Source organism: Salvia hispanica, chromosome 3 (genome assembly GCF_029641045.1).
Source record: "Salvia hispanica isolate PSC_SH4W2 chromosome 3, Shi_PSC_v1, whole genome shotgun sequence".
In the NCBI taxonomy this organism is placed as follows: Eukaryota; Viridiplantae; Streptophyta; class Magnoliopsida; order Lamiales; family Lamiaceae; genus Salvia; species Salvia hispanica.
Window position 1 is genome coordinate 27,710,009 of NC_142694.1, and position 138,020 is coordinate 27,848,028.

At 35.5% G+C, this 138,020-nt stretch overlaps 22 protein-coding genes and 3 non-coding genes across 26 annotated transcripts; 14 read left to right on the forward strand and 11 right to left on the reverse strand.

The window, feature by feature from the left end:
- The first annotated feature begins 10,147 nt into the window (after positions 1–10,147).
- Positions 10,148–14,141, forward strand: LOC125214304 (putative metal-nicotianamine transporter YSL7). The gene is made up of 6 exons (XM_048115260.2): positions 10,148–10,673; positions 11,955–12,118; positions 12,221–12,318; positions 12,398–12,532; positions 12,607–12,796; positions 12,887–14,141. Exons 1-6 carry the CDS (start codon positions 10,277–10,279, stop codon positions 13,991–13,993), a joined length of 2,091 nt encoding a protein of 696 aa, XP_047971217.1. The 5' UTR covers positions 10,148–10,276; the 3' UTR covers positions 13,994–14,141.
- LOC125214307 (Ubiquitin carboxyl-terminal hydrolase family protein) lies at positions 14,106–16,930 on the reverse strand. The gene is made up of 3 exons (XM_048115263.2): positions 16,815–16,930; positions 15,370–16,670; positions 14,106–14,794 (listed from the first exon to the last, which is right to left on the reverse strand). The coding sequence occupies exon 2, from the start codon at positions 16,656–16,658 to the stop codon at positions 15,480–15,482; it is 1,179 nt and encodes a 392-aa protein (XP_047971220.1). The 5' UTR covers positions 16,659–16,670; positions 16,815–16,930; the 3' UTR covers positions 14,106–14,794; positions 15,370–15,479.
- LOC125214308 (uncharacterized) lies at positions 14,447–14,930 on the forward strand. The gene is made up of 2 exons (XM_048115264.2): positions 14,447–14,618; positions 14,694–14,930. The coding sequence occupies exons 1-2, from the start codon at positions 14,447–14,449 to the stop codon at positions 14,831–14,833; spliced, it is 312 nt and encodes a 103-aa protein (XP_047971221.1). The 3' UTR covers positions 14,834–14,930.
- On the forward strand, positions 16,827–23,235 carry NBS1 (nijmegen breakage syndrome 1). The gene is made up of 13 exons (XM_048115262.2): positions 16,827–16,965; positions 17,514–17,567; positions 18,467–18,731; positions 19,055–19,140; positions 19,728–19,858; positions 21,065–21,111; positions 21,200–21,308; positions 21,453–21,539; positions 21,851–22,010; positions 22,108–22,604; positions 22,714–22,775; positions 22,866–22,968; positions 23,054–23,235. Exons 1-13 carry the CDS (start codon positions 16,929–16,931, stop codon positions 23,102–23,104), a joined length of 1,689 nt encoding a protein of 562 aa, XP_047971219.2. The 5' UTR covers positions 16,827–16,928; the 3' UTR covers positions 23,105–23,235.
- Positions 23,236–26,967: 3,732 nt separating this feature from the next.
- Positions 26,968–27,976, forward strand: NHL25 (NDR1/HIN1-like 25). Its single transcript, XM_048111519.2, has one exon. It carries the CDS (start codon positions 27,014–27,016, stop codon positions 27,764–27,766), a length of 753 nt encoding a protein of 250 aa, XP_047967476.1. The 5' UTR covers positions 26,968–27,013; the 3' UTR covers positions 27,767–27,976.
- A 411-nt stretch (positions 27,977–28,387) lies between these two features.
- On the reverse strand, positions 28,388–30,781 carry LOC125211358 (sm-like protein LSM8). Its single transcript, XM_048111098.2, has 6 exons — positions 30,571–30,781; positions 30,218–30,331; positions 29,541–29,581; positions 29,389–29,463; positions 28,701–28,753; positions 28,388–28,603 (listed from the first exon to the last, which is right to left on the reverse strand). The coding sequence occupies exons 2-6, from the start codon at positions 30,252–30,254 to the stop codon at positions 28,513–28,515; spliced, it is 297 nt and encodes a 98-aa protein (XP_047967055.1). The 5' UTR covers positions 30,255–30,331; positions 30,571–30,781; the 3' UTR covers positions 28,388–28,512.
- A 4,374-nt stretch (positions 30,782–35,155) lies between these two features.
- Positions 35,156–37,259, reverse strand: LOC125210781 (uncharacterized protein At1g65710-like). Its single transcript, XM_048110370.2, has 2 exons — positions 36,132–37,259; positions 35,156–36,021 (listed from the first exon to the last, which is right to left on the reverse strand). Exons 1-2 carry the CDS (start codon positions 37,131–37,133, stop codon positions 35,341–35,343), a joined length of 1,683 nt encoding a protein of 560 aa, XP_047966327.1. The 5' UTR covers positions 37,134–37,259; the 3' UTR covers positions 35,156–35,340.
- Positions 37,260–40,587: 3,328 nt separating this feature from the next.
- Positions 40,588–41,547, reverse strand: LOC125217102 (uncharacterized). The gene is made up of 4 exons (XM_048118928.2): positions 41,351–41,547; positions 41,204–41,279; positions 40,962–41,134; positions 40,588–40,797 (listed from the first exon to the last, which is right to left on the reverse strand). The coding sequence occupies exons 1-4, from the start codon at positions 41,461–41,463 to the stop codon at positions 40,722–40,724; spliced, it is 438 nt and encodes a 145-aa protein (XP_047974885.2). The 5' UTR covers positions 41,464–41,547; the 3' UTR covers positions 40,588–40,721.
- Positions 41,548–42,091: 544 nt separating this feature from the next.
- Positions 42,092–45,277, reverse strand: LOC125215128 (ARM repeat superfamily protein). The gene is made up of 8 exons (XM_048116452.2): positions 44,139–45,277; positions 43,644–43,728; positions 43,256–43,352; positions 43,093–43,156; positions 42,954–43,010; positions 42,833–42,870; positions 42,622–42,703; positions 42,092–42,340 (listed from the first exon to the last, which is right to left on the reverse strand). Exons 1-8 carry the CDS (start codon positions 45,198–45,200, stop codon positions 42,248–42,250), a joined length of 1,578 nt encoding a protein of 525 aa, XP_047972409.2. The 5' UTR covers positions 45,201–45,277; the 3' UTR covers positions 42,092–42,247.
- Positions 45,278–45,997: 720 nt separating this feature from the next.
- LOC125209630 (uncharacterized) lies at positions 45,998–47,204 on the forward strand. Its single transcript, XM_048109219.2, has one exon. It carries the CDS (start codon positions 46,193–46,195, stop codon positions 47,063–47,065), a length of 873 nt encoding a protein of 290 aa, XP_047965176.2. The 5' UTR covers positions 45,998–46,192; the 3' UTR covers positions 47,066–47,204.
- A 671-nt stretch (positions 47,205–47,875) lies between these two features.
- Positions 47,876–56,363, forward strand: LOC125209627 (Protein kinase superfamily protein). The gene is made up of 17 exons (XM_089066817.1): positions 47,876–48,050; positions 48,138–49,400; positions 49,468–49,551; positions 50,125–50,265; positions 50,363–50,433; positions 50,735–50,828; positions 51,557–51,634; positions 53,165–53,231; positions 53,551–53,636; positions 53,721–53,771; positions 54,084–54,131; positions 54,323–54,443; positions 54,565–54,745; positions 54,898–55,035; positions 55,125–55,237; positions 55,881–55,940; positions 56,020–56,363. The coding sequence occupies exons 2-17, from the start codon at positions 49,239–49,241 to the stop codon at positions 56,130–56,132; spliced, it is 1,608 nt and encodes a 535-aa protein (XP_088922943.1). The 5' UTR covers positions 47,876–48,050; positions 48,138–49,238; the 3' UTR covers positions 56,133–56,363.
- Positions 56,364–56,635: 272 nt separating this feature from the next.
- Positions 56,636–60,115, reverse strand: CICDH (cytosolic NADP+-dependent isocitrate dehydrogenase). The gene is made up of 16 exons (XM_048114872.2): positions 59,960–60,115; positions 59,495–59,538; positions 59,277–59,386; positions 59,155–59,192; positions 58,992–59,069; positions 58,862–58,915; positions 58,671–58,772; positions 58,432–58,523; positions 58,248–58,351; positions 58,024–58,092; positions 57,818–57,933; positions 57,662–57,696; positions 57,344–57,486; positions 57,115–57,237; positions 56,921–57,018; positions 56,636–56,832 (listed from the first exon to the last, which is right to left on the reverse strand). Exons 1-15 carry the CDS (start codon positions 60,006–60,008, stop codon positions 56,937–56,939), a joined length of 1,239 nt encoding a protein of 412 aa, XP_047970829.1. The 5' UTR covers positions 60,009–60,115; the 3' UTR covers positions 56,636–56,832; positions 56,921–56,936.
- A 6,165-nt stretch (positions 60,116–66,280) lies between these two features.
- LOC125208950 (homeobox-leucine zipper protein HDG11-like) lies at positions 66,281–69,238 on the forward strand. Its single transcript, XM_048108491.2, has 10 exons — positions 66,281–66,442; positions 66,535–66,652; positions 66,775–66,966; positions 67,039–67,464; positions 67,564–67,656; positions 67,720–67,929; positions 68,003–68,186; positions 68,260–68,525; positions 68,591–68,680; positions 68,771–69,238. The coding sequence occupies exons 1-10, from the start codon at positions 66,330–66,332 to the stop codon at positions 69,110–69,112; spliced, it is 2,034 nt and encodes a 677-aa protein (XP_047964448.2). The 5' UTR covers positions 66,281–66,329; the 3' UTR covers positions 69,113–69,238.
- Positions 69,239–69,817: 579 nt separating this feature from the next.
- LOC125214991 (UTP--glucose-1-phosphate uridylyltransferase-like) lies at positions 69,818–75,510 on the reverse strand. The gene is made up of 21 exons (XM_048116256.2): positions 75,349–75,510; positions 75,194–75,241; positions 74,733–74,824; positions 74,477–74,567; positions 73,861–73,921; positions 73,707–73,784; positions 73,575–73,625; positions 73,395–73,468; positions 72,970–73,042; positions 72,823–72,880; positions 72,642–72,688; positions 72,502–72,567; positions 71,934–71,966; positions 71,331–71,383; positions 71,116–71,191; positions 70,974–71,030; positions 70,757–70,840; positions 70,568–70,666; positions 70,389–70,493; positions 70,218–70,289; positions 69,818–70,056 (listed from the first exon to the last, which is right to left on the reverse strand). Exons 1-21 carry the CDS (start codon positions 75,429–75,431, stop codon positions 70,030–70,032), a joined length of 1,428 nt encoding a protein of 475 aa, XP_047972213.1. The 5' UTR covers positions 75,432–75,510; the 3' UTR covers positions 69,818–70,029.
- Positions 75,511–77,121: 1,611 nt separating this feature from the next.
- LOC125210668 (protein REVEILLE 1-like) lies at positions 77,122–79,857 on the reverse strand. Its single transcript, XM_048110229.2, has 6 exons — positions 79,447–79,857; positions 78,983–79,108; positions 78,781–78,892; positions 78,634–78,695; positions 78,090–78,461; positions 77,122–77,997 (listed from the first exon to the last, which is right to left on the reverse strand). The coding sequence occupies exons 1-6, from the start codon at positions 79,456–79,458 to the stop codon at positions 77,434–77,436; spliced, it is 1,248 nt and encodes a 415-aa protein (XP_047966186.1). The 5' UTR covers positions 79,459–79,857; the 3' UTR covers positions 77,122–77,433.
- A 13,194-nt stretch (positions 79,858–93,051) lies between these two features.
- On the forward strand, positions 93,052–98,154 carry APG5 (autophagy protein Apg5 family). The gene is made up of 8 exons (XM_048118071.2): positions 93,052–93,292; positions 93,547–93,671; positions 94,099–94,165; positions 94,877–94,966; positions 95,464–95,551; positions 96,409–96,540; positions 97,068–97,196; positions 97,638–98,154. The coding sequence occupies exons 1-8, from the start codon at positions 93,167–93,169 to the stop codon at positions 97,961–97,963; spliced, it is 1,083 nt and encodes a 360-aa protein (XP_047974028.1). The 5' UTR covers positions 93,052–93,166; the 3' UTR covers positions 97,964–98,154.
- A 4,705-nt stretch (positions 98,155–102,859) lies between these two features.
- Positions 102,860–104,374, reverse strand: LOC148930480 (uncharacterized). Its single transcript, XM_089066489.1, has 2 exons — positions 104,277–104,374; positions 102,860–103,264 (listed from the first exon to the last, which is right to left on the reverse strand). The coding sequence occupies exons 1-2, from the start codon at positions 104,367–104,369 to the stop codon at positions 102,860–102,862; spliced, it is 498 nt and encodes a 165-aa protein (XP_088922615.1). The 5' UTR covers positions 104,370–104,374.
- Positions 104,375–104,381: 7 nt separating this feature from the next.
- LOC148930481 (uncharacterized) lies at positions 104,382–107,405 on the reverse strand. Its single transcript, XM_089066491.1, has 5 exons — positions 105,604–107,405; positions 105,019–105,456; positions 104,867–104,945; positions 104,466–104,750; positions 104,382–104,390 (listed from the first exon to the last, which is right to left on the reverse strand). The coding sequence occupies exons 1-5, from the start codon at positions 107,403–107,405 to the stop codon at positions 104,382–104,384; spliced, it is 2,613 nt and encodes an 870-aa protein (XP_088922617.1).
- A 3,444-nt stretch (positions 107,406–110,849) lies between these two features.
- On the forward strand, positions 110,850–114,123 carry NAC028 (NAC domain containing protein 28). Its single transcript, XM_048114099.2, has 7 exons — positions 110,850–110,972; positions 111,050–111,285; positions 112,142–112,422; positions 112,514–112,783; positions 112,857–113,252; positions 113,338–113,413; positions 113,500–114,123. The coding sequence occupies exons 2-7, from the start codon at positions 111,129–111,131 to the stop codon at positions 113,871–113,873; spliced, it is 1,554 nt and encodes a 517-aa protein (XP_047970056.2). The 5' UTR covers positions 110,850–110,972; positions 111,050–111,128; the 3' UTR covers positions 113,874–114,123.
- Positions 114,124–117,823: 3,700 nt separating this feature from the next.
- Positions 117,824–120,708, forward strand: LOC125213512 (plant/protein). Of its 2 annotated transcripts, none has more exons than XM_048114100.2 (9): positions 117,824–118,150; positions 118,996–119,098; positions 119,178–119,191; positions 119,279–119,569; positions 119,650–119,739; positions 119,806–119,844; positions 119,926–120,193; positions 120,273–120,382; positions 120,450–120,708. In XM_048114100.2, the coding sequence occupies exons 1-9, from the start codon at positions 117,947–117,949 to the stop codon at positions 120,534–120,536; spliced, it is 1,206 nt and encodes a 401-aa protein (XP_047970057.2). In that variant the 5' UTR covers positions 117,824–117,946; the 3' UTR covers positions 120,537–120,708. The 2 variants fall into 2 exon arrangements, with proteins under 2 accessions (XP_047970057.2, XP_047970058.2); XM_048114101.2 differs by having other exon boundaries at positions 117,906–118,154; positions 119,008–119,098.
- A 262-nt stretch (positions 120,709–120,970) lies between these two features.
- Positions 120,971–124,480, reverse strand: LOC125213509 (sucrose synthase 7-like). Its single transcript, XM_048114098.2, has 13 exons — positions 124,228–124,480; positions 124,007–124,161; positions 123,735–123,927; positions 123,531–123,649; positions 123,243–123,459; positions 123,078–123,173; positions 122,829–123,002; positions 122,626–122,742; positions 122,381–122,547; positions 122,072–122,296; positions 121,417–121,983; positions 121,199–121,337; positions 120,971–121,115 (listed from the first exon to the last, which is right to left on the reverse strand). The coding sequence occupies exons 1-13, from the start codon at positions 124,453–124,455 to the stop codon at positions 120,987–120,989; spliced, it is 2,526 nt and encodes an 841-aa protein (XP_047970055.2). The 5' UTR covers positions 124,456–124,480; the 3' UTR covers positions 120,971–120,986.
- A 3,204-nt stretch (positions 124,481–127,684) lies between these two features.
- LOC125217183 (small nucleolar RNA Z103) lies at positions 127,685–127,789 on the forward strand. The gene has a single exon (XR_007175603.1). It is a non-coding gene; the product is annotated as a small nucleolar RNA Z103 (small nucleolar RNA).
- A 96-nt stretch (positions 127,790–127,885) lies between these two features.
- LOC125217189 (small nucleolar RNA Z103) lies at positions 127,886–127,990 on the forward strand. The gene has a single exon (XR_007175608.2). It is a non-coding gene; the product is annotated as a small nucleolar RNA Z103 (small nucleolar RNA).
- Positions 127,991–128,081: 91 nt separating this feature from the next.
- Positions 128,082–128,186, forward strand: LOC125217186 (small nucleolar RNA Z103). The gene has a single exon (XR_007175605.1). It is a non-coding gene; the product is annotated as a small nucleolar RNA Z103 (small nucleolar RNA).
- Positions 128,187–130,508: 2,322 nt separating this feature from the next.
- On the forward strand, positions 130,509–133,565 carry LOC125214538 (phytoene synthase 2, chloroplastic-like). Its single transcript, XM_048115607.2, has 7 exons — positions 130,509–130,761; positions 131,146–131,722; positions 131,813–131,863; positions 132,419–132,591; positions 132,698–132,933; positions 133,041–133,233; positions 133,325–133,565. The coding sequence occupies exons 2-7, from the start codon at positions 131,281–131,283 to the stop codon at positions 133,499–133,501; spliced, it is 1,272 nt and encodes a 423-aa protein (XP_047971564.2). The 5' UTR covers positions 130,509–130,761; positions 131,146–131,280; the 3' UTR covers positions 133,502–133,565.
- Positions 133,566–138,020: the final 4,455 nt, after the last annotated feature.

Sequence of the window (138,020 nt, forward strand, 5' to 3'; positions counted from 1 at the left end):
TAATCTTCACCAAAGAATTTAGTATTCGTGTAAACAAACACCTATCTTGTCGTGAAGATTGTAGAACATGTACCTTTTCTATCATTTGGGACAATCTTAAAACATACCTCAGTACACAACTCTAATTACTTGGATACATTTTCCAAAACATGTGTTGGAATAACTCTACACCTTGAGATGTGCTGGACTAGACTTGCCTCTAGTCCAAAACTCGTGTGTTGTAGAAGGTACTAATGTTATGGTAGTTTCTTTAAGATATACTCCCTCCGTCCACGATTAAAAGTCTCATTTCTAAATGGCGCGTGTTTTTAAGAAATGTTAAGAAAGATGGGTGGAAGAAAGTTAGTGGAACAGGGGTCCCACTTGTATATATTAGTTTTAAATGATATGTGAGTGAAATGAGTTAATGGAATGTGGGGTCTCTTTACTATTTATGGTAATTATGAACCGGGACTCTTATTCGTGGACAGACCAAAATGGAAAAACGGAACTCTTATTCGTGGACGGGGGGAGTAACTCGTTGTTTCCAATGTATATCCCAACAATGATAAGGTATCATTGAGTACAACTGTTCACTTATCGAACTCGTCTTAGAGGGACTTCGATATCTTCTTATATGATTATCTCATTCTTTAGAAGAATGCTTGGAGTAGTCAACTAGGATTTAACTCCCACTACTGATCTTAACTCATTGCTCATCTCCCATGGTGTAGACCATTGAGACTTGCTAATCTTTTTATGTTGCATCTCTATAAGTATTCTGAATCCCTTGAACCACCAAAGGATCCTTACTTATAGTGCATCAACCAGACTTACTTGACTTTCGAACTATTTTACAAGCAAGTTGTTAAAATCTCGATAGTCACTTGAGTTAGACAAAATCAGTTTGAACAATTACTAAGTACTTTCTTGGCCTTATGTCTAAGTGCCATAAATACTTTATCATTCATTGTATAAGAAGTTGAACTGTTGTTCGAAACTCAATTTTGTTGCATTTATATAGTTTAGATACTATGATGTATAATTTGTTTTTCTATGGTACTATGATAGATATTTGAATCACATTTCTTAATAATGCACGCATTTTAAAATGACATCGAACATCGCTTAATCATAAACATGTTTAGAAACTGAATCTGAATTCTTTCTAAACTAAACTGTGCCAATATAACAAAACTCTAACATCAAAACAAAACAATTAAGTGAGCATAAATAAATAGCTCCCACTGCAACAACTGCGCAACTGGATTAAGATCCCTCCTTTAGAAGTTGCATTGTTATCTAAGTCATTATCCTTCTTTAGAAGAGGTCAATCCAACTTACAATGTATCTTCTCTTTGCATTTTCACCAAAATATTTCCTGTCTTTCTTGCTTTCAGCATACATTGATGACAATTCAGCTCTTCCCTCTTTCCATTACTAGTCTTCTGTTTGATTGAACTAAGACATAGGAAAGATGCAGCTTTAACGAATTTTCCATCTATCATGTTATCTTCCTCTATTATTAGTAATAAAGTGAATATCATGTAGAAGGTTTCCAACTTTTAAGTAACAACCTTCATATAATCACTTCCTATTACATTTGGCGATGAACTGAGCGTAGAAACTATTTGAGTAACTGAATCAGAAGATTCTTCAAAACATTCTATCTCTCGTGGATATTCCAATAGAATCTTGACATCTTCCTTGTTGGATATTCCGCTTTCATCAATATAAACCAAGACGTGTCTTACTACTTAAAAGAAAGTAGTTTGACCTTCTATCTCAAAGAACTTGTCAAGTATATGCATGAAATGCATTCTTAAACTTTCTTTATAGAATTTTGTCAAGGAAATTGAGGACATGAATTGGTGAATACAAACTTTAAGTTTTCAGCAATGAGAATCTTATCCATTATATTTCCAGTCTACATAATTTTGTCCTTCGAGTTTGATTTCTTTAAGGTTCGCAGACATTATTAAGAATTTGGCTGAGAAGAAATAAAATTATTTATCACATACTATGCTTGATACATAATTGCAAACAACCACAAAACAATTTATGTATCTCGCAACTGCTAAAACCAAAATAAGTACGCCTCTAGGGAGGTCATACAAATTTGGATTCCAACAATTTCCTGGTCACAATACCGATGAATAGTCCAGAGACCACTAAGGTGGTATGGCCGCCAAATATTGCCTAAGTTTTTACCATAAATATTTGCATCTAGGAATTTCATTTTTGTTTTGATACTCCTTCTAGGGAAGGTCGTACGCCACTAACAAAATTCCATATCTATCTCATAAATATGTTTAAACATACGAACTTGCAATTTCACAGGGAAGGTCGTAGACCAATTTATGGAGACCATATACAACGCACTGTTGTAATTATCGCTTAGTTATTTTGAATATGGTTTTGCATAATTCTCACATAAGCAGATAAGACAGATAATCCACTTATAATAGATAATCACCAAATAAATAGATAAATCCATTTACTTCATGGTAATTAATCAGACTGGATAATTATTGAAATTATTTAATAAATCTAGGGAGATTTAATTAAATAATTAATTCCTTATCTTATTCCAAAATAGAAATTTCGGATTAGATAAATTTATCTTGGATAATGGTTATCCAAATTAATTTAGATTTATCTAGATAGAATTGAATCTATCTAAATCCTCTTAGGATTATTCTAGATTTTACATGAATAAAATCAAATCCTAAAATTCAAGATAAAACTGAACTTGGATTATCATTATCAAAATCATACTAGGATATTTCAGGATAGAAACAAGTTTATTCAAATCCATAATATAAAAAGATAAAATCCTATCATTACAAGATTTAAAAAAATCTTAGATTATTTAGAATAAGAAACTAGAATATATCATATCTATTAGGATTTATTCTAGATAAAATTAATTTTATCAAAATCCAATTAGGTAAGGATTATCTTGTATTATCTTTATCCAAATTTATCTAGGATATTTTCTAAATAGAAATAAACCTATTTACATCCATAAAATTAGGATACACTAGAATTAATATTAATTCATTCAACTAGTGATTTAACTAGATAGAATTAAATCTATCTCAAATCCAAAAGATAATAACAATACTGAACTAATAATAATCTAAATCTATTAAGATATATTCTAGATAGACATAAATCTATCAATATCAATGTAATAGAGATAAATTATCTAAATCTACCAGGATATTTTCTAAATAGAATTAATTCTATAAATATCCACAAAATAAAGATAAACGGATTTTAATTATCCAAATTTACTAAGATATATTTTATGGATAAATATCTCATTAATCCATAATTTAATTAAAAAATTAAATTTTAGATAATTCAATTAAATTGATATAATCAAAACTTATTCCAAATCATATCTTGAAATATATCTAAAATTAATTCCTAGGGTTTAGCAAAACCCTAACTAATTTTAGATTATCTCCCTAAACCCTAACTAATTCCTAGGGTTTAGGAAACCCTAATTAATATTGAAAATATCTTCGAAATTAGTTCATAGGATTTAGGAAACCTTAACTAATTTTGAAATTTTCAACGCAGCTACACGAGCCCGGAAACACCCACCGGACTTCCACTCGAACCGCAGCCATTGAGCTGCTGATCTGACCGCCTGGGCAGTCTCTTGGAATGCTCTCAGCTTAAACCAAACTGTCTAGCTTGCATTCAAACTGCCCTAGTCCGGAACTTGCCCAATTCGCGGTTTGATCATTAGTTGATTCTCTGTAAAGGTTATTAAGAACCAACAAACGAATCAGTTAATTCAATTATAAGCTTCAAAGATCCCATTACTTTCACAAATTACCGTTTCCAAGTAATGATCCAATTACTATAATGAATTAATCTTTACAATTCATGACATCGCAATTTACCCAATTATACGTTGACCTCATGATTACATATTTTGAGAATGGATTCTACAAATTAACACAACTTGCTCAATTCTCCTTTGCTGCGAGAAAAACGATTCTGCCACAAAAACTGTGCACAATCCTCATTCTTTGTTATTGTATTTCTCATTCATTCGTTCATTTAAATCAAACGACAAACACAGACCAAACAAAGAAAAACAAGCATTCAAGCAATTAATATAACATGAAATTAATCCATATAATCAGAGTAAAAAATTGGCTCTGATACCAATTGTTGGAGTTTGGTTCCCCTTGCACAGCGGAAGTCATGCATAAAATAAAAAATCATATCTACATATCTATTTGACCGATTATGGGATTAATTAACTACATGTTAAACAATCAATTGCATGCTAGAACACATATAATTCACAAACAAGGAATAAGAACCCTAATTCATGAATTCCATTACCGATCTGATTCTCCAAAGAATAGACGATTGCTTGCACCTTCTCCACAAGATGTTCTTCGTACTCAATTTCGAATCTTCTAATCTGTATCCCGAACTCAAAAACTGATTTTTCCGTCCACTCCCAGAGGGGAGCACGAAAATTATGAGTTAATTCACTCTAAATCTCCTTTCTAATCTCCTTTTTATATAGAGTTATGATGAGCCAGATTAGGGATCCATGGAGGTTGGACTTGGGTCAAACCTGTTGGACTTTTACTAATTAAATTGAGCCCCAATTTAATAAAAGTCCGACAGAATATTATTTATCAGCCACTACAGTAAAATAATATTGACTGTCCGTTCAATCCAAAATTACGAGTAATCCGGGCTTTACCTCTTTAATTTATTATTTCCCGTGTTAAAGATATAAATATCTATTAATCAATTTAAGTCTGCTATTTGACTTTAATTAATTAATATATTTTTCCAAGAGTTGTCTAGCTCAAAATCTTTATTTATTAACCGGCCGGGTTTCTGAATAATAAAACATTTTTCGAACACCTCTTGGGGATATTATCAAACTGGACTCACCCAGTGTTAGAGTTTGTATACTAGAAATCACCTTTCGAGTGATTGAATACTGTTAAAACTCTTATTTTATTTTTCAAAGGAATAAACAGATTATTTTTGTCATAATGTTGTTATGTTTTACATTTAATGGATGTTTATTACATGTTTAAATGTATAAGTAACTTAACAAAGTCTAAGTCTTTGTTTTAGTAGACCGGTTGTGGGCGTCGTTCACTTTAAGGTAACACGGTCAGTTCGGAACAAAGAAAAAGAAGAATTTCACAACCCAGATAGGCTTAGACTACCTATCGTGAAAGGTTGCAATGTCAGTCCGATTATTTCTAAGTCTTACTGAAATAAGATGACGTTGGTGTGGTATAGCACTGAATAGATCTAACAGTGAGACAGTCTTTATGCTATCTACTGAAAGACGAGGTCTCGTAAATTATTATTTCTTAATCAATATACGTTAGCATTGAGCATACGGTATTGATTATGCACTACTTTGACTTACCAAATGGTGCGGGTTTTTCACAACCCAATAAGCCTGGTATATTGGGTAGTGGTAGTTAATATCTAGCGGTGCTAGGATTGCTATTATGTTGAATCGTGCGCGAGGTGAGTCTCGTTTGATAATATCCTCAAGAGAAGCTTGAAATAAGGTTTTATTATTCGGAACCTAGCTAGTTAAAGTTTAATTACTCTATGAATAATAAATAAGATTTTCTTGTTGAGTCATCTCTTGGAATAAATAAGATATTAATTAATTAAGTCCATAGCAGACAATAATTAATTAATGGATGTTTCTATCTTAAGCGCGGGAAATAAATATCAAGCAATGGAAACCCGGAGTACTTATAATTTCGGGTTTGGATGGGAAGTGCAATATTACTTCTGTAGTGGTTGCTCGTAATATTCCAATTATAAGCTTATACTCCCTCCGTCCCGGAGTATTAGACTCACTTCTTTTGGGCACATGATTTAAGGAATTGATATTTAAATAGTTAAAGTGGAGAGAGTAAAGTATAAGAGAGGGAAAAAGTAGGGAAGAGAAGAGAGAAAAAAGTAGGTGGAGAATAAAATAAGATAGATGTTTTTTGCTAAAAAAGGAAATGAGTCTAATATGTTGGGACATCCCAAAAAGGAAAGTTGGTCTAATACCTTGGCACAGAGGGAGTATTAAATTGGATTTAATTTAATTAGTATAAAGCTAATTGGAGGAGCCCATATCCAAAGCCTTACATAGATCCATGTCTGGGCCCAATATGTGACTTAATATAAATAGAAGAATAAAGGAGACAGAAAATACACTTAATTTTCTTCCAAAATTTCGACCCCATCTCTACTTAGACAAGGGGCGATTTTTCTCCTTCGTGGAAAAGGATTTCCGTCTTTTTTATTTAAGTCCTAGTATACTGGTGAGATCAGCCCACCCTGATATAAGTTTACAGTCCGGGAACCAGACAGAAGATCCGTGGTTTTGTACTAAAAAATCTTCACGTGGATCAGTGTCGTTTATTTCTTAAGGTAAGGAAACATGCGGACTGACACTGCAACCTTTTACGACAGGTAGCCAAAGCCTATCTAGGTTGTGAAATTCTATTTCTCTTCTGCAAAGGACCGACTGCGTCACCTTCTGTGAACATCATTCACGACCAGTCTACTATGCAGAAGAATCAGACTTATTTGCTTCTTATACGTTTAAATATTTGAGAAACATCTTATAAATGTACAAGCAAACATCAATGCGATAAAATTACTTCTTCTCGTCTTGGGTTAAAAGTGGATTGTAGAATATATTGAAAACAAGCAATTCTATGCGTGCAACATGCTCGAAATATGCTTTTCAGTATACCAATCCTAACAGAAGAAACTAAAGAAGAAAAAAAGACATAAGAAAGGAAGAAAAAAAATCACATTTTTGGTACTATTTAATTGAAATTTCCAAATATATCCTCCATAACAAAAAAATCACATATTTGGTACCCATGGTTATTTTTGTCACGGGATACCAAAAACGATATAAAATAAAGATCAGGTACCATTTATGTGCGAAAGTGAAAGATCAGGTACCATTTATGTAGTTTACTCTACTTATAAAACTAATATATAAAAGTAGGCCCCACATTCCACTAACTTTTCTACCCACATGTGCCGGTCATATATGTGACATTTAATGGCGGACAGGGGGAGTAAATTAAAGTTTAACTCTAATCAATTATAATTCAATATTCTAATATAATCTAAGTATATGCATGTTTCATACTCCCTCTATCCTATAGAAATAGGCTAAGGGCATCCGCAATGGTGCGGACGATGCGACGGACGATGCAACATCCGTCGCATCGTCCACCACTGCAGCATCGCGGACGATGGGTTAACCATCGTCCGCGCTCGATACATCGTCCGCGGACGATGCGCGGAGGATACCCCATTGTCCGTCGCATCGTCCGCCACTGTGGACGACGCGGACGATGCGACGCGTTTTTGATTTTTTTTTAATTTTATTAAATTTTCAAAACCTATATATTCCTCTCATTTTCACTTCATTTTTCACTCACTTCACTCTCAAATTCACACTAATGCCGAGTACGATCCCGACTTCAGCACCGACTCGTACGGGCTGTCCGATTTGGAGCCTTCTCCCCACCGCCCCTCCGTCGCCGCCGCCGCCACGTCTGGGTCCGCCACCAAGAGGAAGCGGACCAAGGCACGAGCCCAGAAGTTGCCTTCAACGGAGGTGTGTGAAGAGTTCGCCCCGGGAAGGACGAACTACTCCGACACCGAATCCATCGTCTTGACAAGATGTTGGATTGATGTTTCAGAGGATCCGTTGTACGCCAACAACCAGAAGGTGACTGCGTATTGGGAGCCCATCGCCGAGAAATACAACGAGGCCAAGCCGGCGTACGCCTACAAGCGCCACAGGGAGCAACTCCGCAAGCACTTGGATCAAATAAAGAAGCAGGTAAATTTGTTCGCGGGGGAGTACGAGAAGTGCGAGAGGGAGCAGGGCAGTGGCGAGAGTCTCGCGGATGTGCGAGACAAAGCGATGCAGTCGTACATTTCATTGTACGGCGATTTCAAGCACTACCAGTGTTGGGCGCTCTTGAGGGACAAGCAGAGGTTCGTTGGTGGTGCGATTCCCCCATCAACGGTGGCGAGGAGGAGGGTGTCGAAGCGCACCTTCGCTGATTATACAAGCAGCAATAGCGGCACGTCTCCAATGGACCTCAACAATCCGGTGTTCAAGGATGAGAGTTCCGGCACTCCGGTATCCCGGCGTCCCTCTGGCGTCAAGGCTGCCAAGGCCAAGGGCAAGGCGACCACATCCGCCGCGACGCCCCCTGACCAGGCCCCGTCGCCGACCCCGAGTTCGACGTCGTCCGCGACTTCGACTGCGGCCCATGCCTACTCGGATTTGGCGGCCTCCTCCGACTACAGGACGTTGTTGGACGTGCACACCGCCCTCATGCAGGCGACCAACCTGGCTCAAATCGAGGGCATCCAGCGGATGATCGATGGCCTCAGCTGCAAGTTGGGACTACTCTAGACTAGCCTACTTTTTTTGTATTTAGTGTTTTTTTTAATTTCTTATTTTGTAACTTTTTTTTTAATTAAGTAAATTTAGAATTTTCCTTTAATTGTGTTGTTTTTATTTGTTTATTTTTATGTACATTTGCAAACATAAAAATATAAATACAAAATAGAAGTAAAATGCTTAGGGCGTCGCTTAGGGCGGGCTATAGTCCGCCCCACTGCAGGTGGAAGGGGCGGAGGATAAAATGCTGATGTGGCGGGGCTTAGGGCGTCGCATAGGGTGCCCCATTGTGCATACCCTAATTGGAGATGACACATGTTTTAACGTATAATTGGTAAAGTAAGAGGGAAGAAGCAAAAGTACTTGTTGAAATAGTGTGATAGATGGTAGGATCCATAAACAATAAAGTAAAAAGAGAAGGAGAAAAAGTTTCCATAAATGTATATGAACTATTTCTATGGAATGGACGAAAAAGAAAATTCAGCATATTTTTATGGGACGAAGTGAGTACTAGTATATAAGATGCACGATTATGATATTTGAACAAGTGTAATATGTATCACGTGTATCAATTCAGCATATTTTTATGGGACGAAGTGAGTACTTAGTATATAAGATGCACGATTATAATATTTGAACAAGTGTAATATGTATCACGTGTATCTTTGAAAAATTATACTCCTATAATACTACCATATTCTTACGCATTTAAAGTTTAATCAATAATGTACGCATTTGGAATATCCAAATCCAATACACTTTCACTTTTGACATTTAGACTTTAATCAATAATGTACGCATTTGGAATATCCAAATCCAAATCCAATAACACTTTCACTTTTGACTACATTGTTGTTATTTCACATGTAGCCACCCACTACACATAGAAATGAGGAACTTAGGAGATTGAAATACAGGACGACAGAAACCACCAAATGAAGATTGTGTAGCATTTCAATTGTAAAATAAAATTATAGCATAAAACTTGTATGAAGCTGAAATGATACTTACCAAATACTTGGAACATTTAGTAAATTAAATTTTAGTAATCAATTTCTTGTTGAATACATACTCGTACTATAAATTTGTACTTCATCCGTCTAGGAAAAATAATCACCATTGGATATGATACATTTTAAATAAATAAGGTTGGTTTTTTCAGTAGAGAACGTGTCACTCTTTAAATGTAGATAGTGTCTTCATTTCTTGTTAATTGAGTCAGTTTCTTTTTATACATTAATTAAGAAGTAGTACTACATATTTAGTGGATGGAGAATAAAACACGAATATGAAAAAAATACTTTCAAAAAAATATAATTAACTTACTTATATCAGAACATCCCGAAATGAAATAACGACTCAATTAACAAAAAACGAAGAGAGTAAGTAGAACTGAGCCCCAATTAAAGGTAATCAATTACTATAAATGCAAAATGTTTATTTTTTTGGTGACTAACTAAAATTACATAAAAATAGATGTAATGAAATCTTATAGATACAATATAATTTAATTACGCGCATAAAAAACTCTGATATATCAAGAGATCTAGGTGACGTGATTGCAAGTAGCGGCAGAGATGCCATTTGAGTAATTTATTAAGAAATCGTGAAGGTTAATATGGACAAATTCGGCCGTATCTGTTGTGGCACTAACAATCTCGGTCTGGCAATCCGAAATCCGCAATATCTATCCAACTCCGCAAAATGAAATAAAGACAGCATACATTCACACATACTCACGATTTATATTTAGACCATGCGTTCACATTCTCTATATATCTCTCTCTTTTAAATTTAAACCCAAACTCAAAATTCGAAAAGTATCAAAAAATCCTTATGGATCGGTCGTCGAGCGTGAAGAAGAAGACGGACGGAGACGAGGCGGAGAGGAGCATCGCGGCGCCACAGCAGCAAGAGCGGGGCGAGGATGAGTCGGTGGAGAGGATTTTCGAGAGCAAGGAGGTGCCGTCGTGGCAGAGGCAGCTGACGCTGCGGGCGTTCGTGGTCAGCTTCATTCTCGCCATTCTCTTCACCTTCATCGTGATGAAGCTGAATCTGACGACCGGGATCGTCCCTTCGCTCAACGTCTCGGCCGGCCTCCTCGGATTCTTCTTCGTCAAGACGTGGACCAAATTCCTCGAGAAATCCGGCTTTCTCAAGCAGCCCTTTACCAGGCAGGAGAACACCGTCATTCAGACCTGCGTCGTCGCCTCCTCCGGCATCGCCTTCAGCGGTCCGTATATCTCTCTCACACACTCACACGCACTAATATACTACTCCCTCAGTCCACTGCCAAAAATGGTAAAAAATGAAATAGAACAAACTATGGGACGGACATAAATCAAAAAATGGGACAAACGATCTGGGACGAAGGGCGTAATTGTGTGTTGTTGACAGTCTGGAATTGTTAAGTAGTTTACATTATTTAGCATGTTTGAAGATCCAATTTAGAATACAAAGTCATGCAAGCATGTTGGGTGTGAAGTGCAGCACTTTTTTTTTTTATGTTGTGAATTAATCCGGATTTAATATTGCACTAATGTTGGTATGATTTTGGTAGGTAGTTGGATTTTCTTTATTGAATTTTGGACGCAAAAATATCTCATCTTTGAAGTATATATTTTAGTACTATCATCTTTCAAGAAGTAGGCGTGCGGTGGGATGGACCAAACCCATAATAATGGGAGTCTAAATTTGGGACCACTAATTTTATTTTATCAATAAATCATATTTTCCCATGGATAATAGCTTTTGGGGAAAGGGAGATATTTTTTTTTCTAGAATGTGGAAAAACTGGGAGTGTGTCCCTTTATTGCTGTCGTGTCTTCGAATTAGTCCAGTGGTGCACACATCACATGTCTTTGGGTTTATAGATTTCTACAATTAAAATGACCTTTTATTGAATCAATTAATTAATGTCTGACTTATGACTTTTATAACATTGTATTCCCTTTCATAAGTTTACTGTGATTTTTGGGTTTAAGTGAATTTATTTGACTTGTATAGTTGGCTGGCATGTGAGATTCTGAATTATTAAATGTTGGTGCAAGTTGGCTAATTCAAGTGGGATTAGTGACTTGTCACGAGATTCTACCATTACTTGTTGCGTGACTTGTGTTATACAGCTTGATCCTAATTTAAGTCTTTGCGCTGTCTTATTTGATTAGACCAAATCAAACTGTCACTAAGATACAAGGGCTTTGATGCTGCCCTTTCGTCTTAATAGGAATAATTTATTACAAAGAATGCCGGACTAAGATTCGATGGATCACTAATCCTACTATTAAATTATGTGATTTTTTTGTAGTGAATATTTACCTTCAAAGTTCAAGATTGCTATTTGAGTTTATTTATTCATCATATATAATTGTTTCTCACCTTGAAGAATTTGGACTGAAGCAACTGGACTCTGTTCACAACATGTTACATGATCACTTGCAAGAAAACTAGGAAACTCTTACTACAATTATAGTAGTAGAATTTTTGGCTTAGCACAAACTTATTAAAATCTCAGGAGGCTTTGGAAGCTACCTTTTTGGTATGAGTGAAGTTATCGCCAAACAAACAACCGAAGATAATAACCCTCAGAATATTAAGAATCCTCAACTTTCATGGATGATTGGGTTCCTATTCGTCGTTAGCTTTTTGGGACTCTTCGCTGTTGTACCTCTTCGGAAGGTATGCATTTGTGGAGTTCGAATTCTCATCCGCCTCTACCAACTTAAATGAAATGTAAAATTGTGTTGTTTTGTGTAACCTTGTTTCCTTGTATTGGTTCAGATAATGATCATTGATTTCAAACTCACTTATCCAAGTGGTACTGCAACTGCTCATCTCATCAACAGCTTTCACACTCCTCAGGGAGCCAAGCTAGCTAAGTTAGTTGATTTTTCATATTCTTCCTCATATATATTTATCACCCTCGAACGGTTACCTAATATGTTTAGCGTGGTTCAGGAAACAAGTAAGAACTTTGGGGAAGTTCTTCTCCTTCAGCTTCCTCTGGGGTTTCTTCCAGTGGTTTTTCACTGCAGCAGATGATTGCGGATTCGTGAATTTCCCTACATTTGGCCTTAAAGCTTATGATAACAAGTGAGTTTACTTCTTTGTTTGGCATTTACTCAAAAGGCTATGTAGTGTAACATGATTGTGTTGCATACTGTCAGGTTCTACTTTGATTTCTCTGCAACATATGTTGGTGTCGGTATGATATGTCCGTATCTCATCAACGTATCGCTGCTGGTTGGCGCTATCCTGTCGTGGGGCATTATGTGGCCGCTCATTAACAACCGGAAGGGCGACTGGTACTCTGCAGACTATCCAACCAGCAGCCTTCATGGCTTGCAAGGTTACAAGGTAATTCATATATCCTAGTATTTTGTTTGATGTCTAACTATATTTGATCAATTGAGTGCTCATTTTATGAAGTTTGGTTCCGTTGTTTAGGTCTTCATTGCCATCGCCATGATTCTTGGCGACGGCCTCTACAACTTCGTTAAGGTTCTAGGTCGGACCTTATTCGGGTTGTACCACCAACTACGCAGCAAAAGTGCAGCTCAAGACCTCCCGGTAGGTGGCAACACCCACACACCTCCTACTCTATCGTACGATGATCAGCGTAGAATCCAACTTTTTCACAAGGACCAAATCCCTACTTGGGTTGCCATTGCTAGCTACATCACAATTGCCGTAATATCTACTATTATTATTCCTCACATCTTCACCCCTCTAAAATGGCACTACATTGTGGTGATATACATATTCGCACCCGCACTAGGCTTCTGCAATGCCTACGGAATGGGCCTTACTGATTGGTCGTTGGCTTCGACTTATGGGAAGTTGGCGATATTTGTGATCGGGGCGTGGGTTGGAGCTTCTCGCGGGGGTGTTCTGGCTGGTCTGGCTGCGTGTGGTGTGATGATGAACATCGTGTCAACTGCCTCAGACCTGACGCAGGACTTCAAGACCGGGTACATGACCCTGGCGTCTCCACGGTCTATGTTCGTGAGCCAGATAATTGGTACTGCTATGGGCTGCGTGATCTCACCGTGTGTGTTCTGGCTCTTCTACAAGGCCTTTGATGATCTCGGGGTGAGTGGATCGCAGTATCCTGCTCCTTATGCAGCCATCTACCGCAACATAGCGATCTTGGGAGTGGACGGAACTTCATCCCTGCCCAAGAACTGCCTCACGTTGTGCTACGTGTTCTTCGCTGGGGCGGTTGTGATCAATGCTATCCGGGACGCGTTGGGGCCGAGATGGGCGAGGTTCATTCCCATACCTATGGCTATGGCGATCCCGTTCTATCTCGGGGGATATTTCACCATCGATATGTGTGTTGGGAGCTTGATTCTTTTTGTCTGGGAGAGGATCGACAAGGTGAAGGCGGATGCATTTGGGCCCGCGGTGGCTTCTGGACTGATATGCGGAGACGGGATATGGACGCTGCCGAGCTCGCTGCTGGCTTTGGGGGGCGTGAAGCCGCCTATTTGCATGAAGTTTCTGTCGAGAACAGCAAACGCAAGGGTTGACACGTTCTTGTATGCTAGCTAAGCATGTGTTTGTTTTGAGGCTTCATCTATTTGTTTACACTTTGCACAATCGTAGTGTTTCTTGTTTTTGGAAATGTGTATATAGATAAGCATATAATTTACTTATTCAGATATAAGTAACTCAGTCAAATGGGAGTACTTGTTCCAAACATTGTTGTTTCTCATGTTTTTTTTATGATTTGATAATACAAGTCACAATTGGGAAAAAGAAAAACAAGACAGCCCAAAAATAGGTACAGTTTGGGCTTTATTCCCTCTTTCCCGTACCTTTTTCATTTCCTGTTTAAATACAAGCATCACTTCCAAAGTGCTTTGGAGATTGAGAAGGCAGACAAAATCAACTTTTCCATTAATGTCCTTTTTTCAGGATAATCAATCAATATCTACCTGCATTTATTCACAAGTGTCAACTTCCCTCCCCGTGCATGCTTCTTCACTCTAGAGAGAAAGAGCAATGGAGAGTTTGATAGAGCAAGCAAAAGAAGAAGTGGAAATACTGGAGTATCAGCACCCAAACAAGTTCATCTCTCTAAAGCAAGACCTGAGAGCTTTCATCTCAGAACTGGAGGACCCACAAAACTTGCTGCTCAAACACACCACCATTTCCATCTTTTCTGAAACTCAAGGTAATGACACTCCACTCTCTTTTGCTTTCTATGGAATCCTTCGTAGCCAAAACTCTAACGTTTGGATTGATGCAGAGTCATCCACCACAAACAAAAGAAAAGAAGTCGTTTTGGTCGGAGGAGGCATGAAGAAGAGGTGCAAGACTGATGCAGTTCTTGAGAGAGCTCAGCAGTGCCTGCATAAAATTCGACAGTTGAAAACTAGCTTGTGTTAGCTTATCCAAACATTACCACAATGAATTTGTGCTACTTTTGTTTGATGAATTCTACTAAGGAACCAACACTTTATGAAATTGGGATTTCAAATCATAAGCAGATACTCCTATTTCAGTGTCCATTGACAAGTTTAAGATATACTCCTACTATCAAAATCTTTGGATGCTGTAAATTCCCAAGAGTGGCTTTCCCACTTCTTTTAGATGTGCAAAAGAGAATACTTGATCAAACTCATCGACATATCAAGTTGTTTTAAGTCTCAAATATCCATTGGTACATGCAACAGAGTGATTCATATGCTACATAAAAAACATATTCTTTACATGTATCGAGTATGCAACAATACGACTCGATCTAAATAAATTTTACGAAGCGCAGCAGAACGGGGCTGATATCAATTAGCAAGCAGTAGCATCCAATTTACAACGCCAAAAAAAACATTGACAATGCACCAATGTCATCGATTAGGCCTCACTAGTAAGAGTATAAATGAGATGCTATATGTGTAAGATAGAAAGGTTAATGCATTATCTACCACTGTCTAAGATTAGCCAAGTCACTTCCATTGCACATGTAAAGTGTCAATCCAAGTTCATAGCTCCACAGCTTGTGAAGAGCATCAACCAATGCTATTCACCTCAATCACTATACATTCCTCTTCTCTTCATTCTCATCCACACTCCATGACCTATCCAACCCTCGCCGCCCCAAAGCAACAAGACCAAGAAGCTTCCTCCGAGCCTCATAAACCGGATTAGGCTCAATCAAGCACCCCCTAGTATAAGCCTCTCTCAAAAACACAGAATGCACCTTCCCTTTGGTAGACAAATAGAACATCCCCGGATGGTCAAGGAACAAATCCCTCACATTCAATTCAATCCCAAACCACTGCCTAAAGTGGCTAATCTTCTCCACCTCCACCATCTTCTCCACAGTCAAGCTCAAGAACTCGTGCACCACCCCCACTGCCCGCTTCTCCATCCTCATCACACCATTCTTACTCCTCCTATTCTCCTTGGCAGTCATCTCCTCATACGGACCAATGTAGGGAAACCTCTGCCATTCCTTAACTTTGGCCTTAAAATTCTTCCCTAGCCGCATTCCCGGCGGAAACCCCTGCTTGAAACTATACTGCAGCTCAGTCCTATCCACGCTGCATTCCTCTCTACAACACTCCGTCATTCTCCAATTCTCCACCGCAGGAACCAAACAATCCCTAAATTCATCGCTGTCTTTCAAAACCAAATAATGAGTATTGATCTCGTTACCATCTTCCAGAGAGAAAACCTCGGGATTTCTTGAAATTATGGAGTCCTCGAAGTCATCGGGCAGCCCCAATTCCTTCCAGACCTTGAAGATCGCCCGAAGAGGTAATTTTTTTGTGAGGGACATGGACAAAATCTTGACTAATCGGGTAATGGCGAGCGGTAGAGTTTTCTCGATGGCCTCCGATTCTTGGCGGACGATTTGGAGGGCGGCGGGAGTGAGGGAGCAGAAGGGCTGGAGCTTGTCGGGGTGGTTGAAAATGTGGAAGATGTGGGGGTACCTGCGGAGGAAGACGGCGGCGCCGCGGTTGAGGTGGATGCGCTGGGAGAGGCGGCTGATGAAGTCGAGGGAGACGGCGGGCGGGGAGGAGTTGGAGGAGAGGATGAGATCTTGTATGGAGATGACTCGAAGGAGGTTCTTGTATCTCTCCATTAGCTTCTCGAAGGTCGGGTCTCGAGCTCTTGAAGCCACGTATTGGGCGGAGGTAGTTTTCGTGCGGCTGGGAGAGGAGAAGAGGGCGGCGGAGGGGCGGAGTTTCTTCAAGAATTGAGTCGCCATCGCCGGGGATTTCTGGGTTTAACGTTGTGGCAAATAAATGTATTGAAAAAAGTTGTAAAAATGGTAAAAATAAAAAAAATAATCATTTTTTAAAATACAAAAATAATTAAAAATTAATCAAATTTTAAACTTTATAATTGCGGAAATGGGAGTTACAATGAAGAGAGTGCCTTGCTGCAGTTTTTCATATCAGAAGGGTGATTGAGTAGCAAGCTTCAAAAATTTAATAATCCATCGTGAAATCGCCTCTCTGCCGTTCAACATCGCGCGATGGTTTGGAGCCTATTTCCGGTAGACCCACTTCCAGGTATTCTTCGCACCTCCGGTTGACTATTTTATAGCTATGTCTGTGATTATTATACTTTTAGAATCAGAGTTCAGTAATTGAAAATTGGAGTGATACCAACTGCTTATTTTTGTTGGGATTTCCTATCGACATTTTCTTAGATGACTTTCTCAAACAAAATTTTACCCCAGTAAGTAGATAGCCTGCTGCGCTCTAGTGAATGAGGTAGTAGTATTTCAGTAAAGAATTTCCTTGAGGAAGTGAAAGGTGGTTAAAGAAGTGAACTTTGGTCAAGATTGTGGTAAGTAAGTTTTTCCACTCAAGCCGACGGAGGCTATAAGTTTTCATAGTGCTGATCATTTTTGGGCAATATAAGTGAATGATATGTTTGGTTAAGTTTGTGGGAAGTAAGTTTTTCTACTCAAGCCGGTGGAGGCTATAAGTTTTCCTAGAGCTGATCATTTTTGGGCAATATAAGTGAATGATATGTCAGTTATTTGTTGTGGAAGCAAAGAAATGAGAAATAAGTAGAAATGAGCTCTTATGCTTCAGGTATTTTTACATTGCAGGTGAAAATGAGTACTATATTTTCAAAAAAGGGACGTACAAAGTCGGGCGAAAAGGTACTATGTTATGGTCCTTTTGTTGATTGATTTACTAAACAAATTTCATTCAGTGCACTGTGAGATGTGCCCAACTGTGATTTATCTCCGCATATTTGTTTACGAGCATATTTTATTTTATAGTATTGATTATCAGGCTGTAGTCTCTTCCTTTAACAAATTTCTTATCACTATCATTTTAGTCGTTGTGTTTCTCTTCAACTATTTAAAAAATGCACAATTATGCATAGCACCAGAGTCCTTTATGAATAATTCTTATCCAGGTCCAGCTCTTGTGGCTATTATAACATGTTGTTTAATATAAGTAGCTGACCCAAGAGCATTTTATATACTGAAAAAGTAACACCTGGTTGGAAACGTGAAGAGCTGAAAGCTTTCATAGTTGATCTATTTGTGATTGTGATATAAAATTCTACTTTCTAGAAGCTATACTAGTGAAGACTGTTTTCCGTGCCTTTTATTATCTCTGGGGTCTAGTTGTGTTATGCCTGAGGAGTCTTTCTGCTCACTTTCTTTGGTTGAATGCTGGATGACCACTTGATCTAAAATCGTAAGCTATAAGCTAGCAGGAGGCATTTAATTATATTTCTTCAACCACCCTTCTCTCCGACATGAATTTGAGCTAATTTCTGTCACAACCTGGTGACAATGCGATTCTAACAGAGGGCAGTCAAGCTTTACTGCTTAATTGTGTCAAATGACTTCCTAATCTAAAATTCGAGCTTGTGACAACAGCATCATGTTGAAATCTGATTCAATTGTTTCAATGTATATATGCTACTTTGAAATAAATATTAGTAGTATTATACTATTATGTAGTCTTGGTCATATGGTACTTAATATATACTCTTCTTTTTAGCAACAATAATATTTATTTCCCTTATCATCTGGTATTGCAGGATGTGACATAATCATAACCAAAGATAAAGGGGTTTCAAGGGTCCATGCTGAAATTATTGTAAATGAAATGGTTTGCATGGATCATTTAGAAAATATACATTCAGATAATTCTTCAAAAGTTCAGATCAGAGACTGCTCGAAGTATGGAACCTTCATCAGCAGAAATCTGGATTCTAAAGAAAAAGTTCATGAATTTCCAAATAAAGAAGCAACACTGAAGGATGGAGATGTGGTTACATTTGGTACTGGAATTGCACAATATAGGTAATCCATTTCTATTTCCTGAAGGAAGGTTTCCTGGTTGATCTGTTTCCATTGTATTGTGCGGTTCAGTTGTTCTTTTGTTTTAAACTTTTAATTAATGCTTGATATAAAGGTCTAAAGGTAAAGTCCAGGAATAATTAAGACAAACTAAAGAGCTGCATTTGTAAGAAAAATGCAAGCTTCACAGGCCCACATGGTAGTTTATCTTGTGGTTGGGCTCTGGGTTTCCTCTTTGTAATTTGGCTAACTCGCAGGGGTGTTTTCATAATTATTTAACCCGAATACTATAAGAATGCATTTTATGGATCTCAATCGTACTGCAGGTTTTCCTATGTTCCCCTCGTGCTTTGCGCATCGTCAACCAAGCCTTCAGAGATGAATAAGCTGAAAACCACGATGTTGGCAATCGGTGAGTACTGTCTATGAGTCGTGTTTATCCAAGTAAGAAGGTTGGTGTGAATTTTTGATGTACGCCTTTTATGTAGTTTATTTACTATAACTATTTTCTACTTTGAGCAACCCAAAGAAGCTACTCATTAACTGTAAATCTTGTTTCTTATACTGTACTTTTGAGTTTATTTTGAGTAACATGGAAAAAGTAAAACAACATGAACTTGCCCATCTCCGTATACAAACTAGTAGTTAACTGAATTTAAAGTAAAAAGAAAGAAGCCATATCTACAAGTACAAATTCCATTTAAAAACCATGTAAAAACTTTGGCATCAAATATTTTGTGGTCACTCTAAACACTCTCCTTTTCTTTCTTACTGGTATTTTAGTTTATTTGTTTCTTGTCATGTCTGAAATGATTTGACGTATTTTGACTTGATTTAATCTTTCTATCTCCACACACAATTTCCAAATCTATCATGCCTCCTGGATTATTCTTTATAGTGATTGTGGAAGCAGTAAAAATATGGACGAAAGTAAACCTGTAAAGGTAGAATGGCATATTTGATTTTAAATTTGACATACTGACTAATTAAACCATGCAGGTGCCAGTGTCACTCAAGCTTGGACTTCTAAATGCACACATATGGTTATTGATGACTTCAACCCTATCAATGATGAGGTTATCAATTCGATTGTGGCTAGAAAACCCCTTGTCCGATTTAGCTGGATAGAGGTACACATGTGACGTGCCGTATGCATAATCCTCCCAAAAAAAAGGAGCTATAGATACACACAAACACTTATAATACAGATGGATGGTTAACATATTAAATACACTGGGTTTACATGCGTACCTTTCATTACAATTGCATTTAATTGCAGAAAGTTAAGTTGATCTCAAGTGAAATCTTGCTAAAAGGCGTTATATTTATACTTGAGAGCTTATATTATTCACAAAAGAAGTCTAAGGTCTGCTTGCTCAGGGATTGAACTCGAAAATGACTTTGGTCTAGTTTAGCATAGCTCATTTCGTATATATGACTAGAAGATTCAATCGTCATTTTTTTAATAAAAAATGTCCATTTAGATTTTCATTTATCTGAATTGACCAACTGTTCAGACGTGAATTAAATTGTATACATAGAAGCAAAGTGTGGTGCATGTAGCTGTGATGCGTAACTTCAGCGGCTCAGCCTCCTAAAAAGTGAAGATAGATATGTGCATTGAATTAGAATTCTTGGGAACTTGAATCAATTTTTCATTCCTAACAGATTAAAAGGGTTGCATTCACCTATCACAGATGCATGTGGACAGCCGTTAATTGTTGCATAATTCTCTTTTGATATGATCATATGTCGTGTGGTTCCTTGTCATCGTTATATTTTGATACATGGGCAAGGTTGTAGCATGTTGTTCATTCTGAGTGAATCACTCTCTGTACCCTCCCCTTCTCTCACTTACGAGCTTGACACTTTTGAAGGATGCTTTATTATATGAGAATGAGTGTATGTTAAGTAGGCTTAGTGACTGCTTTGTATTTTCAAATAAATATAACATGTATAAGCCATGTTGCACTACAGTTGATTGCTTTTCGTAGTTGTTTCCTGTAAAAATGTTTATGCCTGAAATGGAAAGAGTTTTTATAAATTTCAGAAGTGGCCTCCAGTATATCTTCTTTCATACTCCCACATAACATGGCTCAGTGTCCATTTTAGATTGTCCCATTTATAATGACTCAAAGCCAGTAAAGTGTCTAAAAAGGGTTTTAAAAGTAGGTCCCTTAATTTATAGCCACAAAAACCACATTCCTTACTGTGTTGGAAAGCTTTGAGTCATTTGAAGTGGGATGGAGGGAGTATTATGTATCAAGTTTATGAAGAACTGATTCATTTGGTTTTTCAATGCCAGACATGTACTAATTTCTGGATTTGGTTTTAAGGTAGTTGCAGGAAAAACATTTTCCACTGAGATTCCCAGCTCTCTCTCGTGAGTATAGTTTTCCTATACACCCAAGTTGTAATTGGCTCCCTATCTTTGCTGGTTGATTGTAACAAATAATTGCCTTCCTGTTTAGGCATGCTCCGACATTGACACTGGAAGGTGCATCTCTCAAAGTCGCCGACGCACAATCTCGAGAACAGTGTTTGAAAGGATACACTTTTATGTTGGACTCCAAGCACAAGGTGATATGTTTGACATTTTTAAATCTCATGTTTCCAACTTGTGGTTAGGTTCTATTTTCTAACAGTGTCATAGTCAAAATTTGTGATCCTCAAAGCGCATCAATAATCCCGGACCTGCCCCCTGTTCCTTTTTGTTCATCGCAGTATAAATTTAAGGAGAAGATGTGTATGCTTTTGGAAGCTGGTGGTGCAAAAGTTGTTTACACTGAAACTTCAGATCAATGCAGTCAGGTACCTTTATATTTTTCTCCTTTAACTACAGCAATGAGCCTTGTTAAGCCCTTATGTTTAGTGTTACTACATTATTTCTCCACATCGAAAATTTGCTAGCTTATATTTTATTCCTGAAAAAAGAAAACCTTAATGAAGCACTAAAACTTATTATCATATGCTCATAACGCATGAACCAAAAATTCTAAATGTGTGATATATATTACAGGAATGGTACATAGTAGCACTAAGCCGGAGATATGAGCTAGTAGGTTTAGTAGTTTGCTTTTACAATTATATACTTATATTATCAGTTAATGTGATTTTTATAGAATACCAGAGAGAATCTGGTGTGCGTGATGCCAGCTGGAATGACTAGCAGCAGTGGAAATTTTAAAAAATTCAGTTATCTGCCTACGGTGAATGAGATGGAACTGATTTCAGCCGTGGTTTCTGGACATCTAGATCCTTCAGTTATGGCATCAGCACCTGGCAAGTGCTTCAGTTTATTAATGTACCCTAAAGTATGTTTTCATTCGGAAGATCATACGGTTATATACTTTTAAATTAAATTATTGCACTTTTGCAGTGCTGGTCACATCTTCATGCTCCACAGATGAGACAGTGGTTGCAGATTCTGATGTAGAAATGGAAACTGCCACATCAGTCCGTACGTCTGCTGCAGTTAATTTGATATCTTCTGCTGAAGATGAATCCGAAACAAAGATTGGGATCCACGAGACAGAACGTTCAGAAAGAAATTGCAAAGCAGAAAATGTTGTTCATGTGATAGAATCTACCGAACATGACAGTGTAGCAAAAACAGAGGCTGGAGCAACAGATCCTGGGAGCCAAGGATTCTTACAACATCCTAAAGGGGAAACCCTTAAGCTTGACACTCCTTATTGGAGTTCTATATCAAGGGACAGAGATGAACCTACGAGGAATGATGAGGGGCATCCATCGGATAGTGAGAATGTGGATATAATATTCAGCGAGTCTCTAATTGTTCGAGAGTCTAACTCAGCACAATTTGATCATTCTACAAGAAATGTCCCAGCTGCTAACTTCAAACGTTTTAGGAAGGTAAATTTGCAAATGCTAGCACATGGGTATTTTATTTCTTCAACTCACGGCTCATCCCAAATCCCGTTGTGTGCATGCTGATGCTGAGTTGATCTTGTTGTTTTATTAGATGAGTGTTCCATCGGGGAACAGCTTCAGCAACCTTATTCCGTTTTCAGAGTATCCATACAAGTATGGTTTCTCTGCACGTACTCTGCTTCTCTAGTTTTTTTGGGTTTTAAGAACACTTACACGTCTAAATGCATGTTCGACCTTGCTCAGAGATTCTGACTATGGAAACGAAGATGTGGCTGAGTCCATCAAAGAGGAGAAGAAGCGCAAGCAGATGGAGGCCATTGCAGATGACTTATTTAACAACGACAAGGTTTGCATCGCTTAGATTGTGTTATTAAAACTTCATTTGCATCAAAAGCAAAATAATATGAACCACTATGGTTATGCATATTCAGGGAAGACGACGTGCATCTGCTACCCTTCCTTCGCTCTTTGCTCGTCGTTGATTGAGAGGTATGCAGTTGTCAAGAACTCATGAATTCGGTTGGTCCATGTCCAAAGAGCTCTCTTCTATTCTCTGAGTCTTGTATAATTTTGATTTTATACATTGCTAAATGTCAATCGATCTTCACTGTGATATGGAGAGTGAAAGGCAACACGCTAATCGAGAGTCTCTTTCAAGGCAACCTAAATGATCTTCTACCAATACAGAGCCTCTTCAGTACTCATGGCCCCCCTTGTATACTTACAAAAAGAATCATAATCAAACTAAAACTAACAAAGTCATAAAAGTAAATCAAATTCTAAGAAAATAATACTCCATCCATCCCTCGTTAATTCTCCACTTTTGTCATTTTCGTTCGTCTTCCATTAATTGTCCATTTTCACTTTTTACTATAAATGGTAATAGGTCATACATTCTACTAATTCATTTTACTCACGTTTTATTATAAAACTAATATATATACAAAGGAGACTCATATTCCATTATCTTTTTCAACTCATTTTTCTTTACATTTTCTAAAACTTGTGTCGGAACCAAAGTGAACAACTATCAGGGGATGGAGGGAGTAGTAAATATGTTCCTTTGTTCTATTTAAGTTAATCAATAAGAAAATAATAGTCTATGTTCCTTTGTTCTATTTCATTTGATCGCTTTCTTGAATGATATGAGATTTTAGGTGAAATTGTTGAGTCTAGTATACTAGAGAAAAGATAGCTAGTTGAATATTTTAATGAGAGAGAAGAGAAAAATTAATTATAAGTAACTATTTTGATTGGGACAAACTGAGAAAGGAAGGTGATTATCTTGAGTAGGACGAATGGAGTAACAAATAAACCACCCAATGTCTCGATCACTATCGGTCCATGCCACCATCTTCTGTTCGCCTCGCCTATGGTCGATGAGTTGGTGAATTCAAGTGTATTTAGTTTTTATTCCATGGTAGAGCTTCACGCTTTCTATGAACATGTATTATTTGGCTTTATATACGCTTTTTTGTTAATGTATGTCTGCATATTACTTAAACAGGAAATAATTAACCCACTCACCTAATCATAATTAAGTTTCAATTAGAAGATAAACCGGAGTATATTTTTTATTAATCTGTAATTATGGTTTAATAAACAAAAAATTAAAGTCTATTCATGACTTGAGTGATAAATCTGCAAAGTATTGATGCTCTGTACTAATGGATTTGAAAATGCTTTTCAATCCTATGGGATACTAATTCTTTTACCAATTAATATCCACATGTACCCCATTTGTTTGTTTACTAGTATTTGAAAATTTATACACGGTGTTCTTCTAGAAGATTAAAAAATAAAACCCATTGGAAACAAAACTATCTCCTTTTTCTATGATTATGACTTAGTTGAACAAACACCCTCTCAAAACCACAGCATAAAATGTAGTAAGACGTTTAACCATTCCTCACATTTCAACAATATCTAATTGTCCTAGCTCAATTTTTTCTCTCTCAAGTTTATTTTCTCTATTTAACACAAAAAAAGAAAATGGATCCATCGTCTTTGTATTTATCAAGTCAATGGAGTTGCTCTAACGTCATTATGCACCTAGGATATATGATATTTATGCATATTCTCAAAATAATATGAAAATTAAATCTTGAAATAGTTGCAAATACTCAAAAAGACAATTTTGCAATTGGTCATATAATAAGGGAGACCAAGATTACGACGTCTTGAAGTCTCATTTGTGACATTGATCGTATTGTGCCAATCAATACATTATTATTGGCAATTTAGGAGTTTTATTAAATAAATTTTTATTTATAAAAAATAAAAAAATCATACGTATGTACTAAAATTTTCAATTTTTTCTTTACATAATCCTTTCTATATTTCGATATTCTAATTGACCAAGTGACACGTTTTTATTAGCTAATTTATGTAGTTTTCACTGTATTTATAATATGTTAAAACTCGTAGTATTATAAATCTCACACATAATAAAAGTATAGTGAAAAGAAAATAAGGGAGATATTTTTGGGGAAGGCCAGATAATATTTCTCTATCCATCTAAATTGAAAAAATAACCAGAAACTCTGTTAGGATAAATGTATGCAGACACAACCATGTGAATATAATATCATATTGTAGGCTTTAAAATATTGACTTATGGCAAAGTGACGGAAGGAAATATAAACTAAATAAATATGTGTAGGTGTGGACAAAAGCTTATTAGATTCGTAGGCAATTACATTATATAGTCTTGAAAGTCAAAAGTTATTTGGTTAGATTAACAAAGTTTTTACCTAGTCCACATATATCACGCGTCACATTTCATTCCAACTATGGAAGCTTCTAAATCTCAGAGGAGAAGAGCATGAATCATGTTAAAACCACACCATAAGAGGAATATAAATTTGTGTACTGAAATTAGAACGAAATTAAAAAGAGGAGGCTCATTCGTTTACAACATATAAAGTTGTTCCTAGAATAAATTTAATACTATAAGATTATTTGTATATTGAATTAGTAAAAGTAAAGCTATTTTGTACTCTACCATATCATATCTGAAGCAAGAATTGTCATCCATTGGAAATTTGATTCAGCGTCACTTTTATTCATCGTGACATATTGACGTGTTTGATTACTTTTGAGTGCAATTGCAACTCTGGTTAAACTAATAAAAAACTATGGTTAAACCAATAAAGATTTATTTGCTTTTGCGTATTATTTGACGCCATTTAATGCGACTTGTTTCAAATAACTAATAGTACTAATAATAATCACAGGCATAGAGCCATAAGGAGAATGGTGTGCCCCCACCAATATTGGTATCGAATTGAGGGCATAATGCTACTCTACTATTTATCGATAAATTTAATAATTATTTGTTATTCATCGTCATTTACTAGCCTTTTGAGTATCATTTTGTTTTTAAAATTAGGACTGGTCCGAATTATTAGTTCATAAGTCCCTTACATTTGTTGCCTCTGTCGACTGCGCAATTGTCTCTCTTGCGTCATTTTATCTAATTCTATTTATCACTTCCTATCTTTCTCATTATCTTTATCTTAGTTTATTGTCGATGGCGTCACTGCTGCTTCCTCTTGCAATGCTGCTTCCTCTTGCAATGCTAGCTCATTTGACGTCGGTGGAGGATGCATGGGATTGGGATTGGGCGACCGACCCCCCCGTGTCCAATTTTTCCTTATTTTTCAGTTCTAAATACGCCATTGCTTGATGTGGACGCTACATCTATCAATACTCGTCGTATGTATCTCTAGTTTCTGTCGTTTATTCCCGATGCAGAAAAATACCTCATGGCGGTTAAAAATGATGGGGCAGAATTTTTCTCTTTGGACCTATAAGCCACCATTGATATGATTATACTTGTATAATACTCCATTTGAAACACACGGCTACATGTATGGAGAAGCCAATATATTGGAAACGATGAATAAAAATTCTGGATTAGTGAACAAGGTGTACATTGTCTAATTAACTAAATGCATTTTTATAGATCAAAAGATGCGTTTGGCACTCAAATTCAATTAGAAATAAAACGATAAAGTGCACACATAAAAATAAAGTAGTATTAAAATATGCAAACTTATTAATTTTATTGATAACCCAACAAAACCGCATAGTTTAAAAAGTCAAGAAAATATCAAAAACGTAGTATAATTATTGCTGCAAGTGCAACGCGTCTGTCTTTGACCAAAAGGCGTTATTAGACCTACTCAACCAGTAACTTCATTTAATTTGCTAGCATAAGAAAAAAACTCCCTAGAATAAGACTCTTTACCATATCATTACCCAAAGTCAAATATACGAAGCTTCAACACACACACTTTAACACTTTCACACCCAATCTAAACATTATATAACCAACCATACATTTGCCCAAAACAAGAAACTTACAATACTTCCTCTCCATATACACAATGGCTGATCATCAAAGAATCCACCCGGTAGACCCCGAGGCCGGGCCTCCCCCGAAACCCACCGCCCCACTCGTCGGGCGAGGCTCGTACCGGTCGGAGCAGGGAGACCCGGAGAGGCCGATGCACCGGACAATCCCGTACGCGCCGATGAAGCCGCCCAAGAGGAGGGGCAGCTGCTTCAAGAAGTGCCTATGCTGGACACTAGCCCTCATCATCATCCAAATCATACTAATCGGCATACTAGCTGCCATAATATACTTCGTATTCGACCCGAAAATACCAAAATACTCGGTCGACGCCATGAGGATCACCGAGTTGAGCCCCAGCACCGTCGACAACAGCCTGTCCGCGACGTTCAACGTCAACATCACGGCGAGGAACCCCAACAAGAAGATAGGAATATACTACGAGGGAGGGAGCCATCTGAGCGTGTGGTACACGGGCACGAAGCTGTGCGAAGGTTCACTGCCCAAGTTCTACCAGGGCCACCGCAACACGACGCAGCTCAGCCTCGTGCTCACTGGCCAGACGCAGGATGCATCCGGCCTGCTGGCCTCGCTGGATGCGCAGCGCCAGACCGGGAACGTCCCGTTGAACCTCAGGGCCACGGTGCCGGTGAGGATCAAGCTGGGGAGCTTGAAGCTGATGAAGTGGAAGTTCTTGGTGAGGTGCAGGGTTAATGTTGACAGTTTGGCTCAGAATGATGCAATCAGGATCAGAGACAGCAGCTGTAAATTTAGGTTCAGGCTTTGAACTTTTTTATATATATACATACTTATTTAGGCACACAATCATCAGTTAGATTCATTTTTACAATAACTTTTGCTGATGATTTTGTTGTGTTCAATGGAGGACTATATAGGTATTACGGTTTTGCTCTCCATATGTTGTTGTAGGCCATGAGCCATCGATTATTTACATATATTCTTTGATTATATGAATATTATTGATTACTTTATTTAATATTATTATGTTTTTATCAGTTCTTCAAAGTGAATGAAAACCAGGGGATGCCTGTTCTATTAAGTCATCACGTTTTTCAAATGGATGATATTCAAAAGTAGAAACAATCAATTTAAGTATCCAACCTGAAGAAAACGATGATTATTCCTTTAATCATACATAATTCACTTGCTTCACGAAATAAAAGTGGACTCTTTCTAAGCTTCTAAAGAAATTAACTAATATCTTACCATCACGAGTATTCTTTTGAAAATGTAGTATTTTGAAATGTCTCAAAAGATGTTGAAAAGACAAACAGCACACAAAAAAACCAGAAAAAATATCTGAATCGACAGTTATCCTCTTATATCACTGCAACAAGCCTAAATTATGAAGGGTAAAAAGATCAGCATACAAACGGCACAGCAAAAATGAATCTGAACAATATTATATTTGGCATAAAATGTCGATCAAACATCCTCATTTTTACTTCGTGTTTCTAGCTAAAGTTTGATTCTCACAAGCAAAGCTAAACAGTTTTAAGGTATTGGCAAACATCAGTGGATGACCGGCTTCAAAGGATGAGCTCTAAGTTTCGATAAGTCCAAGCTTGCATCTAGCTCTTCATCTAGTTCTCCAACAATGCTTCTGTAGATATAAAAAGGAAATTTTACATTATGTAAACAAAAAAATGATAAATCAAATCAAAATATGTAGGTAGTTCAGAATATGAGGGATATCATACATGTTATCACCCCGAATGATGTAGAGACCCAACACGAGTTGTTGTACACCTTCCTACATATAACAAGACCTGAAGATTTAGAATATTGCCAACAGAAAAAGTACAACAATTACTTCTTGCACAGCTGAAGTGCATGTATCATCATAAACACTGGGGAAGGGCTGGATGACAGACTAGTCCTTAATTATTTCTGAGGGTAATATGATGGAAACTGGATAATATGTGATCTCCCCGTTTCATTAATTGAACAAGATGTCACTCCTCCTTTGTCTCATTAACATCAAGAAAGTATAATATCAAAGAAATTTTTATTCAGAATTTTTTTGGCATGAATATCTCAAGCCATTAACTAATATAGGAGTTCTTCTGTGAGACCTTATTTCCAATTTCTAAACTCCAAAATTAATAATTCAAAAGCATGAAGAAAACCAATAAGGTTGAGTGACAAAGGCAATATTTTCAGTTAATGCATGATTAGCACTGCAATGTATGGTTGGAATCCAGATTGGCAGACAAAGGTCAATTTGATTGAAGAATTAAAGTGAAATTGACAGAAATTGTTAAAAGTGTCAATAAAATCAATTGACATAGTTATATCCCTAAACAAACTCATTAAACTGGCGGGAAGGTAAATCAGAACAATCAGTTAGCAAATATTCACATGTTCGATACTCGCAAGAGAACAGACCTTTGTGGAGTACACACGTTCATGAGACTCATCAAGAATTATGTTGGTAGCTTGATCGAAACCTTTCAGAATTCCCTGTGTGAAAGGTCATATTTCAGTAAAATATAGCCTAAGTTATTTTTTCTCTATTTTGGCCCAAAAATGAAGCTCACCACAATATTCCGGCCATCATTTGTGATAACTGAAATTGTCTCTACAATAAAGAAAAGGGAATAAAAAGGTCACGACTGGTAGAGAAGTAAACATGCCAAAAACACTTGTTGCTAATAGGATGTTGTCTCCACCCTTGGCAAGCATAGACAAACAGAGAACATTAACTTCCAACAAATATAGTTTGACAAGCAATAAACTGAGGGGTTTGACTGTTTGTCAATTTATGCCATCACTAAAATTTCATGAGGTGCTAACAAGAAAAGCATATCCTAGATAACAATCCTGGAATCTGGTAGATTTAATCTTCTGGATGACATGAAAGTGTTGAAATGGGTAATTTTATAACAGGACAACCAAAGAATTTTGATCCGTTTTCCGCTTATATGCTTATGTAAGCAACGATGAAGCCACACAAATAATGATATAGAATTTATGTCACAAAGTTAGATAGGTTTAGTGCTATTAGAAAACTCTTACACAAAATAAAAAGACATTGAAATCATGAAACACACTATGATAATACCTTTAAGAACAAATAGCCATTTCAAGTCTAACAAAGTAGGCCATCAAGTTCCAACAATAACGTAGTAGACAAAATAGAGGCCTAAGTTATGGAATTTGAAAATGATTCAGACAATACTATAATATACTTAGACAGGATTAAAAGATTGCGTACGATCAACAAAACTCTCAAATCCAGCCCCAGTTGCCATCTTCTAATCCTCGGTGAAAATGAGTAGCAAGTGAGCAAATGGCCTTTATTAGTCCACTCAAGCTCCAAATGATATTCCTAACAAAAAAAAATTTCGTTTTTATCAAGTGCAATCAGATGAGGTATCAATTTCTCCTATTATTAGTCCACTCCAAGAAAATGAAGTCCATAGTATGTTCAAAACCAGTCTGAATTCTATAAATTACATATAAAATTAAGCAGGAACTCAATTCAGAATAGAAACAAAATCAATTCAAACGGAAACAATAAGATCAGAATACTTGAATTTAAAAAAATCAATAAATGTTGCAACACACCTCAGCGAGGCCGGCTGAGGCAGTGCGGAAGGAGAGTCGGCGAGGCAGGCGAGCGGAAATGCGAAGAGGTATGGCGGTGGAGCAGCGTGGCAAGCTGGCGGCAAGGCGGTGAGGCAGGCGGCGCAGCGCGTGAGACAGGCGGGGCGGATTTCGCCGGTAAGGGTGAGAGAGAAGGAAATGGAAGCGCCACTTTCATTAGGGTTTGAGAGAATATAATATTGGTATATGTATAATCGATATTGAATACTCTTAGCTAAGCTCAAATTTCAATTTTTGATTTCTTGATCTATGTATAACACTAGATATTTTTTAACATTAATATTTTTTTTATTTCTTATTATCGCGATATTAAATATATTTAAGGTTTATATATATAAATGAATTAATTATTTATATTTGATATTCAAATTCTACAATTTAAAAATACAATTATACTCTCTTTGTCCCACCAAATATGACTCATTACCAAAAATAGAAGCACATTTATCTATACTTTATTTTATCGCTCTTATTTTATTATTTTCATTAACACACAAAATAAAGTTGCAGAAAATTATGTGCCGCTAAGGAAGGGTCATCTTTCTTGGCCATCCGCCATTAGGAGTCGTGGTTTACTATTTTAGTGCGTTCGTCATTAGAAGTCTCAGTTCATTTTTACTGTAAATGGTAGATAGACCTTGTATTCTACTAACTCATTCACTTGTATTTTATTATAAAATTAATAGTACTACAATATATAAATAAGGGTCTCACATTCAACTATTTTTTTCCACACAATTTTCCTTATACATGCCAAACACAAACGGGACTCGTAATGACAGATGGAAGGAGTACTAAACATTGTATACATATTTAGAGTTGTGTTAATTTTGATTTCTTCTATTCTATGATAAAATATACTACTCCATCTGTTCCATGTTAGTAGAGTCATTTTGTCATTTTAGCATGTTCCATAATAGTGGGTACTACTATTGTTCAATATACTTTGGTTTCTATTTCTTTTTTATACTTTAATTAAAATTTGACAAAAATGAATATATTAAGTGTGAAAACTTTTGTGACACGGGATTAAATACTAGTACAAGGAGTACAAAATATAAAAGTCTTGATGTCATATAATCAGAACGAAAGAAATGGATAGAAGAAGAAAAAAATAAGATTGCGTTAGTGTGCTAACTAATTTACAGTAATAACTAATAACTTTCAATATTGTGCATTAAAATTATCAACTCGTTAGTGTGCATTAATAAAATTAAAATTTACAGTTATATATATATATATATATATATATATATATATATATATATATATATATATAGGGGAGCACTAGGGTGCCCCCTTATTTAGAGTCACAACGTACATCCAATCTGGTGCTGCCATGTGGCACAAAACATGCAATATTTTAAACACAAAAATGCAATCTAGTTGTATATGCATTTTCGCAGATTGCATTTTAGTTGTATGTAAATTGCATTTTATAGTGTTGAGTTTTGCATTTTCACATAAATTGCATTTTTTATTGTTAAGTTTTGCATTTTCACATATAAAAATGCAATTCGTCTATATATAAAATGCAACTTAAACAGTCAATATCAAAAATGCAAAACTCAATGATAAAAAATGCAATCTGCATATAACAAAAATGCAATCCGCCGAAATTCATTTATAGCTTCTACAAATGTGTATTGCATTTTTCTGTATACAATATTGCATTTTTCGTGCCACATGGCAGCACATGGTTGGATGTACGTTGTAACTTTAAAATTAGTTGTTATACTATATATATATATATATATGTATAGGGGAGCACTAGGGTGCATCCTTAATTAGAGTGCTAACATACATCCAACCACGTGCTGCCATGTGGCACGAAAAATGCAATATTGTATATATAAAAATGCAATACACATTTGTGAAGTTGTTCATGCATTTCCGCAGATTGCATTTTAGTTATAGGAAAATTGCATTTTTAATTGTTAAGTTTTGCATTTTCACAAAATTGCATTTTATATTGTTAAGTTTTGCATTTTCACATATATAAATGCAATCCGTATAGATATAAAATGCAAATTAAACAGTCAATATCGAAAATGCAAAACTCAACAATAAAAAATGCAATCTTCATATAACAAAAATGCAATCTGTCGAAATTCATATTGCATTTTTCTGTATATAATATTGCATTTTTCGTGCCACATGGCAGCACGTGATTGGATGTACGTTAGCACTTTAAAATTAGTTAGCATATTAGTACATCCCTATATGTATATATATATATATATATATATATAATCAGAACGAAGAAATGGATAGAAGTGATGAAGAAGAATAATACATTAGAGCATCTGCATCGCGTCTCGATGCGGGCTCGATCTCGTTTCTCTGAGACGAGACCGCATCGAGATAGCGATGCAACCTCCCATCTCGTTTCCATCTCGTCGCGTGGCTCATCTGGGAGAGGCGTCTCGCGAGACAGCTCGCCACGCGCCTTGGCGACGTGGCGTGCTCCCGTTCGTGCGTGATGCCCACTCGCCGGCCCGCGAGTGGGCGTCGTTTATATCCGTTGAAAATATTTGTTTTTTTGTTTTTTTTTAAATAATTCAGGAAAATTTTGAAAATTTAAAAAAAAATCCCAAAAATATACTAGCCGTTTTTTTCAAATTTTTAATTTTTTTTAATCCCCCAATCACTTCTATAAATATCAAATCATTCTCACAAATTATCCACCATAAAAAACTCTCTATTCTCACTCAAACACTCTACATTCTTCATCTCAAAACATTATTCTTCTCCCAAATTTTAATCCATTCATGGATCTATTTGAGCAAATGCGTCGAATAATGTAAGAATCGCTAGAAGAAGATCGACGTATGGAGGAGGAGAAAGTCGCGGCGCGTCAAAAGCTTCTTTGCCTCCATTTTTTATGATTTGAGTTTTGAGATTTTGAATTTAAGTGTGCAATTTTTAATTTATGTGTTTTTTTTTGTTTTTTAGGATTTTAATTTGTAATTTTATTTTATTTATTAAAGTGCGTTTTTATTAATTGAATTTGTTGGAAATAGAAATAAAAAATGAAATTGAATGAATAGTTAAGGGATGAGATGAAATTGAATTCCTCCGCCTCCCCTCCCCTCCCCCAATCTCTCTCTCAACTCCAATTAAGCAAATCGAACAGATAGATGTCAAAGCTCAACAAGTTGAACGAATTGAACGACGCAATCGTAGATTTTGATTTGGATTTCAACACCAAAATGTGTGACGGTCTGAAATTGGGGAGACGGTGATGACGATACCGTCAATTGGAGAATAGCACTGCCAAAAAAGAGGGAGAGACGAGAGCAACGGTTGCTTGTTTGTGGAGGGAGCTGAGGGTAAAAATGGGTAAAAAATTATTTTCAGCCAAATCGTGAAATGAACGTCTGTAATACATGCTCTCAACCCTGATTCAGTTTCTCACATGGATAATAGGATACAGGAGCCTGAAACCCGCTTGCTTTTACCAGGTCCTCTGAGTAGTTTTAGTGCTACCAAACGGAAGATTAGCCCTGTTGGAAGAGGTCGTTCACCGGATTGGATCACCTCCAACACTATATATTATATTTGCTAATACACCCCTATAAAGTGGACATGTGGATTTATATTGAAGGAAAGAAAATCTATTTCTAACATAATCTTTTTAGCCTTTCCGTGACTTTCTCTCCTTTGTTTTCTATTTCTACTATTTTAATCAAAGTAATTGTGTTTTCTTATTTTTAAAAAAATACTAATAATATCACATTGCTACTTATTCTGAACGAATTTATTATTAAGATTTCTGCTTAAGCCAAATGATTTATTCTCCATGATTTTATAGTTATGATATACCACATGCTAAATACCGATGATGCATAATATAAGTATTTTGATTATTTTAAAATATAAAATGGCAATATAAGTTTTTAGTGATTGTTTCAAAATAAATTTTCTTTTATTATTTTCTTAATTCTTCATATTTTATTGAAACAAATTCCACGATATAAATGATTCCTATAAAAATAACAAATATTGCATGGCTTATTCAAAAATTAAAATTTTGTTGTGATTATTTTTACCTCTAAAGTTCATGTGCTTTAACTTGTTTAGACTATATATATATCAGAACTTTTCACATTTTTTCTCTTTGCAAAGAAGAACACATTCGTGTATAAACAAGTGTATTTGCTAAGATTATAGAAAGACATCGTAAAGCTAATTAATTAGGTTTAAATAGATTCATAATTCATAAACTGGTCTCGTAATAAGCATAATTCACTTCGTAATAAAAAATATAGAAACGCTAATTAACTAATACAATTATTTATAAAAAGAGTTAACACATTTAGATTAAAAATGGTAAAGGGAGGAAATATGAGAGAGGTTGTATTGAAAATAGATTCTACCATAATTATGGGTTCCACGTGTCCACTTTATAATGGTGTATTAGCAAATGTAGAATATAACGTAGGAGGTGATCCCTTCGGGTGTTTCACGGCTAATGAGGGCTACCAAACAAGCCCTTAATGAGGGCTCAAGGATACCGAACTTGAAAAATTTTAACACATCCAAATAAAGAATTTGAAACATGATAAAAAAGATGATTGTTCAAGTAATTAACAGGCAAGGTTGCCAAAGTTAGCAACCAAACACAAATTTCTACAAATATGAAAAAACCATCTGTTTTTCCAGTTGAACAAGGAAAGAAGTAGCTAAAAAAACACAAGTTTAAGTAGAAGGGAGGAGCCATGGTGGTGGCTATGCTGAAGAAGCAACAGTATGCGAAACTCGACTCGCAATTCTCGCCCTTCCGATTCCATTATTCTTTGCAGCACCGAGTTTCTTGCTGCCTTCATCAACTACTCTCGCCGACTCCGACGCCGCTGTGTGCCTCTGATACCCCACCGATCTCGTCGATTCTGCCGAATTAGGCTCCCAGCTTGAAGAGCACGCCCACTGCTGCTGGCTTCCCACGAAGCTGTTGCTGCCGGAGGATTCCTGCTCTTCCAAGTCTTCGTCGTCTCCGGCGCCCCTCCTTACCGTCACGTACTTGTGGAAGCTAGGCTGCATTAGGTCATCGCTCCCTACGATCTCCGATTCCACAATTGGATCCTGCTTCGCCTTCCTCGCCTTGATCTGCTCCGTGCTGGAGTTGAGATCGGCCACGGCTTCCAGGATGGAACATGCTTTGGTCACGCACGGCGGCAGAGGAAACGACGCCGGCGGAGCGTTGTTTTGGTGGAAATTGTGGATGTCTTCCAGCAGAAGTGCTGTGTAGGATGAGTTAGGGTTTGCTAGGGTTTCAGGATTGATGTCGAGATCTCGAGATAGGCGTGAGGAGCGGGTTCGCGTAACGGCCGGGGGAATCACGTTTACCCCGCCGCCATTGTTGCCGGCTGTTTTCTGCTCTGTGTTTGCCAATTTCTGCGGTGGCGCTACCTGCACCACGCCGATTGAATTCGATTTCATCAAAATGTGCTCTGTTTTAATTCGATTTGATAGATGATTGGGGATTTTTCGAATTGAATAATGGAAATGAAATTAGATACCTGTGAGATGATGTTGGTGTCGATCTCGGAAAGAGGATTTCTCCGGTAAGGAGAGTGCTCTGCTTTCCTTGAATTGCTCCGGCTAAGAGAAATCGGCTGCTGCTGATTCTGATTATCGTTCTGAGCTCTCAACCTCGCCGGAGATCTCGCTCGCGGAGAGGCAGCGCTTCTCGCCGCATCTCCTCCAGCGTTTCTCTTCACTTGAATCCTTTTAACGGCCGCCGCAGCCTCACCGGCGGCATTAGTACTCTTCTCCATCGCCATTGCCGGCACCGAAACCAGCTTCCCCGGCCGTGGATTGGCATTCGCGGCGGAGGAGTTGGAATTAGTCCCACTGTGTGTAGCGATTGGGGATTCAGATCTTCTACCTGGAGATCTGCTCACCCGCCTCCCTCCGCCGCTGCCGCTCCTTTCCCGGCTTCCGGAGCGCTGATGCGCCGCCTGGTCCCTCTCCCTGCTAGGCGTCCTCCGCCGCCCCTGAGACAGGCGGCGCTCCCTCCGCCGATTCTCCCTCTCCCTCGCCACAGCCTCATCGTCCCCATCGGCATTGTTGTCGTCGCCTCTCCTGCTGTCGTTGTCGAAGTCGTAACTCCTCTTCGACCCTGAATACTTCCTCCCGCCGCTCTCCGCCGAGAATCCGGCCTTCCCGGTGGAGGAGCTCCGGCTGAGGCGGCCGCATTGTATCAAAATAGCGTCCACCTCTTCCTTAGTGCAGCTCGAAGTCCTCACCGCCGCCGCCGCTCCTCCGCCGTCCAAACCATTGCCCTTTTCGACAAATTCATCCACCTTTTTCACCTCCGCCTTCTCCTCCGGCTCCGGTCTCTGCCTCTCGACCTCGTGGCTCTTCCGGTGCTTGATTATGAAAATCTCTTTCTTTACAACCGTTTCTTCTTTCTTCTCCGGCTGAGCAGCTTCGGATTTGAGCTTTTCCGGCGGGTCAGGAAGCGCCGCCGGAGGCGGAGAAGAAGCACAGACACTCTTCTTGCTGAAGCAACTGCCCATTTTTTTTTTGGTTGAGATTCAAGAAACAAAAATTGAAAGAAATGTTTGAAAAAAAATTCAAGATTTGTAGTTGTGGCGGAGAGAAATGATAAGAAAAGGGTGCAGTGTTCAAGAAAACAACGCAATAAAGATGGCACTTTTTGTAGGGTGGAGAAAGAGACAGATAATTCAAATTTTAACAGAGGCGGGGCATTCAATATAGCCGTTATCATTATACTTTTAAAATATATTTTATGATTATTTTTAAATACGGTTGCATATAATTTCAAAAGAATACTGTATAAAATAATATATTGAAATAAATAATACTAGCAGTACAGTTAACAGCATCCGAATATTTTTTAAAGAAGAAAAAATAAATATTGATGTCAGATTACCTACTACTGTTTGAGGACTATATAATATTGTTGCCCACAGCGGATATATTCAAAGAGAGATGGAGAAAAGGAATCTTGATCCATATTTGAATATGGAATAAATAACGGTTAGTTTATTAGAATTTCGAAATTTGAGGTTAAGTCATGTATATTGTGTTGTCGGATTGGAACTTAGAAATTTAGAGATTCAAAATTTTAGTAATTCATAATTATCTTGACCACTTCATTGTTGGCAATGGCAAGTGGGATGAGCACAATAATATTTGGATAAGTATCAATCAATTATATTCAATACATGTGTTGAATTTCAAATCTTCTAAAATTACAATAGTACCAATAAAATGCTGGAACTATATGTCGGATCTCAAATATTATTGATATTATAATTCAAAAACTTGAACTATCAAATAAGATTCATATTGCAATTTTCTTTATGTAATGATGATGTCTAATTTCAAACATTTTGTAAATGATGATTGGAAGAACGATAATATTTTGCTCGATTACTACTATTTGATAAACAAATCAAAAAATATTTGTAACATTCCGAAACATAAATCGGCCTACTAGATTTTTGTCATTCTTTACTAAGTTATTTGGACATATAAAGTAATTCGAAGACGATCCAATAATTGAATCAGAAGGTAATTCATTTTAGTCTGTGCTATAATTCATTTTTGCATTCAATAAAACCTTTACTAGTAGTTGGGGGAATAAATATGAAGCAAGAAATTGAAATGAATAGTTACTTGAAAAACAGGGTAATTTGAAAATGACGTTATATTTGAAACTTGAAAGAGTAACAAAACGAACTCGATATTCATATTCAGAGGTAATAAGAGCTGAATTTGCACTTATTTATGTATTTTTTTTTTGTTTTCTTTATTTGGTTCCTGTTCAGAAAATGAAAAAAAAAGAGAGAGAGCAATGGGTAATAAATTGAAGAATTAGTATTCAAAGTTCCAAACCGTGTCTGCAATTTATTTATTTATTTTAATTAATTAAAACTATTGAAATGTTATTAATATCCCGTCTCGATTGTTCAGAATTATAAAAAAAAAAAAAAAGCTTTAATTTATGATAACTTGTTTTTTTGCCTTTCAATTATTAGATTTGCTTCAACAATTTATTTTATTCCACTCAGCTTTAAACTTTTAAATTCATTGAGACAGTGATGGAGCATTTCCTACAAACTTTTTGATGTCATCAATAGATTTAGTTTTTGCATTACTTATTAAATTGAGGCCACAAAACGGATTTACTAATTTAAATTAAAGAGGACAATAATGCGTATTATAATTAATAGCAACATGTTATTAGCAAATAAAAAATATAAAATCATTGACAATTTGACATGTGTTTAAATAAAGGTTGCACCAAAAATTATCAGATGAAATCTATTTAAACATTTTGTATCTTTGATTAAACATCAGTTTGTAATATGTTGTGCATGCGAGTGAAATATCTGTCAATCTTGCAGAAATCAGAAAGGAATAAAAACGAGAAACTGATTCAATTTCCCCTTTTTGTTTTCTGTTAAAGTCGACAATTCATGGTCAAGCTATTGCATTACTTTTTAAATAGGAGTACTTTACAGGGGAATTGTTCATGTTAATGAGTCAAATGAGTGATTTTGAATTTTGACTAACTATTGAAGACACTAGCATTTTTCTTTAAAACAATGTTATTATTGTTAACATCGCTAACTTGCAATTAGCTGGATAAAATCAATTTAAATGTGTGTGTAATTTTGTACTATTGTTATATTTGCATTGCATGTAGTTTATGTAGTTATATGTAGTGTGTATTTATGTGTGTATTGTATGTGTAAAATTCATTTAAATTCAATTTCATAATAGCATCACTTACTTCATTTTACCAAATAAAATTTTTATAACAATGTCATATCATGTTGCTAGACAAAAAAGGCAAGCCACTGTGTCACTTATCTAATAAAGGTGCATAAAATGATCCTCGTTAGACAAAAAAGGCAAGACACTACGTCAGTTATCCGAATAGAGGTGAATATAAATTTATCTTCTCTGGACAAAGGAAGTCAAGACACTATGTCCGTTATCCCAATAGAGATGGATAAAATGATTCTCCCAATAGAGATGTACACTTATCATAATAAAATTGCATAAAATGATTCTCGGTAGACAGAAAAGGCAAAACGCTACATCACTTATCCCAATAAAAGTAGCAAGATACTCTGTCACTTAAAGCAACCACAACTGTGCTTTTCGTGGTGGGTCATACCTTAACTATTCATGGGTCTCACACCATTTTTTAACCATTTTTTTTATTCCATTCCTTAACTAAGAGCATCTCTAAGGAGAGAGGTAGAATCTTATAAATATCATATTTGCATATAGGAAAGGTAATTGAGAAGGTATTATACCTTTATGTTTTAGAATGCATCTTGTGCTATTTTTATTTTAGAAAATAATTTACATTTTCTATATACATATTCTTTTTGTAACTTATTATATACATATTCCTTTTGTAACTTGTTACTCCTTCCATTCCATTAAAGATGTCCACCTTTTCTTTTTAGTTTGTCTCACTCAAAATGTCCACTTTCTATATTTAAAAATAAATCTCTTTCTTCTCCCTCATTAAAATATTTATCTGTTTTTTTCTCTATATGTACTCCACCTAACAACTCTTCCTAAAATCATGTGTCACTCAAGAATGTGAACGCCTTGAATGGGACAGATGGAGTACTCTTTTTTGGAAGGGTATTCCATTTTAGAAAGGTAAATAGATGATAGTAGTATTCTTTTGGAGATGCTCCAAAGGACAGTATCTGCAACAATCCATCTCATCACTTTCATTAATAGAGTCGCAGTATGCATTTAGGACGTTCTAACATAATAGAGTCATTTACTCATTTTTATATTTGGCAAAAAGCACTACACTCTCTCCCGCATACTTTATCCTCTCTTTTACTTCATTCTCTACTCATCTCTCTTACTTTATCATTTCTCTTACTTTATTCTCTTCACTTCAAATAAAAATATTTATTTCTTAATTTTTGTGCCGAAAAGAAATGCATGTCTCGATTAACATAGAAGGGAGGGAGTGGTTGTGCGATCGTTCAATTAAAAGCAGTGTTAAATAGCCTTATTAAGCATGTTACAAATGGTACTCCACTAACCACAAATGACAAGTTTACAACTTGAGCAGTAGTGTAACACAAATCAAGAAGTCATGCGATGAGCATATGCACTCCACACGATATTGCACAAACGATAAGCCCAGCCATGGCTACGAACCCGTAATTCCTGCATCAGATATAATGTATCAACCCGATTTTAATAAATTTTTACATCGACATACAAACATAAACAAACGATGCACGATAGATACTCATACTATGCTGAAGTCTGAACTGGTATGATATTGATAGAAGAATTCGAGAATGAAATGAAACATAAGAAGCACCCACCCGATTGTAAGACGATTCTTGGGGTGACCGGTAGAGTAGCCCGTGAAATAGAAATAGCGTGTAACAGTATATGCAGCCCCGAGTGATGCAGCAATGACAGGATGCCGAATCCCTCCCAATATCAATAAAATCAACACCATCGGCATCAGCTCCAACGAATTTTGGTGCCCCCTCTGCATTTCATCACAACTTTTAACACGGATCAATAGTGAAAGAAGATGATCGATGTGTTTTGTGCAAACCTGAACGCAGTTAAAGAGCTTGGCATCCTTGTTCTCTGATTCGATTGCGTACATGGTGGGATAGAACACCTTATACCTGCACCCAAATCATCAGATCATAAACACCAGCATCCAAATTAAATTGAAGATTAGTGACAAGAAATTTACTTCTTTCTGGCTTTGCCTACTTGGATAGTCATCCACACATTCAGAAAGCAATATGCAACAACAACAAGAATCACGTATCCGTATTCCTTTGGGAGTAATTCCATTTTACCCATACTCTTTTTTAGTATTTCTCAAATTTTGTTTTGCTTAAAAGAGAGAGCTGGTTGGTCTGGAATAACTAGTTTCCATATTTTGTAGAATCATCAGCTTTTTCCCCAAGGTACTGATTGACTTTGGCTACCTACTTCCGTTGTTTCTGTCAAATTAGTAATTTTCAATGACTTGAGCAAAAAATTACTAATACTCCTATATAGAGTCTTCAATTTTAGTTTGAAAGTATAAAAGTATAGTTTCTCTTTGCATAGAAAGGTGGATCATACCTCTTTGGTATAGTACTATTACTATACATACATCGAGAAAATATTGACCATTAAATTATTCTTCGTCAAAACTTGCATCTTTTTGTTTTACTACTTTTACTGAAAACTTGCATCTTTTTGTTTTACTACTTTTACTGAAAACATTATCGATAAACTAAATCAAAAACCTGGGTCACGAAATCGAATTCGTTTTAAATCCCAAATGCAGTCACTGACTGGGAAACAAAATTCTGACGAGGAAAATAAAAGCAATAATTTCTACTCAAGAACTCGATGGAGTATTTCCCATCTCAATCCTTAATTTATATGCTCTAAACATACCGAATCTTGATTGGTAATTGGACATAAAATGCTAAATGGGTTTCAGAGAGAAAGAAAGTAAGAATAATTGATTTTCCACACGAGTCATTTTACTGATTTGTTTGAATATTTGACAAACATAGATCTGCTTACATTGAACAAAATACAGGATCTCAACAAGGATGGCTAAATATCGATATTAGCAAAAATCTCGCCATCAGGATAAGGCGGAGATGAATTTGGAGATCTTTGACTGGGCCCTTTCTCTTTCTTCGGGGCCATCAAGGTCACCGATGTTGTCATGATACTCCTGTTATTCATATACAGAAACAAAGAGTGCAAAACCAATGTCAACAAAATTGATGTGTGTTTAAGCATATACAACCATCACAAAGTAGAACAAGCACAACTGACAACACAATTGATGTGATGCCATCAAATGTAAAAATTCTCCTGTAACATATACCATGAATACCCAAGTTCAATTAACGCATCCAAAAGAAGCAGATTTTGTAGGAAGGGGAGAGGAAGAAGAATTATTGAAGTTTAAGTTGGCCATTTTAGCCATAAGTTGATAGGCTAATACAATACCTGAAGAATATTCTTCACATCATTCTTAGTTAACTTTTGTTGCTTCAAAAGCAGTTCAATCCTTGCTCTCATTCGAGGGTGCCTATAAAAGACAAATCCACCAATTACAAACACAGCACAAGAAAAACAGCACCAGAAATTAGTCTTTTTTTTAAAAAAAAAACACAGTCCTCTCATTGATTGATGTACAGTATAAGATATCCAGACTTACTCAGAGGTCCAAAGATGGCCCAGGATAACCGCAATCAACTGCTAAGCACAAGAAATAATTAACTACAAGAATAACCAGTAGAAAGTAAAATAATTAGTAACAAGAAAAAAGAGGGGGATGCCTGAAGAGTAAAGAGCCCAGATTCCAGCTTCCGATTATATTTCTCATCATCATCAATCTGCAACAGTAATACAGATATACTGACAAGATTTATAGCAAAGGAATAGTGACAGGAAAGAAGAATATAGGTGTTAAGTAACCTCAAGATCATCAAGCTCAAGCTCATCAAACCGTTCAGTCTCTTCTTTCACTCTATCTGAATATCTATAAATCATACACAGAGATTAGATTCACAAGATAATAAAATATCCCAAGTAGAACTGTCAATTTTGTGGATATCTGAAAGATGTGCTCAATAATTACCTCATATAGAGTTCCATAAGCCGATCTATCTTTTCACACTCATTTTCAACAAATTTGCTTAACAATCTTTCCCTTCTCGAACCCCTCAAGATTCCACCTGGAGCATAATAAGCATTGTTATTGGCACCATTACATTATTATGGGAATGAAAAAATGATAACCACATGCAAAGGGAAATACAACTACAGATTCCAACTCTTGCTACGAAGATGGCAAATTTTACTACAAACAAGTTTGGAAAAAGGCACAAATACCATCCATCTAAGATTGAAGGACACATGAAGTATCAACCCTCATGGAAACAGAAATGAGATCCACAAAACATAACTCCGTAAGATTTTAAAACTCAGGGATACATAGCTAAACCAAATGGAACTTGCCTGCTTACCAAATAGGGATGCAATTAGAGATAAGAGGCGTTCTTCCAATTCTTCCTTTGACTGTTTTTTCTTATTCTTCTTGCTGAGAGGCACCTAACCAACAAAAAAAAGGCCAAGACTTCAGATACAAAGGTAGACTTGCAGGCGGTGGATATATAACAAGGTCTTACAAAATCAACAATCATATCTTGGAGCCAGAATTCAGTTCACTATATCACGAACACTGATCAACATAACATAACGTAGCAATCAAATAACAGTATAAAAAGATATTCATGTCACTATATCCCATGACTCGCGTGTTAAGGCTGTATTCCAGTTGTACAACTCCTCGATGTTTATACTTTCCGTCAACTAAATTGAGTTCATTTACAAATTTTAAACATATACAGGAGAGCAATACGAATTATATCACTAAGTGATCAATAACGAAAGCACTTGAATGTAGTATTGACCGCACTAAATGGATCTTAAGATGGAGGAGGGGACTGGACTTGCCTTACCTTACCCATAAAAGCAGGGAAAGCAGTCTTCAACCCCATCACATCAATAAACCGTTCGCACGCAGGCGGATAGTTGGTCATTGCGAAATCCAAAGCCCTGATGGCGGAGCCATAGCATAGTTTCTTCTGATTCATGATAATGATCATCAACTCTACCCCTTCCGCCTTCACAAACCTCTCCTTATTCTCCAAAGGCATCAACACACAACACAGAGAGTCAAACAAATTCTCCACCATCTCCTCCTCATCGCCCATTTTCGGGTCCTTCGACTTATACATTGCGACGGCCTGCAACAAAGTGTCTACGCCATTCATCTGGCCAAACCTCTTCTGGTTCGCAGCACTATTCTGCAACAAAATCGCCAAAATCTCGGAAGCATACTGCTTATTACTATCGAATTCGCGTATCTTAATCCGCGCCTGGAGCCATTTCAACAGCTTCGTCTTCTCACACACAAGCTCGGATGCAGAAGGCTTCACCTCGATAAGATTCTCAATAGTCGACAGCGTGTTGTAAATAGCGGCCGACTCATCGGGGTCGGAGTCACTCAACCGCGACAGATTTTGCACCAGCAATTCCACCGCACTGTTCTCGATCAGCGCGTCGACGAGCACCTGCGCCGACTCCTCGTTGTCCTCGATAACGTCTGCGTCGGTGAGGTCCTGCAGGAGCGTGACGGCATCAATGGCGATGTCGGTATTGTCGTGGTTGAGAAGTCCAGCGATGGAATTGACGGTGCCGAGGCTGACGAGGTCGGGATAGAGCTCAGGCGCGCCGGCGAGGATTTTGAGCTTCTGGAGCTCTTCGTGGAGCTCGAGCTCGGAATCGGCGAACTTCTCGGGGTTGTCAGGGTACTTGAGGCGGGCGGCGGTGTTGGCGTTGAGGCGGCGCTCCAGCGAGAGGGCGAGCCTCTTCAAGGTTTTAAGGTCGAGGGTTTCGATGGCATTTTGCTGCGATTTCTCGAGGGCTTCGAGGAGAGAGAGGTCGATTGAGGCGTCGAATGGTTGGGGTGGCTGCGGGGAGGAGGAGCGGATTCGTTTCTGAGGCGGCGGGAGGTCCATTACGTCGCCGTTCCGTTCGATTTTGTTTTTCCGGCGAAAAGCCCTAAATTGATTTTTTAAAGAGGATGACTCTGTGATGACTGATGGGTTGGTCGTTGGGAATCGGTTGGGCTTATATATTGGGTTGGCCCAATTAAGTATAAGAAAATGTCATTGGATTGATCAAAATTTCAGGGTCCAGTATCAGGGTTAAATAAATACGTTTTAAAGTTTGATATAATATCTAACTAATTAAAATAATAAATGATCATGTTTATTCACACTTTTATAAGGGGATTCAAATTAAGGATTGCATTCTTATTTTTATGCAGTTAAAATGAGATTATGTTAAGAAATCAAGAAGATAAAATTTAGTGGGCATATTTATGTAGTCTTTTATAGTTAACTAACTTTAAAAAAGAACATAATATAAGAAACAACGAAAATACCTTAAATATACATAAATATTTAATGAATTAACTATGAATGTAGCATATTTACTTGTACTATAAGAGAAGATTAAATTGATACATTAAATTCTACAAAATTATGTGAGTTATGCGGTGAAGTATAAGATTAGTAAATCTACTACTCGAACATAAAAAGGAAAAAAAGGAGAGTAACAATAAAAAGAGATGTAATCTCCATCTCATTTGCAGTAGAAAGAGAGTACAGTCAAAATATTTAACAGTAAAAGTAAATTCCGTGTTAAACCCTATATATAAATTATAAACCGACCCCTTAATAGCTTTGGATTTAAGCTGAACTTCCAAAATTGAAAACCATTCCCTCCTTTTTTACAGAAATCAGTCTCTCTTTTCTCAGATATAAGGCGAAATTTTTTCTCGCTTTAAACAAGAAATCACTCTCTCTTTCTCTCTTTCTCTCTTTCCATAGTTACTAATATTGAAACTCTATATATACACCACACCTTATGCGCGCGCGGTATTGATCAAAATCAAACAGAAAAATCAAATCTTTCCTTGTCAAGAATCATCTGAGAAATCAAATCGATGGGGCGAAGAAAGTTGAAAGTGGAGTTTATTGAGAAGCAGAAATCACGGCTTCTAACTCTGAAGAATAGAAAGGAGGGGTTGAAGAAGAAACTCCACCAACTCACTACTCTCTGCGACGTTCCCGCCTGCATCATCATCCGCGACCCCACCACCAACTCCACCTTCATCTGGCCCGATGATTCCGCCCTAATCCGCCGCCTAATCGACTCCTACAAGGCCGATCCCGCCGCCGTTAGGGCTTTTGGGGTGTCCGATTTCTTCAAGGGGAATGCCGAGGAGGGACTCGTGAAGAAGAAAGCGGAGGCCAAATACGGCAACTGGGACGATCGCCTCGACCACATGGACGAGTCCCAGTTGCGGGAATTGAGCGACGCCGTGCGCGCCAAGGCTGAGGCCTTGCGGTCAAGAAGCGATTTCTTGAAACGGGAGGAGATGATGAAGGAGGAGGAAGAGGAGGAGCAAAACAGCGATGATATGCTTGATTTGGAAGACATGTTTGATCAAGATGAAATCTTGTCGATTGCTGATGCTGTGGCTGCCAACGCCAATGGTCAACTTGCGGTGCCGGACTTCTACTGCCCGCCGCCTCTGAATCTGCCGATGTTGGAAGAGGAGAAGAGCGACGACAATGTGGTGCTTGATTTGGTCGGTTTTGATCAAGATTACACCTTTTCTGTTGCTGATGTTATGGCCAACGCTCAACTTCCGGTGCCCTTCGTTGATCGCAATTATCTCAACTACGGCTACTGCTCTCCGATGGATGGGAATGTGAATTGGTGTGCCCTAAACATGGATCAACATCTCAACGGCTCTGTGAATTGCTTTGCTGGGGATGATGGCGCTGACTTGGCTAGCTATTTTTGGCACTAGAATCATGCTGCTGCTGCTAATTGTGGAATCCCATTTTTTATTTCTTTTCCTTCTGTGGATATTTGCCACTTTGGAATTTTGTCAATTAACTGTATATGGTGGAGTTCAATGATAAATGTATGTTGTTGGTATCAAACAAGGCAATTGCACTGTGTTTTACATTATCATTCAACTATATATAAAAAGATCCCAAGTTTGAATTTTTGGTTTTACTATGTCAAGTTGACAAGCAAGAATAAACCTTTGCACAAGTACAATACTTGAATCTGTTTATTGGTGTGGTTCTCTAAGATTGATCTTACCGTCTAGAAAGAACGTTTCGTCTATGGTGGATAAGCGTTGATTGGTGCGATTGTATCGTGCTTGGTCACCTACTAACTGATCAAAATAAGGATGCCGCATCAGCTTTTCCGGCTGCACGACTCCGGCCTCGACCAGCCTCTGATCGATGCTCTGCCACTCTTTCACTACAAAGACATCATAGGATTGAAGGAGCCATTTGAGTGTGACATCTACTATGGGACGGAAGGAGTACTATCTCTAATCCCGTGATATTTTCCGAGTGTGCCATCTATTATGGTACGGAGGGAGTACAATAATATTACACAGCTATCACCCCATCTGTTAACTGAATAGTACTATATTGAAAACATTTATTGAAAGTAGCATCGTGTCAATGGGATTCCCTTATTTCCATAAAATAGCTTGTCGTATTGGAAAGTTTAAAATTATGATGATTTCTTTATTTTATTTCCATTTTTCAGCCATGAAACATATGTCCTACACAAATATTCCAAATATAATACAAAATGATAATATGATATGTTCAAGATAATAGAGAGGGACAATTAGTCCAACATTCAGTGTTCTCTACTCCAAAATATCCTCCACACACTAAAGCAAGCAGGAGATTAATTTCAAACCAGAGATGGCTGGGCAGAAAAGGGTCCTCTTGCTGTGCGGAGACTATGTCGAAGATTACGAGGTCATCATTTCTTATTCTTTTCTTCCAACTGTTCGACGAATTCACTATGTGGGGTTCCCCTGAAAGGATTAGCGATTGTGTTTTTAGGTGATGGTTCCATTTCAAGCGTTGCTAGCATATGGGCTATCCGTTGACGCTGTTTGTCCCGGCAAGAAAGCGGGCGACATTTGTCGCACTTCAATCCACGATCTTCTAGGACATCAGGTTTTGTGGAACTACGTTGTGATGTCATGTCTTCCGTGGGTGTTTGCCTTGATTAAAGTTGAAGTCTTGCAGTGTTTTTTGTTGTTCTATTTTGGATCTATTTGCTATAGTACCTAGCTTTGATATTGAGTGCAATATGCAGCTGCTGTGTTTCCTTTGCTTCTATTGTTAATTGGTCGAAGCATAGTGTAAGTTTCTTGTGTGCTAAGAGGGTGTTTGACTAAGCGCTCCAACAACTGATAAGATATTTCAAGACTTGAAATATGGTGGATAAGATTGATCTGTTTATTGGTGTGGTTCTCTAAGATTGATCTTACCGTCTAGAAAGAACGTTTCGTCTATGGTGGATAAGCGTTGATTGGTGCGATTGTATCGTGCTTGGTCACCTACAAACTGATAAAAAAAAGGATGCTGCAGAAATAGGCATTGCAGCTGAGACTAGAAAGTGATCACAACATTCTTTAGCATTGGTTGAGAGTGGGAAGGGATCAACACCACCACTGCTGCTTCCCACACATTGAAGAGGCAGCTGCACCAGCTTTTCCGGCTGCACGACTCTGGCCTCGACCAGTCTCTGATCAATGCTCTGTCACTCTTTCACTACAAAAACATCATAGGATTGAAGGAGCCATTTGTCTCTCATTTCTTGACAAACTCAAAAAGTGTCAAATTTGGACTTGACTTTTGACAATTGGTGGAAGAGGGCAGAAATCCATTGTAATACAAGTTGAATGTCAATTGTTTAATCACTATATTTATGGATGTGATACTAATTACATTAACATATAAATACCTTAAATAATTTCTGTTAAAGGTCAATTACAATCAATTGGCGGTTAACTGTTAAATTCAAGTACTAAAATGTACTGCATAAATGGGTAGACATGGAGGTTAGAAGTTAACTGTTAAATTCAAGTAAAATTTACTGCTCAACTGTCAATTACTGTTTTCTTCCGCTACGGAAACCAAACCCAGTTTCCAGAGATGGGTAGACATGGAGGTTTGAAGTTAAGAGCCAAAACCTCGCTTTTTGTGCTCACCGCCGCCGGAATCGCCGCCTACGGCTCCTCCGATTCTGCCGATACATCCAATTTTCCCCTTAGCTTCTTAAATGGCGTCGTTCGCTCCTCCCGCGCCCTCTTTACCGTGAGGATCTGCTTCACTTCCTTTTCGATTTACTCGATTAATGCTGCTAAAAGTTTCAATTTTTCAGATTACTTCTTGCGTGGTTGATTACAAGTACTCGTTGCACGGTTTACCGGTTGATTCCGACGAGTATGGATCCACACTATCTCAGGTTTTTGAATCTACCGCTATTTTAGGCGAATGTTTTGCCCTGTTTCTCGATTTTTATCTCTTTCAAGTTAACTCCGTTTGATCATGTCATGTTAATAGTTCAGTATAAAATTTTGCTATTATCATCTAGCCATGGGGTTTTAAGTTGCAGAGATTTCAACTCGTGTTACAAATCAACATCCTTAGGGCATAAAAATGTTGAGAGGAATTTCTCTGAAGCATTCCATCGCAACTCTAATCTATCATCTTCTGTTTACCCGTCTTTACTATTGTCAATACTATGCTGTTCCTGTCATATTTACATCCTGTGCTGAATTCAATGATATATACCGCAATCATGTCATGTTCCTCGTCATTAAGTACACTTTGTGGTGCTATTTCTGCTCTTAATGTTGTCCGATGTTTTCTGCTTCCTGGTTTTGTATCTATTTTTTTTCCAATGAAAATGATGGTGGAAAAAATAAATAATTAGATTGTATCTGCATAATAATTAAAGTTAATTGCATCATTGTTATCATTTGCATTGAGGAGGAAAGTTTCTTGTGCTTGATTAATGTTTTGTGGCAATTTTTAGATCCATCTAAGATCAGCTAGAAGGATCCAAAATTTATGTGACACCAACAAAGGTTTCTATGTAAAGGCTGGCCAGTTTGTTGCTGCAGCACGACAAGTTCCTCGAGAATATTCGTCTACTCTTTCATCTTTACAAGATCAGGTTTTTAATTGTCATATTTCAGTTCTTTTAACCAACTTTTGTGGTCTTCTGACTGTTTTAATTGAATTTTATGGTAATTCTCATACTGATGCTTCAGGCAGTTCCATGTAATTTTGAAGCTGTCAAGGAAGTTATAGTAAAGAGTCTGGGGAAGGACATATCAGAGATGTAAGTTTAATTGACTTATAAACCATTTAATGTCCTGGCACTTCTTGTAAATGTTTCTTTTTTGTATATCCATTGTTGGATCTAAAATAAGCATATCATGTAAAGTAGATCATGCGCAGCTTCTCGTTAATTAAGTTTGATTAATATTCATAATCGGTTGCTAAATGACTCAAAAGATTAATTCTTCAAATCTAAGACCTTCTCAATAGTCTTGAAATGTCATTGATTACATTCATGTCCAGTCACAAGTTTTCTGTACAGTGAACAATCTAATTTGTTGGCATTTGGATTCATGGATCAGATTTCTCTCGTTTGATGAGCAACCAATTGCTGCTGCATCAATTGCTCAGGTACATCGTGCCGTCTTGAAGGGCCATCAGCAGGCAGCTGTCAAGGTTAATCTGTTGAACTACACTTGAACTAGTACTTTGTTTGACAGCCATGTCTCTACATGCATTGATATTTAGTTTGCTCAAGTAGGACTCGCACTTACTTTAACAAATTATTCAACATTGCTGCTTGTGTTCTGTGGCTGTTGGTGGAATTGGGGGGTTTTGGAGGTGGGGGGGTGGCTGACGGGTGTTGAGAAGATGCTTCAATCCAGCTCAGCTCTGTAGTACTTTTTACTTTTTTTGTTTTCTTGGTAATGACTCAAACACACCACAAAGCGATCAGTTTCCATTTTGGTAAAATACATTTTGCAAAAACCAGTATTCAGTTCAGATGGATTCTTATACTGTATACCATGGCCCTTTCATTTAGAGAATAATACTACTAACTAATACTATAATCTTTGAATACCAGTTGTTTTAGCTGCATTTTTGTTAAAGTATAGTAAAATCTAATTGTAATAGTACATGATTGTCATACATAACTATAAAACGTATTCATCATCTCTCTATATTGCTGTATTGTTTCTTTTAGTGCTTGTTTGGTAGTTTAGGTAAGGCCAAGATACATGAGTTATATGGGCTTATTTGACTGTTTGGTGGATAAGATGAGGCCCATGTTAGGCACTTAAAGCCCATCTTACTCTAATTATCTTGTGTTTTCTTAACAAGCCTACCAAATAAGACAATTCTAAATGAGATTACATGGTTCCACTTTTGTTTTGAAACCACAGGTCCAATATCCAGGATTAGAGTATCAAATGAAATTTGATCTTGCTACAATGGCTTTACTCTCCAGATCAGTTGCATGGGTAAGATTTTAATTCAGTCAGCTAACTTTTTTTTCTTTTACTTTGACAGAGTATTTTTTTTTAAAACGTATGTTCAAAGGCATGCATGAAAGCAAACAGATATATTATAAGATGTGCATGTAGACTAACACATTATTGTGCGTGAGAAGTTTCTTGCCTACTGTTTAAAGATTGTGGCAATATATGATGGCTGTCGATCTTAAAACTGCTTTAACCAATTCAAAAGTCTATTTGTTTCCTTTTACTTGTTGTAATGTCCACAAAACTATTAGTTTGAGGGTTATTGTACAAGTAAAAAGTGCACTTCAATTCAACTCTTGAAATTACTGTTTCATTATGTGGCAATTATTCCCCCTGGAGTCTGTTTGGTCTTTAAAGCCTTCTTACAAGCCCACCTCCCCGTCTGTTTTCGTAATGGAAAATGTAGAGAGCGTTGCAGAAAAAGAGAGAAATAGGGAAAAAGGGGGGCTCGTATAATTTAACTACCAATATTCCAATCATCACCACTTCTTTTCTTTCCCCTTGTTTTCCCGTCACTCTTAATCATCAATTACCATCACTCTCAATGGATGAGCTGCTACATAGTGGCCCAATGCCTGCAGTGGATGATCAGAGCTCTTTAAAACTGGTTCATCACAATTATATTAGTCACAACTTTTCAATATAATAATGAGCTGCGCCCTCAGTTTTTTTTTCTCTGGCTCTACACAAATCTGCACTTGTATCACTCAATAATTCTTCGAAACTGTTTTAAGTCTATGATCCAAGCCACAACCAAAGAAGCTTTTTTTGATGTGTCAGACTTCATGAAGCAAGATAGAAAAAACAAGCTTGATAAAATTCAACATAAAAAAATTCCCACCTAACTATATTTGCACCGGCTCAACGGCAATCTTTACAGTGTCACTGGTTACCAAGAATAGTTGATCATTAATTTACTGGTAGAGTCATTCTATTAGTTTTGATAGAAAATGCAGATGAAAGAGACTCATCCCCATTGTCGTTAGACTTGTAGATTCATCACATTGTGTAATACTACCTCCCTATTTGAAAAAAAAATAATTAATGGCAAAGGTTTTAATGCATAATTTGTAAGGTAAGAGAGATGGATTGGTAAAATAAGAGAGAAGAAGAGAAAAAGTAGTGGAACTAGTGTTAATGGATTGTGGGGCCCACTTCCTAAAATAGAAAGTTTATGTTTTTAAGGGACAGACTAAAATGGAAATAGTTTCTATTTTTAAGGGACGGAGGTGGTAGAAAATAGCTTTATGTCATGACCTCTTAGGTTATCACACTAGAGTTTATGTAGTTCTGTTCCTTTCTTAATCATAAATTTTCCTTAGGCAAATTAGAGAGGAGTGCTCATATATGTGCAGAGAGGGAAAGAGTAAAGACATCATTTATCATAAATGAAGATACTTAAAGACAGCTATCCAATTGGAATGAATGCAGAATTTGGTGGGAAAATGAGCCAACTCTATGGGCCCTTTCCTCAGTGTGGTCTAAAACGTTAGTTGCTGCATTTTCTAGTTGTTCCCGGAGTACAGGTTCAAGTGGATGGTATCAGAATTTACAAAGTCTATTGCGTCTGAACTTGGTGAGTGTATCATGGTGTTTTGTCATCAGACATGCACTATGATTCTTCTTGGATTATTTTAATTTCTTATATGCTTAGCTTAGTATCTCCATCTTTATCTTTGTTCTTTTTATTGGACTAGGCCTTATCTAGCCATTTTAATTTTTAACTTAATGCTATCAAAACTTATTCCATCACAAGTTTTGGGGCCTTCAACATGTGTGCTTGAATATTTCGTACTTATGATGTTTTTGCTTTAAACTAAAATATGTGCGTGAATTTTTTTGTACCCTTGTTGCGCTTAAATGATTGAATGGTTTTCATTTCTCTTGTTCTATAGATTTCATTCAAGAGGCTAAAAACTCAGAGAGAGCAGCAAATAATTTTAAAAACAACAAGATGGTCAAGTTCCCTTTTGTTTATTGGGTAAACTATATGCATTTCTTTCTTGAGTTAATCAATGCAAAAGTTCCTCCTTTCATCTTAGATATGTCATGGTTATACTGACAGGATTTCACAAGCAAGAAGGTCTTGACAATGCAATTTTGTGAAGGACATAAGGTACAGCTAACAGGCTAAATTTTTAGGTCCCCCACCCCCCCACCCCACCCAAAAAAGAATGGTTAAACCTGAAAAATAGGAGGAAGCAGTCAGTTAAAGAACTTCACTTGTAATGATTCAGTATCCTCATAATTCTGTCAATTACATGAACATTAAAGAAATACTATTTGTGCTGGTTCGGCAACTTTCTTTTATTAATAATGGGAATCTCTGCATTATATGTAAGTAAGTACTAGTATATTTCACATGCATTGAAGCATGATGTGCTAATTTCTGTGAAGCCACTGGTAACATAAATTTCATTGGTTTCAGATTGATGATTTGGAATATTTGAAGCGAATGGGTATCAATCCGCTTGAGGTTGGTTTGTGGGAGACATGTCATTTGACATAGTTATTTTCCTTGACTCCTGGGCATGCCTTATGACTGTTATTTCTATATAGCTGACTGATTAGACTTATAAGAAAATATCTGTTGATCAGTTTTAAGAAGCTGGTATCTTCAATGAATAAGAGACTCTCATTCTTCTATTCTGTTTTGCTTGACATTAGGTAGCCAAAACCCTCATAGATGTCTTTGCTGAGATGATATTTCTTCATGGTTTCCTCCATGGGGACCCGCATCCTGGAAACATATTAGTTTCTCCAGATAGGCACAATGGCTTTTCATTAGGTACAATTAAGCATTTCTACTTGAAACCTTTCTTTTTGTAGGAGTGTTATTTTATCATATATGTTCTTGGTTTAAAAATTGACTTTGCATTTGCTTAACAAATACATATATGTACATGTAGTCATTCTGGATCATGGGATCTACAAACAGTTACCTGAAGAATTCAGAAAAAGCTATTGCCATCTCTGGGATGCCTTAATTAGACTTGATTCACAAAAAATACAGCAGCTGGGTGAAACCTTTGGTGTTGGGAAGTATGCCAAATATTTTCCTGTTATATTTACTGGAAGAACCATTAATAGGTACTCTCTATGGCTTCCTCCTTTAATTTATTTTTTACTATCATGGATGGGAGTTCCACTTCTAAGTTCTCATCATCGTTCTCTTTTTGCATTCAATGATGCATTTATCATTATATGTGAATGTAATGCTGATTACATCTGAATAACTGAAGTAAATCAGTGCTTGGGAGAGGAATGTCGCCTGAAGAGAAGGAACATTTAAGGGACGAAGTGAAATCTTTAAAAATGGAGGATGTATCTTCTTTCATGGAATCATTGCCCCCTGAGTTTCTAACCATACTGCGGACCGAGTAAGACCTGATTCCATGTTATGCTACTGTCACAATTGTTTGTAAGGTTGATTAAATTATCTCATTGCTATTTCTTGTATTCCATAAAGTGGGCTGCTAAGGTCCTTGATTAGCAAATTAGGTGCTCCTCAACGAACCCGACTGCTGATTTATGCTAAATGTGCCTTCCGTGGTCTCTCTGCTGAGGAAAATTCTGAATCAGGTAAAAACCCGTTCGCCTTTCAATATCAATTCTATTTGATTAAATGAATAGTCTGGGTGGATATGACATGTACAATGCATTATATAGTTATATTATCTTCTTGAATCAGAATTATCATGTCTCTTGCTTTTCTATATTCCAGCTTTGGTTTTTATTTTTTCATCATTTGTTTTGGATGGGTAAATGAATTTAAATTTAAAGGCCTCACTACGGAAGACTCCAACCCGAGACCTTTGGCCTCATGCATTACCTCTATACCGCTTGTTCAATTCACACATACGTCATCATTACTATACCTAATTGCTCCTAATGGTGGGGTATGCCAAATTGTGAGAATCAAAATCTTCCTAAACTAAGGTTCATTCATATATACATCAAATAGATCAATCGGGTGAACTAATATTCCGGTTGGCTAACTAGAAGATATCTGACAGCTTATTTTGATTGTGACCTTCACTTTGTCTTTCATTCATCGACAATTAATGGCATCTGATGGCATCTAGTTATAAGACCTAGGAGGATATTTCTGTACTTGGTTATGAAAGTTGCAATTTTCGAAAACTCAAGTCCAAAAATGCTGATATTTCAACAATGTTTATAACTCTCTTCTGCACTTGATTCAGTCATTGTATATCTTGTGCAGTGTATGTTGCATCCAGATTGAAGACGAGTATCAGATACATTCAGATGAGGGTAATTCTGGGTAAGGCAGTTTTGAATCATTATGTAGATTTCTTAAATTTGAGAAGATGGACATATAGTAAGATGCAGTTGAACCTTAGGTATTATGGAGTTCGTGAGCTACGTGGATGAAAGAGGACGCTCGTTGGCTACAAAACTGAGACAGTTGATGCATCAAATATGGAGTTTGGCTCCCATTCTCTTGTCAAATTGAGAGGTGACTGTAATTTATCACATTCCTTATAGAATTTGTAGCATCTAATGATGTTGGTGGTGGGGATTATGGGTGGATGCTAAACTTGTTGGACGGCAATTTTGGTTCACGGAGTAATATTTTTGGGCAAAAAGTGGGAAACATCAATTTGTTATGGTTTACTAGTAATCTTTGTAGGAGTATTAGATTTGAATAATACAAAGGAATGCAAACAAAGCATATTTGATTTAACCACTAGTATGCACACGTACAAGTTGCCATATGCAATATTTAGTGGTCCTACGACTGACAAGAAGAAAATCCAAAATTCACTTTCAATGAAAGGGCACGTCTAAATCACAACACCAAAGGCAAATCTTTTATTTGGATAAGAACTTGCTAACAGATATTTATGCAGAAAGGACCACATATTCTTAGAACAGATGAATATGCAGTGTTTTTTGTCAATCTGTGCAATCTGAGTTTAAACTATCACAATTATTTCAGAAAAGACATGCCAAGAATTTAAACAAGTTCTCTCGAGATTTTCCAATTGATCAAGTGTGTAATGAGCCCGAATGGCTGTTTGGAAATACATCTGAACAATATAAAAAAACCAGTGCAGCAGGAAAAGTACAACTCTTGCATAAAATGGAAGACAAATTATTGAAAAGTAGCTGCTGGTTAGATGCGTCCTGGATGATTTTTTGTCAATCTAGACCTGCAAAAAACATGAAACGGCAACAAAATGTGAGGCTTGTCATCGAGTAATATCAAAACATATCGAGATTTGGCAATCACGAACATACAACAGTGCTTTACTGCTTAGGAGGAAAGTTTTGCTTTAAGCTCATCAGCAACTGCATCAATGAACTCTTCAGTGTTGAGATAATGGTTTCTCGCCAACCTAAATTGTTGGGGGATACGAAGGGGTGAGCAATATGATAATCTCGAAATGAGGCAGCTTTATGATTTGAAATGTGATGTGAACATCAATGCTTACTTGGATCCATGGATGATAAGGGCAAGATCCTTGGTCATCTTTCCAGATTCAACAACACCGATACATGCTGCTTCTAGTTTCTCAGTGAACTCCAAGAGCTTTGCGTTGTCATCCAACTTAGCCCTACCAAATTTTATATTCCAGAATTCAGCAAAGCACTAATGTAATGTAACAAGTAAATTCATGGACAATAACATGCGTGGAAACGAAAAGAATAAACTTAAATCACCTGTGTGCAAGACCACGAGTCCAAGCAAAGATTGAGGCAATGCTATTTGTACTGGTTTCACCTCCTTTTTGATGAACCCTGTAGTGACGTGTAACAGTTCCATGGGCTGCTTCAGCCTCAATAGTCTTGCCATCAGGGCACATCTGGAATGAGAGAAACACAATATATTCTCAATATACAGGCTGGCAACAAATACCAATACAATGCATGCCAATTAATGTGGTTTGTTAATGCAAAAGGCTAAGACTTCATATTTTACAAGTTTAAAACCAGAGTCTTGAAAATCAATAGCAACTAATAGAAGAGATACAAACATACCAAGACTGAGGTCATCAACCCAAGGGATCCAAAGCCTGTGAAATGTGATCAAATAAAGTGTAAATGGCTTGCAGAGTGATACATGCAAAAGACCGTTACATGATCTATATGTCTACATTGATAATTCATGGATTGCAGATTTCTTGATTTACATACCCTGTGCCAAGAAGTCACTCTGCACATCTCCATCATAGTTCTTGCAGGCCCACACGTAACCTCCATCACTCTTCAGAGCATACGCAACCATATCATCGATGAGACGGTGCTCATACCTTAAGGTGTTGCATTAAACAAACTAACACATCAGTAGCAAAAACAAAAATGTTAGAATCATATGATTAGAATCAAGCAGAGATGCCCACCATATTCCAGCCTCCTCGTACTTTGATCTCCATTTTGATTCATATACTTCTTGAAATATGTCCTTGAATCTTTTTCAAAGACAGGGAATAACAATTAAAACATCAAACTGGTTATACATAAAACAAAAGTTCTAGTTTGTAATGGTAGTGTGCAGTTTGAAAGAATGAAACACAAGGACATATGGTGGAAACCATTCACAATATTGAATAATTTAATTCCTTACCTGCCGTCATATTTCTTAAGGATGGTGTTCTTGGTGCTAAGATATAATGGCCACTTTTTCAGGTATGCAGTGTTCATTGAAGCCTCAGCAAAAGACCGAATTGACTAATCAACAATGTTACAAGTCAGTCACCAATATCAGTGCCGTTCTAATAAATTGCATCAACAAATCTGGCAAAACAAACCTCATCAGTGTTGTACATTGACAAAGCAACTCCGCCTTCACCAGTGAAATTGTAGACCTCTAGTTCAGTCGTTTCACCTGACCCTTCTGGCACTGCATATGGACCAAATGTAATTTATATTGACTGACCAAGAGAAGCATAAAAAACTTACAAAGGTAAAAGACTTATTTTTAGCATAATATGGACAGAATACATTAGCGATAGAGATTAAATGTAAAATCCATAACAAAAGGGCATACCAAACACCATTTTAAGCTTTCCAGGTCCTTTAAATACAGCATCAGTGGCCTTGTACTGATCTCCAAAAGCATGCCTCCCAATGCATATCGGCTTCGTCCACCCTTAAGCCAGTCCCAAGTATATTAGCCCAACCAAGTCACAAACTAAAAAAACTGCTGAAAAACAGAATAAAAAGATTTCAGCTGTTTACCTGGGATGAGTCGGGGAACATTTTTGCAGAGAATTGGTTCTCTAAAGACCGTGCCTGCATGGAGGTCATTCAAAATCATCAAAAGTTCAAAAACATAGTTAAAAGTAAACATTGATTCAAATTTACTCACCATTCAAAATATTCCTGATTGTACCGTTTGGACTCCTCCACATCTGCTTTAAGCCAAACTCCTTAACACGAGCTTCATCTGCAAACATTATACTTATTGTATGATTTTCTGAACAAATCTAGATTCTACAACAAAGGATCTAAACAACTTCAACCCTACTTACCAGGAGTGATCGTTGCACACTTGATCGCCACATTGTACCTGCAAATTTAAACACAGACAGCTGAAAAGCTAGTAACAAAACACCACATCATCCAAAAAGGACATATCATATAGATCACATACTTAAGAGTAGCTTCTGCACTCTCAACGGTAACTTTATCATCGGTGGCATCACGGTGAGTAACTCCAAGGTCAAAGTACTTGATATCCAACTCCACGAATGGGAAAATCAACTACAATGAACATATAAAACGAGATTATACTACCAAACCATCAGATTTTTAGTCACGGATAAAAATGTTATGACGAATTGAAGATAAAGATGAAATCTTTTTCCACACCTTGTCTTTGATAAATTGCCAAATGACCCTTGTCATCTCATCTCCTGAAAACGCACAGATCACAAAAGAAAACAATCAATTGTTTCAGCATGGTATAAGAACAATAGTCATATCATATCAAATTCGAAGAATCACAAGACATAGTTCCAGGAAAAAACACCAACAGCGGCGGATACTCAAAATATCTAAAGTCTGAAAACAAGTATTTTACTCACAAAATCAATTGATAAAAACATAGACTCTCATAGCAGATTTCAATAGTTAATATCTTTGGTTAAAAATTGCCTTCTGCTTCACATCACAAATCAAAATTGAGATGATCTTGATCTGTAAACATATATAAAGCTTCTGGAAACAGTAATAAAGTAATAATCGATGAACATAAGCATAAATCTAGCAACAAAACCAAGTCCAAGCAACAGATCGAGAAAAGAGAGAGAGAGGGAGCAAAGATCTGAATCTAACCGTCCATCTCAACGATGGGGTTGGACACCTTGATCTTCTCGATCGCCATGGCTTAGCTGTTTCAGTAGGTTTTGTTAATCTGATTGATGTTATCTTGGTCGAGAGAGAAGGAGAAGCACAGTGATAGCAGCCTTCAGGAAAATGAATTATATATGCAAGGGAGAGGGGGAGTTGGTGAAGTGGGGCTTTCGCCTTTAAGGGTTTTTCAAATCGCACAATAAAAATTTTTAGTTAATTATATTTTTAATATTAATCATAATGAATCACAACCTTTTTTTTCACTAAAAATATCTTATAATCTAATTCTATATGAATAATTATACTATGATAATAGGTCATACACACCTTTAGTTCTGCCACACTCCTATTAACCCCTCTGTCCAAAATTTATCTTTTACTCTCCTTCTATTAAAAAATTATCTTATATGCAATGACACAAATTTTAATAAAAAATTATAAAAATAAGAGAGAATGTAAAAAATAGGTAACTTACAAGAGATATGGAAAAAAAATAAGTACAGTATGAAAAAGGAGATAAAGTATAAGAGAAAAATTTTCTATATTTATAAATGATACTAGTAATATTTTTTTATAAACATTCCAAAATAGCAAAATAAGGATATTTTTCATGTATGAATGGAGTATTATTTTTTTTCCGTTATTTCATTTCTTCTCTTTTACTATACTACAATTTATCTTTTCTGGAATCGTGTATTTAATTTTAATTTATAATATTTAAATTAATGTGATTTATAAGTTCTGATTCAATGTAGTTGCCACGTAAAATTTTTGAAATGAATTTTATAGATAGAGATGGAAACTTTCGCCATCGTAATATCTATTTAAGCTATATCTGAATTTTAATGACTTCACACTAGTACAAATTGTTGAGCTGACTTTGATGACTAAATTGACGATATTTAAAGCGTTAAGCGTATACCACTCCATAATTTAAAACCTATCAAAAGTCTAGATACGTAAATTTGCTTGCCACAGGGTCACATTGTTTATGTCATCTGATTAATATGAATAGATATGGCAGCTAACTAATGAGATAGTTTCGAGCATCCATCCATGCTCTCCGTACCTACATTTGTTCATTTTTTACTCTATGTTCTTCCATAAGAGCATAACACCAACATTCATACTCTTCTGCAAGAGCATGCTTAAGGATCCTACCATTCTATTATTTAATTTAAATACTTTAATTACTAAAAATATTTTCACAATATTAAAATGCATTAAAAATACTAAATACTACTCCCTCCATTCCCCATTAGCAGTCACAGTTTGACCGAGCACGAGTTTTAAGAAATGTAAAGAAAAGTTGGTTGAAAAGTTAGTGGAATGTGGGACCCATTTTTTTATATTGGTTTTATAATAAAATGTGAGTGAAATGAGTTAGTGGAATGTGGGACCTACTACTATTTATGGTAAAAATGAAGTGTGACTATTAATTGGGGATGGACCGAAATGGAAAAGTGTGACTCTTAATCAGGGACGGAGGGAGTATTACAAATTACTAAAAAATTTGAAATTAATACATAATTAAGATCCTAAAAATTTAAAATTACATAATTAAAAAGTTGAAGTATAAATGAGAGATAATTTGATGTAAAGAATGGATGATGGATGTGGGTATTTATAGATGATTTTGGGATAAAAAAAATCAAAAAAAAATTGAAAAAACGGGTAAAAGAATGGCTATATTTTTGGAAATCCGATTTTTTTTTCTTTTTTCCGAAGTATTTTCGATTTTTATGGTTTTAAAAAAAAATAACGGAATAAAAACGAGTCAATCAGGATGCGCCACGTAGGCATGCTCTTGCTATCGAGCAGGACCGTGTCGTCGGCAAGAGCACAGAGCAAGCACGGACGTGCTCTTGCCGACGCCGTCGGCAAGAGCACCGATGCAGATGCTCTTAAACATTAGTACTCCATACCATAAAATACTAGTAGTTCTTATTTAATTGTGAATAAGGTAAATAATATTTAAACTAAAGTAATTTATATCATGCAAATCTATTTTTTTTTTTAAAAAAACTTGTTTAAATTAAATTAAATTCGAATATATTTATGAGCCTTGACCAATGTATATGTATTTAATAAATAAAATACAGTTCGACTTGACATAATACTCGACTTGGCTCATTTCGATCGCACCCATAGATTTATTATACACAATACAACCAACACACTCATATAATGAATTGTTTAACATTTTAATGACATTCTTACATTGCTTTAAAAAAAATTACGCAAATCGTCATATTGGACGTATAACTTACGTGGGAGATTTATGATTGATTTTGTGAACATCAAGGTTAGTCTTTTTAATTACATATAGGTTTTAAGTTATCCACTCAGGATTAGCTCAACTCAACTCGATCACACAACTTAGATTAAATGATCGCGCCCGTAGGATTAAAGAGGTAACGCAGTAACTTTAGTGATTTTATCAGTTTCATTTCGACTTTAAAATCTATTAAATTTACTTATATTCTTTAATACACGTATCAATTATCTTAATGTGTCAACTTAATTATCAATTTCATTCCATTTTTAAAAGTTACATACATAACTCATAATCTCACTCTATAAGTGATTGTAACAGTGTTAGGACTCAATTCTCACATTGTCTGTAAGCACAACTGATGTGGGTATATAGAATAAATGAGCACTCTCTCCGAATAGGCTAGTCTTTTGAGATGAGTTCTCTTGTTTGGTCTGTATCAATTGGTGTTTTCATTGAAAACCCAAACGGCTCGGAGTGGTGGCCAGGCGACGAACTCGCCATGATCAACGAGTACGTTTGGAGCCGGCTCGGAGTGGGGGCCGGGCAAAGAATCAGCCGTGACCAACGAGAACTGGGAGGGGTGGCCTGGCAAAGAACCAGCCGTGACCAACGAGGACGTTGGTCCTTAAAGGAGGGTCGAATGTTACGAACTCAATTCACACATCGGTTGTGATAACAACTGATGAGGTGTATATAGACTAAATGAGTTTTCTCTCATAACAGACTAGTCTTTTGAGATGCATTCTCCTATTTAGTATACCTATTAGATAGGGACCTAAACTTTTATTTTATTCAAGAAGTGAGCTAATAATCTTTCCGTATAATTATTTAGTTTATTTATGATTTATTGTTTGGTTGTTGCGTTTTGATTTACTATCCATACTGATTAGGATTTGATTTGTTATTTTTACGATTTGTTTTGTTTTCTTAATTTATATGAGATCTTTTATGTACCATTAATGTTTTAAATATGTGTTGAATCCATTATTATCATTAAGAAGAATAAATTAAATAAGAATATTTATCATTATCTCTTTGCAGCTTCTCTCTTATGAAGAAAATAAATCAATGGTTTTTTCTTCCTTTTTGCCTTCTCTTCGAATTATTTCTCTGATAGGTATTAATCTATTATTACCTATCAAATAATCTATAATTTAACATCCTACCAGAGAAATAATTTGAGAGAGATTTGTTTTGTTCATAACAAGTTGTGTACAATTAGAATTTTACTTAGTTTATTTAACATCCTATCAAATTCTAGAAATAATATAGAATTCTAGAAATAATTGTACCACACACATCTTCGATTTATTTAACATCCTATCAAATTGTGTCACGATGTGTCAGAAGATGATCTATAATTTTATAATAGAAATGAGTTGTGGAGAGTTTTAACAGATTTTTAGAAATAAGTTGTGGAGAGTTTTAACAGATTTTTAGAAATAGTTATCTAAAAATGACTAGTTAAATAATACTATTACAAATTTAAAAATTTAAGTATGATTGTTAACTTGAAAAACTCAATATAGAATTGATACAAATCATACAATTAGTACTACCGATTGAAGAATGTTTAATCAATTTCAAGAGGTATAATTGACAAAATTATTAAAAATAGTGATAGATTCATTATTTAATTCTACATTGGAAAAAAAAGAAGAATGGTGTGTAGTACTTCATATGGATGTCATTAAATGTACCACGCTTACTCGCATGTCTGCATAAAATTATTATATAAATCTAAATTTCATAAACTAATTCAATTTACTTTTTCTATAAATCAGAATAAAATTTTAAAAATCGTTGTAATCCAGTATGGAATATTTAACCCTTGATAGAGGGGAAGTAGTTGTAATTAATTTCAAGTACAAAGTACCTACAGCAATTTTTCTTGTTAAGAAAAACATAGTTTGGGGCTAGCCTTACTCTGCAACTTCAAAGCAATAATACACAGTGGAATTACGAACGAATAACTGCTACATTAATAATTTAATCTTTAAACTTAAAATATTGTTTGTGTGGCAAAGTGGCAGACAGCCACCTAATACATTTATTTGATCTTTTACCTGCTTAAATAAATATCCTCCAAGATCCACCGTCTCTAATAATTACACAACTTAATTTGGCATACTTTATAGGATGAATATTCCCTAAAAAGAGATAATTATATACTCCAAATATTGAAAGTTTTAGTAAGGGTTGGTTTGATTTGGTGTGTTAGGAGAAAATCAAGCTTTTCATACTATGTAGTGTCTTTTCCTTTTAAAATACATATCGATAATAACAGAACAGTGAATACTTTAATCTTTAATTTTTATTTATTAATATTCAACAAGTATTTATTTATAAATAAAATTAAAAAAAATAAAAATAAAAGAACAATGCACCGGACTAGGCTAGCCAATTGGGACACTCAACTGTCACCAAAGGAATAAAAGATCAATCCAACAACTATTTTGACAAAAATGCTTCTCCATTTTCAAATAATGGAAAATTCACCCCATATATAAATAGAAAGCTAAAAAGGAGCAGCCGGCGGATAAGATCACAAGAAACGTCCACGCCATATTAATTAATTCATTCATCCACCAAAATCATTTTTAATATATTTTTCATATTTAGAAAACGAATATCATAATAAATTTTCTCAATTTAATTTGTTGACATGTGACTCCAGTCTCTGCCGTTCATTTACATTTATTTTAGATTTTGGCCGAATGTTTATGACTAGGGAAGGTACCTAAGGATGTTAATTGGGCTAATTCATTTGGATTTGGGCCCAATCTAAACGAGTTTTAAGCTTTCCGAATACAAGTGATTTGGATTATAATTTATTCATGATATTATAAACTTTCAATCCTAACCGTCTATTTATTCTCTTACAACATTATTCTTTATATAATTGTGAAATTGTGGTCCAAGACTCAAAACTACTTTGAATTATAAATTTGGTAGTTTTGAAATATCAATAACGGCAACATGTGCTTGCAGTTATCAAATCAGCATCTATAATGTATGTAGTGTACATGACGTCAATTCAAAGGCCCTACATCACTATCACATATTAATATATTTGTTTTAATTGTAAATAAATTGAAATTTAAATGTTGCGATGAACTTAAAGTCGAGATTAAAGTTTACAGGTTGCATCATGACTCACGATAAACTTGAATTTAAGACCTTTGATCTTGCACTTTTATCTCTCTACCACTAGGCCAGATGGCCAACTCACACAAACTTTCACATGAGATGGGGTATCTTTTATTTCGTCAATTCATCTAGCATAAACTAATTAATATCTCATTTTCTTATTTTACTTATCTTTAAAAAAACTTCCTTTTCTCATTTTAAATAACTAAATCTCAAACTTTATTAGATTCATATATAATTATGAAATAAATATGAGAAACAAGTTTCATATTTTATTAATTATTTTTTATACTACTACTTAAAATATGGACCAAATCTCAACCAATGGCCCAATGCATACTGAACTTCTTTAATTCCCAGCCCATATCCAAAGATTGATGTAACATCTAAAATTTAAATATCTGCCACTTATTGCAAAGCGCATGCTGCCAAGCTGTAAAAGGGAATATCTCCAACGTTAAAAAGTTGTTACCTTTTTTATTAATCATAAATGAAAGTAATTGTACGGACGTACCATATTTTTCTTGATTGCCAGTGACAGTTTTAATCCCCTCATCATCAATAAAATTGGCAAATTTTGAATAAATGGGCGTATTCAAAGTTAGATTCATATAAGCTAATGGAAATATTAGGAAACTAATGAATTGTTGCAATTCACTTTATTTTCCTTACACAGAACTAAAATCCACATGAATCTCTCAAATAAAGAATTAAATGAATTGTATATGCCGTTTTTATTCACCCCAATCTTCATTTGATTGAATGCTCATTTGGTATGTATACCTCACCCTCTTAGTTGTTTATTCCAATTGTACAACAAGATGTTAGTATTTTGTTCACTCCTCTAAAAATAAGACCAACTTTGTTTCCTGTATAATGTTCTCAACTTTCTTGGTGCATATTCTGAATTTGTGAAGAGAGGAAATGAATTCAACAAATTGTGGAAATGGATCTGCTGAAGAGGAAGTGTACAATGCTCAAAGGGTGAAGAAGCAATACCATCGTCACTCCTCCCAACAAATTCAGCAACTTGAAGAGTATATTATACTATTCCTTCATCTTCTTCATTTTGCATGTTTATGTTTGTCTAGACAAATCATTCTTGTTTTTTATTTTTTTTGTGGTGCAGTTTCTATAAGGAATACCCTCACCCTGATAAGAACCAAAGGCAGCAATTGAGCAGGGAATTAGGCCTCGACCAGAAGCAGATCAAGTTCTGGTTTCAGAATAAGAGAACTCAGATTAAGGTGTTGTCTAATCTGTGACGAGACCTTTAAATTTATGTTCATTTATATATATTTAAAAAAAAAAAAGAATTAGTGTCTAACCTCACCTGGCCTAATTTCTTTCTTTCAATGTATATCTTCAGGCTCAGAATGAAAAAGCAGACAACAACGCTCTCCGCTCCCAAAACGAGAAGATTCATTTTGAGAATCTCGCGATGCAGGAAGCGTTAAGGACCGTTGTTTGTCCAGCATGTAACGCTACATCTCTCGCCGATGAAGATAAAACCCACATTCTGCACACACTCAGGATGGAGAACGCGCGCTTGAAACAAGAGGTCGTCAATGGTTTTTCATATAATAAGTTACATACATATGCTTTCTTTCTAACAACTTATGCCTATGAACAGTATCAGCAAACAATGGACTACTTTTCCAACTACATGGGAAATCCAGCAGTGGACTCTCTTAAGAAACACCCTCTAGGAGAAGGGGTGGGAGTTAGTCCTCAAGAAGATTATGGACATATGCCTCCACATTCCGAGAATCTCGTACCACCACATGACTCGACTGGAACGCAGGATCTGGACAAGTCTAGCCTCATTGAGGCAGCATGTGATGCCATGAATGAGCTTATTGAACTTTTTCGTGTGAACGAGCCACTGTGGATCAAGTCCACGGGAGAAGGGAGGTATACTCTGCATCGTGACAGTTACGATAAGCTTTTTCCCAGATCAAGTCACTTGAAAACTACAAGTGCTCGGTTTGAATCGTCCAAGGATTCAGCCGAGGTGGACATGGCTGCAACACATTTAATCGAAAGGCTTCTTGATGTGGTAAAGTAAAACTCTAGTAGTATATGCTAACACTTTTTTCCCTTGAAAATGGACTACTTGTTTGTTTCAATTCAAATTCTTGTTTTGTTGCTGTTGCAGGATAAATGGAAGGACATGTTTCCAACTATTGTCATCAAGGCGAGGATCATTGAATCGATCGATACAGGGATCTTGGGCGGTCTGTTGCATCTGGTACATGCCTACCTATACATGTCCTTGCTATATGTGAAGAATCTGACTATTTTTTATACACAGATGTACGAAAAGAGGCACATTTTGTCGCCTCTTGTGGCTCCTCGAGAATTCTTCTTCATTCGCTACTGTCGACAGCTTAACTCAAGCACTTGGATGATGGTAGATGTATCTTATGATTTTATCAAAGAGCTCCAAGACGCTGATCCTATGCGTTCATGGAAGCTTCCTTCGGGATGTATGATTCAAGATATGTCAAACGGAAAATCAGCTGTGAGTTGCATATAATTACTTGAAAAATGATGAAGCAATGCACAATCATTCATTAGCTTCTTCATTTTTATAGGTTACATGGATTGAACATGTTCAAGTGGACGACAAATCATTGACTCATCGCATGTATAGAGACTTGGTGTGCAATGGCCAAGCATACGGAGCCAAAAGGTGGACTACTTCACTCAAGAGGATGTGTGAGAGATTTGCATTCTCGATGGGAATAACGACGAAGCCTAAACATGAACTTGAAGGGGGTATGGTTTTAACTTGTTTCTTCCTATACACTCTTACAATGCTTGTCTTAATCGGCTTTTCTTCTTCACACAGTCATTAGCTCGCTAGAAGGGAAACAAAACGTAATGAAGCTCTGTCATAGAATGGAGAAGAGCTTCTGTGAAGTATTGAGCATGTCAGACAAACTTGATTTCCCACAGCTGTCTGATCAAAGTAGCGGTGTTCGTGTCTCGCTCAGAAGAAGTAATGGAGCCGGCCAACCTGAGGGCTTCATCGTCAGTGCAGCAACCTCGCTCTGGCTTCCCCTTTCCAAAGAGAATCTCTTTAACTTCTTCAAAGATGAGAACAAAAGAGCTGAGGTATATTATATACTAATGCCTCTTTATGAGATATATGTAGAAAGACTAATGCATTTGCTATGCAGTGGGATGTGTTATCGAGTGGGAATCCTGTGCATGCCGTTGCTTGCATCCCAACCGGGACAAATCCCGGAAATTGCATCTCCATCATCCAGGTTATATTCTATATCATTCCAACACTTAATGATACATAGTCGCCTTTCCTATACTAATATATATGTATGACTGTTGTTGGGGTATGACAGCCTTTTGTTCCGGAAGAAACGAAGATGTTGATGTTGCAAGAGAGTAGCATTGACACACTGGGAGGAACAATGATCTATACTCCAATAGATTTAGCAGCTATGATATCGGTGGTGAATGGCGAGGATGCGATGCAAGTGCCAATCCTGCCATCGGGATTCATCATCTCTGACGATGGCCGTGCTAGCAAAGGAGTTGGATCACTGCTTACTGTTGCATTTCAAATACTGGTGTGTCGCAACACATTAACAAAGCAACTAAATATGGAGTCCGTGGCGACGGTGCACACTCTTATAAGCTCCACAGTTCAGAAGATAAAATTGGCACTTGATTATTCTGATTAAATTATCAACTACATAGGTGTTTCGCTTGTTTTGGCCTCTCTGACTGTTACACTATCATAAGAAGACCGTTTTCTCTTTTTATATTTCATGTTTCAACATTAGATATACATAAATCATGTACGTAGGATGGTAGAAGAATAGTTCTTTTGTCCTTGAACATTATTTATGAGCCTTATACTGAATTTAGTGAAATGATGTCTTTACTTCTTCATACTATACAGTGATTATGAATTATAACTATGAGCCTTATATTATATTGAATATCAATTTCAAGTTGAAATAGTACTCATTTGATTGTATACTTATATATTTATTAGTAGAAATATGACGTTTATTAATTAAAAAACTTATGAAACCTTATGAGCCTCATTGACGCAACGGTTAGTCCGAAAGCTTATAGGTATTACTGAAAATTTATAACCCGAATGACATGTATCCGGAAAACTCAACAATTCAAGCAGATTGGGCCGATTGACATCCTAAGTGACATAGGGCCACAAACTTAAATATGAGTATATATATAATGAATGTTTTGTGGTAAAAAACCATATGATAGGGTTCGACCTGTACTGCTTTGTATTCAGATTAAAATTTTGGATTAGAGAAGACCAAACAAAATTTTTTGGAATGCATAACGTACAAAAGTTATTTCCAACTGGGGTTGAACGTTGGAACAAGGCCAATAGGTCTTTTTAACAAGTGACACAATCAATAAAAAGATGATTATATTACTCCTCCCATTACAAGAAGCAGCAGCAACCTACTGGAGGACAAAAGCAGCAGTGCAACTACAATATTATGTAGCACATACGAAATCCCACTTATTCTTCATTTTACATAATACAAACAAAAAAAACATCTCCGAGAACTCGCCTATATCTTTAACTCAGCTGAGCCTCTTATCTCTTATGACTTCTTTAAATATCTCCGGGTCCATTGATTTCCTGCGCAGGTTTAACGAACAAGAAAGCAATATAATCATTTTACAAACTGTTATCAATTCAATTGCATTGCAAAGTGAAGCAGGTTTAACGAACAAGAAAGCAATTTAATCATTTTCCAAACTGTTATCAATTGAACTGCATTGCAAAGTGAAAAGAGTTACCTTGTTTTCAATCACCTTTCCATCAGGAATTTCTAGCTTCGCGCCAGACTTGGCAGTAATAGTCACTTTCCCCTGAAATGACGAGCCGTGCCCAAAAAAAGATTAATCAAATCTCAGAAATTGAATGAAGTTGCTAAAGATGAATGATTCAAATTCTTATATTTTTGCTACCTTCAAGGTAACACCAGCTCCAAACCATACGTCGCCTGTCACCTTTAAGCTATCCAGCTCAATGATGCTGGGGATGGACTTGAACCGACTCAAGAAGTTACTAACCTGCAGATCAAGTCAACGTTAGATTCAAGAATCAGGCCCATAAAGTAACAATAATAGTGCAGATGAATCTCAACCTTCTTGAACTCAGGTCCCAAATCAATAGATGGGTTAGCTGGATTGGCCCTTGCTGGGTTCCGAGTAACAAAGCCATCGTTCAAGGTATACAGATCAGACTGTGAAATCAATGGTTTGAATTTACTTCTATTAGCAAACAGCATCAGATGTAGTCCCAATAAAAAATTTTGACATTTGACATGACTTACTTGGACCAGAAGCAAATCGGATGTCGCCTTTACAGGCAGGAAGCGAGAGCGGGGCACATTGATTCCAATAGCATGATCAAAGAACTTGAGGAAGTTTGAAAGAAAAGAGAGTCAGACAAAGAGATTAGATCACAGTTTCAGAGGCAACCAAACACCAACCAGACCATGACTAGAAAATACTCATGGATAATTTGAAGGAGAATAAGTGTTCTCATACCCTTATCGCAGCACCTGCAGCAGTCTCAAGTTGAAGAACTTTGATCCCATCCACCTCCTAGAAAGTAATTAGAGACTAGGTTAAAAAAGATCCCCTTATAAGCAATAAAGCAGGCACCATTTAGAAAAAATAAGGGGGATACCTTAGGGTTGGGAATAATTTCCATCTTCAGTGATTCTGCTTGAACAAGTCTGTTGATAGCCTGCAAGTTAATCCACCTGCATGGTTTTTGTTACATGAATTGTCAAGTGTAGCTTTACAAATTTTGCATACATAAATTGACAGAGATCCCTGTCATGGCGTGTGCAATAGGTAATCGCTGAACGAAATTAGCCTGAGTCTAGGTCTACGACTCACAAGTTGTTTGTGTTGAAAATTTTGAACTTCTCTATTGACTTGAATTCATTGACCTGTATCAAAAAAAATATTGACTCAAGACAGGAGTTGCATTATGGCAAAATATACTTTCCTGCTGCAATCCATCTTTGAAAACCAGATCAGTGTTATTAGAAGGATATATATGCAAGATGACCCTTCATTGTGTTCTATCTTAAATATGATGCCACAATTTTGTGCTTAATTTCAATATTTAATGCATCTGAACTAGCCTTCTCTGTTATATATTCCAAGTGTATCTATATAATCCTCATGACAACCTCGGCCACAGCATCTCATCAGGTGTTGATGATTCACCCATTATCTGATTCTATATCTATATCCACCGAAGCCCTCACTATCATAACTACAAAAATGGGGCAAGAAATTAAAACTGAAAACTTATATATCAACTAGTAACAGCTATTTTTCTCAATAAGTAAGATCCGCTAAGAAAACAACAATATTCCAATATTCCAAAGGGAGCAAGTTCATCATGTTGATATGCATCAGTTACCTACAATATGAAATGTAATTTTAACATGTTTGGAGAGGGAGGAATGAGTGAGAGAGAATAAAGCTCACATGTTCATCAGCGACTTGAGCTATTTCCAGAAGCTGCACCAATAAGAAGAAATACAGTTACCTAAACTAACAATTTATCACTGAACATTGCAAACCCGATAGCAGACAGGAAGAAACAGCATGTAGCGCCAAGCAATTAAGAGACCAACTCCATAAACTCATTATGTACATTTTCCAATAATGACCCTAAGTTAGAACAAACATATACGGAGTAGTAAACATCTCATTCAAAATTTTCAGAATACGCAAACATCTCTCTAGAGGAAAAGTTGCAAGGGCAGCCAAATCATATAGTAAGAAATAGTGACAAAAAATGAAAAAGCATGTAATTCAGAATAATGTCAAGATGAGAAGATTAAAAAAATTATACGTTTTCTGGTAAATTAATAAGAACATAGCACTGAATTTACTAATGTAAATTAGCTATCCCATATCAACAAGCATTGAAATCTGGCTAGCAACATGACATGAGCAGTTCTTATGAAATACAGGCCCTTGCCAAGTCAACGAGCTCCACTTTGATTTAAGACTAATAAGCAAGAGTAGCAAACTCATTTGAGAAAGATACCTGTACTTTCCCTTCATAAGAGATTAAAGTACCACCTTTCACATCAGCCAATGTTTTAGGTGTGACCTGCAATATTTCATCACTTTAAGCTACAAAATTCACTTCGAATGAACTAAAACTGAAGGAATGATTTTGGTTACCTCCATGCAGTATTCATTCTTATTATTGATCAAATGTTTGAGAATTTCTGTAACAATAAATTAAGGATACAGATCTGTGGATCCCTGAATTGCTAAAAAAGAAGTAACTAAGACATAAAGAGTCAAAAAACGCCAGTGCATAGTGCAATTATTTAAAACCAATTTCATCAACCAAGGATACTCAGATCAACAATGGCGCCCAAGTTATCTGAATTGGCAACAAAGACGTATTCTTTGCCCTGAGAAGAAAAAACACAAGAAGACAAAAATAGGGGTAAGTATATGTGCACCACAATGCACATCAAAGGGGTAGCATGTAGGGCTAGACCTTTGACAGCAATGCATCAAGCTTCCCACTATTCTTCAAAGACGGAAAGACATCTCCATGACCAGGAGGGTACCTGTACTAGCAAAATGCATACACTAAGTGAAACATAAAAAAGTTGCAAACAAAAGATGAGTATACTGCATGCGAAGCTGAAATAAAAGGAATGTATATAGAAGTAGTATACAGTCACAGGTATATGTTGTACTGAAGAAATCTAGCTAATGGTGTAAGGATGCACAACCTTAATGTTACACACACACAAATGCAACATAACAGCTGTCAAGGTTGAAGAATGAACGAATCATCTATTACGAACCCGACTTCAGGAAACCAAAAAAAATCCTATCAAAAGGTCATACACAACTAACGCACTACTAACATAAGTTAAATTTAGGTTCAGAACAGAGTAAAATAACATAGCATACCATGCATCCTTTCCGGTGTTTCCTTTGGAGGGAAGTGGCTTGAAATCTTCAACAACCAGGCGAGGGTATTGGCTCTGGAAAATGCAGAGGCCAAAGAGTATAAATATCATTGTTAAATATTGCCACATATTTAAGCTGTACATAATCATTGAATTAGCGAGAATGGAGATAACTATATACCTGGTTAAATGTATGAATCTCAATGTTGGAGTTGGCATACTTCTCAATAATCTAAAGATTTGCAGAAAAGAAAAATCAGCGAATGACTTAAAATGCACGTGGAAAACCCTTCCTTAAAATTTCAAATTTCACCTTTGATGTATCATCATGAGTGTTGAATGAGTTCATTAAAAGCAGGGGTACACTGCATCCATATTTCTTATTGAGGCTCTGCACAAGACTGAATATTTCAGTTGCAGGTTATTTGATGAGACCGGGCAAAGAATATCGAGAAGTGGCACAATACCTCAATTTGGATGACAATCAGATCAAGAAACGTCAGGCCGTTACGAACTTCAATAACAGACCTGATCAAAGTACCATGTCAATTACATATTCAAATAGTGTAGTTAAAGTTAAGGAGATACGTATACTGTAATCTGTATGCCACAAAGAGGTTCAATTACAAAACCATTAATCCCCAATTATGTCAAAAATATAATGAATCCACATAGAAAGGTAGTCTAAAACAAGCTACAAGGCTACAAAATAGTAATTTATAGGCAATATGCAAGTGACTCTAAACTTGCAAAATAGTACTCTTATTTTCTAATAGAATCTGAAAAGCACCAGAGTTGAACACAGTCGTAGAAAACGGTTCCAAGATCATCCATGTCGAACAAATTAAGGAAGACAGTATGCAAATGGTGAAATTTATAATAAACTTTTTGCTACAACAGATGTTATTAATCTGTCATCTTCAGCCACAATGTCATACTATAATTCATTTATATAGCTAATATCAAAACAGCTGCAGTAAGATGCAGCTGTAAACCTATATAAATAGTCTTTACAATAATGACAGATCACTGCATAATACCACTTAAATTGATTAATTGAAAATGTAAATGGTAAATACATACTTTGGACCAGTGCATCCCATTGTAGTTCCCAAGCCTCCATTGAGCTTTAACACCACAAGTTTGTCTAGAAGGCTTTTGGTCTCAGCAGCATCTGCAGTAACAAACAAAGCTAATCAAGCTAGGAAAGAGTTAAAATTATTTTTTCATTAATCTAAAACTGGCCAATCAATACCAGTTTGGTGTATCCACACTACAATCATCATATTGAACCTAGTATTGGTAAAAAAGTTAATAAAATTTTAAAACTCGCAAGCACCTTCAGACACAGGGGCTAAGGTATCATAAGGCACCACAACCTCGTCAGTTGGTGTCTGGATCTTACTCCAATCAACATGTTGAGCTTCGCCACTTCAAGATCCATCCACGGAAACAAAAGGCCAGAACAAATTAGCTTCATATAAACCACAATCCAGCTATAGTGCAATTAGATTTACATAATTCAGCTCGCGTCATGGAAGTCTGTAAAACCTTTCCACGAAGATTACAGATAAAAACATCTACAATTTGATACTGAATGTTATTATGCAACGTCTTGCAATCGCTAAATCATGAGATCTGGAGATCAAGTTGCCAACCGAAGCAAATTTCACATGAATTGAACAAGATTCGAAGAAATCACTTGCTCATTTCGCATTACGCAGCATTTATTTTATATTTTGAAGGAATAAAAAAAATATAAAAGCAAGTGCATAATCCAGGAAGACACGGACACCGTACCTCAGATAGCGAGCTACGAGATTGATGAATCCAGATTTCTCGTTTTCACTTGAGCAAAATAAAACATCAAAATCGATTAATATGAGATGAACACAAATCAACAAGCCGAAATGCCTGTCAATCGAGGAAGAGGTAATCAGGTAAAGGAGGGGAACCTGATCTGGGTGAGAGAGGCAACATCGGATTTGAGCTTGTTGATCTTCTCGGCATCGGTAGCGCTGAGGGTAGCGGTGGCCATTTCGTCGAATTAACGATCAGTCGGTTATCACTGCGGAGGGAGAAGGTGATGAAGGAAACCAGAAAAGAAATGAAATGAGGTGTGGGTGGATTTATAAAAAAACAGGAGTAATTTTAGGGAATCCAAACGTGCCACTTTTATTTTCTTCCGCTTTTTCAATTTTTGGTGCCCACAGAATTAGTAAAAGGCATACACAGAATATCCAGGCGAATAACTCTTCGAATAGGTGGTCAGAATTTATCAATGCCTTTTAGCATTGTCGCCGGTCCATAAGTTTATTTTTTTTTTTTTATTATATTCGAAGATATAAAAATAAAATACTAATTTAATACGTATAAAATTGTAACTAATAAGTGAAACAGAATATTTGTACTGAAATGATTTAGCAGTCAAACATTTGCACAAGTTTATACTCCTAGCCTAAATAATTTACAAATTAGTCTACAACAAAGTTACTAAATTAACATAATAACACAGACTAAAATTAAAATTTTCAAACAAGGAAAATAAGAAAATAAAATCTTGGATTCAATTTTACTTTTTAAAATTAAACTCTGAAAATTAAAATTAAAATTAAACTATGTTGATATTATGTTGAATATGGAGTCTAAAAATAATTATTCACCATAAAATACTTTCCAATATCTAAAGCATTTGTTACACAACTTAGGTGGCGTTCGGTTGTCATGACTAATAATTATGAGACTATCCATCTAGGATTAAGTTGTGGGATTATTTTAGTTGGAGGGAGGAGGCTATGACTAATTATCATAAGACTATCCATCTAGGATTAAGTTGATGAGATCAATCTTATGAACCAAACATGATATATATTTAATCATTAGATTTAGTCTTGTCAACCGAACACTCCCTTTGAGTCTTTCAGCTAAAGCACTTGAAATATTTTTCAAGCTTTTTAACTTGGATCTACAAGTGTTTTTATCGATCTCTCCCTTGTAATCTTATTACGTATAAAATCTAGTATAATTATACTCCCTTGTTGATCATCTTTGTTTTTGCTAATTTTTTATTCAATGATGGATCCTCAAATATGAGGTAGCGTGTGAGGTTGATAACGAGCCGCTCGTATGAATTAAGTAGACTAAATAGCAGGGGAGCTATGCACGTTCAACTTCTTGAATTGTTTGATTCAATGTGTCAGTTGAGAAACATAGTGGTAAATATGTTTATATAGTAACGTTGTTGACTTTATGGTTTTCAGCTTTGTCTCATACAATTTGGTTAATGTGTCTCAGATTTCCAAGGTGTGTCAAGTTTAATTCGTATTAAGAGCTCTTCTCAGATATGAAGACCGATAAACAAATGGAGTAATTTAGACACTACCAACCAACGAAGTCTAATAGACTATTGTTTATTTTTTATGAGTGAGATGTAGTGTTATTCACGCAACGTGCACGGTGCATCGCTGCAGCAAAGAATGATGTGAAATAAAATATCTCACCGCATGTATTTCTTTTTTAAAAAGGTTGAAAGATGCCAAACTTTGAAATCGCATCCGCCAATATATAATTTAACAATAAAAAAATTACAGTTAGTATTACTTCTATGAATTTTCTATCGTGGTACAAGTAGTAGTTTAGATATGTAACGAGCACACGAACTTAAATACTCCTATAGGACGAAAATGGTTGAATTATGCATATGAGTGCATAAAGTCGAATAGAATCGATAACAAAGGGTAAAGATTCGTGTGTCTGCAAACGATCGAGGAATAGGAATCATTAAAGTTTTACAAAATTACAAGAATCTCAAAGAGGTCCCTAAATTATTGTACATTTTTTATGGTAACCTCTTATATTGCGGTGTACCTCTATATTCAAAGCCATTTACAGAGAAAACTGAGTAACTACTTCCATACATACACTGCGCAGTTAGGCTGAGACTTCTTGCAGACGAGGAACAAAAAATTGACTCAAAATAGTCACCAACACCAGACACTAACCGAACCTACTTACGGTCGGAGCCATGGCCTTGGCCTTCACTACAAGCAGAGGCGGATCCTTTGTGTCTCCCTCTCTTGAACAGTTTCTGCTGTGGAATCCTGCTCCGTCAAACATCTTTTGTATGGCACGAACCCCCTCCCGTAGTTTGCTGGAGTCCTCTTACTCAATTTGTAACGAGTGAAGGCTGACGTCTCCTCCCTTCCCGCTGCTGCACCAGTGTTCGAATTAGAGGAGGACCCCTCACTAGACTGAGCTCTGATTGGGGTTGGGCTATGCACTTCCCCACTCGACTGTGACGCAAGACTCAGCCATGGAAAAGGAGCTGCATACGACGACTCGCCTCTATATTGTATGTACAAAAGATTACTCTTCATCTCACTATTGTGCACTTGCATCAATGATCTCCAACCCTCCTCATAACTATTATTAGTAGGCACCACCCTCAAAGGATACGAACAACTTTCCGCTCTTTTATCATCATCATCATCCGATGCTTCGGCCTTGCAAGTCGAATCCACCACTAATAACGTCTTTCCAAACAGCTTCAAGCTCTGCGCAGCTGCTTCGTTTACACAAGTCTTTCTGGGGGAAAGGTCCAATTCCTACCATTAGTAAACAGAGTTAGTTATAAGAACTAAGTGATTTATACCAAATGCATTGTAATTTGTAAAAAGTCAATCAAGCTAGTAACTACCACTGCTATTTCTTCATCTGTACTCGAATTTTCATCTTCACGGTCAGACTGAGACGATAACACACCATCCTCCTGCAGAAGCTTCGGGGCCTCAGAACCAAAAACATGAGCAGCAAGAGATGACACTGGAGACACGCTTCCATTAGGCATACACGAATCAGGTCCACCAGATTGTTCCGAACCCACTACAGATAACACGGATTTAGGAGACTGGTTTGGAGATACCGATCTTTCAGGTATAAAGATCCCCGTCTTGACCGCGGAAACCAGCTTACGAGGATAAGGGTGCATCGGTTTCCTCTTAGGCCTAGGAGGCGGGATCTCAACCGGCTTCACACAATCTCCATCGCCCAGATTAGCCTCACGAGCAACCTAAACACACAAACAACATCCAACTATCAATACAGTCAACTTGCTACGAGAAGTCTCCAATAACTAGAGATTAAGATTTGCTCGCCTTTATGCCATAGAGATATGACTTACTTCAAAGACCGCATAAATATAAATAGAATGGCTATGTTTATAACTTATAAGAGCATATAACCTTGGAGAAAAATTTCTGAGCATGACTGCGAATCTGCACTGCAGTTTTGCTACCTACATGCTCTGCGAAAAACGAACGCACACATACCCTCAGAAAACATCCAACATCAACAAGATACAACGTTATACATTTGATTTGGATTAGTACCTTCGATTCTCCTCCATGCTCGGCCATAAAGCTTCAACGCCTCGAGAAACTTATTATGCTCTTCTTCTGTCCATCTTTCTCTTTGTTTGGTAATTGTGTACGGCTTCCTTACCTACACAACCAGAATACGAAAAAGAAAGAGATAAGATTACGCAATCATATCTACGCTACCAAAAAATTAAGAACTATTCACCATCCAAACCTTGGGAGCAAAGTCATCCCCACCAGCAAACTGCTCATTTAGTTGGACATCCTTCACGTCTTGCCCATCTAAATCGAGTGACAGCTCTTCTCTCGTAGGCAGAGGTGAGCCTGAATCGATGCATGCCTACAAAGAAAGAACGTTCAAAATCAACAAGCAGATTCAAGAAAGAACCGTCAAAGTGTACATGAACAGAACAGACATAGAAAGAAAAGCACAATTCCCCTATTTCTCCCTCAAAATTTACCAGATTAGAATTGATCATCGTTAACCTCGAATTTCAAAAGTCAACCAAAAATATTACTCCATCAAATTACAGTTAACGTAAATTATATATCTTAATAACCTCAAATTTTCATCATAACGTAAACACGAAACATAAATTTTTCTGGCATCTTCGCCAGTCATCCCTTGCATTCCACATCAACAGATCAATCACAAAAATCAACAGCTAAAAAACTCACCTTTACAACCATAGCTGCAGAAACAATCACTCCCTCCAAATTCCCCCAATTCTTAACAGCTCACAGATCCACAAGCTTTTTGATCGCAGAAATACCAAATATGTCCATCAACAAATTCAACAGGACAATAAACAATTCTGCTCTCTTAGCTTCGACCAAATACAAACCTCACTAAAATTGTCGATTCACACACAAAAAGGAGGTTGAGATGTGCAGAAACACATTTAAAATCGGATCTTTATCCAATAAAAAATCAGTATAACAGAGATATAGCAGCGCAGTACAAAGATAGAAGATCGAGAGTGAGAGCAGAGGCTCAATTTTATCGCTGGAGCTAAGAAGAAAGCAAAGAAATGGAAGAGACAGTTGCAAAGGGATAAGAGTGTTAGGTGTGAAGCAGAGAAAAATGACGCTCTTTTTGGGTCAGATTTAAGAGGAGGGAAAGGAGCAGAGCAGCGGAGAGGGAAGCCACGTCATTGGGGTCGAATCGTAAATAACACAAATTTGGGGGTGGATTGGGTAGAATGATCGAGAAATCCGTGGAAACTTGTGGCTCAGATTGGAAGAGAGGCTGAGACACGTGGCGAGTCGATGTCAGCTCGCTTTTTCTTTCGCTTTTTCCCTCCCTGCTGTACCCTACTCGCGCGTATGAGTAGGGGCTATACGTACTCGCCATACGTTGTTTGCCACGCGGTGAGATGTTAATGGTGATATAACCTAGGAATGGCTGTATATGGAATTTGCAGATGAATGGTGAGGTTGACTATTTGTGGCACATATTTTAGTACCGATATATTTTTGGATATTTTGAGGTAGTAAACTGCCTTCGACATTTTCAGATATCACTTATCAGTACTTTTAATACTCCCCCTTTCTAAATTACTAACCATAAATATATTTTGAAAGTATCTTATTCCGCAAAAAATTGTAAAAATAACAAAAGCATATAATATTCAGATTTTGGTTTTGAAATTTTGATAATCAATCTAATCCACGTAGATTAAAACTGTTTTTTCCTTTTAAAACTCGTTAATACATTGTGTTTCACTTCTCTTCAGAGAACAAGAAATATAACTATATATAAATGATAATTAAGAAAATTTATTTTCAATCAGAGATAATCATAAAGGAAAATAAAACTTGTATGAAAAAGTAATTTGTATAATCTATTGACCATAATACAATTAGTTAATGTTAAATAAATGAAACTATTAGTACTTCTTGATTTTTGAAGGGTGGTGATAAATTTAATATATATGTATAATTCAGATAATTTATTTTTTTATAATTTTTAAAGTTAGAGATTGTAGTATTATTTTAAGTAAAACTAACACATCTTCCAAAGATTTAATTTTCCCAAACGATATTTATAAGAAAAGGCCAAAAGATCTACAGCCTTAAAAACAAGAGATATAAAGTGGTGTAGATTAGGATGAAAGAAATGTCATGTCTGTCTCTATACATTAACACAGGTGGGCCACCCAGGTGGTGGCGACTCCTTCTTTTTGCACTTTTTCAGCCACGTCACCGCCATTCGCCGCCCCACAAATTTTAAATTGCAGCCACATGTGTTTAACTTATGTGAGGAAAGCTACGATACATCTACAACAAATTAGACAGTTGTTGTAACTTGTTAAAGTTTCCCTTCCAATTTCTTTTATATGAGATTTAAGAAAAATTATTAACAAATTAATTAAAATGAAATATATTAAAAAAAAGTAGTAGATAAAAGAATAGAGTCTCTAGATTTTGAATATCAACTATGAAAATGATCCCTATTTTTGGCTTTGATATATACAATCTCTGGACTTAAAAAAAATTATATGCACGCGGTTCTTAGACGTTAGATAAATATTTACATAATTTATCTTTTTTTTTCAGACTAAAATGGCTCCGAGCACTAGATGCACTCATCTCTCAAATGTTGATTTAGTTAATGCTTTAAGGCATCATAAAGCTTACCTCAATGTAATTTTTCATATCTATATGTTTCGACACCATTTTCTTTTACTCTTCTTTTTCAAATGACTTCCGGCGGGTAAAAATGGTACTATATTCATAGAAATTTTGAATAGTGAATTATTTTTTGGCATCATTTTTTTTTTGTTCGGGTCCAATTCTTGGTGAGGAATGGGGATGAATCTTTGTTATCCATTGAATTTTACTTGGTTAGACAACAATATTAATTATATGGAGGTAAAAACAATAAATTGAAAACATGTCTGAAACAGTCTAAAAAAAACTAACCAGTTGACAAATTCATTAACAAATTTAGATTTAAACATTAAATAATAAAATTACAATTATTACTACTATAAGAAAATTAATAAAAATAGGTATTACAACCAGTACATCTAATCATCTTTTAAATCAGTTATTAGTTTACGTAAAGTACTGAACACTAGTATTTCTTTTTCAAAATACAAAAGAAAAACTGCAACACGAATTAGTAATTTTTAAACAGTAGTACTTATTGTGTGATGCGATTCAAATAGATTAATTAAATGTTACTACCAAGTAGTATTATTACTATTTCGTCAAAAAAGACCCCACCTGTTTTCCACAAGAGAAATAATAGTACTACTATTACTTTAGTGTTACTTTATTGTATGACGCTTTTTCCATTAATCGTAATTGATGCGAAGATCTCCTAAAATATTATGGATTGATTCTCCACAATTTTCGTCATATGGAGTATTTAATAATTTAATACACGTTCAGTGCTTAAAAAAGTCACATGAATGTATATATCCGCCAAAATTCGGGTACGAACTTGTGGCCACAAAATATCATGAAACAGTTGGAAATATTAAAATAAAATAAGGTGGGAATATATACATATACATGTGGTGGAGAATGTTGTACTATAGTTTTCCCCTTCCAATGTCCATAATAGATAGAGTTTTATCACTACTACCAACTAGATGAAAACATTCTACATGAGAATATTGTATTGTATTCCTTCCAATATATGTTTAAATAAAACACAAATTAAATCGTAACAAAATATTCAATTAAAAAGTTAGTTTGAATACAGTACTATTTACTAATTTATTCAAATACTCATCATCTTTATAAAATTTTAATTTAATAGCTTGAATTTTTGTCAATAAGTAAAAAGTAAAATTATACTCTTTTCATTCCACAAGAATATACACTTTTGGATGGGTATGGGTTTTAAGGCTCAATTAGTAAAGCAAGAGAAAAATAGAAGGAAAAAGTAATTAAAGTATTGTTAGTGGAGAATGAGTCTCGCCTCAATACAGAAAAAAATATTTTTTAGAATTAGAAAATATATAATTTTGTGGGATTGACTAAAAATGAAAATGTGCATATTCTTATGGGACATAGAAAGAAGAAAGTATAAAATATTACTCCATTTAAAGTTAAGATTAAGTTTGTTAGAGAGGTTGATGTGTAAATTAGATGTCTACTTCTAGGCCTGTCAAATTGGGTACCCGTGGATACCCGATCCGAAATTTTCGGGTACCCGATCCCGAAATTCTCAAAATTCAATACTCGATACCCGACCCGAATTTGATTTCGGGTACCCAGATACCTGACTCGGGTATCCAATCCCGAAAAATCGGGTATCCAGTCCCAATTGTGATTTTAAATTTTTTTTTTGAAAATTAACTACAAACTTTTAGATTTATTTAATATCATTTAATTCAAATTTAATACAAAGTTGAAGTACTAATATTCAAGTGAAAATAACTACAAACTTTTAGAAATACAAAATTCTTATAGTAGCTCGAATTTAAGAGAAAATAACTACAAACTTTTAGGAATACAAAATTCTTGTAGTATTTCGAATTTAAAAGAAAATAACTACAAACTTTGAAAAATACAAAATTCATAAGTTATACATATTAACATCTTTCATTCATCCACAATAAGTCAATAACCATCCAAATTCATAAGTTCAAACATTCATCCTTTATAAATATCACAATTCAATAATTCATAAGAATCAAGATCTAACAATAATATCATAAAAAAATTCAAAATTATAAATATCACAAGTCAATGAAATTAAAATGTAATTAAAAAATTAAATTACATACTATCTTATATGCTAACTATTAAGTATTAATTAAATTATAGTTAAGAAATTAAATTACATTTAATTATAATAAAAATATAATTTATTAATTTTAGAAAATAAATCGGATAAATCGGATAATTCGGGTATACCCGATCGGATATCGGGTAACCCGATACCCGATAATCCAAAATTCTCACTACCCGACCCCGATCCGATACCCGAAAAATCGGGTTTCGGGTAGCCAATTATCCGACTTTTTCGGGTTTGGATATTGGGTATCCAATATCCGATATCCATTTTGACAGGCCTATCTACTTCTATATTTAAAGATGAATCAAGTTTAACTCTTTAATATTGCAACTTAGTTGCAAGATTACAATCGTAATCGTAGTATTTTTGGGTCGATCTTTAAGGAGACTTAAGAATGAGTCTCACCTTAAGAATGAGTCTCACCTGGACTTATTACTAGTAAAAAACATAATAGTTTTGGCTTTGGTTTTGATGATTTAAAACAACAAAGTCAAACACAATTTAAACTTAAAGTAAAAACTAAAAACTAAGATGAGATATTGTTGCTCTCTGATAAGCTCGGATTTGTTGTTTTAAGGTCATTATTTGGTTTGTTTTGAGTGTCAAAGTTGCATTACATGTCTATTATTTGCATCTTTTATCTATTTTGGTATTTTGACATGTTTTGTGAGAAATGTGCAAAATATAGCCTAAAAAGATAACAAAAAGTCGATGTTGGAAATCTGGAGTTTTCGAACTAGCCAGCGGTCAGCTGGAGCTTAGCCAGAGACCGCTGCCCCTGTAGCGGTCCGCTTTGGAAAATAGAGCTGAAAAGAAGAACACGCCTAGCGACCGTTGGAGTGTGCGCAACGACTACTGATTTAGATCCAGAAGCTACAGAATGATGGCCAGCGACCGCTGAATATTGTGCAGCTGCTCACTGGGAAAACACAGTGCACATAAATTGCCCTATTTTCTCTTCAAGACTTACCATGCTATGCTGAAGATTTTTCTTATTATTGCACACGACTTAGAGGCTATAAATAACCCCTCAAAGTTTCATCAAAGAGACATTTTTTTGCATAATATTTGAGAGTTCCTTCCACTGTTCATCATCGTTTAAGGAGTTTGAAGCGTGGATTCAAGAGAAGATCAGGGCTACGAGATTCAACATTTGCGTTTTATTATCTTAGTACTTATGGTTTCTATGTTTTCCCTACAAACTATGGGTTTAGATTATTTCATTATGAGTAGCTAAATTCATAGAATTATAGGGATGTGTTAGTAACGACTTTGGTTTATACCGTTCCTGTTTATTTAATATATATGTTTTGTTCATGTTTGAGTGACACATTCTACGATGATTTATTGACTTGCAACATAATCGTGAAAGTAGGTTTGCTTCTTAGAAGAGCTTAGCTGATGCTACAATTAAGTCCCATTAAAATGGTACTTTTAATTGAGAGCAAGAACAATATGAGTCTTAGGTGCTTTTGGGAATTACAAATCTAGGATTGACGCCCCTAGTGTATGTGATCTACTTTGTGCTGCAAGGGCAATATTTATGTAACTAGTTCTAGTTAAGTATGAACTGTGCTAGGGTGTTGTAATTGGAACTTGTATAAACCATAACTTCAAAAGCACATTCCTGGAATTCCCTTATCTCATCGGTGTTATCTTTGTGATTTCTCTGGAACTACGTACTTGCTTTCTTTATTTTTACAAGTTTTTAGTTTTCAAAATCAAAACATTTCGTTTTTCTAAATAGTGAAAGAAGCTTAGTACAAGATAGATAGTCTGTGATAGTTTTTTCCGTGATCGATGTCTAGTACTGACCTTTGGCTTTACTAGATCTACTTTGTATACTTGCAGATTTATTTAGTTCTAATAAAAAGTGCATCAATCCCAAACAGTAGGTGAATGAAGTGGATGAGATTTATATGTTCTCAACTTATACAACATGATCGAGATGTGAGAAATGCTTCCTTGTGCTAACACTGAACATGCTTACATGGGTGCAAACTCTCAAATAGTTGAACACTTATCTTTGAGTCTATCTTCCCTGATTTTAATTCATGCGGAAGCGCGAAGCAATTAAAATCAATTACTGTTCAATTATTTCAACTAATCCACTACTCCCTCGTCCCCTAAAGATAGAAACTATTTCCTTTTAGGTCCGTCCCCCAAAAATAGAAACATTCTATTTTGGAATTTTTTTTCTCTCTAATAAGGACCATCTGAACCCATGCCATTTTAAATATTCCTATTTTTAGGGGACGGATGGAATATTATTCTATCATCTGAACATCTCTAGATTATGTTTTCATCTAAACCTATGTTAAAGGGACAATAGGAAAGATTACAAAGAAACATCATTAAAATGATAACGTAAAACAAGGATTCACAAACTAAGCCAAGACGATAGCAAATGTATTGATAATAACACAAATATCCCTAAAACATTCACTACATGTTAGGATCAACAATGGAGAATTTAATCTAAATACATAACAGAAAGTACAACAAAAAGCTTAGGTGTCATGCCCTCTTGGAATGGAACAGTGGCTTTGACTTGGATCGTCGGAATTACTTCATTCTTCTTCTCCTACTCAATCTATCTTTTTCTCCTCTCTTTTTCTCCCTATCTCACGTGATCAAAGTATGATATTTATCTTTTTCCCACAGAAAAACTTCGAAAAACCACTCAGCTACTATTTTCTAAATTGGGCGTCAATCCCAACGAGATGATGGGTGTATATCCAATAACTTGCTGGAAACTCCAATCTCAACGAGTCGCTGAGTGTACATTCAGCGACTCGTTGAAAAGTCTCATGTTCGAGTCGACTGTATTCCCGATGTGGTCTAGGTATGAGTGGAGGTTTGTTGGGTGTAAACCCATCCCACATCGGAAAATGGAGGGAAGTTGGAAGTTATATATAATAAATAACTTAAGAAGTCGAATTAACTATAAAAAATATTCTAATTTCTAAAATATGGTTTAAATTTTTTCAAAATTATTAATATTAAATGTTTTACATTCTATAAATATGACTAATTTCCATCATTATATATTGGAATGACCACGCGTTATTTAATCGGTAGCAGTCCGATTAGCCTGTTGGGTAGGGGTGTGCATTCGGGTTTCGGTTCGGTTTTTCACCCAAACCGAACCGAACCCGAAAAACCGAATTTAGGCTAAAATCAAAATCGAACCGAAACCGAAACTCGAAAAACCGAAAACCGAACTTAAAAAACCGAATTAAACCGAAAAATCGAAATTATATAAAAAACCAAAAAACCGAACTAAAAAATCCGAATAAACCGAAAAACCAAAATGATGAAAAACGGAAAAATCAAAGTGCAATCATACAATTTTTCATAACATACAATTTTACACAACATTTGTATAATTGAAATGATGAAATCGAAAAATCGTACTCCCTCCGTTCCTTCATAGTTGAGTCATTTTTCCATTTCGGGAAGTTCCCTCATAGTTGAGTCATTTCCATTTATAGTAATTTTTTCCTCTCTCTTACTTTACTCTCTCTTACTTTATTCTCTCTACTTTATTCACTTTTTACTTTATTCTCTCTACCTTTTTCTCTTTCTTACTTTTTTATCTATTTATTTAACACACTCAACATTCATTTCTTAAACTCTGTGCCGAAAAGTTCCGCCTCAACTATGAGGGAACGGAGGGAGTAGCATTTTACATTACAATGAAATACAATTCCTAATTTCCTATCAAACAACAATCATACAATTTTACATTACAATGAACATTCAATTTCATCAAATACAAAAACATAAATACATACAATGAACATCTTCTTCTCGAGGCGTGTCGTAGATGGGTGTAAGGCTGGAGACGATGGCGTGAATCTGGAACTGAAGGCGTGAATGGATGACGGCATGGAGGGGCGACAACGTGGGTGGAAGGGTGGAGGAGCGACGGGCTGGAGCTGTCGTGGGTCTTCTGGAGGCGACGGCGATCAACGTGGATGGCTGGTCGCTGGAGGGCGTGGTGGACAACACAACTGGTGGCAGCTTGGAGTGGAGGTGGAGAGATTAGGTTTAGAAAATAGGGAAGGAGGTGGCGTGAGTGAGGCAGAAATAAAGTAGGGTTTGTTTTTAGGATTCTATATTTAGTTACAATTAAATAATATGTGGGGTATAATATTATATTAAAATAAATACGATTTTTCGGTTTTTTTGTCCTCCGAACCGAACCGAAAAACCAAAATTTTTAAATTTTCAAAATCGAACCGAACCAAATTTTGAAATTTCGGTTTGGTTTGGTTCGGATATTCGATTTTCGGTTTTTTTGCTCACCCCTACTATTGGGCTAGCCCAAAACCTGAACATTTAGGATTAGGATTGGATATTTATAATCCTAAAAAATCACAACTCTAGTAGTCCGCACCCGATTAATCTGCACCTCAAATAAAATTGTCCCGAAATCTGCTGACTTGACTAGATTGACTTTCCGAATTTGGGTGTCTTTACTAAAGTTGGAGATATGCAAATTTCTATGACAACTATCTCTTTCTAATTTTTTCTATTTTTTTTTTCCTATTTTACATATATTATTATTAAGTTGGTATTTTGTAATATTTGAGGTGATCTTTTTCTAGTATATGGTTTTGGTGTCTTTTTGGTTGTTATTTTTTGCATAATATTATCTCTAACCTTTTTATTTTATTCGAAAGTCAGTATATATCATTTCTCAAGTTCACAACTCTCAATATCACATAAATATATTAGCACGTTTAAGTGCATATATTCACTCATAAATACTCCCTCTGTTCCATTCAAGATATCCACATTCTTATGTGGCACGAAAGTTTATGAGTTGTTGTTGTGATTTTCAGGGTGCAATTTAAGTACACAAAACAAGTAATAAATCCCTAAAAATACTACCCTTGCAAGTATACAGACGTGCAATACAGTATAAAAGGTGTCGAACCCACAAGGAGGGGATTAATTGCTAAAACTAGTAAACCTAACTAAAAAGCAGTAAAATAGTTTAATTTTGGATTTGTGATCAAGAGACGAGTGAAGGACGAAACGAGAAGAAAAAACATAAGGGAATCACGATAAAAAGGGAAGACTACTCCTAGCTTGTTTCGGGTTGCTTGTTCACTAAAGTCTAATTACTTTCCATTATTTATCGGGATCATGTTGATTTTATGCTCTCACGCAGCTGACCACTGATCGTAGAATTTTACATCTAGGATAAGATGATCACGTCTCCTAGACTCTACTCACCAACCCCTCACTCCAACAGTCGCATAGTAAGCTCGGGATTGGCTTCTAAGAACGTTCAACACACAAGATCCACCCCTGACTATCCCCTGATCAATTTTAGCCTAGGGTTCCTAATCTATGTTAGCTCCCTACTCCAAAGTTAAAGAGGCATTGAAGTTAAGGCCATTACTGGATTAAGTTTCCTAGAAAAACTCAACACGAATTAAAAATAAGCACATAGACAAGAACTAAAACATGGAAATTAATAAAAACACAATCATAGATTCATATTTACTAACTAGGAGTAATCCCTAAAATCTAGCCATTCATAGTGGGCAACAGTACAAGAAAACAAATAAATGCTACCATATGAGCAAGATTAGGGAAGAATTAGCCTCAAGCTTATTCTTCTTCCTCCCAAAAATGGACTCCAAGCCTCTTTCTCTCTCTAAAAATCATGTCCAACAGGCAAAAGATGCATTGGAAGTTGTGCCCTAGCTATTTAAATAGTTAGGGCTGAAAAAACAGGCCCAGTACCATTTGCCCGGTCGGGCGATCTGCACAGTGCAAAACGCCGGGTCGGGCGTTTTGTCTGACTCTCGACACGGTCACGCGTTTTTCACTACATTGCGCAGTCTTAGTAAAATAGTCGTATCTTCTTCTACCGGGCTCCGATTGAGGTGTGCGAGGTATCCATGCGAATATCTTTTAAAAGTGAATGCAATGGTGGACTTGTAGAATCATTTTAAATTAATCTTGAAAGGCTAATTACTGATCAGATTTGGACCTTTGTTTTTTTTCCTCTTCTCTCTCTTATAGCTTGGTCTTTAGTCCTATAATATATCAAAATTTGTCCATTTTTCACCTAAAAATGTGTGTTAAAGTAATACAATAAAGAACTACTATTTGATTCACATCACTTGTTAGGTGAAGTAAGTAAAGAGGAAAAAAGGCATTCCCTCCTTCCCAATGAAGATGACCTACTTTCCTTTTTGATTTGTCACAATTCAAGAGAAATCACGCATAAACAAATAAATCATATCTACAGATCTATTTGACCGATTGTATGATTAATTAACTACATGTTAAACAATCAATTGCATACAAGAACGCACATAAATCATGCTTAAGGAATTAAAACCTTAATTCATGATATTCTACGGTTTAGGATTACCGAACAGAATCTTCGAAGAATCGACGATTGCTTGCGCCTTCTCCATATGAAGATCTTCGTACTCAGCCACGAATCTTCTAATCTGTATCCCGAACCCAGAATCTGACCTTTGGGTGGGCAAAGCTTGTCAGAATCGAAAAGGGCTTTACTAAAAAGAAGACAGAAAACCAATTTTCTCAAAAACCAATTTTTCGTCCACTCCCACAGGGGAGTAGGAAAATTAATGATTAAAATTAAAATTAATCTCTTTTCTAATCTCCTTTTATATAGAGTTATTATGGGCCAGATTAGGTTCATGGAGGTTGGACTTGAGCCAAACCTGTTAGACTTTTACTAATTAAATTGAGCCCCAATTTAACACAAGTCCGACAAAATATTATTATCAGCCACTACAGTAAAATAATATTGACTGCCCGTCCAATCCCAAATTACGAATAATCTGGGCTTTACCACTATAATTTATTATTTCTTGTGTTTAAGATATAAATATCCATTAATTAATTTAAGTCTGCTATTTGACTTTAATTAATTAATATTTTTTTTCAAGAGTTGTCTAGTTCAAAATCTTTATTTATTATTTTGGAATAAATTCCAACCGACCGGGTTTCTAAATAATTAAACCTTTTTCGAACACCTCTTGAGGATATTATCAAACTGGACTCACCCAGCACACGATTCATTGCAATAACAATACTAGCACCTCTAGACATTGATCACCACTACCCAAGATATCAGGATTTTTGGATTGCGAAAAATCCGCACATTTGATTAATCAAAGTAGTGCATAATCAATATCGTGTGCTCAATGTTATGTCAAAAATGATTAAGGAATAACAATCACCGAGACCTCGTCTTTCAGTAAATAGCAAGAAAGACTTATCTCACTGTTAGATCCTTCAGTGCTATACCACACCAGTGTCGTTTATTTCCTTAGGTAAGGAAACATGCGGGCTAACACTGCAACCTTTCACGATAGGTAGCCAAAGTCTATCTAGGTTGTGAAATTCTATTTCTCTTCTACAAAGAACCGAGTGCGTCACCTTCTGTGAACGTCGTTCACGACCAATCTACTATGTAGAAGAATTAAACCAAGTTATCTGCAAACTGCGAAGCTGTTTCACTGTTTTCATTTAATTGCTTTCTTTACTTGCTTTTATTTTTTGTTTTACTTAGTTTAATCAAATCTCAACTTTGTGTCCAAATAGTATTTGAGACTGAATATGTGGTAGACAGTTTGTAAATTTATTCCCTGTGTTCGATATCCCGGTACTGACCTTTAGCTACACTAGATCTACCATGTATACTTGCAGGTATTTTTAGTGCTAATAAAAAGTGCATCACACCTCTAGGGATGTATTAAGATAACAACCCATCTTAAAGTGACAACGTATCGCCAACCTCGTCCTGCCACGTGGCAGGTGCAATATTAGGGACGTATCCTGCAATATTCATTAGTAGGCGTTTTACAGATTGCATGATACTAATAGGTGGATTCTAGTATAGATTGTTGAGTATTGCATTATACTTGGGATGTCAATCGGGCCGGCCCATCGGGTTGCGGGTCTCGAGTGCGGGCTAATCGGGTTGCGATTTCTTTTGGGTTATAAAAGTTCAAACCTAACCCTAAAAGTTCTGGTTTCGGGCTAGCTCAGCGGGTTAATTGGATTGCTCCCGATAATATTAACACGCGATCAATCCAATAAATAATAATTAAAATTACTAATATTCATACAATATAAAATTGAATTATGATATATTTGAGATATATCGTGGAATTTTAATGAATGTTTACGAAATTTAAATACTTTTTTAGTGAATTTGAAGTTTTTAATTTATTTATCAATTATTATATTAATAAAAATTCAATATATAGTTTTTTATATTTAATATAAAATTGAATGTTATTTTTTAGTTAAAATTAATCAATTAAGTGTTAAATTAGGAGTAAAAAAAATAGAATGATAGAAATTTTATCGGGTTTTCGGGCCAGCCCCTCGGGTTTTCGGGTCTTGCCCTAACGGGTTGCGATTTAATCGGGTTTTGATTTTATCAGGCTAGAAATTTCCAACCCTAATCCTATAAATTTGGCGGGCTATTTGGGCTAGCCCACGGGTTGCGGGCTACATTGACATCCCTACATTATAGACATAGAATGTTTAATTTGCATTATATATATAGACCGATTGCTTATGTATACTGTTTTTTTTTTTTTTTTGCATTATAGACAATAATGCAATACTCAACAATCTACACTGTAATCCACCTATTACCATCATACAATCTGTAAATCCATCTAAAACGCCTACTAATGAATATTGCAGGATACATCCATAATATTGTTGGATAACGTGTCACATGGCAGAACGAGGTTAGTGGTACGTTGTAATTCTAAAATTAGTGTCTCCATAACTCACCCCTGTATATATATTAGTTTTATAATAAAATGTGAATAAAATAAGTTGGTGCAATGTGAGGTCTACTTACCATTTATACTAAAAGTGAAATAAGACTCTTATAGTGGGACGAATGAAAATGCAAATTAGGACTCTTATTGTGAGATAGAGGGAGTATTTTAATGAGGAGAAAGAAGAGAGAGATTTATTTATAAATATAGAAAATAGACATCTTAAATGAGATAAACTAAAAGAAAATGTGGATATCTTGAATAGGACGAAGTGAGTATTTACGAAGACCATCTCCAACCATTTACACCAAACTCAAATCAATTTTTTATTATACGTCACAACAAAAGTAGGTTTACTCCAAATTCAATATTTACACCATTTTTGAGTTTTTGTCTCACAAAATTTTTGCAGTAATACAATATTCGATATTGTTTCACAAAAAATACAAAAAATGAATTTGAATTTGTTATATGATTAGAGAAAATTTCTACATCAAAACTCATTTTTAAAAGATGGTTGAAGATGGTCTAAAGATCGTCTACTGATGTGGGCGGATCTAGAAGGAGTTAAGGGTAAAAAAAAGTGATTTTGGCGCCAAAACAAAGGGTGAACATAAGCATTAAGGGAGCTTACTGCAAAATACCCAAGGATTAGGGGCTTGAGTGAAAAATAATTATATTCAATGGTGAAATATCTAATTAAAAAAAGGGGAAAAACTGTTTCTTCACTCTTTCGACTTCAGGACTGTCGCAAATTCAGTGGTGAAAGTAAGAAGAAAAGAGAAAAGAGATCTGCGACACCCGATTTGCGAAATCCAATTCATTCGCTGAAAGAGGAATGATATCGGGCAGCAAAGGCGCAGGAACGGAGGCGCAGCAGTATGTGTGGGGCGGCGCGATACCGCTTCAGATTCATCTCCACGAATCCGAAGTCACTACACTTCCTCCCCCTCCCCCTGCTTTGGTAATCCTCTTTGTTGATTTTCATCATATTTGACTTTTATGTAACAACTCTGAGATTTATGTTGTCCTTTTACGCATCATTGGCGTGGGTTTGGGGTTTTTCTGTGTTGCCGCGTGTTTTTTTTTTTTTTTCCAATCTAGGGTTTTCGATTGTTTGATTAATTGTGTTTTAGTAGGTACTGCTGCTTCTGTATGTGATGTATTTGTGAATGGACGATTGTTGAATTTTGACATTCTTTTTATATTGGATTATAGATATTGGCCCCTCGTGTGGGCTATTTGCCGCTGTTAGTGCCACAGATCAAGCCATTCTTTAGCAGTTCTCTACCTCCTGGTGTTGACACTGTGTGGTTTGAGTATAAAGGCTTGCCGCTGAAATGGTATGTTATAGGCGGTTTGACTTGACCTATATGCAAATGCTAGATTTTGTAATACTACTATACTGCTGCTTATAGTTTTTCTAGATATTACATGCTTGATCACACATTGCATGCACATGTTGTTAGGGGAATTTACTGAACTTGGAAAAGTCTCAAAAAAATTTTAGTAGATGCAGCAGTTGGCAATGCTAAAGAACTGGCTAAATTGTTGTCCATTTATTGATTGCATTAACTAGGTGTAGTTCTTTAGTTTTTTGCTTTTCTTTTTCTATTTTGATAACTCCCATTTAATCGCAGTGTGGTGAAAATATGAATTCCGTCCTATATAATACACTAACATGAGAAAAAAAATTGGATCTTACTATGTAGTAATTTGATAATTTTTCTTCTGATTTTATTGTCTTGATTATGTTTGCATCAATGGCAGGTATATTCCTACTGGGACGCTTTTTGATCTTCTCTGCTCAGAACCAGAGAGACCTTGGAACTTGACTGTATGATCTTTCTTTAGCTTACTCTGGACTCATACTATGATTTGTAAAACCAGTACTGGTAAATTAGTCATATCATATATGGCATGGGATTTTATGTCAGACTAGTAGATTGAGACAAAGCTGTATTTTGTCTAAAATCTTATGTTTATGCCCGCTGCTTTCCTAATTCTAAAATGCAATTGTTGAAAGTAATTTATTTGATGTGGACTGCTTAATTGTTCTATTTGATAAACTCAGTGTCTTGCTAAATTATCTAGTACTCCTATTTCCCAAATGTGTTCCAAACATAATTTCATACAGTCTCAAAAGTTCTCTTCACAAAAGGTAGTCATTTATAGAATCTTTTGAATATCAGTAATTATATACATGCTGAAAGAATGATATTGTCATGTTTTTGAACTTGAAAAGGCAAATATATATTGTTTGCTGGATAAAGAAATGGAAAAATTAAAATGTTTTGTAATATAGCGAATGTCTCTGTGCCTTTTCGCCATGACTCTTATAAATTGGTGTAATATTTATATCTTATAGAACACTAAACCAACAGATTGCACTTTCGGAATCAATTTTTTGCATCCCTGCATTTTATATCAATAGAAATAATCTGAGTCCCAGACCCAAATTCTGAGACCTCAAAACAATATATGTATTCTATTTGTCTTTATATGCTTTTGTCACCTTTACTGAGTATACTATCAAAGCTTCTTGCAGATACATTTTAGAGGGTATCCAGCAAATCTGTTGATCCCTTGCGAAGGAGAAGACAGTGTAAAGTGGAGCTTTATTAATGCCTTGAAAGAGGTTAGGTATAAATTCCTATACACTTGTGTAACCTTGGTCTTGATTCTTGACTGTAGAATTCATCTTCTTATATAGATGGTTTCCTTTCTTTGTTTGAAATCATGAAGAAGAAATCGGATATTTTTATTAAATTAAGCTGCTACCACTTTTCTGTGGATATCTTATCCCTTTATAACTATTTATCATTTTTCTAATAAAATTTCTTTTATCTTTAGTAAAAAAAGTCTCTGATGCTTTCCTCTTTTGGCCACGAGTTGTTTTGGGGTTCGGGATTAAGGTCCAACTTCATGAGTGTAAGAATGGGCAGACATACTGCTTTGGTTGCTTTCCCATCTCCTAATCTATACTACTTTCTCGTTGTTTAAATGTCTAGGTTTTGAGCTTCATTCTTTTTTCCCTTCATTAAATATTTCTGTGTACCTACTATCTTTTTTATTATGGAACTTTCAAAGTGAGAATGTTGAATATCTGTCTTGAATGGCTTATGTGAACTACAGGCAGCGTATATAATCAATGGAAACTGCAAGAATATTATGAATATGTCTCAGTCTGATCAAACAGAACTTTGGCGGTCTGTCTTGAATGGTATGCTACTATTTCTTAAGTGACTTGATTGATACTTGTTTCCCTAAATCTTTGGATTCTTCTCATTTATGTTTTAAAATTCTTACTACATTTTTGTTGGATATTGAATTTATAACCTAACAAGTATCATAACTAAAAAGAACCTGTTTATTCCTGCTAATTTACGTGAGTGTAATCAGATTGAAGGTCAGTCAAGAAAGCAGTTCTGTATTTGATGTCCTTACTGATAAAATGAAAAGGAATGACTATATGAGCTCAAGGGATCTATATGAGATGGAAAATGCTATTATCTTCGGCTTTGATTGGGTTGGGAAGAAGTTTATGGCTTCATAAATAATGAGATAGCAATCTATTGGTATATTTAGCAACTGGTGTTTTATTTTAACTAATGGTCATTAGTGATTTGACCCTTAACAGAGTGTTAGGAATTGTGGACTGCCTAGATAGTGTTGCTCCTTTGAACTATGGTTTTCCCACCAAAAGTTAAGGCAACCTAATTGTAAATATTAGTAACATTGTCTTTTTGCTAAACATTCACCTGTTTCTCGTCATCTTTTAGAAATAAGAACCTTACATTTAGCATGATATTGTGGTACATTCACCTGTTTTTGACTTGAATATGGATTTGTTATTCCCTTTTACCAGTCTTAACACATGCAGAGTCCTGGCCTACTTATGATGCATAGTATCGCCCTTGTTCATTTTCAGATCTATGGTGATTTGAGTAGTAGGTTTCTATCAGTTGAAAGTCTTTCCCTCGTTTATATCTTGTGGGAATGTTGGTTTCTTCTAAAACTCTACTCTGAGTTACAGTTCAAATATATGTATGATCCTAAACTTCATTAACTTTATGACAGGCCAGCTTGAAGCATACCTTCGGGTTTATTCTAAACTTAAACTCGATATTGTTGGAGATGACTTTTCCCTCAAATTGAACACTTCTCGCCAAACCAATTCTGAAAATGAAGCTACTGGAACAACCAAATCAGGTGAGATACAGAAAATTATGATGCTTGTAGCTTCAAGAGATTCAGAAGTTCAATCAGGATGTTCTATTTTGTGTTCACATCTCGAAGGCATTAAAAAAGATATTTTCAATACCCAACACTTGATCATTTACTTGCATACGACGCGATTTTGCATTTTAGTAAGTTTTCAGCTCAAAATGAGTGTATAGCTCCAAAAAGAATCCTATTTTTTAGAGCATCATATGGGGTTGGGCCATAAGAATTCACAGTTGGACTGGGTTAGATTCAGGAAGGCAAGCTATAGATACAGGCATAATCAAGGTTGGCATGTGATAAATTAAAATGGAGAATTATCTCTCGCAATTGATTGATGATATCCCAAAACTTAAATACAGATGTATAACTTGTGATCTTGCAATTACACCAAACAATCAGGTTTTATTGTTAAGTTATTTATATTGGTGGTTGGTATTATCGTTTTCTGTTTGTGAACCTACACTTGGCCACTTTTTATTCTTGTCTGTATTGAACTTGGCCACTTTCATCAGGTAAAATTCCTGTTCGATTGTATGTGCGGACTATCAACGAAGATGTTGATGAATTAGAAGATGCCCCTATTGTTGATAGCTGGGAAAATATTCATTACATAAATTGTCCTGTTGAGATTCACGGTGAAGGTAAAGTTGAAAGCATTTTCTTAAATTGTAAATGATGCTAATTGAGCTAGCTTTGCTATTTGTGACTGTGTGTTAAATATAGCAGCGAATTAGCTTGTGCCCTTGGGAATAGATCAAACACATGTTGTGCTAAAGAATTATTTGGGAATTGAGGATTACCTATAGGCTTAACTCGTATAAAACTTATATGTGTCACTGGCATCTACACTGCGTCTATACTTCACTTCCTTGAGGTGAAAGTATCCATTTATATGTTTTGCTGATATGCATAGAGAAATATCTAAACTCTAGACCACACAAATAACGAGTGGAAGACTCAGTGCTTGGTTTCATTTGGCAATCTTCAGTGTGTAGTTTATTTAATACTATAAGACTATTCTTGAGGAAGTTTTGTACATTGGCTTGCATGAGTTATTAACATTTCAAGTCTTGATTCCTCAGGGAAGGCCTTCAGTTTGAATGATGCCATAAAAGCTCTATTGCCCATGCTGTTTACAGAGGAAGCCTCGGTAGATGTAGACTCACAGGCACCGGAATCTGAAAGTGGAGAAGTATCAGATGGAGGCAGCTCAAGAGGCTCCCAGAAAAATGAGGAATCATTAAGTGCACACACAGGTTTATTTAAAGATGGTGCAGAAATCAAGCTAGTCCGCATTCAGGGGATCGAGCCGAGGCTGGATATCCCGTTTGGGTGGGTGGTGAAAAACTTGATGAACCCAGAGCAATACCTTCATATCTGTATCTATGTCAAAGCTGTCCAACCATAGTCCCCATTCACAATTTGTTAAACTGAATTCATATCACTGCATCACATCCTAGTCAATTCTTTAAACCTGCGATGAAGCTTATTTCCAAATATGTAAATGTGAATGACTTTCTAGGTTGATCTCCTTCTCTGTTGATATAGTCGAATTCAAGTTCTTGAAAATTGATGTATGAATATGCCTCTTATCTTTTAGCTAGGTCCCAATCATCTCTGTTGTTCACAAATTATACAAAAATTAAAACTGATATAATTGAACTGCGGCAACTGCCTACAAAGTTGATACCATTTAATAAATGTCAATTGAAAAAAATGAAGTCTTATAAATGCTGGAGGTGGAGGATAATGAGAACACATTAGAAATAAAGCAACGGCAATTGACATTCTAAAAATATTTAAAAAAATTCAATTCTTGATCATTCCTTTGAATTAAATTATTTTTTCACATACCTTATAATTAAATTCCTAACTGAATATTTTCATATGAAGATATTTGCATAAAATGTAGTAATAGGTAAGTATTTTTTGTCAAGGTCAGGACAGTGAAGTAACGTCAATGTTATGATGACGTGAATCAGTAAATGCACTGTTAGGAGTGAAGTAATTAATTCAATCCGAACTGTGTATTCCGATTTTTGTAAATGTATATTTGTATCGGTGACAGATATCAACCATCCTTAATTATTTTGTGGTTGATATATTCATAGTGTGATGTGATGAGATACATTACATGTTATAATGTTAATTCAATGTTATGATAAAGTAAATTAAATGTTATAATGAAGTGTTTTATTGAAGTTGTAAAATGATCTTAGGTGAAAAAAATGAGTAATTTTGGAGAAAAAAAATCTAATCCTAATTTTACCTCCATAATTATGACTTCTTTTAATATAATCTCTAATGCTAAGTACATCAGAAGACTAATATCATATTTAATATTCTAAATTGCTGAATATAATGACATATGTAGGACATAATCTTGGCCATCTTAATTTTTTTGATCCCATGGATCACTTTTTATCATCGTTATACACTAAGAGATCTCCAAAAGATCCCATGGATCACTTTTTATCATCGTTATACACTAAGAGATCTCCAAAAGAGGAGGTAAAAAGAGAGAAAAGGATAAATAACTAACTTATTTAACTCTTCTTCACAAAAACTCATGTCCAATAGAAAAAATATTTGAGAAGATATTATCCATTCTTCAATATCAAAGAGCTACTTCTCCGCATAAAAGGTAATTATAGTAATTTTATTCATTTTTCAATTATCTTCTTTGCTTGGACTTCTCTTTTCTCTAAAATAGTTATATTTACCTTTTTGAAGAGGTAATTTAGAAATATACAATCTCAAATTATCTTCTTTTTTTTTTCTTCCAAAATACTCTAATTAAATGGATAGTTTGCATATAATAACACCATATATGCATATATACAACTGCCTCAAAATCACTATTTTTAAAATAATAACTACACCCAATCTTGTCGTTCTAATTTTGAAGTTTTAAGACGCTCTAATTATTTGCATTATTTGTTGTATCATTATTCTTGAATACGTCACTGAGTAATAATGCATGTATCCTTGCAAAATCGACCTTATCATAACACTAAAATAAAACGAAAACTAAGATAGAAAATTGAATTCGTTTCTTTCTGCTAAGTAATTGTGAAATGGAAAATTATTAAATATATTTCCACAGTATTCCTAATTTAGGGTGGATATTTAGTTTGCCGTCGCTTGCACTTCCACACAAATCAGAAAGAGAGACTAAAATAGGGGGCAAAAAAAAAACTAAAAACTGAAGCATATGTAGTTTCCTTTCGGCAGGTGCAAGTGTTCCCAATTTGTCATTAATATCAATAAAATATAAAAGGAGAAAATATAAATAATTTAATAATTAGATCAAAATGTGCTTTCGGTATTCCAAATGAGAATACTTTCTTTCTCAATCAATGATCAGATTCGTATTCTGTTTATGACTGTACTCTACCTCTCATTACTACTCCTAATAAAACTTTGTATAAATAAATAGGAGATTTATTATTCCAAAAATATTAAAATTATGGGTATACAGTCTGGTAATTAAATTGATGGTACTAGTTAAAATGAACTAAATTAAATTACGCGATATTTGTTATGATATTAATTGTCGAATGCTTACGCGATACTATTTGATAAATAATATGAAATCAGCAAAGATAAGAACATACCTAATTTTTAACTTTGAAATCATAACATTTATAGTATTAAAAATATTTAAAATATATAGTAGCATAGTTCTTAGATTGGATTGGAGGCATTTTGTTGATTATAAAGAAAGTAAACATAGTTCTTAAGAGCATTTCGCGGCCTTATTGCATGTGCTTTTTTCCGGACGCTCCTATTTCAGTCGCAGCCTAGGCTGCCTGCCGCTCCCGATGGCTGAAAATGCTGCCTATTACAGGCCGGATTTTGCGGCCACATCGATTTCTATAATATTGCATTCTTCTCATTTTACCATTTCCTCTTTCACGAGGAACGTAATTACGCTAAACTCCAACAAGATTTGATCGAAAAATTCAGACGCGCAACAATTGAAGTTTAATATAGAAATTTTAATCAAGTAACACTATTTTTACTGCAATGTTTTCAATTTGTATTGATATTTTAATCTATGTTTTTTTTAAAGTTTAAAAATTAATATCGATTGTTTAAGTTGTGATTGAAAATATATAAGGCTGACCTTATTGCAAGTACTCTGGTTAAACCAATGACGGACCCAGAAAGCTGAACCCATGGGGTCGAAAAAATAATTAATAATACATATAATATTTAAATAACTATTACATATATTATAATTTAAATATTGCATAATCTTTTTATTAAATATGATAATTAATTACTACGAATATTCATATTTTTAATATATTAAAATCACATCACACAACTTTATACTATTAAATAGTTTACGTTGTAATAAAAAAAATTATTTTTTTAAGTATTTTATTTCAAATTTTTGATATGTTACATATTTTTATAATTTTGTTATTTTCATTGAGCATTTGTTAAATTCTTATTGTATCATTTAATTTTATTTGTGATTCGACAAATATTACTGCTATATTTAACTACAAATATTAATTAAACTTAAAATAAAATCTATAATGAGTCATAGTACTAATTAAAACTTTTTTCTAATATTTTACTGTACATATTTTCAATTCACATACACTATACGTCGACAAAACATAGTACTCCTACTATATTATTAGAAATACTAAAAATTAGTAGAAAAAGAAGAAAATATAAAACACATTTATCAATACTCTCCCAAAAAGGCTTCCTAGGTTTTCTAAAATACAGTAATGAGTAAACAACAGCGCCGCAACGCCCTCTTCATCTCATTCTCCAATTTTTTCAAGAAATTTTCATCTTCGGTTATCCTATTTCTCCATCTCTACCCTCTATTCCCTTCCAAATTCTCTTCTTTGGCAACAAAAAATACATAGCGCCGGGGTCGGAGCCGGAGCAGCCGTGGCTCACCGGCCGATTTTGGGATAATCTCAGAGGCACTCACTGACCGGCGGTGGGGTCGGCCGACCCCACCCGACCCCACCTGGGTCCGTCAGTGGGTTAAACAAAAATTGCTAACGTAACAGGAAAAAAAAAGGAATTGAAGTCAGAAAATGAAGATGAGTTTGAGGGTTTTATTGCTAATATAATGCCTATTTAATAAACTTGATTGGTATATGATCTTCGATCCAGCCTCCAAAGTCTCTAACAATATACTAGTATCTTGTTTAATAATACACTTCGTGCCATTTCACTTTGAGACGATATCAACCTAAATGAGTAACGAATTTGTTGTTTGATAGTAATTCATCTTGAGGTATATAAGAAAGCATAATTTTTATTAATATGCATCATACGATCTACCATTTTCCATCTAAAATTCCGACATTCAGATAGATGATCTGACACAGAATATGTCTAGGTCCCCACAATTTCAGTCCGAACCTTATAAAGTATCGAAACATTTGATATATTTCAGAATACATCATCCACTATATTAATTTCTATATATAGCTAGCTTTTACAGTCTTACTATTACATTCTCGTATAAAGATATATAATGGGTATTAATAGCAAACTAACCCATCTCAATTGCAATAACACTTTTAAAAGTGTTGTAATTAAGTGGTTTGTTGTGATTAGGATAACCTTCCACTACAAAAAAACGCGCGTTTACCTAGCACCGAAGTGCTAGGAATAACCCCAAAGTGCTAGGAAAAATAGAGGTTTCCGAGCACATTTTCGAGCACATAGGGTGCTAGTAATTTGCTCGCTCGGAATTATTTCCGAGCGCCTCTCCGAGCAAAATTCAAATTTTTCCGAGCACTCGAAACGTGCTAGGAAACTTGGTCAACTCCTCTGCTCTTCCTAGCACCAGTGTGTGCTCGAAATAATGCTCTCCTAGCACCAATGTGTGCTCGGAATAATGCTCTTCCTAGCACCAGTGTGTGCTCGAATAATGCGTCTCAGAATCCTATCATAGTTTAGTGCTCGGAGTAATGTGATTCAAGAAACAAAACCTAGCACAATTTGGTGCTTGGAATACTGCATTTCAAAACTCCTAGCACAATTTGGTGCTAGAATTGTACATTTCATTCATATTCACGAATTTCATTATTTTTTCATATTTTTTTTATTATTTCAGCTTCATTTTAATTGTTAATTCAATGAAATTAAAATGACATTAAACCAAAACTAGAAATAAAATAAACTAATTGAAAAGCCCAATGGATTACAAGAATTCAATTGTTTCACAAAGTTGATCAATTCAAAATGCAAGTCTAAATCTATATTTCACCAAAATTCTCAAAGTTGATCAATTCAAAATGCAAGTCTAAATCTATATTTAACCAAATTTTTCACTGAACAAGCTCCTCATCTCTTCTTTCATCTGCTCTTTCATCTGCTCTTTCATCTGCTCCTTCATCATTTCCATATTCATATCATTCGCTTCCTTAATTTTTCTCTCTCTCTCATTCATCTCGGCATGCATTTTCTCCCGCTCTTCTTTAAGTCGTTCTTCAAGTCGTTTCTCGATCAGCTCGTCCATCTTGCTAGGATCGATGTCGGTCGAGCGTACAGATGCATATGCTGATGTAGCTGATGGGAAGTATAATTTTGTTGCACTTCCTGCCCCAGGAATCTGCTTTCTCTTCTTCACCTTCCCATGACGCTCCAAGAAAATGGCATCTAAATCCGGATTCTCAACCCCTTCGGCTCTTAATTCTTCTGCCCTTGTCCTAACATCATCCTTCCAACAAGCAAACACAAATTAGATACTACTATAAGCAGGTGAGCAAACAAACAGTTTCACAACAAACTGACAAGTTTCACAACAAACTGACAAGTTTCACTGCAAAACAGTTTCACAACAAACTGACAAGTTTCACAGCAAGTTCCACAAACATTCTGTACACTTATGTATAATGTTCAACAAGACAAGATAATTCAAGGATGCTACGCAAATGGTAATTCTACGGCATAACCAAGTCCAAGGTAATCTTCAGTATTCGTGTTTGCTACGCAGATGGTAATTCTACATCCTAACCAAGTCCAAGATCATCTTCAGTATTAGTGTTTGCTACGCAAATGGTAATTCTATGTCATAACAAGTCCAAGGTAATTTTCTGAGTCCTACATCATAACCAAATCTGAGGTTGTAGCGTCTAAAGGAATTAGTTACCGGAGAGCCTAATATAATCATAACCATATTGGATTGCTGAATTACCCACATTCAAGGCAGAATTCTATGTGTCATGAATAAGTCTTATGATTCTGGCATGAGAATCACACGATGAATAAGTCTTATGATTCTGCCATTTTCAAGGATGCTTTCCCTAAAGCTACTACTAAACAATAGGATAAATGCTAACTCAGAATACCTATTATCATGTAGTTCTAAGAAATTAATCCAAGTCAGAATGTACTGATTATATCTTTCCCTTTCTCTATCATATACTTTTACTCTTTACTCTTTGTAGCTTGATAATTGTGAGATCATACATCTTCTAATGCAGTGGGGTTTTGACGGTATGAACTAACCAAAACAATCCACTAAAAAGTTGGAAAAACAATGAGGAAAGCAGAACATTGCCATGGAAATGGAGGCCATCTAAGGTTATTAATACCACTAGCATGCATATAAAAGGAAGAGAAGCTAAAACCTGCATTTATACACTAAGTAGGCTGGTTTCAAGCATATGCACATTACTGAATCATCTGATCTTTTACTGTCAAATTAGTCAAATTAAGATTAAACTTACACGAATCTGTGTTGCGCGTTCAGAAACCAGGCCTTGTGAATCTTTTGTTTTGAATGTGTGAGTCCTACCAAAGATATCTACAAATGGAGGCATTATCCCGTCATTTTACTCTGTCTGCAAAACTTTAAAAAGGATTAAAAATATAATCAAAAAAGGAAAGAAATCAAACTAGAACAATATAAATTTTACCATTATTTCAACTGTCTCTTCAAATGGAATACAACCATTACAATGTGTTCCAAAGGCCTTCGCACGCCCTTGTCTACGATTTCTCGAGCACCTCTCAGAAACCTTAATATTCTCAGGAAGCTGCCAGGCATCGGTGTATGTCGTCCACTGGGCATCCGTGAAATAGGCCGGTTTCTTCATTGTCTTTCTTTTATAACCAATGTAATCACCGTACCTAGCTTTGCACTGACTGTGAAAAGCTTTCTTGCATTCCACTTGATCATAAGCTTCGCAGTTGGCATCTTTCTGCAAAATAATAAAGTATTAAATAATTTATGATAACTGAGTTATAAATATAAAATGCACAATTTGACCTCAAATTCTTTCCAATAATGGTTAATATATTCCTCCGAAAGCTTTGCCTGGCTGTATCCTCCCGGATCAACTATGTGCTTGAAAGCCTTATTGCATATGTTGGCTACTACACCAGTCGGACGCAATCTGTATATTAATATACAATTAGTAACTTAAAAAATAATATAATGAATGCATAAAATTAAAAATGAGCACGTACGTTCCATCCCTAAGTTGTACATATATCCGGCCTCTTGCGTCCCTCTTATATCCATCTTTTTTTGACTTTTTAGCATTTTTAGTGGCTGCATCTCTACCTTCTACTTCTCTACCTCGGCAACGGACATGTGACTCGAAGTAATAAGTGCAGAAATGTGATGCTTCCTCAGTCAAATAGGCATTACATATAGATGCTTCAACTGCAGCTTTGTTCTTGACATTTAACTTCAACTTGCGCATGTACCGCTCAAATGGATACATCCATCGAAAATGCACCGGACCTGCGATTAACGCCTCATATGGTAAGTGGATTGGAAGATGCTCCATGGAGTCAAAGAAAGACGGGGGAAATATCATCTCAAGCTTGCACAAAGTAACTGCAATCGACTCATTATACTTTGTCATATCAATTTCCCTTATCACCGTAGCCGTAAGATCTCTGAAGAAATTGCTCAACTAGGTCAAAGGTTCCCATACTCTGTGTGGAAGTAACTCACGGAGTCCGATTGGTAATAATCGTTGCATAAACACATGACAGTCGTGGCTTTTCATGCCGAACAACTTATGTTTCTTCATATCAATGCACCTTGATAGATTGGAAACATAACCATCCGGAAATTTCAAACTGTGTAGCCACTTGAGCAATAATTCCATACTTTCTTTGTCAAGCGTGTAATCAGCCTTATGATATTTTCCGCCACGTGGCCAAAGCTCGGGTCGTATACCAAGCAATTCCAAATCCCTTCTTGCATTAGCATTGTCTTTTGTCTTGCCTTCTACATTCATAATGGTATTGAAAATATTATCAAAAATATTCTTCTCTATGTGCATGACATCCAAATTGTGGCGAATCACATTTGTTTTCCAATACGGAAGATCCCAAAATATGCTTCGTTTATTCCACCCAAAAATCTTGCTCAACTCAGAGTTTATTTCTGCATCTTCATCAAATACTCTCTTGAATTCAAATTGTTCCAGATGATCAAGTATTTGTTCTCCATTTAAGAATGGAGGAGGACCAGAATGCTCGATTATGTTCTTTCTAAAGTTCTTTCTGTCTCTGCGGAATCGATGATTTCTGTTGAGAAACCTCCTGTGGCAATCAAACCAAGTGGTTTTCCGTCCATGCTTCAAGGAGAAAGCTTGCGAGTCCTCCATACAATATGGACACGCACGGTGTCCAGATGTGCTCCACCCTGACAACATTGAATACGCAGGGAAGTCACTGATAGTCCACATCAACGCTGCGCGTAGCTGAAAGTTCTGTTTTCTTGATATATCATATGCAGGGATTCCTTCTGTCCATAAATCGTTGAGCTCTGCGATCAGGGGTTGTAGAAACACATCAATATTCTGCTTGGGATTCTTCGGACCGGGCACAATCACTGTGAGAAACATGTATGGATCTTTCATGCACATCAATGGAGGCAAGTTGTATGGAGTTAAAATCACTGGCCATAATGAGTACTGCGAACCGGTCTGACCAAATGGTTGAAATCCATCAGTACTAAGTGCTAACCTGACATTTCTTGATTCAGAAGCAAAGAAAGGATGTATCTTGTCGAAGGTTTTCCAGGCTACAGAATCTGCCGGATGAGACATCTCTCCTGGAGTCTGGATGTGCTCTGCATGCCATCGCATGGATTGAGCGGTAATTTCGGATGCATACAAACGCCTCAACCTTGGGCCTAAAGGGAAATAGTACATCCGTTTGAGTGGACTTGTGCCATTACCCTTAAATCTGGCTTGACCACAAACTTTGCATTCAGTTCGGTTCTCGTCTTCCCTCCAGTAGATCATGCACCCTCTCTTGCAACAATCTATCTTGAGAACCGGCATATCTAAGGTCTGCATTTGTTTCTTGCACTTATAAAAGCTACTAGGCATACGATTTGGTTTCGGCAAGCGTTCCTCCATAAATTGGCACAATTCGTCAATAGCTCGCTGAGACATTCGATGTTCAGACTTCATAGTCATCAGTCGAGCATTTGTTGACAACTCAGAATAATCACAACCCGCCCACAAATTAGCCTGAGACGCTTCTAATAAATTATAGAACTGCTGCGACTCGTTAGTGGGTGATTCCGGCATGTAAGCAGGCAGGACATATTGTTCGGAATGTTGCGCCTGGAAATGATGAGGCTCGTGACTGGCTGTCTGTCCCCACGCATTGTATACCATATGCTGGTATGGATCCGATGATGGATCGAAATGCATAGATTCAGCCGGTGTTGAACTGGACGACGCTTCTACATCGCAATGAAATCTCCAATCATAGTAATCTGGGGTAAACCCCCTTCTCACAAGGTGCTCTTTCACCGTATCAGGAGAAAAAAATTTGTTATTATCACATTTTGCACATGGACATCTAATTTTTGAACCATCCATTTTAGAGGGAAATGACACAGCAAAATTTATAAACGCATCTAACCCATCGATAAAATCACAATTGAATTCTCCGGTGGGATACTTTCGCTCATACATCCACTGTCGTCCCAGAATTTTATCCATTTCACTATCCTGTAGTATGAAATCAAAACAAATAAAATGATACTTTCAATAAATTAACAAAGAGTTTAAAAAATATTAGCAAATAAAAATTATAATATTGATCATCAACATATTACTTGAACAAAAATATTATTTCAAATTATTAAAATTCTCAAGTTTCTTGTCTAGAGAAGTTTGATATAGAATAGTTAGCTAATCTATCATTTTCATGGGTAAGTCCACTATATATTAGTCACTAAATTCAAAAATAAATTAAAGTAACCTATCCATTTTACTATCCCTATAGCATAAAATTAATATAAATTAAAACAGATATAATAATATTCTAATTATTTAACATGAAGTTAGAGAGAATAACTAAAAAATATAAATTATACCTTTAGATAAAAGATAACGAGGCGAGGTGGCAACGGGCAAAGAGACAACTTTGGTTTGAAGAAATAACAAGGTAAGATTGAAACAATGTAGGAAAAGATTGAAGAAATCGAGTTGGAGAGAAAATGGAAGAAGTTAAATGATAGGAGTTAGATCCAGATCTGTGTGGAAATAATATCCTAATTCCGAGCACCTTGCAAGTGCTAGAAAATATTCCGAGCACAATCAATTTGTGCTAGGAATGTTTCGAGCACAGTCATTGTGCTAGGAATGTTCCGAGCACAGTGATAGTGCTAGGCATTTTTTGCCGAGCACGGTCATTATGCTAGCAATTCTACGAGCATAGTCATTGTGCTAGAAAATTTTTCCGAGCACAGTCATTGTGCTAGGAATTTGTCCGAGCAAAGTTAATTTGTGCTCGTAAGTTGCAATAGTCATTCCTAGTACGTTGACCATGCTCGAAATGTGGTCGCAGGGTGCATAATTTCTTCAACATTCCGAGCACTATCAGAAAGTGCTCGGAAAATGCTAGGTAAATTCCGAGCACATATTGGTGCTCGAAAATAAATGCTAGGTAAATGCGCGCTTTTTTGTAGTGTTCAAATTCACTTTAAATAAATTCCCTCGTTGTTTAGGCCCTTGATTTTGATCTGGACTTAGACGGACTCAAAAAGAAAATCATTTTGACATACTGATGACTTCTAATACTACTACTTGTTAATTGTCATAACTTCAACAACTTTGTAATGGAATGATCAATATTGAGTCAAAATTTAACTATATCAAGATTGCTCTAACTTCCACCATATATGATATAATAGTAGTGCATTTCCAATGATTTCTACATGCAAAAGGGTAGCACATTTTGTTTTGTGCAGAAGAAGCTTCTATCCAGTTATTAATAACAAATAATTAAGCTAATGTTTAGTATTAACTCGGTAGTAAGTAAAATACTCCTAAGAAAACACACAAACCCAAAAAAGGGGAAAAGCACATAAAGATTGATTGATGAAAAGGTAAAGAGACAAGTCTGCAACAAGTGATTCTGTCCCCCTATGTGCCACGTTGGAATTTCTTTCTTTCACGTGGTAAAAGTGTAATTAACATTGATTAATCCTCACTACTCTTTCATTAACAACATTAATCTTCACGGTTACATGCATTCAATATACACCCTCTTTTCTCACAAATTTTATTATATAAGTCTAATCATAATCCAATATTAATAAGTATTTTTCACACAAGAAATATATAGGAGTATGAGATACCGTGTATATGAATTCGATTAAACCAAACTATATACGTAAAGCATGTACAGACTGTAAGGTAAACACATAGACATAGGTAATTATAATGAGATGCTTATGATTAATTTAGTGGGCGTAGGGATATGTGAAAGGAACATGTTCTTTTTCAGTTGAAACAGTTAAAGAAAGCCGCCAATTGGAAATTGGAATTGTGTCAGCAAACAGAAACAGCAGCAGCAGCAATAGATTGTTTGAGTTGTGAAGAGATCAAAAGATCCCTAACCAAACATACCTCAGGTGGTAATGCATCGAATTGCACGCCACCACGTGGACAACGCAACCTCAGATTCCCCTCCTACAAATTTACTATTTTTGCATTTTCTCTATATTATTATGTCTATTTATCACATTATTTCCAAAAATGGTCCAAATCCATCCTCATCTTACTATAGTTCAAAAGGGCTCACCTTTCTAACCCGGGAGGCTAGATATTAATTAGTGTGTAATGTGTTTATGGTTAATATATAGGCCAAATAGCCAAAAAAAATCATGTAGTTTAGTCAAATTGTGATTTATTTTGCAACTTTGCAAAATGACCAATTATATCATAACTTTATTAGTTTTTCAATAGTCCTAAGTCTAAAGACAATTATGTATGATTTTGACAAACAAAAAATATCATGTGAACAGAACATTCAGATATTTAAACGATGTCATTTTATACATTTAGTCAATTATGTTTAATTTTTACTTATGTATGCATTACATTGATAAATTTAGAAACATAGCATGATTAAATTTTCTGCTATGGGACAATTGAGAAGAATATCAAAGTTATGATATAGTAATTGGTCATTGTTTAAGGTTGCGGATAGACCAGAATTTGACCAAACTTCATGATTTTTTTTGAACCATTTGCCTTAAAATATATCAAAAGTTATCAATAATTTAGATTTCCTACGGGATATTAGTTAGAAATGAGTCACTCATTATCCTAAAAGACCTTAAAAATGAAAGGTTATTCATTCATTTATAGAGAAATCAGAATCACCAATCTGTTGGTGTGGGACAAGGAGGAGTTTCAATAATATTTTCAGTATGATTATCAATCCTTCTTGTGCACCGAGTCGTGCACAAGTTTATCGCATTTTAGAAAAAAAAATGCTTACCCTAACTTTCAATACTATCCTTACAAAAATAATTTTGTACTATTAATTCTATGTTATTCTACTTCTTGGGTCGGGACATCAACAATCATTTGTATAAACCAAGAGGTATAGAGATTAGCTAGAGTAAAATAAGATTCTACCAAAGATTCCAATTTATGATTCTCCATACATAGGTTTCATCATATGTTGGTTAACTATAATTATGTTTATTTTGACAATGAGTATTCCAAATTAAACAATAATTACCTTACAATTCTAAACTAATAAACAACCCAAAATTATAAATTTCATAGCTGAGATTGAAAAGTAGCGTGGTGTAGAACTAATTGATCGAACCTTGTCACATAATATTCAATATATGTATAAATATAATGTGTACGTATTTTAAAAGAAAGGGCTTGAGAGGAAAGAAAGACTAGTAAAAAAAGCAAGATATAATAGGGAGCTAGGATCGAAATAGTATTAATTTTATTAAAGATAAAGTGAGGGTGGTAGGGGGTGGCCGCCTCCCCACATTGCTTTTTCATTATTTTAATCCCTATCCCCTTTTTCTTCTCTTATCAAAACCCCCCCTCTCACAACTCCCAACCCCTCAATCTTCCTCTCCTTCCATTTCTCTGTGCCATTTCCTTCCTCTGGATCTTCTGATCAAGGTCCCTCTCTTTCTCCTTCTGCCTCCCTCTCTGATCATCAACTTGTTGAACTAATTGGGGTTTTCATCTTTATGCAGTTGTGTAATTCTTGATACTAAAGTTTGATCAAGAATATTTGATCAGAAGTTCCAAGGGAAAGGAGATAATTAAAGGGAAATGGCACCAGTTTCTCTGCCTCCCGGTTTCCGATTCCACCCCACCGATGAAGAGCTCGTAGCCTACTACCTCAAGAGAAAGATCAATGGCCGAAAAATCGATCTTGAAATCATCCCAGAGGTTGATCTTTACAAGTGCGAGCCATGGGATCTTCCCGGTATGTATCTTAACATCATTAACTTGATTTATGATCATAACTAGGAATTAACATTCATGTTAATTAAGAGAATTAGAGGTTGAATTTTTAAATGAAGTAGCAATGAAGAAAGGTATAAAACATAAACAATATGCATGTCGGTTTGCAAACCCTAGCATACATGATAAATGAACTAATTAAATTGATATTAATTATCATTAAATATACTATATGGAATGCACATAAACACACACAGTGTTTGCGCTTTTGATAAATATCTTTCAAACTTGAGTCAAAATATAAGAATATTATTGAGATTTATTAGTAATATATATGTTGCCACAGCATCTTCCATGCATGATAATTAAATGATTGGGAATGGGGAAGCTTCATGATGGTCCCTACATCTTTTAATGTCTTATTGTTTACAAATATATATGCAAATATTTTCTCTCCAAGTCATAAAGCAACAGTTGAAGCATAATCCCACTTTTGTACCTTTTTGGCTTCATCTTCTTTATTTAATCACACAAAATAAAGATTAACAAGTTGAAGACAAAAAGAAGTAGCTAAAAACATTTAGTATATTTGAAGCTAAACAATACTAGTAAAAAGATGTCTATCTATGAATTAGTTTCTTCATTTGCATGTATAACCAAATAGGAAGTTGGATAAAGAATTGTGTCATCCCATTTCAAGAAGATAGATTCCTATTCAACTCTCTTTCCACATTCAATCTGCAAGTTATTTCAAGCATAAAGAAAAGAGTCAAAAGTAACATAGATCCTCAAAAATGAATATCTACTACTAGGTAATAAATTAATTAAACCACCTTTATTATACTTAACATAAAAAATGGATGATGAATGAAAAACAGGAAAGTCATTGTTGCCAAGCAAAGACCTAGAATGGTATTTCTTCAGCCCCCGAGACCGTAAATACCCCAACGGATCAAGGACAAACCGGGCCACAAAGGCGGGGTATTGGAAAGCAACAGGCAAGGACAGGAAAGTAAATTCACAGACGAGATCGGTAGGGATGAAGAAAACCCTAGTTTATTACAGAGGCAGAGCTCCTCATGGAGCTCGAACCGATTGGGTCATGCACGAATATCGCTTGGATGATCGCGAATGCGACACTCCCTCTTCTGGCCTCCAGGTAAACATACATATCCATCATTGCAGATTAGTTCCATGACTTGGCTTGGCTAAAATGTATAGTAATGCATCTTTTGCTTTTGATGGAACAGGATGCTTATGCACTTTGCCGTGTGTTCAAGAAGAGTTTAAACATACCAAAAGTGGGAGATAACTATGTCACTTCTTGCAGTGATCGATCCTCGAGCATCGACCCAAAGTACGAGGAACTTGATGCCTCCGAGTATCAGTTTCCCTCGTCCTCCGCCCTTAACATGGTGGCCACATCAAGCTCTGACCCGTCGTGGTCGCAATACTTGTCGGAGGAGGCTTTTGCCTATACCAATAATCCATACCCTCCCAACTTTAACCCTCCCTCAAAGGTACTAAACCTATTTGAGTATTTTCACTATTTCCTTTTTTACCCTTACTAAAAAAGTGTTGTGTCGTTATCAGGTTGACATAGCACTTGAATGTGCCCGGTTGCAGCATAGGTTCACGCTGCCGCCTCTAGAGGTGCAGGATTATCCGCCAGCCGGTTTTCAGATGGATCCATATTCAAATGCATTCCATGGAAATACAAACCAGCCGGCGGATATAGTGCAAGAGATTCTTTCAGTTGCTCAAGCTTCTCAACATCTCCAAAACCAAGAGACATTCACCGGAAACTATGCTCTCTCCGATGACTTTTCGTTTCTTCTCCAGGCTCCCGACATCGGCTCCTCTAGATATTTTGGAGAAGAACACAATCAAAGGTCAATTGATATTGGAGACAATGATCAAATGTTTCAGACAGGGAGGATGGTGGAGAATTTGAGATGGGTTGGAATGTCCAACAAAGATCTTGAAAAGGTAGGTCATTTCTCTCTCCTCTCTCTAAAAATGAAATTTTTGTAAAACCTAAACCTAATTACTCATATGTATTTGATCATTACAGGCTTTTGTGGATGATTTCAAGACTGTCCCAATAGAGAACATTTCCAATATGCCAAGAGAATATCATGATTTCCAAGGTGTGTTATCATCCCATTTAACATTTTAACTTCATAATCTTGAAAAACAATTAGTAGAATAATAAGTGTAAGTTGATTTATTTTAGGAGAAAGTAGCAACCACAACATGAACACATTCACTAGTGACAACTTGTTGGATGAGGGAGAGATGGAGGATTTCTCGAGCACCCCGGACATGGAGGTATACGCGAAGGTGGAGGTGAATCACGGACTAATGGTCTCAACGCGACAACTGCCCAACACATTCTACCACAAAGTGGTGCCTTCCAAGACTCTGCAAGTCCAAATCAACCCTATTGTCATCCCTTTTTCCAAATCAACCCTATTGCTCACATCTCAAGATGAAGAAAATGGAAGTTCTAAAGGGAGGTTGTGTGGTGATGAGGTGATCAAGAATATTAGGTCTTATGTAACATTTGCAGTGGCATTGTGTGCTGCTTGGCTTCGAATAGTTGCTTGAATTTGTTATGTCTACTGATAATTAAGTTAACATGAAATTAAGGGGGTTAAGGTTTGTATACTTTTCAATTGAATTTTCCATCTTTTTTTTTAGGGGAGGGGGGTATCGGATATAGGAATATTAAATTGGGGTGGGGGTTGGTTAATTGTAACTCAATGTAATTGATATACTTATAATTGTATAACTTAGAAGATCTCGTTCTTGAGTGATCTTTACAAGGAATCCAATCAAATTGTTCAATGTTTCTTTCCTTTTGTTTTTTTGATTTATTTTGTTGATATTCATTGCTTTGTTTGGAAGTAAGCCCAATTCAACATTTTCCCCTTCAACTCTAATCAAGTGCCTAAAAATAAAAATTAGTTGCAATGCGTCTTTAATATTCCCAGATATAGATTAAGAATAAGATGTACTTGTAATTGTTTCATAATATGTGTGTAGAACTCTTATTAATATAAAAAAGAAAAAAAATATAAGTACATAATTTTCGGGTTAAATAGTTAACCACTCATACATTGCATACTACATTTCTTAATATGCTCTTAAGAGCAACTCCAAGGGGAGAGGGTAAACAAAAAGAGTATATTATGTTTATACTTTCTCAAAAAGTGCAATATACCTTTTCAAAAAGTAATCAACTCCAAAGATAAAAGGTATATTGAAGAGGTATATGGACAATTCATTCTCTGCTCAAATATATCCTTTTCCAAATATTTAGCAAATGATATAAATAGTATTAAACAAATATTTAAAATATAAAAAATCCTAAACTAATCAAATATAAACGCCAAACGCATCAAGTAAAATCCATCCACAAATTAAAAAAGATATATTAAACTATACTCTAAACATAAAATATTAAATACTAAACAATATATTTAGCAAATGATATAAAGTATTAAACAAATATTTAAAACATTAAAAAAACCCTAAACTAAAAAGATATAAAGGCCGATGAAAAGAATGCCGTCTGTTCTACAGAAGAACCGCAATCTTCAAGCCAAGAACCGAAGCACTACCCCAATCTCTTAAACACAAATCTCTTTCTCCTATCTTCTTTTCTAGATTTTGTTGGTGGTGGAATTAATTTCATAAAACTAACAATCAATTTCAGAAAATTCAATATATGCTCACTTTTATTGTAAATATTTTGCAGCTTCTCATCTCCCGCCAAGCACATAACTGATTTTTCCATTTTACCTTCTCCTTCATAGAGAGGTAAAGATACCTCCTCAAAATGGGAAAAGGTATAATACCTTCTCATTTACCTTTCCCCTTGGAGTATGTTTTTCCATCAAAAAGAGACAAATTTGACAGTTATCACACTTTATCTTCTCATTTACCTTCTCTCTTGGAGCTGCTCTAATAAGTTGGCAAGTGGATCTCACTTTATAGAAAGAAAAATTATTTACAATATACACATCTTTTATACACTTTCTTTCAACTATAGTATTTCACTGAAATAATTATGTTAACTTTTGTTAAAAAAATATATAATTAATTAAATTTTATTTATTTATGTTGGGAGTCAAACTTTCACATATTTCAAAACAATATAAAAGTTTAGAATTTTTTGTCTTATTTAATTTAAATAACTTAATTTTTAATATCGTTTAAAGAGTCGATCTTATATATAAAATTGAATATAATTATAATTTGACCAAATTAATTTAAAGTCATGTATTTCTCTCCCTTTTTCTATAATTTTGCTTTTACTCTCTCTACTATTTTTAATCTAACAATATGTTAATTTTTACAACAAAAAAATATAACAGAGTCAACAAAAAATATAATAAAGTTAACTAATTATGTTAACTTCTTTTTAACAAATTAAAATTTTGCAATTATTTTTATAAAATTATATGAAATGTTTTATTATTTTATTTGAGGTAATAGCTATTTAAATTATGAAGTTTTGTCAAATTCTAGTTAATTACATTTTTATATAAGATCGACATTTTTTTAGTCACATTAAAAAATAAATTATCAATAAAATAAGAATAGAAACAAAAAAAAATTCACGTTTTTGTATTTTCTTAAATACATAAAAATTTGACACTTTTTATATAAGTATACTGAGATAAAAAAATTTGATCTATTATATTTTTTTGTTAACAAGAGTTAAACTTAAATAGTAGAGAAAAAGTGCAAGAAATAACTTTGGGAAAAACTTTTCTTTCCATAAAATAAGATCATTTGTCAACTTATTAGTAGTATATAAATTAACAAATATAATATGCAATACATAAGGGGATCCCTTTATCAATTTCCAACTGCAATTTTGAAATAGATTGCTATATTTTCAAGAGCGTGGGCTAAAAGTGGGCCTATTTAAAACACAGTAATTGACCCAACTATATGATAGGACACTTGGAGGGATAAAGTACATCAGTCAAGACTCAAGAGTATAGTAGAGAATAATTTCATTCTATGTCCAAATTGGAGGGATAAAGATTATAAAGTTGAAAGTGTTTTCTTTAAATAATTTCATTCTATATCCAAAAAATATATTTGGCACTTTCAACTGCTATAATTTACTGAAAAAAAATTGGTCCCCCATTATTGTTAAGTGCTTTCTATATTTTTTTCTTGCTTTCAAGAATACTGTATAATTATGATAAAGAAATAAACTAAAATTATATACTCTATTAGTTAAGTTGAAAGTGAAGATGGGTTTTTTAACAAAATAAAAAATTGCATTTTCAAGAGTAATTTTTTCAATGAGTGATGCTAAATGGCCACATTATGGCTGGCCATAATCAGATTTTACAATTAAATTTAATGCACTTAGAAAGTATCAAAATATCCATGGCTATTTTATCCTCTGCATTAAATCATCCAGAAATATATGCTTAGCTCTCTACAACAAATCAATTATTTTCTATATACGCTTTATATTAATTATTCCTTCTATTATTTTCTCAGATTCTATTACTATCCTGTAAAATACTTATGCACTAACAACTAGGTTTAGTTTTTTAAAATATTTTAATAGTGTTTAAGTACTATTATACCCTTATGTGGGTGGCCATAATGTGGCTACATAGCATTATTGTTTTTCAATAGTCCATATGCAATAGAAAGTGGAAATCCAGGTTTTGAAATAGGCATGATGTTGTATCTAAAATCTAACTGCTTTTGGCTTTGCTTTTTGTTTCTGTGTACTTGCATCTGCAAACAGCCACTGCATCTCCTCTTTTCCCCAAGATTTTAGCTAAAATCTTAATACGCATGGTGTTCTACACTTAATACTATATTCTTTTATTTTATTCTGTTTAAGTATTCGATTTCCCCTTTCTGTTTGGCCTTTAACACTTGGCCATATACGAAGGTACACATCAGGGAATCAACAAGCCTGTGGTTTTAAGAGTGTTCAAATTTCTTTTAGTAAAGAGAAGATAGGAGCAAATGCAGAAATAAATATTATTAGGGGCAAAATTTTAAAAGTATAATTTAAATGATTTAGATTATTAATAGGGCTTTTATATAATTATATGTATAAAATATGAATAAATTTCAAAACAGAAAAGAATTAAAAAGTGAATTTAATAGGGGCTTAAGCCAAATAAATCCATATCATAATTAATAAGAATAAACTCAACATTAAGTACATTAATTTGTTAAATCAATATATAGATATCACATTGAACATCCAAGGATTTTAATGTATTATCATGTGCTGGATGATTTCCGAATAAATTGTGAACTAATTTAACAAGCTAAATTCAAATTTGGAAAAATGTTCCCCGAAAGAGAAATTTTTTACTAATATTATTAAAATAATGAATCTAAATTTTGTACAGAAAGGTGCGCATCACATGGTGATGGAGCAGGTTGAGCAACAAAAATGGGCACCCCAAACAAACAAAAAAACAAAATTGAAAACAAAAAAAGAAATAAAAAAGATGGCAGAAAGAAAGGCAAATTTGGGTTCACGGGTGTCTAATGGATTAACCACTAACCAACAATCGCCCTCTGCCTTTTACTGTTCCCAAACAATTCTCTCTTCAAATCACTATTCCTTTCCTTCTCTCTCTCTTTCAAAGAAAAAGACATTGAGTTTTATTGTTGAAAGGATGATGTTGCATTTGCACATTTTGTTGGTTTCAAGTTGTTTGTGGTGGTGTTGCAGTTTTGTTAATGTTGAAGCAGCTACTCCAACCGTCAAAGTTGGGAACATTTCACAAGTAGTTGATGCTGCTTATTTTAGGATTTATTATGGACAGACATTCAAAGTCATCAAGAATAGTTTTGATGGCAAGAGCTATCTTCTCATCCAGGTCTGTTTCTTGCATTCTCTTTTTCACAAAACAAATATGTTTAATTTATAGTTCTATTTTTGGATTACAAATTACAATCACTTGAGCACAACCATCAGATTTTTGACCATATATTAATATTCCTTTCTTTCGAATTAAAGAACTTCCTGTGATTTGCTTTTGATTTCAGTGGATAATACTTCACATTATATTTTGTGAAAAAAATGATGAATTAATGTTAGGAAAGCACATATAGGAATCCCAACCGAATTACTACCATACATTTCAAAAAACCAAATTCATTATTGGGACTTGTGGCTGTATAAACAAGAGATTAGTTTGAAAAGATCGAAGCGCAACTTAGATAGTAAGTAAGACGTTTCACTTTCATTCAATTGGTCGGAGATACGAGTGAAAATGGAGATTTTATTGATATTTTTTTAAAGTGAAACAATAAACCAAGATGTTAGTTTGAAATAGTTGCAGCCGTTTAATTTGAAAGACGTTGATAATGACATGTGAACTCAAAAATATTCAATTATGAGATTTATGATGGGGTAGAGATGTCCTCGTCAACACTACAGACTACAGTGTTTTTCATTTGTTCGTTCTTTTCATTTCTCAAACACCTATTTAATTTATATATATATAAAAAAAAAGCAATGTCATTTAGTTTTTACGAAACAAAAAATCCCATTAGTTGGTATGGGCCTTTGGCTTTGCTCATGAAATGGCCCAAACTGCTTCCAGAGAGTACTTGTATATTACTCCATTTTGGTCCGTTCTCCAAAATTAGTATTTCCTTTTTCTCATATTTGATCACATCATTCCCGAATTCTCTATTTTTAATGTATTAATTTATGCAGAATAACACAAAGATGGCAAGTAAAACAAAATACTGCACATCAAGGATAAAATCATTTGTGGTTCCATTAGCCAACTACTCCATCGACGCTGATTATTTTCCAGGTAAATTAGTAATCATGCTTTTGATCAGACTCATGATTCCATCCCATCATAACTCCATTTCCCATTTTTGTTGATGCAGTTTCATTTTTTGAGGTGAGCTTACATGGTCATAATATTCACAAGTAAGTTGTAACCAATGTTGTTATTCATATGCAAAAGTTAGTAAAATTGTGTATGCAGCTTCTAGGATTACTAGGGAGTTTGAAGGGCATCACATCATCAGACTATGTGGTCTCTGAATGTGTGCTCAAAGTGTATGAAGAGGGACAAGTCCAACTCATCAACAAAAGCCAAAGCCAGCAGTTTGCAGCTCATTTCATTATCAACACAGATCAGCCCCAAATCCAATCCTGCAACTTGGCCACTTTTCTCTCCACTGCTGAGGACTCCCCTCTTCAGAGAGCTGAGTGGATCAAGTATCTTGCTGTCTTTGCCAATCTTGAATTCAGAGCCAATCAAGTCTATGATATTGTAACTCAAACTCCTTCATTTCATTTCTTCCTTTCCTTTGCTTTGTTAGATACTATGATATATAATTCCTATCTGTGCAGATCAAGAAGAACTACATGTGCCTGAGTAGAGTTGCAACTAGCAAGAAAGCAGACTTCAAACCAATAGTTGCTTGGATGCAATACGACGATGTACGGTGATAGCTTCAATTAGTTTAAATTGAGTGACGCGTTTGCTAATCTTGGTATCGTTTGCAGGGCGTTTGGTCTTTTACGGAAGAGGCCTTGAAGCTCAAGGTAGTTAGTTAAGTACTAGTAGTAATTTGGTGGTTGGTTAGCAGATAATGAATTGTTATTGATTGGATATTGGTGGTGCAGTATGTGGAGGATGCAGGTGGGGAAAATATAGATGAGTCTATCAACAAAGCCACCTACAACGTCTCCATACCGGATGAAGTAGAGGCGTTCCACGCCATCCTCTGCACCGTTGATGTGGTGATCGATGAGACCTTCGCCTCGGATCCAGCGTCCTACACAGCCTCCACATTTCTTGACAGTCTCAACATCCAGGATCAGTCTTGCTTCGCCTTCATGTCCTCTCAAAGCCTCTGGAGATACGACAAACGCCTTCGTAACTCCACCCTTGGTAACTAACTAACAAACATACATTCATTCATTAATTCTCTCGTGCTTCCATCATTAATGCTGATTCTTATTTGTTCAAGATTGGTACGACGGAGCTATTTCACAACCCCAGCTAGTTCTTGCCGATCTAATTCAAGCAATATCTCCATCGACAAACTACACCACCACTTATTTTAGAAATCTAGCCAAGGTCAGTATCCATTCAGAAACTATACATACTATAATTTCTTGTATTTAAGAATTGTTATATATTGCAGGGAGAAGAAGTGATAAGCATTGGCCCTGAAATGTGTGACAGGGACACCTCACTTCCCATGGAACCTTCAACTCTCCCTTGCCAATGAAACTACTTCATTCTCTCTATTATGCCTACAACTTTGTTTTACTTTTACATACTTCGTTTTAGATTAACTTACCACTTCACATATATAATAATTGAAATGATGAAAAATCATTAGTGATCTTACAATCAATTTGGGTTGGGAATTTGGCTAATATCATATGATCAATACTTTCCTTATTCGCATTCCTTTCTTTATTGGTTTACACATGGTTTGCAATCTTTGTTTGGAGAAATTGTAGAACATGTTAATTAAAAATGTCATCATCTTCTCTTCATGCTGTTGATCTTCATTCTGCTTTGCTAGTTTAAGCTCCAAATAACCTTCACATTGAAAATAACTCATTTTGTTATTCGTATAAAAGTTTCATTATAGATCTCATATATGAATTAGTATTCTTACTTCTGCAGTGTGGACTGAGACCTCCTGTGGTAAAACAGACATTGAATCAGTTCAGTAATTAAGATTAGTAGTGATATAATTTCTTTCAAAAAAATTCAATTTAACTTGCCTTAGTGAGGGCTGTGGCTTCGGTTTCTGCTGCTGTGGAGGTTCATCCTTTTTAGTTGGCACATTCTTGGCCTGCATCAGTTTTCATCTCATAACATAGTTTTCTCAACAAAAGCAAAATTAATAACTTAACATCAAATGTGACACTAATGTACCAAGCTCTTGAATTGAAGATTGTAAAATGTCTGAATATATCTCCTTTTCGCTTGTTTCTCGGCCTTGTAGAGCTGTCTCCAGAAGCTATAGACGCACCCCATATTCAACACTTTATTGGCATAAATCCTCCATGTATAGCTTCAGAAAACAAGACAACTCAACATCAGTTTCTGGTGCTTTTATCAACATCAGTTAGTGCCAACATAATGCATCATACCATTCATTTATACGTTGCAGCCCTTGAAGCGAAATCCTGTTCCAAAACTCCGGTTCTTCCTTGCACTTTTGGAAGAAGTCAGCAATCTTGTTGCTAGACTCACCACCATTGTTGGGATCAATGTGAAAACCAGAGACTCCATCGACTATTATCTCAGCAGGGCCGCCTTGGTTGGTTGCAAAAGTTGGTAAGCCACAGTTCATGGCCTCGATCACTGTCAGCCCGAATGCCTCATACAGAGCTGGCTGCACGAAAGCCCCCTTTGTATCAGCAATGGCACGGTACAGCTCACCGTTCCTCTTTCTGTCGGTTTGAGCAGCTATCCACCTTATCTGCCCTTTGAGCTGGTGCTTCTCTATCAACACGTGCATCTTCCTTATCTCGGCCGCCTCTTCTCTGTCTTTGGATTTGGAAGGATCAAAGAAGCCACCAACAATAACTAGATTCACTAAGCTCCTAAGGCGCTTGTTGTTACCATACCACTCCGTTAGTCCAGTGATGTTCTTCACTATGTCAAGCCTAGCCATGGAGAATATGATAGGCTTCTTCTTGTCTTCCAAATATCCACTGTTTGACTCAATCAAATTTGTAATAATAAGTTGGCAATTTAATGATGCTGAGATAAAATGAAATAGGAGATGAGATGCAGACTAACATGTGCTCAGCATTGTCTACTTTGCTAAACAGAAGTTCATCAATGGCTGCACGAAACATGGTGAATCGCTTCTGTTTCTCAGTGTGAGGGAAGTACACGGTCTGATCGGCTCCAGGAGAAGCAATGTTGAACTTAGGATCAAATACATTGATACCTGACACAACTCTACACAGCCCTGGCATTGTGAATGCGGTGTGGCTTTCGTACTGTCCTGGCCTATCTTTGCTGCAACGGGACAACGGATTTTTTAAGGTTAAAACCATGACATGTATCCAACAATGTAGAAATAAAGAGATCTAGACAGTATACCTTCCAGCAATCTCCTGATATGTGCTTGCAATAATGAAATCTGCTGTGTTCATTGCAATTAAATCAGCTGAAAATTGGCATGAGAAGTGATACTTGGCATCCAACTCCTTCCATTTCATGTCCGAATCTTCGTACTTTGTCTTCTCCAAAGCATGCGCGATTGTTCCCTATTCGAAGATGTCAGCAATATTAGATTTTGATAAAAGTAGGAAAATGATGAGCATTAGGAAAGTTAGATAATCTACCAAGGTTGTGTCTAGTTTACTAGCCATGAGTGATGCCACCAGGTTTCCATCAGTGTAGTTTCCGATGATTAGGTCTGGTTTTCCATCCATGACTTCCATTATTTTGCTCGTGGCGTCCTGTTATATAACGTAGAAAATTAAAACAAAATCAAGGTAAGGCTAGAGTTTGCATAAAAATGAGTCATGTATGATCCAGCAGAAACCTGAGTAAACTTCTCGAGGTAAGGATATATATCGAATCGAGAAACCCATTGCTCAAGAACTCCGGCTTCTGTGTTGAATGGGACCCTAAGGATGTGGGAGTGCTTTGTGTTCATGACCGGCTCCAACTCCACGTTGCATTTAGTCCCCTTGGCATCAGGGATGAGTCGCGTGACCTGCATCATCACCAACAACGCTATTGTTTCGTATCTTGTTGCTCAGATGTTCCATTTTGTTGGAATACAACTTACCACAAGAATCTGAGGTTTCACATTTAGGCCTTGCTGCTTAATTCTTAGAAGCAATTCTTCCTCCATTGCAACCACTTGATCCAACACATAAACCACCTGTCAAAGTATTACTATAATTAACTTGAGATCATGAAATCATCATTAGGGCCATGAAAAAGTTCCTACCTGGCCACCGGTGTCGGGCAAGCCAAGAACGTCAGCCTGCCCAAAGTATCCGTGAACAGAAAAGAGCACGACGTTGAATATTATAGGAAGCCTTCCAAAGAATTTCTCCATATGCAGTGGATCAGGAGCCTGAAGTATTTCCGAGAGCGAGTGCATTGTCTCCTCGACTCTTCCAGCATTATCGCCCCATCCTTTCTCGAATCCCCACTCTTTGAACCTGCATTCCAAACACACATCATTTCCTCATTCTGCATAGATGAGATGGAAAAAGAAGGCTTGTTCAATCACCTCATCCCAAAGCTCTGATAAGGCGTGTCCTTAGGCAGAGCAGACAGCGCTGCTTCAGCTATTATCAACGCGCCTTGAAGCTTAGAAACCGTGTTGAGGTTCTCATTTATCATGAGTTTCTGCAAATTCATCACCATATACAATTTTTGTCAACAAACTTATAAGTACTATAAGCCTGAAATGATGAGATTGCGATGATCATACTTCTCCATGGTGGTCGAGAGTGAGCAAGTAATCAACGAGCGACTGTGCCTTCCAAGGGCTGCCATCCAGCTTTGAGGTCAGAAACTTGGAAATGTAGCTCACACCATTACCAACAGAGGAAGGCAGAGTGAGGTGAGGCAGAGTGACATCCGTTGCTCCAAAATCTATCTCCAACGCGTTGTCATCATTCGCCCTGCAATGCATACACAAAATTCCATGAAGAAGACATACACTCCTTGCTGGCCATGAAAATGAAAAACAAGTATCATTACCAAGCCTCATCAACTGTCATCTCTTTGTATTTCAAGTAGTCCGTGGGCGTGATGCCCTCCACAGACAGATCATTCGCACTGACTTTAACATACTCCCAGAACCCTGGAGACGGCCTAATGGCAAAGGCAACACACGGAGGAACTACCGCTGCTTCCTGCAAACGAATCAGAATACGCGTAAACAAAAAAGAAGAAATGAAGAGGAAGAAGAGAGGTCATACTTGAGTTGTGCACAAGATGTAACCGAGCAGTCCATCCATGAGCTGGCTTCTTTCGGATTCATCATCGACGACTTGCTCCATCTCGGCCATGAGGTGGTGGAGCTTCATCAGCCGCTTCCCTTTCTCGATATACTTTGCGAAGCACCTCTTCATGTGGTAGCGGCTCTGCCTCAAGGCCTCGGGCATGCTGTCAGCTATGGACTCCGATCTCTTCAATGCTGCTGCCATTTTTCGATGTTTGGTTCACACAATTTTGTGCCGTTTAAATATAGATCATCTCTGTTTGGTCATGTGTTGAAATGGAAGCAAGAACATTCTTTTCTGGTCATGCTCATGAAATTGGAAAAGAAAAGAATCTTGGTTTTGGTATCATTCTTTTCTTTTAGTTTTAGACCAAAGACAGTAGTAGTACTATAACCTAAACTTGTGAACTCCTTTCATAAAGTTTCAGGTGCTAGACACCACACCAATTATGAACCAAATGATTTTATCTCAATATCTATAGATATTACTCCTTCATGAAGCTAGTGTTACTGGTCTAATCCATGTCAACTTTTAATAATTGTATCAATTATGTTTTACATTTTTAATTTGATCACATACATACCTTTGGTAATAGCATAAATTCTACTATTATACGTTTTTTAAGTAACCGATTATGTTCCGATATTTTTAATATGAATCAATTTAATCAATCATTTTCAGGTAATTATTTTTAAAAATAAAAATAAAATATTAATATTCTCATGATTATAATTTATTTCTATAAGAAAAATAATACTAAGTCATTTATACAAGTTGAAAAGATCGATGGCTTTCTTGATTGATTAAGAAAAATATTACTAATTGGAAAAGATCAATCATTTGATCTAGGGGTAGTGGGAATACAAATATAGGGTATTAGGTTTACCCGTATTCGATCCGATATCCGCTGGGTATTGGATATCCAATATCCAATTTTATGGGATTGGTTATGGGATTGGATATTGAAATTTAAGATAAATCGGATATTGAGTAACAGTGTAACACCACGAATGAATGAGTGTCGGATATTACCCGAATATCCAATTTATTATTTAAAGTATTTTTTAAATTAGGTTTAGCCATTTTAGGCTTCAAGAGCTAGGCTAATTTATTTACTAATTACTACTTACTAGGTTAACTTTCTCTAAACTTATACTATAAATAAGCCAATCTCTCTTACTTTAGGTCACGGCTTCTCTAAACTCTCAAATTTTACAAACTAGTATCAACACTTGTGCTATGCACAGGACATAAGAGTTTCAAATAATGAATATAATATAAGAGTATAATAAATTTGTAGAAAATATAAATTCAAATCAATATGAAGATTTATAAAAAAGAAATGTAATTATTATGTCTAACTCTAAATGAAGAATTTTCTACTTCCTAATGAATGAAATATCTATACAATTTTAATTTATAATCTAAGTGAAGTAAAAACAATAAAAATTAATAACAAAAAGAAGATGTGTAACTGTATAACTATATTAAAAAAGTATGACTTAATTAACTAGAATAAGATATATAAATATTATTTCTATGTAATAGTATAACTATATATTACTGTGGTAAAAATGTCAGAGTTGACTTTTATTAACTACTGTTTTCTTAATATTCTCAATCCTAACATCTAAAATTTTAGAAAAACTGATATGAATATTATTCAATGATTTTCTCTTTTTCAAAACATATATTAATAATACGTAACTCTAAATAATTGTACATATTTATTTAGAAAATAGAAACAGTTATCATGTTTTTATAGAAAATATTCAAACCAAAAGAAAAATATTCATACGGGGGAATAACATCATAAAACAAAACAATTTTGTCATTAAGCTAACGAATTCAGAATTTTAAAAAATTTCTTACAAAAGAAAAATTTATAATTTTTTCAATAATTAGTTACTAAATAAAATTAATATTACATTCCTAGGGCCTAAATTAGGTTTTGCAAAATGGGCTTGACCCAATTCTTTAAAAAGTACAAATGCAAACATGTCTCGTCCATTTGAAACTAATTGACCCAATCCAATGACTACAATGAGTTCTCACATTTTCTTTCTCATTCTCCCTCGCATAACTCTCTGGTTCCAACCATCGGCGTCTCCCTTTTGATGCCGTTGTGTAGCGCTTGTCGCTGGCAACCCTCGAAACACACATCACGGCTCCACCCGACCGACCGACATGCTCAAGCTCCTGGTCCTCTGGTTAAAATTGCCGAAGCTCAAATGATATTTCTTTTTCCTCGAACGGTATGGATTTTGAATTTTCCTTTACTCCGGCCAGCACCATCTCGGCACTGCTACCGTCGCCAAATGCGATGGCCTGCGAGGCTGATCTGCTCGTCCGCCTCCCTCTCCTCCCGTCTTCTCCTCGTGGGATGGCTGCGAGGCTGCACTGCTCATCTGCCTCCCTCTCTCCTATCTTCTTTTTTATCCCCAGCACTGTACTCTCTCACGTCCACCTCCATCACTCTTCTCTCTTCACGCCCGTCGTCACCCCTCCTGCAAAGCTGCATCGCCGCCTCCTACTCCTCATCTCCGGCATCTCTCTCGCCGTCTCACCCAGCGCACCGCTGTGCTGTGCCGCGTCTCCGCCATTCTCTCTTTCTCCTTCTCACCTTTCTCTCTCATTATCACACCACAACCGATTGGGGGTCTTCCACGATGCATTCTTTCTTCTTCTCCCTAATGTTTCATTTTGGTCATTCAATGTTGCATTATAATTGTCCCAAATCTTGATTGGGAAGCTATTATTTGATTGGACCAATTTTCTATCCAACAGTTGTCACTTTTCAAAATGACCAAAAAGATAAACAAAATAACTTTACATTTTCCCTCCAGAAAGGATAAAATTGTCTTTTCGTCAAACTATCACTTTAGATTAGTATAATATAGATATAGATTGCATAACCAACTCATTGATCCTTGATTATGAGTCTCTTTACTTGAAAAATCCTAAAAAATAATTTTTAGAAAAGCAGAAATTAAAAATAAAAATAAAAATAAAAAAGGCTGGCTTTTCGGACCAAGGTTATCCAAAACAAGCCCATTTGAGAATTTTGACAAAGAATTGTTACCGTTAACCCTCGCAATCGGCCAGGCCCCAAATTCCGAAATTAGGGTTTTGGCAAAATATTAGTCCCGCCTCCTCCTTCAAGCCTTATATATAACGTACCTCTCTCTCTTTCACCTTCCTCATCACACAGATTTATGCCCACTGCCGCCGCTAATAAACCTCCTCGTCTCTGAACGATTTCTGATTTCGAAAATTTCAATTTCTATGCCAATTTTCGCTATCTTGTTTGGTCATGTTCGTCCAATCACCGATTACCAGCGCCCGATATTTAATGGGTGTTGGAACTGGTGAAATTCAATTCAAATTTTCTTTTTTAAATTTTCTTCTGGTTTTCTAAACGATTTGTTTTGAGATGGAAGTGATGATTATTTCCCCAGATGATTCGACGCTGAAATATCTGAGCGCTCCTTTATTTTCTCCCTTTGTGGAGAAAATCCAAGCCAATATTCTGATCCATCTATTTCTACCAATACAATTTTTATTTGTTTTTCAAATGTTTTCTTTTGTTTACCATGAAATCTTAGTAATTAGTGAATCGCACAAATTGTTATGAATGGAGGTGATGAATTTTTCCCCAGATGATTCGACGCTGAAATAACTGAGCGCTCTTATATTTTCTCCCTCACTGGAGAAAATCCAAGCCAATATTCTGATCCATAAATGCTATATTCATTGTTTTACGATTAAATTTTGCGTTTTTTCGTTTTTGAATATGTTTCTGTCGGTAATATATTGCATAAATTGGTTGGATGGAAGTGATGAATTTTTCCCCAGATGATTCGACGTTGAAATAACTGAGCGCTCTTATATTTTTTCCCTCTGTGGACAAAATTCAAGCCAATATTCTGATCCATCTCATCACTTAAAAGTCACCCATTTTCCACTAGTTTCATTTTCTGTTGTCGTTATTTGAAAGAGCTCATTGACTAAACATTATTCATTGAATTTTTGGTTATCAACGATTTAATAAATACTGTATCTGTATGATTGATCCACCATACTTCTATTCTAATTAATATTGATATAAAATCCTAAACATTAATTGTTCTACTATAACTTTATTAATTAAAACTATATTCAGTATTCACAGGGCGGAGATGAAGGGAGAAGAGAATATCATTTAAGGATTAAGGATGTGATATGGATTTTTTAATATTTTTTTCTAATCATTCAAATTAAGAAGTTGAGTACTCTAGTTTTGTTCACATGATCATAATGCAGTGTCAATAATTTGCCGTTGAGCAGTTTTGAATGTTCACTGTAAATGTCGAGAAGGATTTGTAAACCAAAAATCGACTCTGACTTGCAACAAATTGAAGAATGGAGTATTATAATTTGTTGACACGTTCTCTCATTACAATTAATGTATCCTGTCCCACTTTTATCTATTTAAAGTTTAATTTATTATATGCAAAAACAAGTGATTGTTCTCCAGGAACTGTGGTTTGTTGTAAAACTAATCGAAGTAATTCTCCGGGAACTGTGGTTTGTTGCAAAAATTATCGTGAATATGGAAGTAGTGTTAGGTTCTTTTTTGCTGCGCAGCTAAGGCAGCGGCTTGGTTGGTATAGTATTGTCTCGCTCTACTTATTCTGCTCAACTCATTCGGATCCATTTCGTGAATTGATGCAAAATATAGTATCCTGAAGTATTAGTGAGGGATAGTTTGGTTTGGTGTAAAAAGTTGGGTGATGAATGAGGGTATTTCTAAATGATTTCAATGAATTGAGGATGAAAAAAAAGTCGGGTCATATTTTAGTAAGTGGAATTTTTTTAATTTTATGTAATATATGTAGAATTTTTATGAATTAAAAAAAAATCAATTAAGTGGATAAAAACAATGTCCACTCGCCCAAATGGAGAATGGGCTTCACACCCAGCCCACAACTTGCCATGTGGGTTGGCTGCGTCTCCTCTTGCCGCTGAGTAAGCTCACGCAGGTGAGCATGCTCATCACGGCGACGGTCGTTGGGCATGCTCTAACATCTATTGTTATGTAATATGACGAGGAATTTTAAAATTTCAAATATTTTCATATACTATTACATATGAGTACTAGAAAAAGCTTCTATTTTTCAAAAATAAAAATGGAAGTATTACTCCTTTCGTCCAATAAAGTTTGTCTCGGTTTGATCCGGTGCGAGTTTTAAGAAATTGAATGACTTTGTATTACTTGGAAGTGTGTAATGAATAAGGGTACTAGATTGAGGAGTATATGTAATGTCTATTTTGGATAGATTCCAAGTGGAATAAACTTTGTGGCACAGACAAAAATAGTAAAATTGGACAAACTTTGTTAGACGAAGAGGGTGGTATGTATGGAGTATTTATGATTTGTATAATAGTACTTTAAAATTCGTGATGAATCAAATTAAGACTATTAGTTTCGGTTAGATGAAAAAGATTTCCACACTATGCCACTATCACTATTGGAGTACTCTTTTTTTTTTTTTTTTTTTTTTAATTCACTCAAAAAAAATAACACATAGAAAACGGCATTATTAGTTATGTGAGAAGATGTTTAAAACCAACCAAACTTATTTAAATTAATTTTTTTTTAAAAATATCTAATATAGCTAATTCAAAATTGAAAATCCGTATATTAGAAATTTTATTGTTCATATATATGATGAGGAACTATAAATTCAAAATTTTATACTACTAGATGAAAACCAACATTATTTTTCCCTTTTCAAAGTATCATTCTAATAAGTTGAAGTCCGTATTTTCACGAGACGGACAAAAAATAACAAAACTAATGTGTATATTTTTATGCTATAGAGGAAGTATTCCAGATGAGTGATTATTAGGCAAAAATAATTAATACCAACATTATTTTTCATTTTAAAAATATCATTCTGATTGAGTTATATTTTATTTCAAAGGGGTACGTCGTTCGTTCACATCCAATAATTCATAGTATTGTTCATAGTTTAATCCGTTTATCAAAATTAATTTAATTTTTTATAATAATAGAAGTCATAATCTCTACTGGTAATCACTTGGTGGGTTACTTAGTTTTGTCTTGGAAAGTCAAGCTAACAGTATAGAATTACAAATTTGCCCTCGAATTGTCTGCGGCGTGAATCGATTTTGCAGTTCAACTCATATTTTATTAAATAAATTCATTTGAAAAATACACACAGTGACACACTGCATTCTAGGAATGTAGTCCAAATGAAAGATACTGGTTCTAGGTAAGGCACCAACCGAATTGAGTCATTGAATGAAGTAGGACCCACCTGGAAAAAGCCGCAGTTTACAGCTATGAATCTCTCCATTCCCACAACGAATTCTAGTGATTCAATTTATACACAACCTCCCAAATTAGCATTTCTCTATAAACCAACAACAATCAGAAGCTGGTGCTCTGTTCAACTTCTGGAGAGTATAGAGCTGCTGCCTTCTCCACAATTTCTCGTTTGAAAGGTATGTTTTCATGATTTCGCGTATTGTTACTTGGAAGCCAATTTTATCTGGTTTTATCTAGTGTTACGTGTTTAAATATTCAATCTTTGCGATATGAAGATAGCCATTTTACGTGTATGGCCAGCATAAAATATGTTAATAGTTGCTCAGTACACTAAATATAGAAAGTGCTCCTACCCCATTACTTATACAATCTTGACACATACTCATTTTTACCTTATTTTATTTTGAGTTGTTTCTGAGGTGTATTTTTCTGTTTCTTCTTCTGGTAGCTTCTGTTGCTAATGGGAGAATGCCTTTTTCTTTAATGGGATTTTAATGGAGCAAATGTTGTTGTTTCCAATTGCTGTAATTGTTATTGGCTTCTTTGTTTTTGCGGAACAGATTTTGGACTGCTGTGTCTCTACCTGAATTTTGAGTTCATTTCAGAAGCCAACTGATTTATCAGCTTTTAGTCAATCTTATTCGGTTAAGGAGATAGAAATCTACAAAGTTGTCATCAAAAGCTGTGGTTGAGGCATGTCTATTGGTATTTCATTGGTGGTTTTTCCCACCTCTGAGGTTTTCAATGGCGTGGATCCCGTTCGGGGTGGAAACAGGATTCTTGATTCGTTTAAGTCCAGTTCTTGGTGCAAAAATGTGATTAGCAATGGCAGGGGTATGAAGAAAAGGCAAAGCTATAGCTCTATGAATGCAGATTTAAGGTATGAGAATGGAGGTGGACTCTCTCTCAGATCAAGTATGGTAGCTACTCCAGCAGGGGAAGTCGCCTTAACGTCTGAGCAGATGGTCTACGATGTGGTTTTGAAGCAGGCAGCCTTGGTTCAGAGGCGCCTCAAAAGTGACGAAGATTTGGATGTGAAGCCCGATATCCTTCTTCCTGGATCTCTTGGCTTGTTAAGTGAAGCTTATGAGCGTTGTCGAGAAGTTTGTGCTGAATATGCCAAGACATTTTACCTTGGTTAGACCAGTTTATATATTCTCTTTTAAACATGAACAGCTTAAGGTAACATAAATCTCCTGACTATTTATCTGCCTGCTTCTTTGATAGGTACACTGTTGATGACCCCCGAGAGACGGAGAGCTATCTGGGCAATATACGGTAACAGTTTGACTCATGCACATAGCTTGACTTGAATGTTTCATCTCTTTGATTGGTTTATTTGGCCTTCTCTATTTATCAATTATGATAATTGTACTGCAGCTTTAGCCTTTCGCTTTCAACTAGCTACACCCTTTGAATGATCACAAGTAAACCATAATTATTCATTATTAGCACCACAGCTATGTGTAGTAGATAATTAGTGTTGCTTGCAAGATATTTCTGTTGTAGTGAGTTTCTTTGACCTTTGACACAAAAGTTCAGAAAATATCTAAAATTTTTAATCACATGCCATAGTTGAGTATGGGGTACTTTTTTTTTTTGAAATCAGCACTTGTAGTTTGATAAATCTGAAACTGTTTGACTTCCTGGATTAATTTTAACTGTTGTATTGTAATTGTACATGGATCACTTAAAAAGATAAAAATATGTTGTGTCAAGGAGTGGCTTGCATATATTTTCTTGTTGTTATTTATTGAAGGATATTAGTGCGTACAAGGAGTGGTCGAGCCTGTCTCACCTGGCTGTTGTGGTTTGTATTTGTATTTTATGCAGTCTGGTGTAGGAGAACAGACGAGCTTGTTGATGGGCCAAATGCCTCACACATAACTCCAATGGCCTTAGATAGGTGGGAAGCAAGGCTGGAAGATATTTTCAGAGGACGCCCTTTTGATATGCTCGATGCTGCTCTAGCAGATACTGTTTCCAGGTTTCCCGTTGACATCCAGGTTCGATCACTTTGCCAGGACTTGTTTGTCTATGCTACCTCTTTTGACTGCATTTTACTGGTTGCTGTCGTGCGTGTGAGCTAATGTGCGTATACCTTGGCTGCAGCCGTTCAGGGATATGATCGAGGGAATGAGAATGGACCTGTGGAAGTCGAGATACCAGAACTTTGATGAGCTGTATCTCTATTGTTATTATGTAGCTGGTACTGTGGGATTGATGAGTGTGCCGATTATGGGCATTGCACCCGAGTCCCAGGCTGCGACAGAGACCGTCTATAATAACGCTTTGGCGTTAGGGATTGCTAATCAGCTTACCAATATTCTCAGGGATGTTGGAGAAGAGTAAGTATATATTTGACCTATTAAATCACTATACATGCTTCTTGTCATTCTTCAGTAGATAAAATTTAGCAAGAAGATTGGGTTCTTATGTAGTGTTTGTGGTGTAGTGCGCGACGCGGAAGAATCTATCTGCCTCAGGACGAGTTGGCACAGGCGGGGCTAACTGAGGACGACATATTTGCTGGGAAAGTAACCGATAAATGGAGAGCTTTCATGAAGAAGCAAATCCAGAGGGCGAGGAAATTCTTCGATGATGCAGAGAATGGTGTGAAAGAGCTGAGCTCCGCCAGTAGATGGCCGGTGAGTATTAATTCCCAGCTCGACCGTCTTAATGCAGCTTGTCTCGTGTTAGAGTAGAGAGTTTTTAAGCAGCATTATCTTGGTGGTGCAGGTGTGGGCGTCGTTGCTTCTGTATCGACAGATCCTAGACGAGATAGAGGCGAACGACTACAACAATTTCACAAGGAGGGCTTATGTTGGCAAACCACAGAAGATTTTGGCTTTGCCACTTGCATATGCTAAGGCTCTTGTTCCTCCAAGAAGCTCATCTTCTCTGCTAAAGATTTGATTGACAACTATATTAGTATGTACATGACAAATCATGGCAATAATTAACCTTTTTTTTTTTGTTTTGTTTTTGTTTTTGTATAATGTTATGCTTGCTTGAATTTTATTGTGTTTAATCTTGGATCGTTGCAAAAGAAAAAATTAATTAAACAATCGTGACCAAAAAAGAAGTCAAGTAAGCCTCTGAATTTTATATATTATCCTGGCTTTTCTATACTCAGTCGCCAAATTTAATTACTGTTATATATTAACATATCTATTAGGTTAGAACATTACTAATTAATAATGTGGGCATGCCTAATCAACTAGTGTTTGAGCTGAGTCTTTATATATTATCTGTTATGAATTTAATAATTTGTAAAGGATTGCCTAATTAATTTAAGTAAAATAATTGGCAAAGGAGTGCGTGATTAACCAACTAATAGGGGTTAATTTCTCAATTAGATACTAAACTATTAGTCTTGTATCAAATTAGAGTACTAAACTTTTCTTTTGTTTCAAAATAGAACTAATCTTATACAGTTATATATTTTTTTATCATTTTAAATTTTAATAGTATATATATTTAACTTATTTTATTTATTTATATTACCAATATTTTACATAAGCTCTTTTATCATTTAAATTTGACACATCATTTTTCCTTGTAAGCCATATATAACACCTAAAATGATCAGATAGAGAAGGTAAATCCGTAACGGATGATCTCTTATAAGTACATTTAACTAACTCAGTTGGTTTGCAAAGTAAAACTCTTACTATAGTATAATTTATCTGTGTCAAAATATTTGTTGATTGATCTTCAATTTTATTGAGGAGCACAGCACCATGCTACAATTTTCTCCATAGTTAATTGACCTCAACATGTTTGCTTTAATCACATTGAAATGAGTTTTTAGACAGTATATTTATTCCAGTCTTGTGAAGACATCTCAGTACTAATTATTGTTAATTAGCAGCCATGGGGGGTGTCTATGTTGTGGATTCATATATTATGGGCCGAATAAAAGCAACTTATACAAAATCTGGGCCTTGGTTCATGAACAATTTAAAGCCTATCGCCTCAATGGGAAAACTAACCATGTCTAACAAACTAATTTAAGTACTCATTTTTCCGAACATCGAATTTCAGCTTTGTAATAAACTTTGCAATCAGGTATTAGTACATTTTTTTAATCCAAACTTATCAGAACGAAAAATTAAAATAAATCCAACATGAATCAAAGAAATATAATAGGAGTATTTCTTTTTAGAATTTGTTCGACGTTTATAATCGTATAAATAAACAAAATAGATATGTTAAAAAGTCAGCGGTTTGGTTCCAAACAATTTTTTGAATAACATGAATTGACTAATTTTTGTTTATGTAGCATTTACATTGAAGGATTCTATGAAATTACAATGATACTTCCACATATATATTATGAGTGACTTATTAGGGGAATGATTAAAACACCCCAACTAATCAAGAACCTCTCATGATAAGAATTGATTTCAGATTACTTTCCCCATTCCTTTCGTCAAGCTATTTATGATGGTTTTGTTAATTGTGCTCGTTTTAAATACTGAAAATTAAAATCGAATGATAGTTTCGAAACTAAGACATTTTGTCATGACGCATTAATCAATAATCATTCTATGGCCATCGTACACATATTTTAATATTCTACTTATAAATGAAAGTAATTTGGGTAAAAAGATTAAAACATTCCAAAATTATTTAACTGATTTATGTATGTATGCTTTATAAAATTTTGCAACCACCTATTACACTCGAGATTGTATAATTGTATTTGAGAGAAGTAAATTATCATGGAAAAATCAGGGATAAGTTTTTTTTTTCCGTTTTATTACTATCTTTCTTTTCCATTCTTATGCATATTAAAATGATTTTTATTTCTTTATATTCTTTATATTCATATTATCACAGTTATAATTTGTGGTAATATCATTGCAGTGAAAAAGAAGAATAGAAAATAGTAAAACCATTTTCCTATAGTAATTATAACAAAAAAAAAAGAAGAAGAATGACCCCTTAGTATCTGAAGTATCAGGAGTATTATTTTAATTCCATGGCTGACTTAACTCTTATCTGCCAAAAAAAAAGTATTCCATAATAAATCTAAGATGTTTGGGAAATTTAAAAGTGTTTTTGGTCCTTGAGAGATAGAGTACACGTAAGTTACTCATTTAGTTATATCGATTGACATGTCTACGTCTATTTTATGTACATTAACTATTTTTTTATTAATTTCAATCTCACAACACAAAAACAAATCTCCCGACTCCAAAATTGTGGCCAATAAACTACTCCTAATGAAATAATCGCCTAACAAGATAGAGAGGAAAAAGAAATTTGAATTTAATATAAAATCCTCCAATCCCAAACACTGATTACTTGCTAAAACTGGAATATGGAGTATGAAATTATGACTCATGTTCATGATTATTTATGCTCAATTAATATCCCTATTTTGAATGTTTTTAATTTTTTTTCTCATGAATTCTATTTGAGAAAAATTAGGCACAGCTCGATTAAAACATGCTTCTCAACTAAAATCGGCAAATAAAGCATAGAAAATCCAATAATCCATGTTTGTCACGTATCAGCCTCAAAATATTAATTGCTGGAGGTACTGATTTTGATCTTATCAAAATCAATATTTTATAAGTACTAGTATAACTTTGAATTTCAAAATCTTCCAATTTTAACTGAATAAGTAACCAATGGAAAACTTTCATGTTCTATTCCCATACCCTGCACGACAATATTATTGTAAGGATAAACTAATTAAAAACAAGAGTTGATTAAAAATATGTCACCCTCAACATGTGAATGAAGAAATATAGTACTAATTCATGTGCCACACCCTTTCGTCCACGTCATTATCAAATACAAATTTGTGGTTCATATTTTATATGATGGGTTTTTGTATTTAATAAATTTGATTCTTCTAGTCAAGAAAGTCCATAGAAGCTTCAAACAATTCTTACCATCTAATTTAATGAGCTTCTGCAGTGTGTTTTGCATGTCTTCATCTTGATCCATTCTCGAAAACGTGTATATCTTCTTTCATTACATATTATGTCAAAACTCTGAATCATGCTTATGAATCAATTCTTGCTCCAATTATTGTTTCCACTATATATTCTTCATTTACCAAGCTAATTTGGGATATAGAGTGAGCACCAAATTCTGATTGACAAAGCAAATTATTGTCTTATAAATTTGATTCAAATCTTTAAAATATTCCACTTAAGTTCGAATCTTTAGAATATTCGACACATATATCCAATAATGATGAGAGGTGAATCTCAATTTTCCTTCCTTGTCTTCTTCATTCATTTTTAAATTTTTACTCGTTAGTAGTATTACATAATTTGTTGTCCAAAAAGCTTAATCAGAATTTGAATTTTAATAATCAATGTGGAAAAGGAACTTGCATTATTGTTCATCGTTTAGCCTGCCAATAATATTTAATTCTTATGCATCTTTCAGCCTGCCAATAATTTTTAATTCATATATATGGAATATTCTACACATAAATCCAATTTTCTTTTTATCGTTTGTGTTACGGTTGTGATTTGTGAGTGGAAATCATGTGCTAGCATTTATTATTTGTAAAATACTTGTCATCAATTTAATGATCCCTAAATTAGGATTAGGGTTAAAAAATGCTACATATTAATTAGAACTTTGACCACACCATTTTAATGATCCCATTACTAAATAAATTAGGATTAAGGTTAAGAAATATATCAATTAGAACTTTGACCACATCATTTTAATGATCGCATTATTAAATAAATTAGGATTAGGTTTAAGAAATATATTAATTAGAACTTTGACCACATACGGATAAGTCATGAGACTATACTAAGAATTTTACTTTTTCTAAACATCTATATTTATTCTATTAAATTATCTAACATCGTTTCACTTGCATATTCATCCAATATATTGAAATTTATCCAAGTTTGTTTATAGTCAGTCCAATAATTTAATTATAAATGTCAATGTTACCATATGTTCATCATTATCAAGGAAGGTAATTAACTTAACACCAAAACCTTACTAATAATTCTAAAAACAATATTTGTTGGTAATTATCATCATTTCATAGTCACATAATTATTTAATTCACTCAAGAAATTTTCAAATGCATCTTTAATAAATTTAATTCACATTCACACGCGCACTTGTCAAACCCCCACTGGTTGAATAAATTAAGTTCGGTGGTTTCTATCCCTTTGCAACTTCGTAGATAATAGGTGTACATTATATCAAAAACACACATCAATTTACGTTAGATTGAACACGAGACTTGTAAAAAATGAGAGATAGATTATCCTAAGTTCCTAACAATTTCCATTACATTTTTTCTCCATCATTTATATACTATAATTTTTAAGTTTTTAACTAATATGATCACGGTAGATTTCTCTTAAATTATCTGATACTCCCTCCTTCTATGAATAGGAGTCTCGTTTTTCTATTTTGGTCCGTCCACAAATAGGAG

Bases quoted from the DNA above. Each gene is read 5' to 3' on its own strand.
- LOC125214304 (XM_048115260.2), top strand. From the start codon at position 10,277: ATGGATCGGTCGTCGAGCGTGAAGAAGAAGACGGACGGAGACGAGGCG. The intron at 10,674-11,954 runs GTCCGTATATCT...TTAAAATCTCAG, and splicing joins CTCCGGCATCGCCTTCAGCG to GAGGCTTTGGAAGCTACCTT. The intron at 12,119-12,220 runs GTATGCATTTGT...GTATTGGTTCAG, and splicing joins CTGTTGTACCTCTTCGGAAG to ATAATGATCATTGATTTCAA.
- LOC125214308 (XM_048115264.2), top strand. From the start codon at position 14,447: ATGGAGAGTTTGATAGAGCAAGCAAAAGAAGAAGTGGAAATACTGGAG. The intron at 14,619-14,693 runs GTAATGACACTC...GGATTGATGCAG, and splicing joins CATCTTTTCTGAAACTCAAG to AGTCATCCACCACAAACAAA.
- LOC125214307 (XM_048115263.2), bottom strand. From the start codon at position 16,658: ATGGCGACTCAATTCTTGAAGAAACTCCGCCCCTCCGCCGCCCTCTTC.
- NBS1 (XM_048115262.2), top strand. From the start codon at position 16,929: ATGGTTTGGAGCCTATTTCCGGTAGACCCACTTCCAG. The intron at 17,568-18,466 runs GTACTATGTTAT...CTGGTATTGCAG, and splicing joins GTACAAAGTCGGGCGAAAAG to GATGTGACATAATCATAACC. The intron at 19,141-19,727 runs GTGAGTACTGTC...TAAACCATGCAG, and splicing joins AACCACGATGTTGGCAATCG to GTGCCAGTGTCACTCAAGCT.
- NHL25 (XM_048111519.2), top strand. From the start codon at position 27,014: ATGGCTGATCATCAAAGAATCCACCCGGTAGACCCCGAGGCCGGGCCT.
- LOC125211358 (XM_048111098.2), bottom strand. From the start codon at position 30,254: ATGGCAACTGGGGCTGGATTTGAGAGTTTTGTTGATC. The intron at 29,582-30,217 runs GTACGCAATCTT...TCTTTATTGTAG, and splicing joins ATTTGAGAGTTTTGTTGATC to AGACAATTTCAGTTATCACA. The intron at 28,604-28,700 runs GTATGATATCCC...TTATATCTACAG, and splicing joins ATCATTCGGGGTGATAACAT to AAGCATTGTTGGAGAACTAG.
- LOC125210781 (XM_048110370.2), bottom strand. From the start codon at position 37,133: ATGGGCAGTTGCTTCAGCAAGAAGAGTGTCTGTGCTTCTTCTCCGCCT. The intron at 36,022-36,131 runs GTATCTAATTTC...GGCGTGGTGCAG, and splicing joins ACACCAACATCATCTCACAG to GTAGCGCCACCGCAGAAATT.
- LOC125217102 (XM_048118928.2), bottom strand. From the start codon at position 41,463: ATGGGTAAAATGGAATTACTCCCAAAGGAATACGGATACGTGATTCTT. The intron at 41,280-41,350 runs GTAAATTTCTTG...ATTTGGGTGCAG, and splicing joins GTAGGCAAAGCCAGAAAGAA to GTATAAGGTGTTCTATCCCA. The intron at 41,135-41,203 runs GTTTGCACAAAA...GATGAAATGCAG, and splicing joins AGCTCTTTAACTGCGTTCAG to AGGGGGCACCAAAATTCGTT.
- LOC125215128 (XM_048116452.2), bottom strand. From the start codon at position 45,200: ATGGACCTCCCGCCGCCTCAGAAACGAATCCGCTCCTCCTCCCCGCAG. The intron at 43,353-43,643 runs GTAAGCAGGCAA...ATTATGCTCCAG, and splicing joins TCTAATTGCATCCCTATTTG to GTGGAATCTTGAGGGGTTCG. The intron at 42,704-42,832 runs GTAAGTCTGGAT...TGTCTTTTATAG, and splicing joins GGCCATCTTTGGACCTCTGA to GCACCCTCGAATGAGAGCAA.
- LOC125209630 (XM_048109219.2), top strand. From the start codon at position 46,193: ATGGGGCGAAGAAAGTTGAAAGTGGAGTTTATTGAGAAGCAGAAATCA.
- LOC125209627 (XM_089066817.1), top strand. From the start codon at position 49,239: ATGGGTAGACATGGAGGTTTGAAGTTAAGAGCCAAAACCTCGCTTTTT. The intron at 49,552-50,124 runs GTTTTTGAATCT...GGCAATTTTTAG, and splicing joins ATGGATCCACACTATCTCAG to ATCCATCTAAGATCAGCTAG. The intron at 54,746-54,897 runs GTACTCTCTATG...GAATAACTGAAG, and splicing joins ACTGGAAGAACCATTAATAG to TAAATCAGTGCTTGGGAGAG.
- CICDH (XM_048114872.2), bottom strand. From the start codon at position 60,008: ATGGCGATCGAGAAGATCAAGGTGTCCAACCCCATCGTTGAGATGGAC. The intron at 58,093-58,247 runs GTAAGGAATTAA...TCTTTGAAAAAG, and splicing joins CTTAAGAAATATGACGGCAG to ATTCAAGGACATATTTCAAG. The intron at 57,238-57,343 runs GTGATTTAAGTT...AAAATTTGGTAG, and splicing joins ACTCGTGGTCTTGCACACAG to GGCTAAGTTGGATGACAACG.
- LOC125208950 (XM_048108491.2), top strand. From the start codon at position 66,330: ATGAATTCAACAAATTGTGGAAATGGATCTGCTGAAGAGGAAGTGTAC. The intron at 68,187-68,259 runs GTATGGTTTTAA...TTCTTCACACAG, and splicing joins TAAACATGAACTTGAAGGGG to TCATTAGCTCGCTAGAAGGG. The intron at 68,526-68,590 runs GTATATTATATA...TTTGCTATGCAG, and splicing joins ATGAGAACAAAAGAGCTGAG to TGGGATGTGTTATCGAGTGG.
- LOC125214991 (XM_048116256.2), bottom strand. From the start codon at position 75,431: ATGGCCACCGCTACCCTCAGCGCTACCGATGCCGAGAAGATCAACAAG. The intron at 74,825-75,193 runs GTACGGTGTCCG...TGGATCTTGAAG, and splicing joins CTCGTAGCTCGCTATCTGAG to TGGCGAAGCTCAACATGTTG. The intron at 73,922-74,476 runs GTATGTATTTAC...TACTTTGATCAG, and splicing joins ATGGGATGCACTGGTCCAAA to GTCTGTTATTGAAGTTCGTA.
- LOC125210668 (XM_048110229.2), bottom strand. The intron at 78,893-78,982 runs GTTTGGATGGTG...CTGGTTGTGTAG, and splicing joins GGGATGACTTTGCTCCCAAG to GTAAGGAAGCCGTACACAAT. The intron at 77,998-78,089 runs GTAGTTACTAGC...TACTAATGGTAG, and splicing joins CAGATGAAGAAATAGCAGTG to GAATTGGACCTTTCCCCCAG.
- APG5 (XM_048118071.2), top strand. From the start codon at position 93,167: ATGATATCGGGCAGCAAAGGCGCAGGAACGGAGGCGCAGCAGTATGTG. The intron at 93,672-94,098 runs GTATGTTATAGG...CATCAATGGCAG, and splicing joins AAAGGCTTGCCGCTGAAATG to GTATATTCCTACTGGGACGC. The intron at 97,197-97,637 runs GTAAAGTTGAAA...TTGATTCCTCAG, and splicing joins TGTTGAGATTCACGGTGAAG to GGAAGGCCTTCAGTTTGAAT.
- LOC148930480 (XM_089066489.1), bottom strand. From the start codon at position 104,369: ATGCCTCCATTTGTAGATATCTTTGGTAGGACTCACACATTCAAAACA. The intron at 103,265-104,276 runs GTAAGTTTAATC...GCTTGTTGGAAG, and splicing joins AACGCGCAACACAGATTCGT to GATGATGTTAGGACAAGGGC.
- LOC148930481 (XM_089066491.1), bottom strand. From the start codon at position 107,405: ATGGATGGTTCAAAAATTAGATGTCCATGTGCAAAATGTGATAATAAC. The intron at 105,457-105,603 runs GTGCATTGATAT...CAATTTCTTCAG, and splicing joins TATGTTTCCAATCTATCAAG to AGATCTTACGGCTACGGTGA. The intron at 104,946-105,018 runs GTACGTGCTCAT...ATTAATATACAG, and splicing joins GTACAACTTAGGGATGGAAC to ATTGCGTCCGACTGGTGTAG.
- NAC028 (XM_048114099.2), top strand. From the start codon at position 111,129: ATGGCACCAGTTTCTCTGCCTCCCGGTTTCCGATTCCACCCCACCGAT. The intron at 111,286-112,141 runs GTATGTATCTTA...AATGAAAAACAG, and splicing joins CGAGCCATGGGATCTTCCCG to GAAAGTCATTGTTGCCAAGC. The intron at 113,414-113,499 runs GTGTGTTATCAT...GATTTATTTTAG, and splicing joins AGAATATCATGATTTCCAAG to GAGAAAGTAGCAACCACAAC.
- LOC125213512 (XM_048114100.2), top strand. From the start codon at position 117,947: ATGATGTTGCATTTGCACATTTTGTTGGTTTCAAGTTGTTTGTGGTGG. The intron at 118,151-118,995 runs GTCTGTTTCTTG...TAATTTATGCAG, and splicing joins AGAGCTATCTTCTCATCCAG to AATAACACAAAGATGGCAAG. The intron at 119,740-119,805 runs GTACGGTGATAG...TATCGTTTGCAG, and splicing joins CTTGGATGCAATACGACGAT to GGCGTTTGGTCTTTTACGGA.
- LOC125213509 (XM_048114098.2), bottom strand. From the start codon at position 124,455: ATGGCAGCAGCATTGAAGAGATCGGAGTCCATAGCTGACAGCATGCCC. The intron at 123,928-124,006 runs GTAATGATACTT...TATGCATTGCAG, and splicing joins ATGACAGTTGATGAGGCTTG to GGCGAATGATGACAACGCGT. The intron at 121,984-122,071 runs GTTAGTCTGCAT...TGAGTCAAACAG, and splicing joins GTAGACAATGCTGAGCACAT to TGGATATTTGGAAGACAAGA.
- LOC125214538 (XM_048115607.2), top strand. From the start codon at position 131,281: ATGTCTATTGGTATTTCATTGGTGGTTTTTCCCACCTCTGAGGTTTTC. The intron at 132,934-133,040 runs GTAAGTATATAT...TTTGTGGTGTAG, and splicing joins CTCAGGGATGTTGGAGAAGA to TGCGCGACGCGGAAGAATCT. The intron at 133,234-133,324 runs GTGAGTATTAAT...TTGGTGGTGCAG, and splicing joins GCTCCGCCAGTAGATGGCCG to GTGTGGGCGTCGTTGCTTCT.